The sequence below is a fragment of the Aotus nancymaae genome, unplaced genomic scaffold, assembly GCF_030222135.1.
Source record: "Aotus nancymaae isolate 86718 unplaced genomic scaffold, 86718_ANA_hifiasm-v0.15.2.pri h1tg000089l, whole genome shotgun sequence".
NCBI lineage: Eukaryota > Metazoa > Chordata > Mammalia > Primates > Aotidae > Aotus > Aotus nancymaae.
The window spans coordinates 10,596,581-10,740,759 of NW_026988504.1; the positions used below are offsets into that span (position 1 = coordinate 10,596,581).

General features: G+C 46.2%; 1 long non-coding RNA gene across 1 annotated transcript; it reads left to right on the top strand.

Annotated features, from left to right (window-relative positions):
• Window positions 1-1,114: 1,114 nt before the first annotated feature.
• LOC105718172 (uncharacterized) lies at window positions 1,115-60,538 on the top strand. Its single transcript, XR_010339771.1, has 4 exons — window positions 1,115-1,375; window positions 53,997-54,130; window positions 57,755-57,908; window positions 59,037-60,538. It is a non-coding gene; the product is annotated as an uncharacterized LOC105718172 (long non-coding RNA).
• The last annotated feature ends 83,641 nt before the right edge of the window (window positions 60,539-144,179 follow it).

Sequence of the window (144,179 nt, forward strand, 5' to 3'; positions counted from 1 at the left end):
TGATTAACAGCCAGCATTTATTGAGTGTCAAGCACTTTACATTCATTAGATCATTTAATCATCACAGTAACCTGGCGAGGCAGGCATTATTATCCTATTTTACAGATGAGGAAATTGAGCTTGATTGAGTTAAGTGACTGGCCCAAGATGACAGCACTAATAGGTCTGGGACAGAGATTTGAACTAGGTTTGCCTGACTTCAAAGCCCATATTCTTGAACCATTATATCATTCTGTTGTCTTCACATTCGACACCAGGGGTTGGTAAAATATAGCCCATAAGCCAAATCTGAACAGCTGTCTGTTTTTATAAATAAAGTTTCATGGGAACACAGCTAGCTATAACCATTGATTTATGATGGTTTGTGGCTGCTTTCGTGCTACAGGCAGAGTTGCATAGTGGCAACAGAGATGGTCCACAGCGCCTGAAATATTTACTCTCTGGCCCTCTACAGAAACAGCTTGATGGATTGTGGAGGCAGAGTGCACCGAGCAAGGGCTCAATGCCCGATAGAGCTCAGAGCAGAAGGAACGACCCGGGGGGATGAACTTGAACCTACGGCCACTGTAGCTCTGGTTTCTGCTTGGACATTTTATTTCAGTCTTATGGCCTGGGTTGCACTCCAAGGGTTACTTATTTCCTCTGCACATATTTTATTTTGATGCCAAAATTTCAGATCTGTTTTCTTAAGAGCAGAAGGTCTTGACCTCAAAGCCCGGGCCATCACACAGCTCTCTGTGGAGTGGGGTGAGGGAGGCCAGCTGCCGGTCACCTTCTGCTCCAGCACCGTGGGAGGCCTGAGTGGCAAAGCTCCAGCCCCGCTGCTCCTGGGCGGTGTCTGCAACAAGAGGCTTCAGTCCCATCCCATCAGCCATCCACGGAGAAGCTCTCTCCAGAGGTCAGGGGGGAAGCCGGGGAGGGCGGGGGAAGGAAATGCCAATCAACCCATCAAAGCCCCGCCCCCCCGAGGCCCCAAGGCTCCGGAAGCTGAGTCTGCGCATCCTTGACCCACCCGCAGGGAGCCGGGGGCTGGGCGAGCCGGGGAAGTGCATTTGGTAATGATTCTAGATTTCCTGTTTGGTTTCTGTCCAGGGGGCTTTGGGATATGCTAACTCGTATTATATGTGTAGACATGCACATTTCATTCCTCTGTTTTTCTTTTTAATTCCTTTGCTACTTTTCCTCCTCTATAGCTTATTTACGTTGTTGTTGTTGTTAATTGCTGTGGCACAGGGGTGGACCAAGTTTCCAGCCTCCTTTGGGAAAATGTGTAGAAAAGCGGAGGCAAGAGAAAGGGAGAGGCCTGGAGGCTCTGCCTGGACTCCTGGGATTTGGCCTGTTCGCCAGGGAGATTCTCCCCGAGACGTGCATCATGGTAAGGCTGTAAAGAATCTATTTAGGTAAGCAAACGTTTATTTAGTGCTTACTGTCTGCCTGGGTACAAAGGCACAAAAGAAAGCTCAGTCTTGCCCTCTAAGAGGTGAAAGAGTGAGAGAAGAAGAGAGGCAAGGAAAGAGAGGATGTCTAAGTAGTCTGGTAACTGCAATGGCAGAAACAGGCTCGGATGGAGATGGGGGTGCAGGGTGTGGTCACATATCCTTTGGTTCAGCTTTCTCTTCCAAGCAGGACCCAGCCTTAGTTATCCAAGATGTTGAGGGCACCTCTCACCAAAATAACAATCCAAGAAGTAATAAACCCAGGCATCACTGCCGGGCCCTTCCCCATCCCCACCCCCCAGCACACACACCACCCTGCTGCCTGTGTCTGTAGCCTTATGTAGTCTGGCAAGGTTGGACTACCTCCGGCAGCCACCATTTGCCCCCTAGGATGCCATCTTAGCCTCCATGGGGCTGGCCTGGTGGAATCTGGGACCGCTTGATCCTGTAAGCCTCAGGGAGGCTGGGATGCCAGGGAGGAGCCAGCACTCCTGCAGGCTCTGTGTCTGCTCTGACCACATTACATAAAGGCTTTGATCCCTCCACTGGGGAGAAAGGAGAGCTCTCCCTTTTCAGCACCTTTCAATATCCTTCCCTCTTGCTGTGCCTGGCCCCTCTGTCACCTCACTGAGGAGGAGACACCTCACGGAGGAGAAGACAGGATGTGTTTCCAGCTGGGCCCTTTTTCTTCCTGATTTAGACTGGGAGTGAATGAAGCTCTTTAAGCTGATTGTGGTTGCAGCCACGTGGCTCAGGTTTCACCTAAAGCATCAGGTGGTGGTGGGGAGGGAAGGACAGAGGAGAGGAGGACAAGAAGGGGGAGGACAGCCAGAAGGCCCTCATTGCACCTCGCCTTACCCGTTGCTTGGCTGGTGGCCTGCTTGGCTGGTGGCCTGCACCTACTGACCGCGGAGCCCAGGCTGGGGTGGGTTGTGGCGGAGCCGGGTCAGGGCCTCAGCTTGGTCTGCTCCACGTGGTCCCATTCCTTCTGAAGATCCTCCACCAGGCCAAGCTGCCTGCCTTATTCATCTGTCTTAAGTTTTGAAACTGGGGGAATGGGGAGGGTACTGCAGTCTCTCTGCTGTCTTCCTTTTCCTCCTATTCCTTCTCACCTGTTCTTCCAAGAACTAGGTGGTTTTTTTTTTTTTTTTTAAAAACAAAAACTCCAGCAAGATGATGTGATGTTGGTGTTTTTGGTTTGTGCGTGAACTCCTCACTTGAAACTTTTTTTTTATTTTTTGAGATGGAGTGTTGCTCTGTAGCCCAGGCTGGGAGTGCAGTGGCGCGATCTCTGCTCACTGCAACGTCCGCCTCCCAGGTTCAAGCAATTCTCCTGCCTCGGCCTCCTGAGCAGCTGGGATTACAGGCCCCCACCATCATGCCTGGTTAATATTTGTATTTTTTTAGTAGAGATGGGGTTTCACCATGTTGGCCAGTCTGGTCTTGAACTCCTGACCCCATGATCCACCCACCTCGGCCTCCCAAAGTGCTGGGATTATGGGCATGAGCCACCACACCCGGCCCCCACCTGAAGCTTTACAACCTGGGCAACCTGAACCCTCTGAACCAAGGGGAAGGTAGAAAAATAGAGTTCTCCTGTGACGAAAAGCAAAAAAAAGAGTACATCTGGAACCTTTTGACCCTCTCCTCTGACCCCCAGCCAGACAGCACTTCCCAGGCCAGTGGCTGGTGGTGTCTTCTGCCCATGCACAAAGGAGCCATGTTACAGGTGCACTGAGCTCTGTAGCTAGAGAGAGTCCAGCAAAGCTGGGCACCGAGAATCTTCTGAAAGTGCTGGGGTTTCCCCCAGAAATGAAAGGATCTCAGAAATGATTTCTCATTGCTTTCCAATTAATCAGCTTATTATCTCTCAATTTACCATCCGTGCGCAGTCTCATTCTCTGCCTCAATCTTGTACAGAAGGATGCTGCATTTTATCATTTGGCCAGGTGGAGGTTCTTTTTGAAATGTGAATAATTGCCTCCCAGTTTATCACTGGAAAGTTCACGTATATGGATGTGTGTATGTATGTATACTTTTTGCACTTATATACACAGAATCTGTCAAGAATTTTACAAAGGAGTAAGACCCCAACATAAAATAGCTGGCTCCCCAACCCAACAGCAGTTCGTGCACACTCAGTACTTGGTAGGGTGGCCGTCCTGTCCCGGTTCACCTGGGACTGTCTGACATTAAACCTGAAAGTCCTGGGAACCCCTCAGATCTAGACAAATTCGGGAGACTTGTTACCCTAAAGCCAGGCCTTTTAAGTCCATTGTCTCAAGTCCTCATGATGATACCGTAAATTAGATGATACTTTTACAGACAAAGAAACAGATGTTGAAAGAGTTGCCGAAGGCCGTGTGGAATCAGGGGCTGAGTCTTGTACTTAGGCCAAACTCGAAGACCATGTGTCTTCCATCAGGACACCTCAGACCTTGCAAACACAAATAGGAAAAGCTCTGTCGGAGGCCCCAAACAGCTGACAGTGGCTACCTGGGGTTGGAAATCGTCATTTTTCAAAAGGGTTGGGAAGCTGGGAAGAGATTGTTCCTAAATGTTATTTGCCGGCTGGGCTTAGGCAGCTCAGAAATCTCTGAGTTTCTAAGCCGGCTGGGCTTAGGCAGCTCAAAAATCTTTGGGTTCTGAGGGGGACTTGCCCCCTGTCCAGTTAACATTCCACGTGGAATGCTCACCTGGTATGCCTGAAACTCCTCTGGTATACTAGCTCTGATGTTTTTTTCTTTTCTTTTCTTTTCTTTTTTTTTTTTTTTGAGACAGAGTATTGCTCTATCACCCAGGCTGAAGTGTGATGGCATGATCTTGGCTCACTACAACCTCTGCCTTCCGGCCTCAGCCCCCCAAGTAGCTGGGATTACAGGCATGCGCCACCACACCCAGCTAATTTTATGTTTTTAGTAGAGATGGGGTTTCTCCATTTTGGTCAGGCTGGTCTCGAACTCCTGACCTCGAGTGATCCACCTGCCTCGGCCTACCAAAGTGCTAGGATTACAGGCGTGAGCCGCCGCGCCCGGCCTAGCTCTGGTGTTTCTAGGCCTCTCTCTGCTGTTAGCATCGCTAAGGTAGTACCAGAGGAAATGAGATTGGGGAAGTGGGAATTTGCCAAGAACTCCCCCTGGAAGCTTGCAGACTGGATTCCTCCTCCTCCTGTCCCTTCCCCCCTCAGCCCATCCTCTTCTCCCCCAGAGATTTCCAAACAGGTTCTCCTCGCCTGTCTGCCAGACCTGCTCGGGGCTGCTGAGACAAGCAGAAAGATGGAGAACTAATTACTGTTTTCTCTTTCGCAGGCCCTGTAGCTCTGCCAGACCAGGATTCCCATTCTGTAGAGACCCCAATCCCGTGCTGGTGCCTGGAGGTGTCCCAGGCCCAGATTCCATCTTGCTCATTATCATGGGCCTGCTTCCAAAAACGTTTTCACTCCCCCAGCTCTCCGGCCCCTCCCGCCACACACACCTCTTGTGTTTTCTGTTCCAGCTTGCTTTGAGGCCACCTAGAGAAAGGGATGGTTGGGTTTCACCTGTGGCCCCGAATGGCCAGAATTGAACTGATAGGAAACCAGGCCAGGCCATTTCCACCCATGAAGCGGGGACAACGAGGGCCCTCTTGGGAGTTTTCTGTTTTAAAAAGAAAGGGATCGCAGAGGTCTGGCGTTTGAACTCCCTGAAGGACACAGGGCCGTTTACTCAGTGTTTGATGGGATGAGTGACAGTTACAGAGAACAGGAGAGCCAGCAAGAACCAGTGTGGGGAGCGTTTTCTTGGGCTGCTGAGTCCCATTCTGAGGGCAAAGCACAGCTCTCACCCATGCAGCTGGGTACGTGGGTCTCCAGCACCCCCCGGCCCCACTCGGCCCCCATCCTGCTGTTCCCATTGAAATAATCACAGGGTAGGCCCAGCCTGGTTGCGTTGCCAAGACAACTGCTCTAATTTCTTTTAATCCCAGTGTTCCTTCCTAAAGGGACCTCCCCCAGCCCTCACTCCCCCCTGCAACGTGTTTTAATTGTAATAACTCCTGGGTTTTCGGGAGGTAATGACCATGTGTGGGGAGCTGGCGCTGGCCTGGCTCCATCCCTGAAGTTGCTCGCCCAGCGGCGCCAGGCAGCCCTCCGGCCCCCAGCAGGAGTCCTCCAGGAGCCCAGGGCAGGCGTGGGCAGGGTCTGCCAAGGGGGTCTGCGGCCTCAGTGCTAATGAACGCAAGCAGCGGGTGGGGGGCTGGGCCCTGCAACGTTTATGCCCTGAGGACGTTTTATGACATGCCACCCCTTGCCCCCATCTTTCTGCCCACCCCCTGCCTGCACACTCACCTTCAGAGAATCCACGCCCCACTCCAGGCCCCAGGCAGCTGCTGGTTCAGGGATGTGACCTTTCTTCCCCTGCTGGCTTCCAGCAGGTTCCTGTGTCCGTGGCATGGATGCTGGCTCTTACATTAACTGCAGGCAGAGAGTTGAATTCGAGGAAGTGTTTGTATTCCTGGTAGGACAAAGTTTTACAAAACCATGGTTTTAGTAAAATAACTTTCTTAGGTTTGCTTGCTCTCTCTCTTTCTCTCTCTCTTTCTTTTCTTTCCAAGGTCTTTCTCTGTTGCCCAGGCTGGAGTACGGTGGCACGATTGTAGTTCACTGCAGCCTCAACTTCTTGAGCTCAAGTGATGATCCTCCTGCCTCAGCCTCCTGAGTAGCTGGGACAACAGGCACACAGCACTACACCTGGCTAATTTTTAAAAACATTTTTTGGAGATAAAGGGGTTTTTGCTATGTTTCCCAGGCTGGTCTTGAACTCCTGGCCTTCAAGGGTCCTCCTGCCTTGGCCTCCCAAACTGCTGGGATTACAGGCATGAGCCATTCTGCCTGGCAGGTTTTATTTATTTATTTTTTATTTTATCTTATTTTATTTGAGACAGAGTCTTTCTCTGTTGCCCAGGCTGGAGAGTAATGGCTCAGCTCACTGCAACCTCTGCCTCCTAGGTTCAAGCGATTCTCCTGCCTCAGCTTCCCAAGTAGCTGGGATTACAGGAACCTGACACCATGCTCAGCCAATTTTTGTATTTTTAGTAGAGACGGGGTTTCACCATGCTGGCCAGGCTGGTCTCTCAAACTCCTGACCTCAGGCAATCCCAGCCTCCCAAAGTGCTGGGATTATAGGCATGAGCCACTGTGCCTGACTGGCTATTTTTTTTTTTTTTTTTTTTTTGAAAAAGTAAAAGTAACTACAGAAATCCAGAAGATACAAAAAAGCTTAAAGAGGAGAAATTGACCATAGTTCCCCAAACCAGAGGGTCATATGCAATCTGCAAGTTGGAAGGGTTCTTCTAGGCTATGGAGGGGAAAATTCTGAGACTTTCATCCCCATGAGCCAGCGGGACACTCACTATAACGTACATTTAGATCACTGGGAGTCATGTTACCATGCAGATTCTGAGTCAGCAAGCCTGGAAGAGGCCTGCGATCTTGCATTTCTAATCAGCTCCTGGGGGATGCTCAAGCTGCCTACCCACTGACCACACTTTCTTTTCTTTTCTTTCTTTCTTTCTTTTTTTTTTTTTGAGACAGAGTTTTGCTCTTGTTGCTCAGTCTGGAGTGCAATGGCGAGATCTCGGCTCACTGCAGCCTCTGCCTCCTGGGTTCAAGCAATTCTCCTACCTCAGCCTCCCGAGTAGCTGAGATTACAAGCATGTGCCACCATGCCCTGCTAATTTTGTATTTTTAGTAGAGACGGGGTTTCTCCATGTTGGTCAGGCTGGTCTCGAACTCCCGACCTTGGGTGATCCGCCCGTCTCAGCCTCCCAAAGTGCTGTGATTACAGGCATGAACCACTGCACCAGCCTCCACTGACCACACTTTCAATAGCAAGGGTCTAGGGCAGCTCTGTCCAATAGAACTTTCCTTGGAGATGGAAATGTCCCATATTTGTGCTATTGGATATGTTATGTCGCCACTAGCCTCATGAGGCTATTGAGCTGTTGAAATGTGGCTCATATAATCGAGGAAGATAATTTTAAATTGTATTTACTGTTTATATAAATTTAAACAGCCACATGTATGTTGGTGGCTACCATGTTGGACAGCACAGAAGATTCCATTGGTTCTTAAAAGACCAGGCACAAGTCCTATCTCCCTGCAAGGAAGAGGCAAACTCAGATGCAGGTGGCCACCTGGTCCTCAACTGTGTGCCCTGAATCTGCTGCCCTGACTCTCCCCTTGTATGAACTCTGCACTGGGGAGACCCATCTGCTTTGTATCCTACACACAGTGCTTCTCTCTGGTCGCTGTCCTGCTTAAAAGGGACTGCTGAGAAGTGAGCATAAGATCCGATGACCCAGCTTAAAAATAAGAACCTACAATCTGACCAAAGCCTGCAAAAGTCTGTACACGGCCATTCTCGGAAACTAGTTGCATTGACAGCGGTGCCGAACGTCCAGGGGCCACCACGGCCCATCAGACACTGTCTCCTGACTGCTCTTTCCCTCCTTGTAACATTAAGAGACAGTTTTGGGTCGGTGCAACAATGCTGCAGAAACCCTTGGTCCATGTGTGCTCCTACCAAAGCCCTCCCGGGCGGTGCCTTCCCATTCGCACGCTGAAATATTAGATGTTCAGTCGAGAGTCCAACAGCAAAATATTTCTGAAATTGTGTGTGCTTTTTTTTTTCTTCTAATTTAATGTGCCAGACAAGCCTCCCTGTAATTAAAACCAGAAACAAGGACCAGACTTAGACAGAGATTTGAAGGCTGTAAAATTCTAGGACAGGTTTATGTAAAGCAATTAAAAAGGGAGTTAAAAATTGTTAAAAAATTAAACACTAATTACTTTTTTTTCTCCTCTCATTTCTGCTGAGCTGTTCTAGCCGTGGAGCTCGGAGAAAGATATAAAAAGGAGAAAGTTTTGCCTCGTTGCTGTAAATCATGTTCAGCAAATGCTTCTCTGCATTTTGCAGCCGAACCCATCTGCTGTCAATTAGTCTAAATCATGCCTTTTCAATTAAAGTGGCTTAGGGAAGTCTGGTAGCGAAACGGGTGTGTGTGAGTGCGTGTGTGCATGTGCGCATGTGTGAGGGGAGGGGGCCGGCCTGGTGGTGGTAGGGAATGGGAGAAAGGTGAAGTCTGATTTCAGGCTGCGAGGTGGAAATATCTTTTAAAAGGTGTGATCTTATTTTAGTGTTTTCCATATAAAATGTGGTATTATTTGCATGCTGTGGGGAGTGGCAAAGGGTGGAAACAAAGCTGAAGAGGTGAGGCTTGAGAATTGGAAGTAAATTTGTTCTGGTGAGCCCCAGCTTGAGTGGAGCTTGCTGCCTGGATGGTGCCCGTGGGTGTTGGATGGGAGCTGCTGGAGAGGGAGTATCCTGAGACCACCATGTTATGAACATCTACGGTGGAGCAGGAATCATGGCTGCAACACTGGGTCTTTGGAGAACACAGACAGGGGCTTCCATGGAGGGAGAGTGCATTCAATATTAAAACTGAGACCTGCAGAAATTCTGCGTTCTGACTGAGGCCAGTGAAGGACGAGGAATGAGGAGGTGCTGTTGTCTTTCCAAGTACAGTGGACTTTCAACATCCCAAGATGGTCTGGGTGTGACCCAGGCAGGAGCTATAAGAAGGGTCTAGTCTCTAGGGACATTAAGAGGATCTGATGTCAAGTTCCTTTTTAGAGTCCCCCAGGCCATGTAGGCTCTGTCCTTGGGGGGAAGGTCAGATAGTGGCGTGGCTCACCTTCAGGCCAGGGTGTTTTAGCTAAGGAGCCATCGGACAGGTGTATGCATGTGTCTTTGCACGGAGAACCCCTCTGTGTGCGCTGTACCCACCTCTCACTTCCCAGCCTGTGATAATCTCAGTTTCCCAGCTCCTAACTCCTCCCCAGGAGCATCAGGTGGGGCTGTACCTGAGAGATGGGGTGAAATGCATGGTGGTAGTTGGGGCGTTTGTGTTTGACTTCACGTGGTCTCCTCTCCCCTGAAGAAGAGAAACATGCTTGCCTTGACTCAACTGAGATGGAGGAATTTGTGCTCTCTCCCTGTGCTGCCCTGCTCACAGTGGGAGGGGTGGGAAATGAAGTGGGTGGTCTGCCGAGGAGTGTTTATTTTCAGTCACTGAGCCCCTCCTCTCCTGCTGGCCTCACTCCCTCTGCAGAACTGCCCCGAGGGATCTGCAACCTGCTGGAAAACCTGCTCCTTGGTTGGGGTATAGAGGAGGGGATTTGGTAAGGGAAGGCCTGGTGCCACTAGCTGGGTCTTTGAGATTCAAGCTTGGCATCAATATTAATGATAATAATAGCTAAAATGTACAAAACACTTGCCATGTTCCTAAACATTATGCAGAATCCCTTATTTTAGACACTTGCCTAGTGTTGCACAGCTCAGAAGTGCAGAGGCAGGATTCAAAGCTCAGTTGCATGCATTTGACCCCTAGACTACACCACCTCGTATAGCAAGGGGCCTCTGCGGGCTTCCATGCCGTCTGCTGCTGTGCTCCTAAGCTGGGGTTTGGAGGAGGGTGCTGGTGAGGGAAGGCCATCTCAGCATTATTAATGGGTGGGCTTGGATGTGACTGATGGTGTACCGATCGACCTTTGAGTGGGGCACACCTGTATTTGCCTCCCAGCTATGTCACCTGCCCCTTATTTAAACCACCCCCAGACCACTTATTGTCTTGGCCCATCTGCAAAATGAGATTCAGCCCGACCTCCCTGGAAGAGGGCCACATTGCATTGACTGAATGTGCCCAGCATGGAGAAGACACTCCATAAACGTTGGGCTCCTTGCCTTCCTTCCTGGTGGCCTGATTCCATGAAGCTTGACCTGTTTTCTTTCTGGCTTCCAGCCTGTGATTTCCTGCAGGATACAGTTACAGGTCTCTTTCCAAGTGATTCACTCTAAACAAGACCCGGGTGGGATGCTGTCTGCCAAGCAGGCCAACACCCCAATAGGCTGGGCCAGAACACCTCATCCAGGGGCTCCAACCTCTGGAAAAGGTCACCTCCAGCTCCCAAGGGGCCCTGCCCTATGTGGCAGCTGGATGGAAATGTTGAGGCCAACTCAGCTTCTGTTTTCTGTCCACAGCTCCTTCAAGCTGCCTGGTGCCCCACCGGCCAGCCCAGAGGAAGGAAGGGCTGCCTGGCCTTGCTCCAGGGGAGCCCAGCAGGTCCAGCCGTGCAGGCTGTCCTCACTCTGAGCCCCTTTAATCCGATGGCTGAGTGCAGTGAGCCATAACCAGGGCTTCCAGGAGCCTCCCTGAGCCAGGCACCAGCGTTCCCAGCCACCTCCATGGGGGGTAGAGAGGCTGCTGCCTGGCTCCAGGAGCTGGGAGGATGTGGGAGATGGAACCTGGGGGCCAGAGGCTTCAGCTGGGTGCACAAAGGTGCCTCCCCACTGGGAGGTCCTCTCTGAATCTCGGAAAGGAGGTTCTGGTGAAGACAGCTGGCTGAGCTTGGGAGCTGTGTTAGTCTATTTTCACACTGCTGTAAAGAAATACCTGAGACTGGGCAATTTATAAAGGAAAGAGGTTTAATTGACTCACAGTTCCACGGCTGGGGAGGCCTCAGGAAACTTACAATCATGGCAAAAGGGGAAGCAGGGACCTTCTTCACATGGCGGCAGGAGAGAGAAGAGAGTGAAGGGGGGAGGAGAGCCCCTTACAAAACCATCAGCTCTTGAGGGAAGTCACTCACTATCACAAGAGCTGTATGGGGGAACCACTCCCATGATTGAATCACCTGGTACCAGGCCCCTCTCAACACCTGGGAATTACAATTTGAGATGAGGTTCGGGTGGGTTCACTGAGCCAGACCACATGGGGAGCCCACTCTGCAGGTACCACTTTCTTCCTCTTGTGGACCCTCCATCCTCCTCCCTGTACCCCAAGCATGGCGTTCCGTGGCTGAGCCGAACCGACTGCATTGATGAGCGTCGTTCCAGCCCTCATCTTCCCACTTCTGTCCCTGTCTTCTCTCAAGCTCTGCCCCTGGGATAATTGGAAAAGCTTTTCTAGCTAAGGGAGATGGAGTAAGGTGGAAGTGGTGCTTTTATTCAGGCCAGATTACGTCTTAGGAGAGCAGGGATGCTGAGGTCAGACGTACCAGCCTCTGAACTCAGTGCTGTCACTTGGGCTCGGTGGCCTTAGGCAGGTGACTGAGCCTCTCTGGGCCTCTATTTCTCCATCTGAAAACTGAGGACAAATCATACTTTCCAGTGTGATTCAGAGGATCTGAACTAATCAATAGGAAGTACCCAGTACAGCATCTGCTGCGTGTAACAAGCAAGGAATAAATTATTGCATGTCCTGCAAGTCCTCCCCCTCCCACTAATAAATTCTGTGCTTTGCATCCACGCACCTCACATGGTTATCACAGACCCTCTTCCATAAGACCCCATTCCATAGGACTCCTTCGGAGCCAAGTGACCAAGCTGTGTCTGGCCCTCCCCTGGGAGAAGTCTGACCCGGGCCTGCACTTGATGACAGGATCAGGTTGAAAGTCAAACCTGTTGTTCCTGGGTGGCTGGCTGGGGCTGGGAGATGGCCCTCTTCCCTGTGTGCAGACACATTCTCTGGGCACAGCTGAGCCTTAATGTGATGGTGGAGGGAAGCTCAGCCTGGCGTCTGGAATAACATCACCGGCCTTGAGGTTTGCACCGTGTGAAGGTCGGCAAGCCTAGTCAGCGTCTCGCTCTTTGCAGGCTTGGAGAGCTGCCCTTTGGTGGCTTACCTGCTGGTCCTCATGCCCCTGCTCGCTGAAGGCCTCTATGTCCCAATCAGCCTGCCTCTGCAGTTCACCCTTCCAGCCACCACACTGCCTTCAGTGAGGAAGGCTCTCATCAGAATTCTCCCTGCTCCCCCAGCTCCCTGGTTTTAGGGAAACCTACACCCCTACCCACCCCCCAGCCCCAGGAGAAAGCTACTGACTTAGGGATGGGGTCTCCGGGGGCCCTTGTAGCACTCCTAGGAGCCTGTACCTAATGAACTTGGACACGAGTTTCTGTCCCTTGTCCCTTGGGCTGGCCCAAACTGACCCAGCAGAGTCCCGGTTGGACGCAGGATGTGAGCCAGGTTTTAAGACTCTGTTCCCACATCACCTCCTTTCTAATGTGTGGATCGAAGGGGGCTTAGTTTGGCTAGAACTCAGGAGGGCAGGAGTGGCTGTGGGTGGGAGGAGTGGATGGACTATATGAGTTAAACACATATAAACCCAGGCTGGATTTTATGTGTTTTTAATATTCTCCCCACCCTGGGTTTACAGTTTTACCCTATGCTTTCCCCAGTCATATGAATCAGTTTGAATAGTAACTGTTTCCTTGACTGTCTAGCCCACCAGACCATGTGCTCCTTAAAGGCAGGACTCTGTCCCAGGTGCCAAATACAGCCCTTGGCTAATGGGGAGAGGATGATGGGGGTAGGGGGAGGGGATGGACAAATGACTGTTGAATAGATTTGTGGAGAGGTCAGGGTGAGTGGTCACCTCGGTGGACATGGGGTTTTAGAAATGAGGCAGGTCCTCTGAATATCCTCAAGTTGCTCCCCATCTAGCAGGCAGAGTCCTGTATTTGCTGCGTGGGTCTCAGGTGTCTGGGGGACTTCCCTGTGATGGGAAGCATCGGGTGGGTTGAGTGTGCCAGTCAGTCTGGCTGTAAGAGATGCCCCAAACTGGTGGACGCAGCACCAAGGCCCGGTTTCTATGTGAGGAGAGAATGGGGCTTAGCCTATCTACATGGCCCTTGGACCACCCTACCCAGAGCTCAGGAAAGCAGGACTGGTTGTAGGTGGGAGGAGCGGATGGGTGGGTAGCCACACCTTCCAGCCCAGCTAGCCATGAGTCAGGCTCTGGGACTACTTTAAAGGGCAAAAATGAGAAGCATAGTTCAAGTTACCAGGTCTTAGACACACAAACACTATTTTGGAGTCAAGAGCTTGGGTAATTTGGGGCCTCCTGCCAGCAGGCCTGGGTCCCTGGTTTTTTGTATCCTGAAGTGGAGGATGTGAGCTGGTAACTTTCTCGTGAGGCTCAGTCCACAGTGTGGGAGAGCCAGAGCCTTCAGTGGAGTCAAGAGAGGACCTAAGTTCAGAGGCCTGGGACTAGTGAAGGCTTTGCCCCTGCTTCTCTGTAGCTTTGGGGCAGTTCCTTAACTTTTCTGAACCTCACTTGTTTTTTATTTTTTTAATTTTACTTTAAGTTCTGGGATACATGTGCTGAACATGCAGGTTTGTTACATAGGTATACCTGTGCCGTGGTGGTTTGCTGCACTTATCAACCCGTCATCCAGGTTTTAAGCCCCGCATGTGTTAGGTATTTCTTCTAATGCTCTCCCTCCCCTTGCCCCTGACCCCCCAACACCCCGCGGTGTGTGATGTTCCCCTCCCTGTGTCCATGTGTTCTTATTGTTTAACTCCCACTTATGAGTGAGGACATGCAGTGTTTGGTTTTCTGTTTCTGTGTTAGTTTGCTGAGGATGCTGGTTTCCAGCTTCATCCATGTCCCTGCAAAGGACATGAACTCTCTCTTTTTTATAGCTGTGTAGTATTCCATGGTGTATATGTGCCACATTTTCTTTATCTAGTCTATCATTGATGGGCATTTGGGTTGGTTCCAAGTCTTTGCTATTATAAATAGTGCTGCAATAAACCTTACTTATTTATTGCAATTAAAATATTCTGCTTCATGTAGCTTCCAGAATCAGAATGACAATTAAGTCAAGTGAGATGTAGTTGAAAGCGTCTTCTGAGAAATACTCTAAAATGTCAGGTGCTGTTGGTGTTTGTTTCAGGGGGTGCTCAGCAGGGCTCACATGAGCTCAGCCCTGAGATGCCCCACTTTTTCCCTTTAGCTGGGAACTTCTCTAAATCAAGGTGTTGGAGCCGTGACTCATGCCTGTAATCCCAGCACTTTGGGAGTTCAAGGCAGGTGGCTCATGTGAGGTCAGGAGTTCCAGACCAACCTGGCCAACATGGTGAAACCCCATCTCTACTAAATATACAAAAACTTAGCTGGGCATGATGGTGGGCACCTGTAATCTCAGTTACTCTGGAGGCTGAAGCAGGAGGATCACTTGAACCCAGGAAGCGGAGGTTGCAGTGAGCTGAGATCATATCACTGCACTCCAGCCTGGGTGACAGTGAGACTCTGTCTCAGAAAAAAAGAAGTTGGTTTTTCTTGGTTTTTTTTTTTTTTTTTTTTAATCTTCTGATAAAGACAAAAGGCCTCATGAGAGATGTAGAGAGTCTCCTGATAGACAGATAAATGCCGAAAACTTCTGACCTAGACGCTGCCTTCAGGAAGCTGGGGCTCTGGTGATCAGCAACACTGCATGTGGTTTATCTGCAGAAAGTGGGGCCACGTGACATTTGGCAAACTGTACTACTGACCCTTCCAGCTCCTCCTGGAAAAAGCCTGCTCCATACTTCCAGGGGCAATCTGGCCCCTTTGAACTGGGCAAGTTCTAGTTGAACCTATGACAACGTCCGTTTCCTACCTTGTTCCGTCTTAACCCCAATCATCACGAAACACCACATAAGCCAATAGCATGTCTCTCCAGGGCTCTCTGACCTATCCCACATCCTTAATTTTAGAGCACTGTCAACTATTTATAAAAAAATCTTGTTTTATATATTTGAGTGTCCACTATAAGCAAAGATACAGAAAAGGTTGATGAGTAAGTTAATGGTAAAGTTATGAGAAATAACAGGCCCATGTTCCATTGCAGGGGTTAAGAAATATGAACTTGAACACAAAATGTAGTGGAGCAGAGGGCTCGGAAGGCAAGGCTCTGGGACCCATTTTGTCCAAAGGCATTTTCAGAAATGAGCAGCCCCCACTTTGGGAATCCAAGGGAGGCGGATCACCTGAGATCAGGAGTTTGAGACCAGCCTGGCCAACATGGGAAACCCCATCTCTACTAAAAATACAAAAATTAGCTGGGCACAGTGGTGCGTGACTGTAATCCCAGCTACTAGGTAGGCTGAGGCAGGAGAATCACTGAATCTGGGAGGCTGAGGTTGTAGTGAGCTGAGATTGCACCACTAAACTCCAGCCTGGTGACAGAGACTCTGTCTTGAAAAGAAAAAAAAAAAAAACAAAAGAAAAGAAAGGAAAGGAAAGGAAGGGAAAAGAGAGGAGTAGTCCCTAAGTCTTCTTATTTCTGGAGGGTCACTCTTCATTTTATCAAAAGTGTTAAAATGTACCCACATTTTAAAAAATTTAATTTTATGGGGATGCAGAAATGAGGGGATCTTTATAATTTTTGTAACTTTGAGATTTAAGAAAAAAGATCTATAGTTGGCCTTCGCTATCCATGGGTTCTATATCTTCAGATTCTATCAAACTCATTTCTAGATGTGGAACCCTTAGATAGGGAGGGCTAACTATATTCTTATTGAAATTTTATATTCTCTGATAACTACTTGAGGATGGAGTTAAATTACCATTGGCTGGTTAACAGTGTTATTTTATAAATATCTAACTAAATATTTGGTAAGAATAGGTTTTGTAGGTTTTTTTTTTTTTTCAGAGACAGTCTTGCTCTGTTGCCCAGTCTAGAGTGCAGAGGCGTGATCTCAGCTCACTGCAAACTCTGTCTCCTGGGTTCAAGTGATTCTCATGTCTCAGCCTCCTGAGTACAGTAGCTGGGATTACAGGCATGGCCCACCACCAAGCGCTGCTAATTTTTTGTATTTTTAGTAGAGACAGAGTTTTGCCACGTTGTCCATGCTGGTCTCGACCACCTGAGCTCATGCGATCTGCCACCTTGACCTCCCAGAGTGCTAGGATTACAGGCTAGTACAGCTCTTTATGTCCTGGAGTCAGTCCTTTTTTTTTTTTTTTTTTAAGGGATTCAAATGTTCTCCTGGGCTAAAAACCTATAGGCTTTAATTGCTGCCTATGTCACCATAAGCCTTGTTGGAGTCAGAGGCTTGAGTTTGATTGCTGTATGTTTCCAGACTAAGTGTTCACTGTGTGATCACTTTCAGTCTCACTTCCTCCATCTGTAAATGGGGCTAATTTGCTCCCACTGTTCATATAATTGTTGTGAAGATCATCTGAGATAATGAATGAATGGTATATAGCCCAGTGCGTCACTCCTACGTATAAAGCTGTCTGGATAAATGCGTTCACATTAAAAAACCAGATTAACAAAAGACACATGATTCTAGAATGTGAAAAAAGAATTATTTGAATTTGGATGATTTTCTTTTATACCCAAGTAAGAGCCTGCAAGCTCAGATTTTTTTTTTTTTTAAAGAGTGTAATTATCAAGGATTTCATTCATTAAGAATTCGGAATAATTTCACAATTTCACTCTGTCTTAGGTTCACCTTTATATTTTTTGTGATAAAAGGGTTTGTCCAGGGAGCTAATGACGTAAACAATATTTAATGGAGAGGGGGAGGTTTTTGGTCTACTCAAGCAAACAAGCTTTTTAAGCCCTTAGAAACATCTACTTGGAAACAATTAGCGTGTTAATTAGGGTGGATTCTTATCAGATCCCACAGAACCTCTTCTTGGCCACGCTCTCTCAGCCAAGGTACTGTGTACTTGGAAATCATACAGACATCCCTCTCTTCCATAGCTTTCTGATAGCTAAGGGTTTTACCAATTCACACCAGCCCTCCTCACTGAGCTTGACCTCCGGAGCCATGTGGAGGTGGGGTTTGATGGTTGTCATGGGAGTCCCCAGGAGGCCTTTCCCTAAGTACACGATGAACATCATGAACACGCACGTGACGTGAGTCATGCCTGAGTGGTTCCAGGTAGTTTCCCCAGCACAATATTTGGCAGTCGTATTTCTTGTCTTTCTAATTGGAGGGGCAAAGGGGTGGATTGATGAATGGCAAGTTGCAAGCTGGAAAATATGTGGGCATTTCAGAGGAGGTGCTAACAGCCACCTGGCGCCACTTTAGTGGGGTCAGTTTCTGCTTCAGGGCCATGTGCTGTGGTTGTCTCTTGGTACACTGTGCGCACGTTAGATTCTTGATGATGGGAAGGCATTGGAATTCAGGACATCTACATTCCAGCTTGGGCTCTGTTAATAAGCTGTGTGACTTCAGATACATTGCTATGACCGTGGATTAGTTAGGGTATATAGCACAGTGAATTTAATAACAATGATATATTGGGGGAAATTAGATGCTTTCGAAGAGTAAGCATTAAATGAATGAGGTTTTGCTTGACTTTATCGTCTGGTTCACAGAGTAAATGTGAGCTGGTAAATGGTCTTGTTCGGCCGATTCCCACATGGCTGAACAGCCATACCCAAGGTATCAATCAAAGGCTCATTTTGAATCGTTATTGTGCTATCAGCCTCCATCCTGGTCTAAATCTGTATCAGTGACTTGCCTGAAGATCGGAAAAGGCCACAGACGCCACTGGGCTAGGAGCGAAACCCATGTGATGGATGTAACATCGGGATCCCTGATAATTTCTGCAGACCCAAATGCCCGGCCAAACCCAGCAAGAGGGAAGAGTTTCAGTGACTGTTGTTCAGTTTCATGTGGTTTCAAATTCAGAAGCACAAGAACTAGATTAGAGAGCCCTCCGTTGGCAGCAGTTCACATGAAAGAGATCTGGAGGTTTTAGTTGACCACAAGCATAATACGATCCAACAGTGTGACTGTTGTGAAAAACACTGAAGTACGCGTAGGCTGTCTTCAGAGACATGTGGTGTCCAGATCCAGGGAGGTGATGTTGCAGCGTCTTCTGGCATGGGCAGGCCACGTCTAGGGTGTAGGTTTAGTCCTCCTGAGCATCATGTTTGGGGAGAAAAAGCATGACCCCTGGGGGCATGTCATGGAGGAGCAGTTGAAGTATTGACATGGATTAACTGGTCTGGTAGAGACCAGCCTGGTGCTCAGCATCGCATGTTCTCTTCCTGGGCGCACTGGAAATCAGCATTCCCCAGCCTCTGCTGCGGTTAGCTGGGACCATGTGACCAGCTTCTGGCTGATGGAATATGGGCAGAGCAGGTCCACTCTGTTTCCAGAGCTGCCCTAGAATATGTCCCCATGATGCTTCATGCTGCCCTTTTCCTCATCCTAAGAGTTTGACAGGACAGGATGGATGGAGCTGGGCACCCCAAATCATTTGGAATTCCACGTGGAAGGCTCCCTCCCAAACATCCACTTAGACTGAGACAAGAATGAAAAAAACCTTTATTGTGTGAAACCCCTGGGATTTCGTCATGGCAGCTGGCATGAATGACTCTCATAGGACGGTGGAACAGAAAACCCAAGGGTGATAGGATAGTTAAGTACTAATTATATATGTGGCAGATTAATCCACTGAGATGCTGCCTTGGTCTCACATCTACTGGGCACTGAAGAGAACAGAATGGTGATTTTATCCTCCTGGAAACATTCTTGGGAAAATGGTTACTATTGGGCCATTATAACCCCACCCTGAATGCCCCCTCCAATGACAGTTTTTGTTTCTGTTTTCAATGGTCTAATCAGACCTCCCTCACTTGCTAGTTATGTGACCTTGAGCAAGTTACTTGGCTGCTCTGTGCCTCAGTTTCCCTATCCATGAAAAGGGTGTAATACCAGCACCTGCTTCATGGAGTCTTTGTGATGATTAAATGAGTTTATCATACAACAGACCACAGTGCCAATATGTGTTAGTTTGCTTTTTTGGTTTTTTGTTTTTCTCTTTTTAAGAGGCTGTCCTCAAGAAACTCACCACTCAGGTCTTAGGTGAGCTGCTGCACTGTCCAGGGTCCCCACAACTGGGGCAGAGATAAGATTTTTGTTTTCTTCTGTAGATGATGACTTCCTAGTTTGGCCTGACCTTCAGTGCCTAGTTTAGGGTGGGGGGGCATATGTGACTGCAGGGATTCTTGCAGGGGTGTGTGGTGGCAGAAAGAGTCTAGATGCTCACATGCAGAGGTGGAGCCAGGAGAGGACCCAGTGGAGGAGGCAGTATCTGACCCTGGGGAGGGGCCAACCCTGAGCCCAGTGTTATGGAAACTAAAGATGGAGGCTTCTATCTTCACACAGCAACCAGACCCTCCCTTCTGTTCCAGGGGCCACATGAACCCCAGGGTTTGGAGAGAATGTCCGAAAAGGGCACTACAAAAAAAGGCTGGGGATTACCTGGGACGGGGCAGATCAGTCCACAGTTATAGGGCGACTGTGCTGTTGAGGAGCCCTGTGCTCCCTCTGTCTATGCCTCGTAATTGCTGTGTGCCCTTGGAAGGGCCACTTAACCTCTCTGAGTTTTGCTTTTCCCATCTGTAAAATGGGAATAACAATATCTGCTCTGTCATCTTCAAGAGGAGAGGAAGACAAGCAGGGCTGTGGAGGTGGAAGATTTTTGCATACTCAGTTCTTCAGTCGTGGAGAGCTACCCAAGTGTCGGCGTCTTTAGCTCCATTTTGGCTAAGAAGGAACTTTCTAACCTCTAAAATAGGACTGAGCTGTTTCATGAGGTGAGGGGCACCTGGGAATCAGACGTGAGGCCAAGGATGCAGGAGAATTGGTCTTGCACAAGTGAAGATGGAACTTGACACGTGCCAAAGGGAGTGTTTTCAGGGCACAAGCCCCCGAAGGAGGTCCTGGTTCTCAAGGGACAATGCCTGTGTAGCCCCTAGATTTTCCCAGCTTTCACCTGAAAGTGGAATTGAGACACCCTCCAGCAACCAGTGGGGTGGGCCGGGGGATGGGGGAGAGGAAAACCTGACGCCTGAGCATCTCACTCAATAATTCAGGGCTGGTTACAGCCCAGTGAGGTGTTTCACACTCTGCAAAGGCAGATAACGAAGCATTCTTCCAAAATGAGAGAATGCGCCTTTTCTTTGCTTCCCCCCTCTTTCCTAATAAAATCATTAAACCAGGATTTCCAGAGGCCTGCCACCCCACCCACCTTGGCTGTTTCTGTGGGAGGGAGGGGTGCTTGAGTTTTGGTGGAGGTGGGGAAGCTGGGCTACGGAGGGGGCTTGGCTGGTGACAGAAGGAGAGCAGTCCTACTGAGAAGGGCGTTGGGGTCTCAGAGGGCACGGGGAGGGGGCCTGCGGATTTCTCACCACCCCAGATGACATATGACTTAGCACGTCCCCGGGTCTCCAGGGCTGCAGCCGGCACTGTGCTTTCCACATGTGTTTGGTATTATCGGTGTTTTTACAATAATAACTGTGGTCTTGAAAGGGACTAAAATTAATTAAAATGCCTGGCTGGAGAGAACCTCCTTGGGGCAAGTGCATGGGGGGCGGGGCGGTCATCTTGTCCATCCCCCTGTCTCTGGTTGAGTCTATACCCCATTGGTCCAATCAACTGGTCTTAGAAGATGCCGGTGCAGGAGCATCTGCAGTTTTACAGGTGAAAATTCTTTTAAGGAAATGTTTCTTGGTATTGAAACTACAGTAAGAAAAGAAGAGCAAACACTTAGATGTTGTGTTTGCAATTTGCAGAACTGTACCAAGAAAGCCCCCACTGGTTGTATTTATCAAACTCTGCTGCGTGACCTCAACCAAAGACCCCTGTCTGAGAGCATCCCTTGATTCAGAGCAATTTGGCTCTTGGTTTAGGGCAGGGTTTCTCAAGCTCATTGCAGTGCTGTTGACATTTGAGGCTGAATCATTCTTTGTGGGCGGGGGCTGTTCTGTGCACTGTAGGATGTTTAGCAGTGCCCTTGACCTCTACCCACTAGATGCCAGTAGCATTCCCAGCCTCACAAGTGTAAAAGCCAAAAATGTCCTCAGACATTGCCAAATATCCCCCAGGGGAACCAAATCACTTCCAGTTGAGAACCACTGATTTAGGGCAAGGCTCTCTGGAATCCCAACCACCTCCCTCCGTTCCCACCCCCTACCCCCCTACTCCAGGGAAGCAGTGCTCATCCAGGTTGTCATGACATGCAAACGTGTCACCATCACACAGGGGAACAAGTGACTGGCTGTGAATAACACCCTGAGGTTGGGGAGTGATTCACTTTTTAAAACAAATCAGAGCAGGTACTAACATAGCAACATCCCTTTCGCTCCCTCACAGTCCAAGATGCTTTTCCAAGTGGCCAGAGTTGCCCATCGCTCCCAGCTTGTCTCATGGAGGTCACAGCCAGGATGGGGTTGGCCGCTTTTGCTAATCAGCTGTGAGTAGTGTGGCGATGACAAATCATTGCCGTGTTTTATTGGGTTTGTCTGTGGGATCATGCCGCACACAGGGCTCCTGTCCTTGACGTTCACTAGGAGGAGGAGGAGGAGGAGAGCCGGACAGCCAAGGCTCTGTTGGCCTGTTGGACTCATCCCCTTTCCCTCTCCCATCTCAACACTGTGCTCCATTCAGTTGCTTCTTCCTGAACCTCCAATGTGAGACTTCTTTCCTACACTGCCTGGAACCCTTTCCTGGCTGCTCTGAGCATGACTGGCTCCTGATACTCATGTCTCAGCTCACACATCCCCTTCTCAGAGGCTGGATGCACCTGACATCTAGCTAACCTGGTCCTCTTCTCGTAGTTAGCCAGCTTTTTTCCCCAGAAAAGGGGAGGGAGCCGGACTGAGCAAGGGGAAGCGTCAGAATGTGAAAGTGACCTGGGCCGTCTCCACCAGCTCCACCATGGGGAGATTTGGAGCAGGGACTGCCCGTTGGAGAAGTCCCTTGTGGATAGAAATGGTTGGCCCTTGTGTCACCACCTCGCACAGTCATTGGCCAGGGCTGCCTCAAAAAGAGCATGGCCTCAGCCTGAAAGCTGAAGAGGCCCTCGAAGACACCAGTGCAGTGGCTGTCAGCCAGTCAGCCTCCTCTCAGCCAAGCATCGAGTCCTGTTTTGAAGGATCTGAGCCATGCATCTCCCTGCCTACCGTTCCGGGCTGGAATGGACTCTCCCTGAGAGCAGGAACATTGTAGTTCTTGCATGTGCCTGATCCCATTCCCTAAAACAGAGCCTGGTGCATGGTAGGAGCTCAAACCTGAGCTGATTTTAGTTTTTAGGGAGTGATTTGGTTGCCCTAAACTCAAATTTCTGAGTTTACAAACTCAGAAGTGCAGGAAATAGAAATACTGTAGAAAGACAAAGATGTGTCTACAGGGGGAAATGGCAGAGAACCACTGCTACAAGGTATCTCAAACCATGGTTCACTCTGCAGTACTTCCAAGGTTTTAGAAGCTAATAAAAAAAGAAAGAAAGAAAGAAAGAAAAATCATGATGTTGGGACATCCTGTAGCTTGCCTCTTGCAGGGTTAGAAGATATTACCTAGGTAACATCTCTCCAACCGGGTAAGGAGGGGGGAACAGAAGCCTGGGGGATCCCAGAAGAAAAAGAAAACAGAACTATCAGGTGGGTCAAAGGCGCATACCAGGGGGCTGTGTGTGCCTGTCAAACCGGAATGGTTATCTGGTCTGGCAGAGCCTAGCATCTTGGGTGGCCAAACAAACCTCAGATACAGCGTTCCCAGAGATCGAGGGTTGGTGGATATTATCCTTTTCCTTTAGCCCGTCTCTTGCCTCAGTATCTTCCTCTGCCAGGGATCTAAGCTGGGATGGGCTTGTCACCTTGGCTGCTGTCCTTTGATGGGGCAGGTTGAAGCCCAAGACTCCAGGAGAACAGGCCAGGCTGCGTAGAAGCCCACACATGCACAGCGGGCAGGGAGGTGGAGGATTCTTCCGGGTGGTAGCGATGCCCAAGGGGAAGGTACCCAGTAGACTTGGGTGAGATGGGGAGGGAGCAAACTCTATGCACTGTGTGGAGAGGGAGCGGGTGGTGGAGATGTGTCTTGGGAGGTGCCTGGCTCAGAGAGCTGGTATGAACTTCAGTTTACAAATGTAGAAATGCAAGAAATAGAACTCATATATTCTGATAACTTAATTGCACCAGGGCATTTCAGATCCTTCCTACCCTTTTCATGGGTGTTGCCTCTAAATTCAGGGGACAGGGAAGGCTAGCACTGTGCTCCGGCAATTAGGGGGTGGGACAATGTGGTCCCTACATCACAGGTCTGCACTGGACTCATCTGAGACCTCCAACAGGTTACTATAGGTTCCTCAGCCATTTCTTCACCCTGGTCACTGCCGAGTAGTGTTTTTTTTAATGTTTTTTTGTTTGGTTTTTGAGATGGAGTCTCACTCTGTCACCCAGGCTGGAGTGCAGTGGCATGATTTTGGCTCACTGTAACCTCTGCCTCCCGGGTTCAAGTGATTCTCCTGCCTCAGCCTCCCAAGTAGCTGGGACTACAGGTGCGCACTACCACGCCTAGCTAATTTTTGTATTTCTAGTAGATAAGGAGTTTCACCCTGTTGGCCAGGATGCTTTTGATCTCTTGACCTCGTGATTCACCCACTTCGGCCTCCTAAAGTGCTGGGATTACAGGCATGAGCCACTGTGCCCGGGCCGAGTAGTCTTTTGATTGCAACCGGAGGACATGCCTCCGTCCACTTTTTCAGAGTACCCTGGTTGTACCCTGACTCACTACCTGGCATATCCTCTCACTCTCTGCTTTGAGTGTGACTCCCTTTGCCCCCTGAACACGGAATCTCTCAGCCTTTATCTAAGGGCCGCTTCACTCAATCTCAGCACACGTTCTCCCAAATCTGTCGTATTTACAACACAACAGATTTGGGAGAACGTGTGCTGAGATTGAGCGAAGCCTTTCAGAAGCCTTCTTTGAAACTCAAAAACCAGTGTATATTATGCTATTTCTTTGATTTGGGGTGTTATCCACACTCTAATGCAGCAAATTCAATAGGACCTTACTGACTAGATGAGGAAAGTCCAAGGAGTGCAAGGAAATATTGTGTGGGGCGAGACAGAGGTGAACATTGGTTAAAATCGGAGAAACATGCTCCTGGCACACTTACTTTGGGGAGCTTTCCTGCCCAGAGCCCAGCTCCTCTCCTGCCTCACTTAAAGGCTCTTCCCCCTTGTTATACAGGTTGTGCTGGCCCAGCCAGGAGAACTAAGCCATTGGTACTGTCTTCCATTTCCAACGGCAGCAAAAATGTATTAACAAGCAGGCACCAATGCGGGGTGAGGGAGGCTGGGTCTCTCCATTTCTTTCCGTTAGCAAGTCCTTCATCTGCAATGTAGCTGGACCACCTTGCAGGGAGTCAAGAGGGCAGGGAAGCAGACCCAGCTCTGGGAGGAGCGGCAGAGCCCGCAAAACAGAACCATACCAAAGGGCTGCCATTTTGGGGACCTCAAAAGTCATTAAACCCAGATGGAAGTCACTTTTTCCGAATCCTCACCTCGTTGGTGTGTTGACGTGGACTGGCCTCCAAGGCCACCAAAGTCAGAGTGACCTAGGTTTAAATATTAGCCCTGGAGGTTAGTGATCCTGAAAACCACACTCCGTTTCCTTCGCCTCAGTTTCCACATCTTTAAATGGGCATGATCTTTGCGATGATTCAATGCAATAATGTTTATAGAACCCTTAGGATCCTGCTTAGATCCTGGTCTATTCATGCTCAGTTACTGTTAATTCTATTCCTTTCTCTTAGGAGGTCCACAGATGCAGAATAGCTCTCATCTCTAGGGTCCTGAGTATTTATTTCATGCTGAGAATTCACAGGGAAACCAAATCAGTCCCTGAAAACTAAAATCAAGCAAACGCAGAGGAAGAATCACTGAGACCCTCCTAGCATGTCTTTCTTAACTCTCATACCTGGGAGGATGGCTAATTGGGCGTTTAATCTTGGCACGGACCCTAACATGGTGTGACTCAATCTCTTGCAATGCTCTGCATTGCTAGCGCACTGATTTCATTGTTGAGAGTCTCTCATTGGTAAGAAATATTTCCTTATTCAGTATCAGTTTCTTCAGCTGATTGGCTCTATTCCATATCTCATTGTTATGGATCCTCACCTAAGTACAGCTGCAAAGCTTTAGAGGGAAATGCCCAGGAAAATTCTTGCCTTTGAGTGGGCCCACCATATATTGAAACCAAAATTCTGCAGGAAAAATGGTAGAGAATGACTTTTAAGCCTTGGTGGAAGCATTTATGGGCACAACTGTAACTTCTTCCAGGCATAAAAGCTGTGTTCTGCATTCTTCAAAATTCTCAGACTTTGTGCACTGTTTGTTCAAGGTCACAACCAAAAGCCTTTATGCTCTGAAGGCAGAGACATGCTGTGATTTCAAGGGCATGACCAGATTTGAGAGAAAGGAGAGCTCAGAGCTTGCGAATTGGAAAGGCTGAGTCCAACGGCAAGGGGTCATTCTCCTGTTCAGGGTAAGGGCATGCAAATAGCATGTGAATTGCACGTTACATTTTTCAGGTGTGAGTATTTGGTTGAGGAACGGGGGTTGTTGGCAACACTTTTGGGAAATGAACTATCTTTATCCTGATTCACAGAGTTGGAGCTGAGCACGGTATAGAGGAGAAAACAGGGCACCGAAAAACATAAAACAACAACAACTCTGTTACTTGTTACATTTCCTCTCTTACCTGCCCCTTGTCTGGAGGGAATGAATCAGCAATACCACCTGTTGGTTCAACAGGGTGGATTTGACTTATTTTCCTTGGACTATTCCAGTGAGGAGCCCAGGCAGAGACAGTGTTAAGAAGTGGCCCACTTTTGCCCGTTTTTTGCTGTTTTGTCTTCTTTGTGCCAAGTAGAAAAGGCAGGATCTGCACAAAGACCCCTGCAGACTTATGACCTGTCACCAGTAGATTCCAACCATAGAAAGGCTCAAGGCTCAGGTAAAGGGCTAGACTCAGAGTTATGGCCGTTAGAACTGGAAAGTAGCTCAGAAATAATGAGATTCACCCAGTACCCTCATCTTACACATCAAGAAATTAGGGGCCCAGGACTGGAGTGGGAGGGTGCTCAAGGGCACAAAACCAGTTTGAGATGGAAGTGGAGTGCAGATAAAACACACGTGCAGAGCCAAATGGGAGCATAATGATTCAGCCAAAAATCTAACTGTGATTATGCATGGCTTTTCTCATTAGAACGGCCGCTGTGTGTGTGGATTTCCCTGTTTGCCCCTCTCCACTCTGCCCCATCCTGCTCTGTGCTCCAGTAGGCTAACCTGTATCAACTGCATCAACACTTTCCCTGCCTCCTAGGGCTTCTAGTTGATTTTGGAAAATGGTGAATTTTGGTGGGAGATGGGAGAGAGTGAGGAGAGTGAGGCTGAGGTGTTCATTGTATTAGGGTTCTCTAGAGGGACAGAGCTAATAGGATGTATATATGAAGGGGAGTTTATTAAGAAGTATTGACTCACATGACACAAGGTGAAGTCCCACAGTAGGCCGTCTGCAAGCTAAGGAGCAAGGAAGCCAATCTGAGTCCCAAAACCTCAAAGGTGGGGAAGCTGACAGTGCAGCCTCAGTCTGTGGTCGAAGCTCCAGGAGCCCAAAAGCTCAAGAAGTTGGGGTTTGATGTTTGAGGGCAGGAAGCATCCAGCACAGGAGAAAGATGTGGGCTGGAAGACTAAGCCAGTCTAGTTTTTTCCACGCTCCTCTGCCTGCTTTTATTCTGGCCAAACTGGCAGCTAATTAGATGGTGCCCACCCTGAGTGGGGGTGGGTCTGCTTTTCCCAGTCTACTGACTCAAATGTTAATCTCCTTTGGCAGTACCCTCACAGACACACCCAGGATCGGTACTTTGCATCTTCAGACTGACCAAGTTGACACTCGGTATTGACCATCACATCGTCCCCTCCCCATTCTATCCCCCTGTGTGGTCACTTGCAGCTGCCCCCTTGAGGGCAGTACTGGAGACCTGCGGATGGCACTGTCCTGCATGACACAACTTGCATGAACAACCCCTTTACCAACTCGCCTCAGAGTCACTAACTTGAGTGTGCCATTTATTTCCTGCCAAGAACCCAAATGATACTGTAACTGAAGTTTCGATGGAAAAATGTTAGCATTAGGATGGCATTTGCTAACGATCTTGCTTACACACTCCTTAATAGTAAGCTAAACTTTTGAGAGGCCCCCTCCAGGAGAATTTGGGGATTAGAAGAGATGGGACAATTCTGAAATAATGACAGGAACTAGCTTAAGTGTACTCACTTTCGTTGTTGTTGTTGTTACTGTGATCTAAAATCATATAGATGACATGTGACTCCTTTCTGGTTGGAAACAGGATAGGTGTATGAAGCTTTAGTTCCATCTCTCTTGCCCCACCACCCATCTCACTTTCCTCTTCTGGGTAACCACGAGAGCAGCCTAGTGCACTTTATTCTGGTCTTTCTGGATACACACACACACACCACACACACAGCTACAAATGTAGATAGAGCTTGTAGATTTGGCTGATAGTACGCTATAGTCTGATGTGTCCTCCTGTAATTCATATGTTGAAATTCTAACCCCCAAGGTGATGTATTAGGAGGTGGGGCCTTTGGGAGGTGACTAGGTCATGAGGATGACACCCTTGTACATGGGATTAGTGCCCTTATTAAAGAAGCCTCAGGAAGCTATTTTCCCTTCTGCCATGTGAGGGCATAGCAAGGGGTCAGTAGTCTGCAACCCAGAAAAGGACCCTCACCAGAACCCAACCAGGCTGGTACTCCGACCTTGAATCCTCAACGTCCAAAACTGTGAGAAGTAAATTTCTGTCATGTATAAGCCACTCAGTACAGTCCATGGTATTTTGTTATAGTAGTCTGAACAGGCTAAGACGTGGTATATGCATTGCTCTGCCGTTTCTCCATCAGTGTATTGCATACCTTATTCTTTTGTAACTGCAATATGATATTCCATAGCATGGATATGTGATAAGTGATTTAACCATTTGCTACAAGTGGATAGCCTCTGGTTCAACTTCTATAGACAGTTGACCCTTGAACCATGCAGGAGTTAGGCGTGCTGAGCCACCATGTAACTAAAAACCTGTGTACTCCCCTAAAACTTAACTAATAGAATTGTGTTGACTGGAAGCCTTACCAGTAACATGACATTATTTTAACACATATTTTGTATGTTATATGTACCATATACTGTATTACTACAATAAAGTAAGGTAGAGAAAAGACAATGGTATTAAGAAAATCATATGGAAAATTATCATTTGACCCAGCAATCCCATTACTGGTTATATACCCAAAGGATTATAAATCATTCTACTATAAAGACATATGCACATATATGTTTATTGAAGCACTATTTACAATAGCAAAGACTTGGAGCCAACCCAAATGCCCATCAATGATAGACTGGATAAAGAAAATGTGGCATATATATGCCATGGAATACTATACAGCCATAAAAAAGAATGAGTTCATGTCCTTTTCAGGGAAATGAATGAAGCTGGAAACCATCATCCTCAGCAAACTAACACAGGAACAGAAAACCAAATACTACATGTTCTCACTTATAAGTGGGAGTTGAACAATGAGAACACATGGACACAGGGAGGGGAACATCACGTACTGGGGCCTGTCAGGGAGTTGGGGGCCAGAGGAGGGAGAGCATTAGGACAAATACCTAATGCATGTGGGGCTTAAAACCTAGATGACAGGTCGATAGGTGCAGCAAACCACTATGGCACATGAATACCTATGTAACAAACCTGCACGTTCTACACATGTATCCCAGAACTTAAAGTAAAATTTTAAAAAATTGTAAAGAAGAGAAAACATATTTACTATTCATTAAGTGGAAGTGGATCATCATAAAGGCCTTCATCCTCATCATCTTCACAGTGAGTAGGCTGAAGAAGAGGAGGAAGGGGAGGGGTTGGTCTTGCTGTCTCAGGGGTGGCGTAGATAGGAAAGGTGGAGGAGGTAGAAGGGGAGGCAGGAGAGGCAGACACAGTCAGTGCAACTTTGATTGAAAATCCCATATAGGTAGACTTTGCCAGTTCAGACCATGTTGTTCAAGGATCAGCTTATACTATACAAACACTTACATGTGGGTGTGTGCTTACACACACACACACACACACACACACACACACACAACAGAGGCCCAAGGGAAGAAAAATGACCTGCCCAAGGGACCACCACCACCAACTGATGGTGGAGCTAGAACTTGAACCCACATCTCCTAAGCCTCTGGCCTGTTAATTTCTGAAATGTAGTTCAGTTCAACTTGGGAGGCATCACTGGGCCCTGCCTCACACTAGTGGCTCATGGTGGGTGGTGATTTAGAGCGAATATCAAAAGGCTGTCAATTGAGGGTAAAACCTACTTACTGGACTCTCATATGGGAGGATGGCAGAGCCCACAAAATGACCTTGGAGCCTGTCATCAGTGAGATTGTGATGATTTCTCTTTACACTTAGCAAGATTATTGTGCCTCAGTATCTGATCAAACACTAATCGAGAGGTTGCTGTGGAAAGGCATTTCGTAGATGTAGTTAACGTCAATAATCAGTTGACCTTGAGTAAAGGAGCTTTGGGAAGGTGGATGGGTTTCATCCAGTGAGTTGAAGGCCTTAAAAGCAAAATCTGAGGTTTTCTAGGGAAGAAGGCATTCTGCCTCAAGATTGCAGCATCAACTCCTGACTAGGTTTCCAGCCTGCCAGCTTGTCTTACAGATTTTGAAGTCAAGATTGCAACATCAACACTTCCCACCCTTTTGGCCTGCCCTACAGATTTCAGACCTCCCAATCCCTACAATTGCTTGGACTAATTTATTAAAATAGATCTATCTATTTATATAATAGTTCTGATTCTCTGGAGGACACTGACCGATAAAGAGATCTAGTACCTTGCCCATGTTTCAATTTTAAGAATTGGGACTGTAAGACTCAGAGGCTGCTGAGGCTGCGGAATAGAATCTCACAAAGCCATTCTGGCCCAGGTCCTGCCTGCTGCTTCCAGAGATAACTCACTGCTCCTGCTCCTATGCTCAGAAATATTTGGCTTTTGGGTTTCCTAGCTGACTGGTCCCTGTCCTTCTCTGTCAGCAAGAGAGTTCTTTTTCAATCCTGCCTGGTGTCTGTTGAAACCATCCTCAGGACAAGTCGGTGTCATTATGTTGTGATCCCTGTCATCTGCGGACAGGCATACTTCCACAGGCCTGGCACCTCTGACTCCCTCGTTCCCAAGCCATCAGCTGCAGGATCCTGCCCAGCTGTCTCGATTGAATCACCTGCTGGAATTCCCCATTCCTGACGACTTCTCCTTGCAGGGTGCTTGAGGAAGGCAAGACCTGCCCAGGTTGTATGTCAGGTGAAAAGAAAAGGGGAAAATCACTCATGAGCGATCCTCATTTCCCCATTGAACCATCAGAACACTGTTCTCTATCACAGCAGCAAAATAAGAAGAAAAAGAATAGTGCCTTGGAAAAGATTTCCCCTCTTGAAAAAAAAAGTAATAAAAATAAGAGCTTTTAGGCTATTCAGCTTTGGGGTGAGGAAGAGGTGGGAACCTTGCCAGAACAGGTCTTCAAAGTTTCCTGTTTTCAGGCAAGCGGGGAGCAGAGTGCAAACATCCTTCTTCATTTACGGTCTTTGTTCTTGCTCAGTCAGTGTGCTGTGCGACAGGGTGGCCTTCCAGGCGCATGCTCCTGTCTGCGTTATCTGCCTCAGATCAAAAGAGAAAATGCATGAGAATGTGCTCGGAAGGCCTGGATAACGCATACATGCCAGCTTATAATCGTAATCATGAGTGCGTGGGCTGGAACCTCTTGGGGAATCTAAGACTGTGTCTCTTTTGCTTCGATCTGTCTCCTCTGATCTAACACTCATTGCATGTTAATGGGCCAGCACGAGGCTGAGCACTGGGTGAGGGGCTCCTCCCCGGTGGGTCCTTTTATGAACCACATTGGAGGATGACAGTTTCCATTTCTCCCAGAGAACGCAATGACTAAAGAAGCCATTCATTCAGCACCTTTGAGCAGCCACTCTTGGGGTTCTATCTGTGGAACTGCCTCTGCCTTCTCCCCAAAGATCTAAGAAATCCTTGGTCATTTGCCCAAGACAGTCCTAGCTGGAGGGTAAACCCTAGGGTCCCACTGTTTTTTGCCCCTCTGGGCAGGCTGGAAACAGCCAAGGAAGCTCTCAAAGGCGCTAGGATGAGGCTTGGCACCGAGAAGCACCCTTGCAAAGAAATGTTATTATCAAATGAATTTGGCTCTTTGATTATCTTGGGAATTTGAAGCTGATGTACAAGGCAGGGATCTGGGAAGGGCTGTGTTTGGCTTCCCATACAACCCCCGCCGAGTGATTGAATGTTCAGGAAGAGCAGGCAAGCAGAAGTAGGTGGGGGTGGAGTTGGAGACGATGTCCTTATACCATGAAAAATTAGCCCCAGCTTTTAAACCCTAGCAGCGAGGTGCTGGGGATTCAAATTAAGGTCTTCACGGAAGAAACTGGGCTTCAGGGCAGTGGCTGAGTTAAGCGAATAAACAAGCGTGGAAAGAATCAGTCTCTGAGCCTGGTATTTTGGGCAAGATGTTTCCACACGCCTGGTGAGCTGGACCCCGAGTGGGCTGGACGTTCTAAACAAACGTGTCATTTGTTTAGAATTTGGCACATTGGAAAGCATATTCGCATATATTCTCGCTTAGGGCTCACAGCAATGGGAGGTAGGAAGGCTAGGTACTCTTATCCATGCTTTGTTATTTTTGAGGATGAGGAAACTTTTCCAAGGCTGCACAGCTAAAAGGTAGCAGAATTCAGAGTGCTGGTGAGGCCGATTCGAAGCCCAGGTGCTCTCTTTACCTCGTTATCATGGAGGCCGTTTCTGAGGACTGGCAAAGCACGTTGCATTCTGATGGGGGCTGGCACTCTGCAAAGTGAGTTTGCTCATGGAACCAAGGTTGGGGTTTTGCTGCAGCAGTATTGTACTGAGAGTTGGGAGATGGGGGCAAAGCAGCTGTCACAGAACTGATGTTCTAAGGGATGGTGCTGGCTGATTTTCATTTCCAATTTGCAGGACTCCTGCCCAGCACACAGCCCTGGACACAGGGAGCAGAGGCCAGCCGTACAGGCGGTGTGCAGTGTGGCGGTGAGAGCACGGCAGGGCTGGCTTCTCACTACGTGATTGGGAGCATGCGGAGGCAGGGCGGTTGAACTGTGGGTGACCCCGGGGAGCAAGGAGGCTAATTAAAGCTTCTCTTCCCCACACTTCAGTCACAAGCCCCTCCTGCCCTTCCTCCTGATGGTGCGGCTGATAAGGAGGGATTGAATTTATGAAAAGCGATGAAGATGTTTGGATAAGCCCCGGTACCAAGGCAAGCCGGCCGGACGAGTTAGGGCCTGACAGAGGCAGCAGGGTGGCTGAGAGCGTCCTGAGGGGCAGGCGAGGCCAGGAGCAGAGGGAAAGCGAGAACCAGATGCTAAATGTGACAGCCTGCAGGCCTGGCCTCGGACGGCACACCTTGGCAGTTCAGGTGGAAATGGGTTTGCTGAGAGCTGGCTCTGCTGAGATGGCTGGGCTTGCAGCCGACAGCTCCCAGCCCTGCCACACGCGTTTCTGGGAGTAGAGGACACAGGAGGATGTGAGGCTGATGAGTGGGAAAGTGGGGAGACTAGAACCTTCTGTCCAGAGGCACAGAGGTTAGACGGCCGAGGGGAAGAATAATGAAGATGACATAGCCATCTTTTATGAGCACTTACCATGTGCCAGGTACTGTGCAAAGGGCTTTCTATGCAATATCTCACTTAACCCTTTCGCATGAATGGTGTGCTTGTTCTCATGCCCATTGCATGGATGTAGAAAACGAAGCTCGGAGGGGTTAGGTAACGCGCCCAAGGCCGCACAGCTGTAAGGGATCTAGAAATTAAAGCCCAGCAGTGAGTTGAAGGGAAGAAAATCAAGCAGTGAGACTCTAGAGTCTTTTAACACAAAAATTAACCTGCTCGAAGCCAGTCCACAGTGCCACATGGCCAGGTAGGTGTCCTGGTGTGTCTACCAGGATTGCAGGGTGAGATTTGACTTTTATCCCAGGCAGCCTCGATGCAGCCATTGTCCAGGTGGCTCCTTAACCTGGCCCTCTCCATTGGCCCCCCTGGCCTTCCCCAAGGGGTTACAGGGAACAGGTGTTATCTGCAGACCCAGGATTCTCCCCCACGAACTCCAATGCTGGTTGTGGAAACACCAGCTTCCAAGATCTTTAGAAGGCAAAAGCTCCAACATCTGCCCAACCCCAAACACCCATGCCCTGCCATCACAGAGGAGCCCCGGGGTTCTTATGGCCACCTGGTCTCCCAGTCTGGCCCACCTGGCCCCGCTCTGAGCTCCTTGCAGCTTCACTCCTCCTAGGAGCTACCCACTCCCAATCCTGCCGGTGAGTCCTGGGTAGATGATGGAGGCAAGTGGCTGCCTCTAGTGTCCCTGAAGCTGGGGGTGGGACCATGAGGAAGGCAGGCTAGCTGGCACAAGTATAATGTCCTGGTGGGGTGGATGTGTCACTAACTTCTAAATTAAAAGGGAGGCCCCCAACCCCAGCATGCCTGGGAAGAAGGTAAGGGCAGAGGCAGGAGGGGCTGTCCTCAGCAGATGACTGTTCTCTAACTCAAGTGTCCAGGCTCTGCTCTCTCCTGCCTCCTAGAAACCAACCTTGGGGTAAGGCCGGTAAGCCACACCTGCAGAACGGGTCCTCCCAACATGGGGAGTTGTCTTCTTCCCCAGCTTTGCTCATTTATAAAATGAGGACTCAAGCCATTTGAATTAGCCAAATTTCATAGCATGCTCATTTCACCCTACTCCGAAGTCAAAGTCAAATGTACTCATTAATACATTATTTTGAATGCCAGATTTTCTATGCATTTTCACCAAATAGGTAGCACTATGATCCAGATAACTAAGGCCGGGACAATCGGGTTTGGTCTGGTCTGATCCAGTTGGGGCTGGGAGGTAGTCAGAAAGAATAAAGCCAGGATGGAGGGAATGTCTGTGCATTTTGATATAAAATACCCACCATTCTGGTTAAATGCAAGGCACGATGTATAAATCAGCCTGGGTCATTTAAGTGAACAGTTCACACTTGGCTTTAATACTGGTCATGGTGCTCATGACTCAATTCATTAGTGTCAGTTTAACAGTTGGTTACATGGGCCAGGGGTAATATTAATGATTACTTATTAGTTAAGTGGACATGGAGCTTTTACATAAAATGCCAGGGGCGCAGAGACCTTTCCAATGGCCGTGCAGGCTGTGATGGGCAGGGTTAGGGCTGTGGGCCTGGGAGAGTTGGAGCTGCCAGGAGGATGGCTTACAAAGGATCCCCTGAACCCTAGCAGGTCTGGTTGGGCCTCACCTGGAGCTCAGCCCAGGAGGCCCCTAGAAAGGTGAGCTGCCGCCCCTTTGGGGCTGAATCATTGTCTGAGCAAGAGCTTTCTCTGCAGAACCAGAGACCAGCCCAGGAGGCAGCTCCCTAGAGCCCAGAAGACATGGAGAGAATGGCCCCTGGGCCTCCCTCCCAGGGAAGAAGCTGCCTGTGCAGTCTGGATTGGATTTTTCTCATGCCAAGAGTGGAATGCCCACCGATGATTTATGCAGACGTTTATAGAAAGCATACAGCTTTGCTCATTCATAAAATGGAAGAACAGTGTGTTTTCTGCCCTAGCTGGGCTCTGGGGCAGCTCTCAGGGTAGTGTGGCTGATTGTAATCATTTCCGGACATGCCCTGATTTGCCTGCGGGGAGAAGGCCAGAGTTGCATGGGAACAGGCCACAGATGGAGCCCCAAGTGCAGGCTGCCTGTGCCGTGGAACAGGGCCAAGGAGAACTGTTAGCAAGGGTCCTCTCCAGGTCCTGCTGTCCCTCCAGCCCTGCCCCTTCCCGTGCCTCCTTCCAGGCACCCTTCCATCTTCCAGAGCTCCCTGACTGCTAGGGTCAGGAGCAGCCAGGGTCAAGTGACATGAGGACATGGGGTTGGTGGTGAGGGTGCCTTGTGAGAATGCAAGGGGAAGGGGATTCTTCCTGGCCTGTGTGGTCAGTTGAGCCAGGGGCTTCTATGCAGCCTGAACTGATGCTGGGTGGCAGCCCCATAGGAGCCAAGGTCAGGTCTTCCTCTGTGTAAGCAGCCAGGGTCCCAGCTGAGCTGACTGTTGACTCAGGATGCCAGCATCTTCTCCACATCTGGCCCAGCAGCCTTGCCTATGGGGCCTGGTGGGGGAATGGGCAGTAGAGAACTAGTTTGTCAGAAGCCAAGGACCAAGAGAGAGGGATTTTATTCAGTGCTGCTCTGACCCCCAGCTCTGATTGTCGAGGGCTAGGGCACAGTCTCTGGGGAGGGATGTGTGAGGTGCTAGTGGATCTGGGCTGTTTTACCTGAACGCTCGAGTTGGGCAAAATGTAGAGTGGTGTCTTTTCTGTCTTCCACCCTTCTCTTTCAAGCCAAAGGCTCAGGAACTTGGTCAAAGAGGTTGGAGGTGTGGGTCAGATGACTCGTCCCAATCTCAAGGTTCCAGCGATTCTTTTGCCTCAGCCTCCTGAGTACCTGGGGTTACAGATGCGCACCACCATGCCTAGCTAATTTTTGTATTTTTTGTAGAGATGGGTTTTCACCATGTTGACCAGGCTGGTCTCGAACCCCTGACCTCAAGTGATCTGCCTGCCTCGGCCTCCCAAAGTGCTGGGATTACAGGCATGAGCCACCACACCCGGCCACTGTGAGTTTCTTACGTTCTCATGAGGGTATGTGTCAAGACAGACTCAGCAGCAACTTGACAAAGCAGATTCACTTCCCTGGATGGTGGAAGGGGCCGGCAGGAGCTCCCTTGAAACTCTTCTGCCTTTATCTATGTCTCAGCAGCCTCTGGGGCTCACTGGACATTCCCATGAATAAAGTCATTTTTTGACCAATTATAAAAACAGTATCAATAAGCAGAGGACGGAGGCGTGTCCCAAGGATATGGAAACTGGCTTGAAGGGGCTCCCTCTGGCCAAGCCTGCCACAAATGTAAGCAGTAAAATAGTTTACTGCAGGAAAGAATGATACGCCATTAATGATAGGAATTCATGGGACCATGCTAATGGTATTCAGATCTAGATAGATGATTGATAATAGATAAATTGGTAGATCAATAGATGAGGGTGGAGATGGAGCGACTCTTGCTAATAGAACTCTGAGGGTCGGCAGGTGAATGTGGAAGGAGTGTTGCAGTTAGAAACTCACATTTTTGAAGCCGTCTTGGCAAAGTTTGGATCAGGTAACAATCATCAGTAGATAATAAATCCAAGAAGAAATTTGATGAGGAGCAGGATGTTTTTCGTTTGTTTGTTTGTTTTTCCCGAGACAGAGTCTCACTCTGTTTTTCCCGAGACAGAGTCTCAAGCTGGAGTGCAGTGGTGAGATCTTGGCTCACTGCAACCCCCACCTTCCAGGTTCAAGCAATTCTCCTGCCTCAGCCTCCTGAGTAGCTGGGATTATGGGGTGCGTCGCCACATCCAGCTAATTTTTGTATTTTTAGTAGAGATGAGGTTTTACCATCTTGGCTGGTCTCAAACTCCTGACCTTGTGATCCGACTTGCCTTGGCCTCCCAAAGTGTTGGGATTATAGGTGTGAGCCACTGTGCCCAGCCTAGGAACAAGATATTTGTATCGTCTTAAAGTGTATACTTTCCTACTGCTTATTAATTTGCAAGGGAAGAGAAAACTCCACAAAAGCAGCTATTATTTATGGGGAAACTGGGTGATATCATAAGCAAGGGTTCAAAAATACTGTCACTCAAGAGGGCAGATGGCATCTCTTGCTTCCACAAGGGACACCATGAGGACACAGCCTCACCTAGTAGCACACCTGCCAGGAATGTACACAGTCTATCTGTTCACCAGGAAACGTCAGACAAAAGCCCAGGAGGAACAGTCTATTAAAGGAAAAGAGGTGTAAGGCGGGACTGTGTTCTTTAAAAATGTGACTGTTTTAAAAGAGTGAGAAAGCTGGGCCAGGCGCGGTGGCTCACACCTGTAATCCCAGCTACTTGGGAGGCCGAGGCAGGAGAGTTGCTCAAACCAGGGAATCAGAGGTTGCAGTGAGCCGAGATCGCGCCACTGCCCTCCAGCCTGGCAACAGAGTGAGACTCTATCTCAAGAAAAAAAAAAAAAAAAAAGAAAGAAAGAAAAAAGAAAAAAAGAATGAGAAAGCTATGCAATGTTCCAGATTGGAGGTGACCAAAGAGTCAAGGCAGCTTAATGCCATGCCAGTCTCTAGATTGGATTGTAAGCTGGAGGGAAAGCATGGCAGAAAGGAAAGCATTGCGTTAATGGCAAAACTGGAACATAGACAGAAATTAATGTAGTTTATGAATGCAAATTTGGGAAGTTGGTAACTACACTGTGGTTATATAGGAGAATATTGTGAATCTCAGAACTCTGAGAGGCTGATGTGGGTGGATTGCTTGAGTCCAGGAGTTTGAGATCAGCCTGGACAACATGGCAAAACCCTATCTCTACAAAAAAAGAGTTGGGCATGGTGGCACATGCCTGTAGTTCTAGCCACTTGGGAGGCTGAGGTGGGAGTATCTCTTGAGTTGGGGAGTGGAGGTTTCAGTGATTCGAGATTGTACCACTGCACTCCAACCTGAGTGACAGAGCAAGACCCTGTCTCAATAAAATAAAATGTTAATAATAGAAAACTCTAGTTGAAGGATATTCGGGAATATCTTTTACTATTTCTGCAACTTTTTATAAATTTGAAAATTTCTCAAATAAAAGGTTTAAAACATGACCCAAAAGAGAAAGCATGGTTTGCAGGAGCGCCACCTGGCATTTTGGTGTGCTGAATCAATTTTTCTTGACACCGTGAAAGGATTGGCATCCAGATGGTGAAATAACCAAATCCTGCCACTGTAGTCCACCTCCTCGTCCCCACCAGCTGCCAGGTACCAGCTTCATTCCCAGTATCTGGCTTTGGCTTGTCTCTGCAGTCTGCAGTGCCCTTCCTTCTTCTTTCTGCCTTCCCGGCTCTTGTCTATTTTTCAGAGCCCGTTTTGAGCCCATCTCCTCCATGAAGCCTTCCTGGACTACTACAGCTCACAGCTCAAAGATACAAGATCAGTTTTACATGTCTGAGTGTGATAGTCATTAATGCTGCTGCCAAATATTCCTAGCTTTTTGCTTATGGTGAATTAGTTGGGACTGTACTTCCTGGCCCTTGTAGGGGTTGGGTGGGGTCATGTAACCAGTTATGGCCAATGATTTATGAGCGGCAGGGTGTGCCACATAAGGGCTGAGCCCTCCTTTTCATCTTTGATGGTGACCGGCAATATTCCAGCTATGGCTGCTCCATCGGCCTGGGTCAGAGAGTGGCCACAGCATGGAGAAGAGTCATTAGATGACTTACAATGGACATGTAGCAAAAATAAGAAATAGACCGTTGTTGTCTTAAGCCATGGGGATTTGGAAGTTGATATGGTTCCTCTTTGTGTACCCACCCAAATCTCATCTCGAATTGTAATCCCCAGGTGTTGAGGGAGAGACCTGTGGAAGGTGATTGGATCATGCGGGTGGTTCCGCCCATGCTGTTCTTGTGATAGTGAGTGAGTTCTCCTGAAATCTGACGGTTTTATAAGGGATTCTTCTCCCTTCACTTCCTATACATGCTCTCTTACCTGCTGCCATGTAAGACGTGACTGCTTTCCCTTCCCCCATGATTGTAAGTTTCCTGAGGCTTCCCCAGCCATGTGGAACTGTGAGTCAATGAAACCTGTTTTCTTCATAAATTACCCCGTCTTGGGAAGTTCTTTAGAGCTGTGCGAGAATGGACTAATACAGGGGTTATTCATTCTCTTAGCTTACCTATCCTGTCCTGAGCTTATATATCACGCTTTTACAAATGTTGCTGCCTCTACTTAGAACGTTGCCCCTCTCTTCATCTGGCAAGTGATCATTAACCTTCCAAAGCCTCTTTAGAGTAACTGACATCCTCTAGAGTTAGGAACACCCTTCCCGGCACTGCTTGTTTGTTACTCAACATATCGTGTGTTTGCTATATAGCAGGCACTATGCTAGGTGTGGGTTCACAGAGCCTCCAGACAACCAAGCCCCTGTCTTCCTGGGACTTCCATAGGGAAGACTGTAAGTTTACAGCCTCAGTCTCCCTCTCCTGATGTAAATGTCATGAGGGTAGAACTCAGACCCAACCCTGTTTTTATGTCAGCACTTGGCAGAGAGTAGGAGGCCAGTAAGTATCTGCCATAAGTCAGAGTTGCACCTCTTCTTTTGAGCAAACCCAGCCCTCGTTCATCCTACTTGTGTATACAATTTACACATGTTTTCATGACCTCTGTTTTGTCTCCCTTACCGGATCTCGGGCCCTTTGGAAGTGAGGCTGTGCCTCACCATTCTGTGTGAGTCAGGGCTGCTGGTCCTGGACACATGTGAGCTATGCAGCAGACATCTTGCTCACAGTTCGCAGACGTGGGGGATGGAGACCATCATAAGCTCATTCCAACAATGTCATTACTTAGGCAGAAAGTGGCAGACAGGTGACACTGAGATTGAAGGCTTTCCATCTTCAGCTGCTGTTACTGTGTCATGGGCTCGTCCTTGGGAATGAACAGTGGACGGAGACAGAGTCCTAGGCATAGCCCCAGAGTCACTGGAGACTCTGTTGGTCACTGGACTGGTCCTGTCCCTTCTCTGGCCCTTGATGCCCACTTCTGCAAAATGGAGACTGGATGGGGGATCTTTACTTCTCTGTTTCCTCAAAGGCAACCTAAGTGGGTTCATATGGGATAACCCCAGAAGGAGCATGTGGGGGAACCTGCTTTTTAACATTGTTTAAGGGGTGGGAGAGCAGCTCTGGCCTGGTCCAAGCCATTGCACACACTGTCCTTGTGGCTGGACTACCGGGAACATTTCTGGCATTTGAGGGGGAAGGCTTGAGTGTGCTGTTTTCCAAACAGCACTGCTTCCCCATCCCAAGAGAAAAAACTGGAAGAGGAGAGCCGTGCCCTCACACTCCTCCTCTCTGCATGGTGGTAACACTTCAGTGGGCTCTCTAATGAGCCTGCACCCCTCCCTAAAGCCAAGGCTTGTTTGCTTCTCCCGGGAGCCTGGCACTGAGCCCTAGATGCTGTCAGTGTCTTGGGGACAGGCCCCCCTCCCCCCAGCACCTTCCGTGGCTCACACCACTGGGTTGGGCAGCTTTGCCCCGAACCAGGCTCGTACTTTGGAGCTCCTTGAGCGGGTCCTCCATCCCTGTGGCTGCTGAGAGCAGCAGACATCGACTCAGCTGGTTGCTGTGTGAGCATGTGCACCTTTCTGTCTGGAAAGTTCTCAGGCTGGGCGAGGGGGGCCCATCTGCAGACACTTCATTCACAACTTCTTACTGGTCGGTATTTCTCTTCCAAGGGAGGCGGAGGTGTGGTTGCAAAATAAATCTTAGGTTTTTTTTCTTCTCCCCAAACAAATCATTGTGTTGTAATGCGGGGAGAGCCCTGAGCCGATGACATTTTTATGGGGCTGCCTCTGGTGAAGACTGTAGTGTCTGCTTGGGCCATCCAGAGGGTCCGTAGATCTCTTTCTCTCTCCCATCGCCATCCCCCGCCCCCTTTCTCTCACAGTAATACAACTTCAGTTCAATACTTGTCTAGAATTCTCAGTGGGGCTACCTAGGCTAAGAGGGGGTGGGGGCGGAGGAGATGACATCATATCCTCACCAGCGGATTGGCTGCTTTCAGGCTTCAGGAATGATATCATCTCTGCTTGTGCCTCCCCGCCCCCTTTACTTCCAGTCCTTTCCTGGCAGGGCAAGGCCCCCCTCCCCAGCACCCTACCCCAAGATACCCCGTTGCCTTGGAGACCACAGTTTTCCACCCCGTTGTCTGAAGGAATGGCAATTCATTATATGTATGACGTCGGGGTGAAGGGTGCAGGGAGGGAGACCCGGGCTGGACGGTTGGGAAGGAAGGGTTGTGGACAATAAAATAATGAACAAAAATATGTTTCACGCATGAGAAGCAATCTGAGATGGTAGTGAGGGAGAGGTCATGGCAAACAGTGTTTATGGCATGGAAAAGTGAAGATTCAAAAAAAAAAAACACAAGAAGTGGCCAAGATATTGTGGAAAATGTCCACCCCCTCCCAGAGGCAGCTCATTAGGAAGGTTTTGGTGGGAGACTTGCAGGAGGTGGGGTGGGGGGAGGCTGCTGTGTTATCTTAGGAGGAAAGGCTATCCCTTCTCTTCCCTTCGGAGACGTATGCAGTGAGACAACTCTCTCCCCAGCAAACTTTTCTCAGGGAGTGGGCAGTTTCTTGAAAAAATGAACCAGATGAGGATCCACCCACCTCCAAAAAAAGACTGTGGCTATCTCCAAGAATGAAGCACCAGTCTCTTAGCTGGTATCCCCAGGAGACTAAGGTGGGAGGGAAGAATTGCCCATCGAGGTTGTATGAGGTGTGTGTCTGTATCTGGGTATGTCTCCATGATCTGTGGGTGAACTGCATATACCGATCATGTTCACTAGGGAATATTTCAGTCCCGATTTTCCTGGGACAGGTTAAACACAGCAGCTCGCAAATTCCCCTGGGTCCTGTCCTACCTCCTCTCATGCCTTCCCCACTCTTGTCTCTTTCCAGAGGCTCTCAGGCTCTCTGCTTGCACTGTTAACACGTGTCTATTTATTATATTTCTCTAGGTGTGTTTAATGTTTATTTTCTTATCCGTGGTATTCTTTAGATTCCGGAATTCAAGGTTTGAAGTTTAGAATATTGGCGGGGCATCCTGGCAGGAATTCTGCTTTTTTGGATCCCTAATGATGTGTCAGCCCCCAACCCTGTCTCTTCGTGGCCTCTCCTAGGCTGCCTCTGAGGTTGTTGTTACAGGCGATTCTGAAACTATAGCTCTCTAGTTAGAAGGGAAAAAATAAGCACATGGCAAAAAGGGATGTTAAACAGGTACCAACACCTACCTGAGTGTTGAAGAATGTTGGGTAATAAGGGGAGAGTTGATAGATACATTTTAGGAACAGACTGTTTTAAAATGTGTGTGCAGAGGTCGGAGCATATTTTTCCCCTATGTCTACAACATACTAGCAACTCAATAGAAGTTGGCTATTTTTATCTTCTTGTTTATTCTTACAGATTTTGTCAGCTAAAAGTGCATTTTTAAATACCAGCTAAAATGGATGAAAGCTATAACACCATACACAGACATACATACACGTACGTGTGTGTATGTGTGTATGTGTATTCTCTCTATACATATATATCTGTGTGTGGGTCTCTGTATGTGTGTCTATGTGATTGCATTTCCTTCTTTCTGTTTTTGAGCTTTCTCAAATGTTTTGCAGTGAGTTGGTATTACAAATATAATCAGGGAAAAGAAGCTATTTTAAAAAATCGGTCATTGGGCAGGACGTTCCAAAGGGCAGATGAATGTAACTTCCAGGATGAAGTAACCGGATGTCTGTCAACTCAGAAAACAAGGTACGCGTTTGTCCCCTGTGGGGTGGTGATGTGAACCTCTCTGGAGTCCTGTGGCTCCTCTTCATTCTGCCTTGGCTAATGAAGAGGAAAAGCAACTTCTCTGAGTGCTAGGAATGGAGGTGATCTCAGGCAGCCTTCTAATCCATCCTCCTCCCATCTAAACTGAAAAGTGGATCTCAATCCAGGATTTCCACAATCTGTCACCTCAGAATCCACATGCCCAAAACCAAAGTCATCATTTCTGAAACCGTCTCCCACCATCCCCTAAAGTTCCTGTGTTTACCCCAAGAACCACTATTTTTATCCAAGCTCAAACATGTAAAGTCATTTTTGACTAATCTCTGTTTGTCAGTCTCCAAGAGTCGTCAAGAACAGTTCATGTTTCCTTCCAAGTGTGTCATTGTACTCAACCTTTCCACTGTCCCACTTTTCTAATTCAAGGCATTTCCTTCAACTTCCAGCTTAAATGCCTTCTCCTCCCTGAAGACTTCCTTGACCACTCCTATCTTTATGGACGAACGTCTAACTAGAATAGGGTCATGGCATATGGTGTTTATGGCATGGAAAAGTGAAGATTCAAAAAAAAAAAAAAAAAAAAACAACCAAAGAGTGGCCAAGATATTGTGGAAAATATCACTCCCTCCCAGACACAGCTCATTAGGAAGGTTTTGGAGGGAAACAGAATAAACAGACTAGTACTGCCATCCACCCTGGCCCACACATCCTGGCATTGTTTGGGGGATCAGACCTGGCTTCCCACCTAGACCACATGATTCTAGAGAGCAAGACTTAGTAAGGTCACGTAGTCACAGCTCAGTATAATTTACTGGTTAGAAAAGAGGAAGCCACTTCTTCGCTTGACAAGCCATGTTGGTATTTTACCTTCCTCCTTTTACAGGCATAGCCCTCAAACACCTGACCTGAATGCCTACTGTGTCATTTAAGCTAACTTTTCCACTTCCTATTTCGTCTGATTTCTCACAAGTTCTTGTCCTTTAAGATACCGATGAAGCTCTACCTAAGCTCCACCTTCAGAGTTTAATTATTCTCCCAGTAAGTAGTTCCATATTCTCTTAATTGATTTGAAAGGCACGACAGTCCAAGCTTTAAGGGTGTAGGTTCTAGAGCCAGACCACTAGATCCGGGGAGTCTAATATGGTAACCACTAGCCACATGCACCGAGTAAATTTAAATGCATTATAGTTAAATAAAATGTAAAATTCACTTCCTCAGTCACATTACTGACTTTTCAAGGACTTAATAGCCATGCGTGGCCAGTGGTGACCCCACTGGAAAGCACAGACATAAGACATGTCTATCACTGCAGAAAGTCCTCATAGACAGCACAGGCTAGGTCCACTGTGTGTGCAGCCTTAAGCAGAAATACTGTATTTGACTTTCTGGGCCAATTTCCTCATTATTCCTACCTCCTTGAGTTGTTCAAGCCTTAAATGAGTGAATACACATAAAACACTTGGGATATGTCTAATACATAACCACCACCACTCACTCATAGTTAGCTATTACATTCTGCAGCAAGCTTGTGTTCTAACTGTCAATTCATCTATGTGACCTCATCACGGGTCTGTCTTGCAGTTTTTGGGAACGGCATTCTCAGCGCCTTCTGCCGAGGGCCCTCTTTGATCTCCCTTAAAGGACAGCATTTTCTGACCAGAGGTATTCATGGGGCCCACCTTCCTACTTAGTGCCATACACAATTCTTTATAAAGGCATCAGCCTCCCTTAGAAGTAAGAAGTACTCTGCGTGGGAGCTGGGGAGGGGCTGTGAGGTTGGCAGCGAGCCCCTGTGGCTTTCAGGATGGGCTCCTCGTCTTGGTCACCACCAGGCCAGGGAAGCTCTGTTTTCTCCCCGGGACCTGGCGGGCAGCAAGTAGAGAAGCTGGAATGATGTTTAATCAGCCTGGGCATTCCTCACTGGTGACCTAATGAGCCAGCATGACTAAATGACCATTAGACAGAATGTTTGTGTGAACTCCAATAGAAAAGTTCCTCTCAACTTCCTGAAAAGGAAGATAATATATCTAAATAGCTTCCTGTCTCTTTGCTGCCAAGCAGCAGCCGCAGCAGCAAAATAGATTCTGCAGCAGGGAAATATTTAGCACATTGGGTGCGCTCAGCCCCTCTCTGTTTGGAAGGGTGAACCCAGCAGGGAAGTGAGTGGGCCAGGAGACATTCACAGATCCTGTGGTATTTGGAGAGATGACTGACAAATTGTTTCTGGGGTGGAGATTAGGAAGAAACGGGCCGGGTGTGGAGGCTATCGAGGAGCGTAGAACAGAGATGGGCTAACCTTTCAGGATCGTGTTGCTCACCTTGATGTGGTTGTGTCAGGGCCTGGAGCAATCTTTGCTTTGGTTCTTAGAAACCTCGGTTCATGTTTTAGCAGGAAAGGGAAGGACAGACTGCTTCCTGCCTGCCAGATTGCTTCCAAGCCCCGATGTATGTCTCTTTGGAAGACCTTTCCATTGCTATTAAAAATATGCTTAGGGGCTTTATTTTAAATGGAAAATGCTACTTTATGTAGTCAAACCACAAAACAGAATACAAAACATCCCATCTTCCATTCGCCATGGCTCGAGCTTAGGCACGGTCAAATTTTCTTTCTTTCTTTTTTTTTTTTGGAGACGGAATTTCGCTCTTGTTACCCAGGCTGGAGTGCAGTGGTGTGATCTCAGCTCACAGCAACCTCCGCCTCCTGAGTAGCTGAGACTGCAGGCATGCACCACTATGCCTGGCTAATTTTGTATTTTTTTTTTTTTTGAGACGAAGTTTCGCTCTTGTTACCCAGGCTGGAGTGCAATGGCATGATCTTGGCTCACCGCAACCTCCGCCTCCTGGGTTCAAGCAATTCTCCTGCCTCAGCCTCCTGAGTAGCCGGGATTACAGGCACGCGCCACCGTGCCCAGCTAATTTTCTGTATTTTGAGTAGAGACGGGGTTTCACCATGTTGACCAGGATGGTCTCGATCTCTTGACCTCGTGATCCACCTGCCTCGGCCTCCCAAAGTGCTGGGATTACAGGCGTGAGCCACCGCTCCCGGCCCAAATTTTCTTAGACGGTCACATTGCATGTCCTCTAAGCCCTAGTCCCCGAGGTGTTTGCAGTGGGGCTATGGAGGTGAGAGAGGGAGAAGGAAGCAGGAGGTGTGCCTGTCTCTGCTGCCCTGGCTGGCAGTGTCCCTGAGGACCAGCTCCTGCAGTCTTAGCCAGGTACCTGTGGGCTCAGCTTTGCTGGGACTGTCTCAGGTGTGGGCCTCTCTCTCCACACCCCTCCCCAGACCTCCTGTATCCCTTTCTCTAACCACAGGCTACACCAGGCCCTATTCACAGCTGTTCTTGGGATCCAGACCAGAGATTGGCAAACTTTTTCTTAAAGGGCCAGAAAGCAAAAAATCTTAGGCTTTGTAGGCCAAGAGGCAAAGTTAAGGCTATTAGGGAGGTACTTATATGATCATTTAAAAATTACAGAACCTTTTCAGTTTGAGGGCCATGCAAAAGTGGGCAGTGGGCTGGGTTTGGCCTGTGGACTGTAGTTTGCTGATCCCTGTTGTAGGTGATAGACTGATGAACAATTTCTGTTTCGTGGATGAGAAATATTCATTGAGAAGTTACTCTGTACTAGATGCTGTACTGAATGCTGAGACATAGATGAGAAACAAAACCGGGGTGGAACACGAGCTCTGTCTTTTCTAATAGTTCACTTTCTAATGGGATGGCAGATTTGTTAAGAGGTTGCTTAAATACAAGATTGTAGGTAAGTTCAGGGGCACATGTGTTCAGAGGGATGGGGTGGGAGAGGGGCGTGTAGCTCAGCTACAGCCTATGGGGTGTGTGCGAGCACAAGAGAGCAAGCAAGCGAGCAAGCAAGAGCTTGCCATGTGTGGCTATTTCAACTTCAATGAATTAAATCACACTAAAAATTCAGTTGCTCAGTTATACCAGTGACGTTTCAAATGCTTAGTTGCCATGTGCAGCTAGTGGCAGCCATATTGGAAAGAGAAGTGGGAAGAAAGAAAAAAGAGAGATGACAAGAGAGGGGAACATGGGATGACAGGAGAGAGAAAGGCAGGATTGTAAGAGAGGGAAAGATGTAATGATGAGAAAAGGGAAGATAGGATTATTAGGGAGGGGAAGAGGCTGGGTGCAGTGGCTCACACCTGTAATCTCAGCACTTTGGGAGGCCAAGGCAGGTGGATCTCCTGAGGTCAGGAGTTTGAGACCAGCCTGGCCAACGTGGTGAAACTCCATCTCTACTAAAGATATAAAAATTAGCCAGGTGTGATGGCAGTTGCCTGTAATCCCAGCTACTCGGGAGGCTGAGGCAGGAGAATCACTTGAACCCAGGAGGCGGAAGTTGCAGTGAGCCAAGATTGCGCCATTGCACTCCAGTCTGGGCGACAAGAGTGAAAACTCTGTCTCTAAATAAATAAATAAATAAGGGAGGGGAAGACGGAATGAGTGGAGAGGAGAAGACGGGATGACAGGGGATGGGGAAGATGGGATGACAGGAGAGGGGAAATAGTTTTCCCAGCTCAGAGCCCAGAGGATTCCTTATTCTTTAGGACCCTTGAAATTGATCAGGAATCTTTTTGGCCAAGGCAAGGCAACCAGAAGGGCAGGGATTGCAGGCAGAGGACATGACATAGGCACAGATACCAAGGTTGAAAGTGCATGGAATTCTGGGAACAAAAAATGCAAGCCAAGGAAGAGCAGGAGTTGAGACTGGAGAGTGGGCAGGATGGCGGAGCACCAGGGCTGCCTGTATTTGTTATTCTCCGGTGGAAGGGATCCCTAGGAGACTCGGAATCCATTGCCCCTGCCTCAAAACAATCGTGAGGAGCACTCTGGTGATCGTCTGTCACATTACAGAAGAGGGAACTGAGGATCAATTTCAGTGATGCCCGAGGCCACAGCAAAGAGAAGACAGGGCTGCAGTGAAATCAGGACCTTTGTGTTCCTCATACCATCCCATCCTCTGTCCCTCGTAAATGTCACCTAGCCACCCAGACTCTACCGCTGTGCCCTTGGTTACCTCCAGCCCACAGAGGTTTTGACAGGAGCTGTGGCTTTCTGAGCCACAAGCCCCCTGTGGCTATTTCAGTTTCGATTAATCAACATGAAATACCATTGAACATTCAGTTGCTCATTTGCACAAGCCATATTTCAGGTGCCCAATGGCTGCGTGTGGCTGGTGACCACCCTATTGGGTAGCACAGATGTAGGACGGTCCCATCATCACAGCGAGTTCTGCTGGACAGCGTTGGTCTAGATTCACCAAACTTGGGAGCAGCAATCTCTGTTCTTTGCTGGGCTTTGGGAAGCTGTTAGAGATGAAAAGAAGAAAAGAAAAGAAAGCTCAGCTCTTCTTCACAAACAGGCTGTCCCTCGCAATGTGGGAATGTGTCACCGCCCCTCAGTGAGAGGAGGCACAAAATGGGGCTGAGGTGGAGACTTCGTGTTTTCCCCAATATTACTAAGCAACCGCGTCCTAAAATCTCCAGAGCCAGCCACAGAACTTTGTTTACCAGGAAGAAAACACTTGAAAAGGAGAATATTTGGCGGAAATGCACTTGGGATTAACAGGTCCCCCCTCCCTTTCTTTTTCTTTTAATGCTGTTTTGTTTTTCTTCTGGGTTGTTCAAGGTACTGACCTAGCACTCAGCCCCCTTTTGCCAAGAAACTCTTTCCCTGCCTAATTAGCCTGTGGTATTGTTCCTGGGTTCTGGGAAGGGAGGGGAGGGGAGGGTTGAGGGGAGGAGGGCAGGGCCGGGCAGGGCCAATGAGGAGCCTCAAAGAAGCTGAAGGGAGGGGGCGCTGGGGCTGGTCATTAGATGCCGAGGTCTTGAAAATCCCTCTGTAATTAATTTTCTCCTGCATTAATTAGAGAAATGTTGGAACTGGTGGAAGAGGGAGGGATTTGTTGCCCCTGGGCTGCTTTTCAGGGCGACTTAAGAGAAGGCTGGCAATCTGTTGGAGAGTTGGACTGAGGACGCGGTGGCTAGGGTTTGCAGGAGGCTCTCCTGTCCGTGGTGGGAGAATACAGCTCAAAACGGGGGCTACAGGGAGGCCAGGGGTTCATTTCAACTTGAGCTGGGTAATGGTACACAACTTTTCAGAAACCTGGAGTGTCCGTGGGTGCCTGTGTGTGAGAATGTGTGTACTTATATGTGTGCGTGTGTACACACCCCCCCACACACCCCACACCCACATACACAAATGAATCACTGCTTCCCAAACATTCGCCCGTGGATTCTGAATATACACATTTAGGACTCTCTCTCGAGAGCTGCATCTTCCCTCTCCCTTGTCCCGGATCTTACAAACCCAGTTGCCTTAAATGTAGATTAGAGTGTTGCCTGCTTGCATTCCCTCAAACGATTCCATTTTAGTCTGAACAGATGTGATCATTTTCCCCGTGCCTTTTCTCAGTTATTAAGAATTCATTGTGATTACTCTCTTGCAATTGAGTTTCTAGCCCTGTGGAAAAGAGAGTCCTGAGAAGATTCCAATAGACGCTTCTGGAACCTGCCAGCCCGTTTTATGGAAATTTGAGTTGAGCCCCGTGTTTTCTAGATTCTGGTCCTGAATGGATTTTATCAATTTGACCAGTAGCTTAGTAGGTTTGTTTGAAGTGGTGGTCCACATCCAACAAAGAGTAATATTATACCAACCTTGTCTCCACGGCTAACACCTTCCATTTACTAAATCAATGAAGTTCTGTCCAAAGAGGGAGGCTCGGCCTATTTGATCCTGATACTGTTTTCAAAGTGGTCAAACCAGTGAATCAGACGTATGGGTTTGAGCTCTGGGCTAATGGTGTCCCCTTCACTGATTGTTAGCTAAAATTAATAGATCTCCAGTAGAAAGAGGTCACATGGGATGGACAGACTTGTTAATGGAATAGAAGATGGCTAATTCACCTGGAATGAGTGCTTTGACCCCAGCTGTCTTCTGCTATTGGCTGGGCCCAGGCAACTTGGGAGACGAAGTCAGAAACAGCAAATCTGGACCTCTAAACACAGTAGCACAGGTCCCAGACACTCCATCTGGAATCTCTGTTGCCTCGTGAATGCCCTGCTTCCCTAAGACTTTCAGGCTGAGGGTGTTCTTGGTGCAGGACAAAGGCTCTGAGGACCACTTCCCCAGCTCTACCCACTGGCCATCACCAAGTCCTTTAGCAGTGGGAAGAATCTAACCCATTCTACTTGGGCCACATGGCTCTTATTTCCTTTGATGGAAGGATTAGAGGAGAGAGTACACAAAATAAATGAGAAGAGTGTGGGGTGTGTGTTCCCAGTAGGAAATGGGGCTGGGAATGAGGGTGATAAGAACAAGATGGAATCTACTATCAGTGCCCCTGGAACGCTGTCTGTGCCCTCTCTCTTCTCTGGCTCATCCCTACTGCATTCTTCACAGCAGCTGTTTCAACTCTTCTCCTCCTTCCTCGGGCCTCCACATCCACCCCCATCATTCACAGAGGATGACTTCACCTCCAACTCACTGAGAGGACTGAGCCACTGGTCTACACTGACTCCAAGTGGCCTACAAGCTTGGCTATGCCATTAGAAAGACCTGGCTTTAAATCCATCTGGCATTTTTATAGTTGTTTATGGCCAACTTAAGTGGCTTCTCTAGGGCTCAGCTTCCTTGCATGTAAAACGGGGTTGTGGAATTAATTTAAACAATGCAGAGAATCTGCATGTAAGCAAAAAGTAAGAATAACCATTCACTGTTACTACTACTGATTATTATAATACTGCCACTAGTACAGCCACAACCACCAGCATTCCCTCCCTCCAAGCACAGCCTCGCTTCCTTCCAGAGTCCCATCTCTTGTCTAAGGCTGGCCTCTCCACTGGAGCAGAAACCATCTGTTCCTACTCTATACCAAATGGTTATCTCTGGTACCTTCACACCCCCTCTTTCTTCCAGTGTCTTCCTCTTGGTGTTCAAATATGTTCAGGTTCCACACTTAATTTCCCAAATGCTTCCCTGCCCCCTTTTAAAAGATTATTCCCTTGGCTGAGCGTGGTGGCTAATGCCTTTAATCCTGGCACTTTGGGAGGCTGAGGTAGGAAGATCACCTAAAGTCAGGAGTTCAAGACCAGCCTGGCCAACATGGTGAAACTCCATCTCTACTAAAAATACAAAAATTCGCCAGGCGTGGTGGTGTGTGCCTGTAATCCCAGCTACACAGGAGGCTGAGGCAGGAGAATCTCTGGAATCCAGGGGGAAGAGGCTGCAGTGAGCCGAGATTGCACCTCTGCACTCCAGCCAGGGTGACAGGGCAAGACTTCATATCAAAAATAAATATATATATTATTCCCTCAAGTCACAGTCTCATCTCTTTCCTTCCTTTCACTAACAGATTTATCCAAAGAATCATCTGTGCTTATTGACACCACTTCCTTACCTCCCACTCACTCTTCAACCCACTGAATTTGCCTCTGCCCCACTGCTCTGGTGCAGTGGAACTTTCAAAGTTCTTTCTAATCGTCCTCTTTCATCCTACTCATTCCTGCAGGAGCGTCTGGCTCTGTTGATCTGGCCAGTCACCCCCAAGCCTTCTTCTCCACAGCTGTCCATGATCCTGTTCCTCCCTGAACCTTCTTTCGTTTTGCACAAGTCTCAGTATCATCTCAGTGTGCCCCAGTGTCATCTTTTTGACCCTCTCCCTGGGTGGTCGCACACCCTCCCTCTTCAGCCATGATTGTTCCCGGGATTCTGCCATCTGCCAAATCCACATCTCCAGCTCTGGCCTCCGCTGTGCTGCAGATTCTCGTTGCAAGCTCCTTGTCCTCTTACACAAGAATGTCCTGATCAGTCCATCCAGTCCTCATATCTGATACTAAACTGTCCATCAGCTAGTGGGTCTGCTTATTTCTTTTTCCATCACTCATCTGGTAATCAATAGGTCTTATTGAACTACCTTCAGATTGGTCCTTTGATCTAGTACTTTCCATTCCCATGAGTTCTCTGCTTTTGGAAGTTCCTACCTCCTGCTTGGATAGTTGATATCACCTCTGAATGGGTCTCTCTGGTCCATCCGAGAGACCCATTGGTTTCTGTGCCCCATGGACAGCAGAGTGATCTAAACTGAGAGTGATTGTGTAATTTTTCATCTAAATGAAAGTGCTTTTATGAGTGAAAGAGGGCTCCATTGATAATTATGCCAGGGGATTTTCCTGAGCAGACAGATGTGCCTTCACTGTGTTAAAATGACGTTCTGATGATGTCACTTCCTGGTCTGAGAATCTCATGCTCCCTTCCCGCATGATAACATTTAATCTTGCTCACGTTTGTAATCCCAGTGACTTGGGAGCCTGAGGCAGGAGTATCGTTTGAGGCCAGGAGTGTGAGACCACCTTGGGCAATATAGTGAGACCTCTGTCTGTATAAAAATAAAACTTATCCTGGCATGTTGGTACATGCCTGTAGTCCTAGATACTCAGGAGGCTGAGGCGGGAGGCCGACTTGAGCCCAGGAGGTGGAGGCTGCGGTGAGCTACATACAGTTGCACCACTACTGCCTGGTTGACAAAATGAGACTCTGAGTCAAAACATAACAAAACAAAAAAGAAACCATGTAATCTCAGCACTGCGTCTGTGGCTCTGTCATGATCTGGCCTCCTTCAGTTCTTTACGCCTCACTCACTCTGGGCTCTCTCTGCACCTGACTGTCCTGCATGCTTCATCATTTCCTGAAATGCTTTGTCCCCTCCTATCTTCAGCCTGTGCTCTCACAGTTCCCTCCCAGAAGCCCTGGCTACATCTCCATCCTTGTCCTTCAAGGCTCAGCTCAAATGCCACCTCCTCCCTGAGGCCTTCACTAATACCGGCTATTGGGATGAATTTCTCTCTCCTCTCTGTTCTGGCAGCACCTTTCACAATATGCCCAATATTTTGAGTTACCTGTGTACACGAATGTTTTCCCTGCGACTCAGCACTTGGGGGACAGGGCTGGGTAACTTCCTTCTCTGCAACTCTGAGAGTTATGAGCATGATTTCTTGCTTTAAGAATGACGTGAGGATGGAATGTTCTAAGCACCTTCCCTGTGCCAGGTGATCACATGGCCTCCTGTTCCAGCTCACAGCCGTGCATGATGGAGGTCATATGCCTCCCACTCCTACCCTATTCCTTTCTTTCTTCAAATAGAAGAAAGATAAGCCTGGGGAGATGAAGTAATCCACATAGCTGGGGAGTGACAGAAATGCCTTTCAAACGGAGTCTTGTCTTCTGCAGAGAAAACGCCTACAATGTGGGCACATGAATGACTTCCAATCCTGTGGCCTTCCCATCCACGTTTCCCCCAATGATTGCTTATTAAATAAGATTTAATAAAAAGATGGTGTGGGACAATGAGATTCACAATGGGCCCTCAACGTACCCTTCCTCCAGCAAAACCATCACCAAACATTTCTGTGCAGGGGAAATTAGAGTCAAATATGTATTGAGGTCAATATTGAACAGAAAAGGAAGTCATAGAACAGCAGCCTAACAGAGATTGTAGGTGGAGGTGAGGGTTGGGGATAAATGTTTTCTGCCTTGGTTATGGTGTGAGGGAAATTTTTTTAAAGCAAAATGACCTATTGGAGCTTTTAATTTTTAACATGTAAAGTCTCCTTGTTCTCTTCTTTTTCCTCATCCCTGTTTAACTATCAGAATGGCTGAGTCTGTGAGGAAAGTTGACCTACGCTAGTGCTGGGTGAGATCGAACCAGCCAGGGGAATCAAACCCAAAAGCCAGATGAGGTCAGTGGGAGGACCCCTGGATGAGTGACTTTCCTTGCCACATGGATCATTTTCGCTTGGTGGTTCTCAGCTTTGCATGTGATGTGTTTGTAGGGAAAAGTGAGAGGGAATTAGAGGCCCTTGGAATGCCACTGTCATGCTATAACCCCCTTACTCATCACCTGATATGTGGCCTGCTCTGAGATGTCATTTCTGCCTCCTGGATAAGAGTCTAATGTCTAATATGGTTTAAACAAGGAGTCCCTACTGGAAACATACAAAAAGAATTGGAGCAGGGAAGGAAAGGTGGAGAGGGTAGAAAGGCTCCCTACCTACACCTGGTAATGACCTGTGCGTCTATCAAGGTGAGTGATGTAAGGCTCTCCTCCCAGCAAGGGAAATTTCGAAGCTTCGTATTATATACATATGCTTATACGTTTACATAAGTCTATGGTGCATCCTTGCTGAAGGTTCTGTTTGTCTTTCTAATATAAAACTTTCCCCGCCAAAAAACATCTTATGGACCCCTTCGAACAATGCCTGGGATGCAGCACACTTACAGTTCATCCTTTGCCTGTCTCCTTCTTTTCCTCTGGAACACAGTGGCCAGAAGGAAGACAGAACCACAAACCCAGGAATCTGGAAACCTCATAGCTGGTGTTGTGCAGAACCACTATCAACTCCAGTGGGGATGGCGGCAGGTTCAAGAGGCTAAAGACGAGACCCAGAGCCAGCAGGTGAGGCATGGGCTGGGGACTTACATATAGGGGAGAGAGTCCAGTGGTGGTGGACTGGGCAGGAGCTGCGTGCAAAGAGCATACAGTTTATGTAACATTGTCACTTAGCACCGTTCCCCTGACAGTCTCCACCTGGCAACCTTTACTGAACCCCAAAACAAAGGGCCTCGATCCCTGCATGGTCTGTGTTCTGCAGGACGGGCTGGGCGTTCAGATGTTCCTCATAGATAAAAAATGAATCTCTGGGTTGGCTCCTCCCAGATTCCTTAGCTTGGAACTCTGAAGACACATTCGGGTGCATTTGCCACATAGCCTTGTTCTCAGGGAATGCTTAAGTTATGCCATCAGGTGCCTTTACCCTACAGTTGGTAGAGAGGGGAGATCTCAAACTAGCCAGAAACTAGTATCTGCAGCCCCCGTCAGTCATCACTTGGTGTCTGGCTTTCTTCACCTCCTATTCCACCAGATGGGATAAGGGCTGCAGTGGGTGGTGGCAGAAGGAGGTATTTGAGGGGGCTCTGATGCACAAGAAGAAGGAAGACCCATGCCAAGAGGCCAATACCAATCAGCCTGGGAGTTTTGACCTGTTCGGTTTCCGACCAGGGCTGGTTCACCCATCCTGAGGCAACCTCCTGGCCTTGCACTCTCGAGAGGTCACCACATTGATCATGTTGATGGTGAATTTAGCGCGGACGCCTGATCGGCCCAGAACTTCTGGACCCAAAGATCCTGTTACCTTGGGCACACAGGAATGAAATAATGTCTTTTGCAGCAATGTGACAGCAGCAATGATAAGACATCCAAAATGTCTTTTGGATGGAGTTGGAGGCCATTATTCTATGTAAAGTAATTCAGGAATGGAAAGCCAAATATTGTATGTTCTCGTTTGTAAGTGGGACCTAAGCTGTGAGGATGCAAAGGCATGAGTGATATAATGGACTTTAGGGATTTTGGGTGGGGAGAAGATTGGGAGGGGGGTTAGGGATAAAAGACTGCATATTGGATACACGGCTTGGATCATGGGTGCACTAAAATCTCAGAAATCATCACTAAAGAACTTAACCATGTCACCAAAAGCCACCTATACCCCTCCCCCAGACTATTGAAATAATAAAAAACAAATAGGAGGAAAAAACCAAAGAGGTCAATAAACAAGGCCCGGGAAAAGTGTCCTGACTGACTGCTTCTCAATACATTTCAGACTGATGGACTCTCTAGGAATATGGGGACAAGAACCTTACTTCACCCCACCCTTCTAGAAGTCTCCACAACTATACTTGTTTGAGACTATACATAATTTGGGCCAAGAGAGATTCAAATCGTCTAGACCAGGTGTCAGCAAACTAAGGCCATGGGCTAAAACTGACTTGCTGCCTGTTTTTATGTATTGAAATATTCCGTTAGAACCCAGCCATGCCCACTGGTTGCCATATGAGCTATGGCTGGTTCTGCCACACAACAGTAGAGTTGAGAAGTTGCAACAAAGACTGTATGATCTACGTGAGCCTAAAATATCTGCTATCTGGCCCTTTCCGGGAAAACTGTAACCACTGAAAGTCCACTGTTTGGATTCTGGGCAAGATGCTATGGCGGAAGAGAGACCACGCGGAACTACTTAGAAAAATACATGAGGCCATGTGAGCTCTTAAACAATTTCTTTGCTTATAAAATTGTAAAGTAGAAAATAAAAACCCACCCCTAATTCTATCACCCTCTAGTAAGAACTGTTAATATTTTGCTGTATTTGTGTGTAGCCGTTTCTATGCACATATAAAAATACAAGTATATATAATTATGTAATTAAAATCCTACTGTGTTTAGTTTTGTATCTTTCATGTGTTTGTAGTTTTACATTTTTTGGCGACCATTTTGAATGTCCTTGAAAATTCCTTGTTAACATGACTTTTAATAAGTTTTTAATATATGTCACGACACCATTTGACTTTTAGGTAGTTTTTAGTTATTCCTAATTCAAAATATTGCTTTTTATAACAAACACCATGAACAGAAATTTTTGTCTGATTCTTTGATGATTTCCTTGAGATAGATTCCCAGAAGTGGAATTACTGGGTTAAAGGGTAAGGACAGTTTTCAGGGTCTTGATAACATATTGCCAAATTGCTTTCCAGAAAGATTGTACCAATTTATGTTCCCACCAGCAATGTATGAAATTGCCACCTTACCCTACTCTCACCAGCACTGTGCACTATCATTTTAAAAAGTTACCAAATTGATAGGCAAAAATTGCATTTTGTTGTTTTGATTTGAATTTCTTTGATTACTGGTGAGGTTAAACATTTTTTTTCATATGTTAAACACTTCTTCGTATGTTTATGGCCAAAGGGAATCTTAATAATGGTCTTCAAGTGTGCAAAGGGGTTATTTAGTAGATTGGGACCAGCTGTTTTCAAAAAGAAACTGGAAACATTTAAACTTCAGCAAGAAAGCAATAGGCCAAGGGTCCTTCAATGAAAGATGGTCCTAAGAGTGGTCAAACTCTGCTGAAACTTATGATGCAGCTCAGCACCTCTTTACCCAAGGTGCAAGGAGACCCGAGAAAAATAGCTGCAAATTGTTGGGGGCTTATAAGTGCTAAGATACCACTCACATTTACATATGTTTGCATTTAAATGCTCACAAAAGCCCTATGAGAAACATGGGGCTTAGACATAATTTATTATTAATTATCCAAAGTAGGATTGAAATCTTCACCTAAAATCCTGGATTCATAACCATTTTGCTATACTGCCTCTGAGAGAACAGAAAATGAGCTTTTCTGGCTTAAAGCTTTGCAAATTCTTCATAAAATGAAGGAAATGTGAATTCATCTCCCAGCCCCTCAGCACGACGTCTTCTCTCCAGCACACATCACAGCCTGGTTGATTGCTGCGTGAACCTTTTGTTGGCTGCCTTTTCCTTAGGATGAGAGCAAAACCTTCAACTTGACCTGTACCATCAGCCTGGGCTCTGCCGATTTCCGTTCTCACCTCTAGTTTGCTTCTCTTCAGCCCACCTACTGGATTAGGTCCCTGTCTATCTCAGGACATTTTGCAAAATTTGTTCCCTTTGCAGAAATTGTCTCCTTACCACCAGCCTCTAGCCACCACATGTGTGCATGCATGCATACACACACAACAACGTACGTGGTTCTCTTGATGTGTCTTGTATTTTTCCTTCATAGAAATAATGTGTGATTATTTGACGAATGCCTGTCTCTCCCACTGGGACCATTGGCTTAGCTTAGTAGAGTGGGATAGCTGAGGTATGAAACAAATATTTATTGACTGAATGAATGAGTGAGTGATTGAATGAATATAAGCTCTCTGCTGCTATACCTGGGCTGTGTATGTTCTCACTATTACGTCCAACCTGGTCCTGGTTTTCCCTTCTGCCTATCCTGTCCTTCTGTTTACTACCTACCAAACAACTTTCCTAAACCTCTTCAGCCCATCCGATTGTCAGCTTGTTTGGAAGTTCATGGAGGGTGGGAACTGCCTCTTATTTCTTCAGTGTTTGTCTCAGCATCTAGCAAGGGGCCATGAACTTAATCAGTGCTCAGTGTTATCACTGAGTGTATTAATTTGGAGAACTAGTGTCTATTGACCTGCTTTCTTCTTTTTGCAGACCCGCCTGGGAGACCTCATCGGGTGCACATATTTCCTGCTGCTGAATGGCTTAGGCTGGGATTGGCAAGGAATCACGAAGTCCAAGACCTTTGCCTTTCCTTTAGAGGGAGGTACCAGCTGGTTCTTCAGTGTTGAAGGTCTTCTCCAGAGATGTGAGTTTATTCTAGGACCCACCCCAGCATTTAAAACATAGCTCTGACTCTTTGATCGGGGCAAGATAATCAGATGGTCAGTGCAGAGGACTCCTCATGAAACAATTCTGGCAGTGGTTGGGTAGGGTTTGCTCTTGTGATCAGACACAAGGTGTACCCAGGCAGGGATTTGTGGTTGTTTTTATTTAAGGATATCCCAAACACTTTGAGCAGTGTCTGGCGCGTAGCAGGTACCCAAAATCGGATGGATGAATCTGTATATTCCTGGGCCACAGGAGCATGCAGGATTGAAAAAACAAGAAGGAAGACAAGGAAGACATTGTTTTGGCTACTGACATTTCCTGAAAGAGCTGAGGAGTCCCCTTCACTTTGGGCATGGGACCCAGATGGCAGAGTTGTGGGTGGACAGCCCTTTGTCTCCAGCTCTCCATGCCTCATTCCCAGCCTTCTATCCTCAGCTCCAGGGAAGGCCCTCATGTGATTTAACATCAGAGCTCTAATTAGATGACTTTCCTACTTTGGGCCCATGTCTGGACCTTCTGGGCCACTGGTGGAGGAATAGAGGAAGAAACCCTAGCCCCGCTGGTGTGTGGTTGTCTGGGCTCCTTCAACTTGGCCACTTCCGTATCCTAACCCCAAGCACGCCTGATCACCACATCCCTGGAACTCCCATGGAATGGCTGTGGTGGTACCTGGGTCAACACATACATTTGAGCATCTACATTGTTTTGCATTTATACCTTGTCTATTTTGTTATCCATCTAAGCACCTGTTAATCACTCACTCATTGCAAGGCCTCTGAGAACATACTACATTTTAATTATGTTTCTAGGGATGAAGGATGTTACAAAACTGAATGAGACATTGCTGTAGCATTTGGGGCTTCTCAGTATCCATCCCCATTCACTGTCCATGTCAGGGAAGCAAGGAGGGTGGTGTGGAACAGGGACTAGGGCCAGATAGCTCTGGATTGGAATCTGGGTCTGCCACTTGCTCTGGGACTCTGCAGCTTAGAGAGCTTAAAGGACATTGGAACATGGAGTTGATAATAGCACCTGCCTTATGAGGTTGTAGAGAAACAGAGTGAAAGCCCTTAATAAAGTTAATGGTTAGTATTTTTACTTACAGAACTTAAAGTGTGGGGAGATGACAACCTGCTCAAGGTCTCACAGCTAGAAGATGTCACAGTGAGAACTCAAACCACATCACGTGACTCTAAGCCCAAAGCGGACTCTAGAAGGTTGTTTGATCTTCCGAAGGAGGCACAGATCACCATTCTAACATGAAAGATGGAGAAACTGAAATCCAGAGAGATTTAAAGGATTTGTCAAAGGCAATGAAACGAGTGGTATGTGAACTTAGGTCTCCTGGCTCCCGGTCCAGTGTTCTTCGGATATGATTTTGGCAGTGGTCTACCCAGCGAGTACATACAGCATGCAGCCACTCTGCATGGGAAGTTCTGGGAAGGATTTCAACCAGCATAGTCACCCCTGCTGGTTCATTAGGACAATTGCTGAGCCACATTCTGAGCACCTGTAGGCAGAGAGGGATCCTACAGAAATCTAGGGCTTAAGGGAGATGGGGACATTATATCCTGGCTACTTTAACATACTCACTTTACAGATGAGGAAACTGAGGCCCAGAGAGGATAAATGGCTTGCTCAAGATTAGCCAGTTGGTTGGTGGCAAAGATTAAACCAGAACCCAGATCTCCTCTCTCCAGCCAGAGTCTTCAAGCAAAGCTCCTAGGAGATCAGGTCAACTCTCGCTGCTGCTGCCAGTCTAAGGACATATGTAGCCACTTTATCTAAAGTGTCTCAGAGAGCTACCTTTATGGCATTCTACGAAAGTCCTAGCTTTCCTTCAGGGGAACCCCATTCATTTGCAAGATGAAAGGCTATTTTTAGCATGGACTTTCATTTTCTCCTGACTTACTCTCTCAGGTACCATTTGGCCTTCACAGTGGCTGAAAAGACAGTTTCTGGGAAAACCTAGAACATTTAAGCTTATGTGTGTTGCAGTTCTCCTTAATGAGTGGAAGGGCAGAAGCTCATAGCGGGTGGTGTTTAGACTGGGAGGAGGGAGACGCTGGCACTAGCCTGGGAGTCAGGACTAGGTATGTTCCTGTCATGTGGGATTTGTTCAATTGCAAGTGAGAAAAAAGCTAAACTTAAACTAGACCTTGAAAAAATTAATCTATTGGCTCATTTAAGAACTACCACAACTCCTTCAGGCACAGCTTGATCCAGGGGTTTAAATCATGTGAAATAATTTAAACTACATTCTTTCCCTCCATCTGTGGTGGAGACCTTTGGGGTTCATTCTTGAGTAGTTCTTACCTTCTGGGCCACATTAGACAGCCATATCTTTGAGTTTAGGTGAGTCACATGACAACTTCTAGCCAATAAAATGAGTGTATGAGACATCGCTGAATGAGACATTACAGGATGGAGATCGCCTGTAATGTTGAGATGGCCCCATTACAGGAGGGAGACCACCTGACCCCCCCAAGTTATGAAATAGAAGAAGATAGTTGCCCTGGAAAATCATCTGAACCACATTGGACTTTATGAGAGAGGGAAATAAACCTTTATTGTGTTAAGCTACAGAATAATAAATAATAATAATAACAACAACAATAATTGTGTTTGTTCGTTACCTCAGCTTAGCACGGTCTTCCTACCTGACGCAACATCTCTGGGTTTCGCTCTTCTCGGCATTGGTTTAATTCTCAGGCAGTTTCTCCCTCCAGGCTCCTGGGCTCACAGCCCCATGTCCAGCAGAATGAGCCACCTCTCTAGCCATGTGCCTATTCATGAACCAATCCCTGCAGCCTGAGGAATGGGCTGACTGGCCAGGCATGGGTCAGGTGCCCTCCAGGGCAAGACTGATACTGGGTCTTCCAGAGAAAAATGCGGAGACTGGTATCAGAGGAAAGGTGAACATCAAAACCAAGATGTCCACACAGGTCTGGTGAGTCCCCGCCTCAGTGATAGTCCCCCTGCACCACCATGGATAAACGTTGGCCCGCCAGCTAATACCCAGGCTCTGGAAGCCCATGCTGTCACCCTGGCTCTCAATCACTTACTACAGGTATCATCTTGAGCAAGCAGTCGCTTTAAGACTCAGTTTTCTCACCTGCAAGTAGTTATAATAATGGTATCGACTTTATCAGGTTTTGCAATGACCTGGGCAAGGCTAGCTGGCTCTTGGGGGCAGCAGCTGAGCAGGAAGGGGAGCTCTACGTGGATTCCTGTGAACCCTAGGAATGGAAACCTAGGGCACACTAAGACACTTCTGATGATCACCACTACTACCCTTCTTGAACAAGGAAATATTCTAAAAACAGTTCTTCCTTTTGAAACTGTTGAGCCCAGGGGAGCACAGAAGTCTGCAGGTTTTCAGCTTGTGCTTCTCCAAGCCTGTCTCCTGCACTTGAGGTAACTGCAAATCAAGATAATGTACTAAAGTGAGCACTCTTTGCAGGGTATTATTTATGGGTAGCAAATGGGACAGGGACTATTTCCCCTTCCAGGGGGCTCAGGGTCTCTGGTATAAAAATGTAGGACTAGGGTGGGGAGAGTTCAAAGGGTGGGAATGCTGATTGGCTTCTGAATTTGCAGGCACAGCCAGCTGGTTCTGATGTCGCCATTACCCTTCCCAGGCTCACTGCCATCACTTGTGGGGAAATGCCAACTTGTGTGCATTTTGAGTGTCTCCTTGCAAACATCCTGCAATCACATAAATAACTGGGCTTCATCCGCACGTAATGCCTTCCCATTTTGTACCCACATTTCCCATAGCATTCCTCTTCTCCACATTGTCCCACTGTGGAATTATAGATGTTCCTTTCCAGAGCAGCAATTAAAGACATGACTTCGCTGGACCAGGACTAGGGACTGGTGCATTTTCCAAGAACACCTGGTGTTTATTATGTGCCAGGCGCAGGGCTTAGAATTTTGAATGTTTTATGTGATTTAATTCTCGGAAAATTTCAGTGAGGTGGATATCAGTATCATCATCTCCATCTTTTGCAGGCAAGGAGGCAAAGACAAAGAGAATTTATAGACGGGAGCTTGAAGCTAGCAAAGAGTGGGGTCGGGGCTTCGATTCGGGCAACTGGAGTCCAGAGCCCCTATTTGTAATCACAAAGCTCTGTCACCCACATCCATTCAGAGTGTCTCGGTTACTCTGTTTTGCAAAGGACAAGGCAGAATTTGGGAATCCTCTGGAACTCCCAAATTCCGGTGCTTCCGTAATAACCTCCCATGAACCCATCCTTCACATTTTGTGGTGAGGAGAATGTGAGTTTTGGCATCCCAGACCTGGATAAGAAATCCCCTAGGTTTTTTTTTTTTTTGAGTAACTGTGGGACCTGCACAGGTCCTCTGATCTTCCCCATCTCGACTTCTCCTTGGAAATCAGGTGATATGGTCTGGATCTGTGTCCCTGCGCAAATCACGTACCAAATTGTAATCCCCTGTGTTGGAGGTGGGCCCGGTAGGAGGTGATTGGATCATGGGGGAGGAGTTCTCAGGAATGGTTTAGCGCCATCCCCCTCGGCGCTGTTCTCGTGATACTGAGTGAGTTCTTGCGTGGTTGTTTAAAAGGCGTAGCCCCTCCCCCCTCGCTCGCTCTTCCTCCTGCTCTGGGCATGTCAAGTGTTTGCACCCCCTTTGCCTTCCACCATGACCATAAGTTTCCTGAGGCCACCCTCGAGGCCAAGCAGATGCCAGCATCGTACTTCCTGCACTGCCCATGGAACCGTGAGCCAATTAAACTTCTTTTCTTTATAAATTATCCAGTATCAGGTATTTCCTTGTAGCAATGTGAGAACAGACTAACACACCAGGCATGGCTATCTCTGATAGGGATCTGGTGAGGCTTATGTGACAGCGCGTGCAAGGGTTGCTCAGAGCCCAGTCCACAACTTTCCCCTCCTTCCTCTGCCTCTGGGCTGAGTGGCAGTGCCAGGGTTGAACGTACTCTAGACATCATTGAATCCAGTCTCTAGACCTGAACGCTCTGGGACATTGCCACCTGGATCTCATTTCTTTCCCTCTTCCTCCTTTCTTTCTTTACTCTTTGTCGTTATTATAATCATGGTTGAGTGCCCTCTTTGAACCCCCTTCCGGACGCTGCCAGTATTTGCTTGGAATTAGGAGGACCTAGATGAGTTGCAGCCCCCTCCCCCACCCCCACCCCCGCAGGTGTGCTGAGAGCACACACCTAATCTCTCCATCCTCTAATCACGGTGTTTCTCAGCTCCCCTAGAACAGCACTGCTTAAACTTTCATGTGCATAAAATCCCCTGGAAGCCTTGTAAAAATGCAGGTGCCAATCCTGGCTCTGGGGCGGGGCTTGAGGGACTCCATCTCTAGTGAGTTTCCAGGTGATGCCAATACTCCTGGTCCACAGAGCGCGTGTTGAGCAGCAATGCCCTGGAATATTCTTTGCCACACCTCTCAGGAAAGAGATTCTACAGCTGCTCCTCGGTCATCATTGTGTCTGGAGACTCTTTTGGTCCAGTAGACCATTTTAAAAGGGAAATACAGGCTGGGTGCAGTGGCTCCTGCATGTAATCCCAGCACTTTGGGAGGCCTAGGCTGGTGGATCGATTGAAGGTCAGGAGTTCAAGACCAGCCTGGCTGACATGATGAAACCCCGTCTCTACTAAAAATACAAAAAATTAGCCGGGTATGGTGGCAGGTGCCTGTAATCCCAGCTACTCGGGAGGCTGGGCAGGAGAATTGCTTAAACCTAGGAGGCAAAGGTTGCAGTGAGCCGGGATTGCGCCGTTGCACTCCAGCCTGATCAACAAGAGTAAACCTTCGTCTCAAAAGATAAATAAAAATAGGACAGGCCCAGTGACTCACACCTGTAATCCTAGCACTTTGGGAGGCTGAGGCGGGTAGATCACCTGAGGTCAGGAATTCAAGACCAGCCTGGCTAACATGGTGGAATACTGTTTCTCCTAAAAATACAAAAACAAAAACAAAATTAGCCGGGCATGGTGGCATGTGCCTGTGATCCCAGCTACTTGGGAGGCTGAGGCAGGCGATTTACTTGAACCCGGGAAGTGGAGGTTGCAGTGAGCCAAGATCACGCCATTGCACTCCAGCTTGGGCAATAAGAGCGAAACTCCATCTCAAAAAATAATAATAATAAATAAAAGGGTAATACAAACATACTCAGGGTGCAGACTTAGAGGCAGGGAGGCCTAAGTTCCATCTTACCAATTACAACTTATATGCTTTGGGGCCAGTGGGTCTAACAGTGTGGTCCCTGGTAGCCACCTGGGTATCACCTGGGAGCTTGCTGAAAATGCAAATTCTCTGACCCACCTTTAGACCCACTGAATCAGACACTCTTCAGACAGATCCAGAAATCTGTGTTTCGTGAGCCTTCCAGGTGTTTGAGAACCACTCCTTCGGTAATATTCTTCAACATAAGGGGTCTCAATTCTGGTGACATATAAGGGTCACCTGGGGTAAACTTTAAAAACATTGACCAGTTACATCAGAATCTCTGGAGTCTAGAGACTGGGCATTCAAACAATAAACAACTTTTTTTTGCAGCCCAGTTTGAGGGCTACTGGCTTCACCTCTCGGATACTATTTGGCCATATCGGAATGGAGATGCTAATTCCTAATGCCAGCACAGTAGAAGGGAAGACACGGGAGTTAGCAGACGAGAAGCACCTGCCAGGGAGGACATTCCAACAAGAAATAACTCCTGTGAACCTGGCCCCAGCTCCATTCAGATGGAGACTTGCTTTTTTCAAAGAGGGCACTTGACTGTGACATGGATAATGACAGAGAGAAAAGGAATGAGGGAAGGAGAGAAAGAGGAAGAAACAAGACTAGGTTTGCAGCAATGCCCCAGAGACCCACGGTCTCCATTGTTGGCCTGCACGTAGAGGTAGAGGAATTGTATCTCTTGATGTCTGCCATCTCTGCTTCACCTTCTATTGGGAGATGGCTGTTGGTTTTCAACTATAAAGTTCCCTTGAGTGTTGAGATTCCTAATCTAATGTTTACAAGGCATCACAAGAAAAAACAGAAAATTATTAGATCGCCTTTCTAGCCCTGGACCACCTACCAAGAACCCGTTCTCTGCTCTGATGTTTTTGCTTCTTTATTTTTGCTGGATGCGTGAGCATTCAGAGCTAGGCCTTCGGCTTCCTTCCTTCTTGCCTCCCCTTTGTCTCATGTCCACACTCTGCTCTGGAGGAGCCACAGATATCAGGTGTGTGCTTCATTCCAAGCTGTCGTTTTCAGCAGTGCACTGACCAGGTCCGGCTTTTCTTTCTTCCTTCTACATCCTCCCCTGGCAGTGGGGATGATGATCGAGGTAATGAAAACCCTCCACAGCCCTCTCTCTTTTCCCCAGCTCTCCTCTCCACCACTCAATAGGAGCTTTGTCTTTGCAAAGAACAAACCTGAAACCCATCCGGCCCCAGCAATTGTTGTCTGCCGGCTCCTGTGCTATTTGGATTCTGACTCTGTTAGAGATCTTGTAATTTAAACTTCAACCTGCTTATTAGAAATTCGAAAGAAATTATCTAATAATATTTAAAATCTCAGGAAAAACAGACAAAGCCCCTTCTCACCCATTCCCCTTCCTTTGTTTGTCTTGCACCCCTCCTTTTGGGTAATTCCGAGACCCAGGCTCCCTACATGGTGCTGGGAATTGATTCATCTTAAACAAATGTCATGAATCGCTCACCTGTTTCCAGGGTTCTAAGGGTGAGATGTAGCTGGCTGGAGTCCTTTTATTGTGGGGGAGGAACTGAAAGGACAGCTCTGGTGTTCCTGTCCCCTTGGGTTTTCAGCTGAGAATTTCAGCAGTGTCATCTTCTAGATGCTTGGAACTGTTTATTCTGTGTGGTCAAAATTGAATTATTACTCTGACTAGTGTTGCTGCAAAAACAATGAGCTTTCATCTTCCCCACTTGCTCATTTCCTACTCCCTGACTCTTTGGAGAGCTGGCCTTTGTGAACCCCTGGATGTGTGTGTGTGTGTGTGTGTGTGTGTGTGTGTGTGTGTGTGTTTAGCAGGGAGTGGATTGAGGGAGCAGCTATTCTTTGTTCATTTCCTCTTGCGATGACAATTGAAATATTGTCATTCCAGGAGTGGGCTTGATCCTGCCCTCCTCACCTCTGAACTCAAAAGGTACTTATGCTGCCTTGAACAGGAAAGGGTAGCTTTACTATTATGGGAAGAGTCAAAAGGTCTAGGTCACTGTAGCTCTGCCCAGGCTTGCTGTATGACCTTGAGAGAATGGCTTCCCCACTCTGGGTTTATGTCCTTTCTTTTTATGGTAAAGAGGGTTTGGGTACTACAGTGCATTTCATCTCCAAAAGCCTGCATTTCCACCCTAGTGAGCATTTCTAGAGTGGTGAACAACTCGCCTTTCCAGAGTCAGTGCCTAGACCCCCTGGCCCTTCTTCCCCAGTTCTCAGATCCACCTTCCCAGGTTCTTCCATTCAGCTTCGTCCCCTATACGAGGAGTAGAGGGAAGACCTAGAGATGGCAATAGGTTTGGATCCCTGAAGGAAAGTTAGTTCTCTAGGCAGGTGGGTCTACAAGATTGGGCCAGGACCAGCGAGATTTGCATCACTGGGGAATTCGTTGTAAATGCAAATTCTTGGGTGAATAAGACGTTTCAAGGATGGGTGCCATGAGTCCGGGTTTTAACAAGCCCTTTAAGTGACTCTAATGGATGTTCAAATCTCAAGCCCACTGTTCTGGGCTCAATCGGAAGAGGTCAGCAAGAGAATATAGACACAGCCTGCATCCCCTATGGTCCATTACATACTGGATCCTTTGTTCCCCCATGGACAGAGAAGGAGAGCCGTGCCCTTATGGAGAGGTCTGACATACTCTACATGAGCTCAGGCTCTCTAGATGTCTCTTTTTTTTTTTCTGGAAAAGTTGACTTCTTCTCCCTCTGAATGTGGCAGTCAGATTGTTTGGATTTGGGAAGATGGCTAAGAGTGGGAATACCAGAAAATAGATCAAATGATGAAAATGTTTTCACTTGGGCCACATGTTCAACATCAAGCAACCACTTAGTGGTAACAGTCATTATTATTCCTCTAACATATATTATCCCAGAAACCACAAGGCATAGCTGAACTGCAAGGCAAGTAGGTAGAAGAAGAAGACATGGCATTCGATCCACAGCTCAATGCTGGGGCAACCTGACTCCGTTTCTGGCAGTCAGGTAACAGATGCCCAGAAGTTCCCTTCCTTTACTCAAAGCTAAAAGCTTCTCTCCCAGGAACTGAGGTTCTAAGCAGCTGATTGTGAGGTCCTCAATAAATAAAAAAACTATTTATTAAATATTTACCTGCATATGTCTCAATATTGAACATTTCTAAAGACAGACGTTCAAAGTGAATCAGTCTTCTGTACAATAAAGAAACCATGCTCCCAGGTGTTTATCTCATTCATTTGAACACTGTAGTCCACAGAAAATTCTGCACACGAGTGCTTATAGCAGCTTTATTCATAATTATCTAAAACTAGAGGCTACAATGATGTGTTTAAGTAGCTAAATGGGTCAAGACACTTTGATGCCTACATGTAATGGAATACTATTCAGTGACACAAAGGCATGAGCTATCAAATCATGCAAAAACATGATGACTCTTTTAAATACATATTGCTAAGTGAAAGTAGCTGGTCTGAAAAGGTACATGCCGTGTGATTCTATTTATATGATATTCTGGAAAAGGCAAAAATGTAGACAGCAAAAGACCAGTGGTTGCCAGAGGTTCTGGAGGGAAGGAGTTGAATAGCTGTTGTGTAGGGGATTTTTTAAAGGGCAATGGAGCTATTCTGTTTGATTCTGTAATGGTGTATACAGGTCACTATGCATTTGTCAAAACTATAGAACATTACGGCACAAAGAGAAAATCTTGATGTATGCAAATTTAACAAATTGGGAGGTTGGGAGATCACAGAGTGAAATGAAGTATGTGACAAAATAACCTTGATATATTATAATTGTACGAAACAAGCTAACTGAAGGGGTTGGTGGGAAAAGGTGTTGATCTAAGTAACTTTGAAATGAGTGGGTAAGACTAAAGGGAAAGGAACTTCCCAAAAGCACTCTACTGTAGCTTATAAAGTTGTTTTCTATGGGGATAGGGGTCAACAATTCTGATACTGCTAAATGTGTATACTGCAATTGAACAATCCTGTAAATAGAAGGTGAATGGTGGGAAGCTTGTTTTCCACTCTGGGAGTGGGATTTTAAAGCTCAGCAATGGGAGGAGTCTAGAATGATCTATGTGATCATGGCTTAGAGTTAGAAAAATATCAATATAAGTTCATGTTTAGCTTAATAGAGATACAGATAATTACACATAGAAACATTTGTAAATACATGTGTGTGGAGAGACATGGACCAGTATATGCACATATATTTCCTTGCTTTGTCAGTTAGAAGGGCTTAGAATTAACCACACCCTAGTTGCAATGAGCAGAGAGCCCCAATCTTGTTTTCTAGTACTATTCTACAGTAAGGAGGACTAGAGCTCCTTGAAGAAATAGCTGATTCTAGGGATGGGCCAGGACATACCAAAAATGAGCCTGGAGCATCGGTAGAGCCAGAAAGTAAGGAAATGCTCAAAATACAAACAAAATTACAAAAACCAATACACACAATTATGGGGATGGGTCAAAGGAACACTGGTACAAATGGAAAGAACTCCCAATGGCCGAAGCTGGAACAATTTAAACAAGAAAATAATGTTAACTGGATCACAACCCAAAGTATAAAACAAATATCCATGAGTTTATACTGAGCTAAAGGATTGATTGAATCAATCAGTACATGGGAGCTAGCAGACAAATCTCCCATGCAGAAGAATTCCAAATAATTTAGGTAGATACTCTACCCACAAGAAAGTAGGATCTAGTAACATCCTTTCAGAGAGTACAGGATGGAAAGGCGGGAAAACAAGTAATGTTCAGTAGAGAAAGTGAGAAACACCACTTCAGCCAAGTGATCAAGGTCATTATCAGCAGCGATGTCATATGGTGTCTGTACCATTGATATGATGATAAGAGTGGCACTTTACCTCTGAGATCTTCTTTCCCAAAACTCATTACCCCCATCTAATGAGACAGCATCAGACACATCCAAATTGAGGGACATTCTACAAAAGACTTGACCAGTACTCTTCAAAACCATCAAGGTCATGAAAAACAAGTGTGAAAACTGTCACAGCCAATAAGATCCTAAGCAGACATGACAGGCAAATGCAACATGGTATCCTGGATGGGATCCTGGGAAAAAAAAAGGCTATTAAGAAAAAACTAAGGGACCCTGAATAATGTATGAACTTCATTTAATAATAATGTATCAATGTTGGTTTCATTAATTGTGACAAAGTTACCATATTCATGTAATATATTGACAGTAGGGGAACTAAGTGTGGGATATATGGGAATTCTCTGTACTAAATTCACAACTTTGTTTATAAATCTAAAATGATGCTAAACTTCAAAGTTCATTTTAGAGAAACAAAACAGACAGGGTTCTTGTCCTTAGAGATTAAAGTCAAGATCAAGGACATTGATAAGGATTCATAATAAAATAGTGAGAACAGATTCGATATTGAACTGTCTGTGAGTGAAATAAGTGATAAAGTGAATAGATTTTCTGTCCAGGCAAACTTGTCAGTTCCTGTAAGCTCCATGAAAACAAGAACTTGCTTAGGTGACATGTTCCTAGCAGGTGAGGGGGATGGAGGAAATTCGGGGTGTTGGAGGGGCTGCAGTTTTAAAAAGGGTGGTCAAAGAAGATTGGCTAAGAAGGTGATATTTAAACAAAAAACAGAGGGAGGGAGTAAGCCAGGATCTAGCTGGAGGTTGGGTAGGGAAGGTTGACTTTAGAACTCTGGACATAAAAACATCATTCACCTAAGGATACCAGGGTGTGAAAAGTCAATACATGTTCTGCTGTGTGTGAATGACCATAATTGCAATAGAATTTTAGCAAAGGGAGAAATCAGTGGGGTTTGGAGAGTTAAACAAGGCTTCGGGGGAGAGAGGCTGAGCTAGCACTGGGATTGGAGGAATGGGAGGACGTTAGAAAGATACTCTGCATGTCCGAAGGCGCTGAGCATGCAGTGAGAGAGGATGGAAGGGAGGAGGCATGTACATACCGTGGGAAGCAAAGAGTCAGGCTGTCCACATGGAGCGGGATGGGGCTCAGGCACTTGAAAGGCAGGAGAGTTCTTGACCTTGGTATATTGAAGATGAGAGTGGTATCCAGGAAGTGTAGCCTCAACAGGAGGAGGTGGAAGGATTGAAGGAGGAAGATGGAAAACTAGGGTCCAGAGCTTTCTCTAGAAATTGCTGGGGTCTCTGGGTGAAAGATGAAGGGTGCTTTGCCTTGGAATTGGCAGTAGGGATGGAGAGAAAAGAGCATATAGAGGAATGAACCATTGGATTGGTGGCAGGTGGGTCAGAGAGTTGATGGAGAGGGGAGGTCAAGGATAAGGCCAGGGCTTCTGCCAAGGACTCCTGAAATTGGCAAGAGGAGGACAATGGCCATGAATATGTTCGGTCCTTGAAATCCACGACAGAGCCCGTGGGCTGCCCCACCTAATGCGAGTATGCACAGAGTCAGTGGTGTATTCTCACTTACCTGAATTGGACTGGTGGTTGTTAATGAGTAGAAAAAGAAGGAAGTTGGATGTTTTCATAATGAGTGCTGGAATTCCTACTACATGCCTCCCACTGTTCTGAGTATTATTCTATTATCAGCAGCTCTCAATTGGGGGCATACGGCCATGTCTGGAGACAGTTTTGCTTGTCATGACTTGAGAGAGGGGTGCTCCTGGCATCTCCTGGGAAGAGGCTAGGGGTGCTGCTAAACGTCATACAATGCATAGGACAGACCCCTATGACAAAGAACCATCCAGGCCAAAATGTCAAGGGCACTGAGGTTGGAAAACGCTGCCTTCTATACACCTAAAATCTCAAGTCCCTCATAACCTGGGAGGAAGGATAATGTCTTTCTCATTTTAGGAGTGAAGTTAATGAGACTCAGAGTGATTCAGGGGTTCCCACCTGGATAGGGCATCACCCTCTAAGAGGTGTTTGGAATATGTGGGGTAATTGCGGAGGTCCCCAATGCCTGGGGGGAAGCACAGGGCCTGCTGGCAGTGAGTGGGTGGAGCTAGGGGGGTGAAATGCCCTGTCATGTGTGGACGCCCCTGCCAATGGTCCTCCCACAGAGAAACCCTGGAATGGAGATACCCAAGGCCTGATGGCTGCGGGAGGCAGGACCAGGCTTAGAACTCTGGCCTGTCTGTCTCTTTCTCCTCCGGGACGTGTTTCCTTGTCTCAGGAGAACTTACAGCTCCCTGGCCCTCTCCCGTCTGTTAGCAGAGCCCTCCTCATGGGAACTCTCTGGCACACCCTCTTTGCACCAGATTTTTCAGCCATTTTCCATGAATACTGTACAACAACTAATGACTTTGTATCCTCACCTACAAATGGAGGAAACAGTCACACTCATTTTGGTCGTGGGGGTGAAATGAGATAGTCCAAGTCTTTGTTTATTGCTTAACACAAAGCAAGCACAGAAAATCCGGGAGGAGGCCAAGTTCACAGAGATGCTGTAGAATAGGTGCTGGGAGCCCAGCACCTTGCAAAGCCATGTGAAATTGTCCACATCTTCAACTCAGCAAACATCCCCTGCAGGGCACTGGGGTTCACTAATATTCACTGAAGATAGGCCTTCAGTATAAGCTGTTATTGGTGAGTGCGTTCACGTACTGGGAGGGCTTAAACAGCAGTTCCATAAACTGGGGGGCGTAAGCAGAAATTTATCATCTCCCAGTTCTGGAGGTTTGAAGTGGCAAGTCAAGTATCAGCTGGGTTGGTTCCTTCTGAGGGCTTTGTGGGTGAATCTGCCCCAGGCTGCCTGGCTAGCTGCTAGGAGACCCAGGAATCTCTTGGCTTGTGAATGGCTTCTTCCCTTTGTCTTTACATCATCTTCCCTCTGTGCATGTCTGTCAACTGTCCAAATTTCCCTTTTTTATAAGGACACCAGCCCTGACGGATTAGGGCCTGTCCATATGACCTAATTTTAACTTGGTCCAAAAAAGTCGCATTCTGAGTCAATAGGGGATTTCCATAGATCTTTTGGGGGGAGGGTGCACAATTCAACCCACACAATGAGAAAATGAGAAGGCGCAGCTGAATCACCTCCCCTTGCTGTCAGAGGGAACCCCAGGCCTTGTGATTGGTAACCCCTAGCCTCTAGCTCCTGTTTTCTCAGACTCTAACATTCCCTATAATTTTTTAAGTTTGGAAGGAAAAAGAACCCAGCAACACTCATCTGAGGTAGAAGGGTGAATGGGAACCTTGGTTTTTTTTTTTTTTGAGACAGGAGTTTCACTCTTGTTGCCCAGGCTGGAGTGCAATGGCATGATCTCAGCTCATTGCAACCGCTGCCTCTCGGGTTCAAGCGATTCTCCTGTCTCAGCCTCCCAAGTAGCGGGGATTATAGGCATGCGCCACCACACCCGGCTAGTTTTGTATTTTTGGTAGAAATGGGGTTTCGCCATGTTCACCAGGCTGGCTTCAAACTCTGACCTGCCCGCCTTGGCTTCCCAAAGTGCTGGGATTACAGGTGTGAACCACTGCGCCCAGTCAGGAACCTACTATCAGAAATCACCACCCTTTTCAGCCAACCCGATTCCTCTTCCTGACATTCAGAGACACACTGTGATGCTCTGATAGTCCAGCCTGGAGGAGAGCATGTCACAGTCTAGAGTCTGGCTGCTCCACGGTCAAGGAGAAGGCCCGGAGCAAAGCAACACACCTGCTGCTATCCTGGAAAGGAAAGTCCTTCCAGGAGAGTCACCTCACCTGGAGAAACCAGAACTGTGCTGGGCTGTTTTGCAGAGCACATGTGCAGTGAGAGCATGCAAATAGTTTTGCATTGGGCGTTCCTCGGCAGGAACGTGGAAAAGCGTATTTGGTTAGGTAGTGTCAGCACCCTAATTATTTTCCACCACCTTTTTGCTTCAATACCTTACCTCTAACCCTGTTTCCTGCTCTGGGATGCCCTTGCTATGACATCCTGTGGTTTCTGTTCTGTTGCAATGAATTCCTTACTGCTATCTCATGCAAATTCACCACGGATGCGGAGGAGCATAACCCGGTGCGAGATGGTGGCACCTTTGCGGCTTCCCTGTTCTCTTTCCTCTGCAGTTACTATGTCGATTAAAAATGAATAGATGGAAGTGTCAGAGGCCAAGGAAGAGCCACTGCGTGGTCAGGGTGAGTGGTTTCCACTGGATTCACAGAGGTCAGGAGCTACTGCAAGTGGTTCTGGGCATGGAGCAGTAATGCCACCTTCGAGATCTGCTGAGTGACCCTTTGTAGATGATGTTACTAGGTGAAGGCCGTGATCCTGCTACTTCCCAACTCATGTGTAGGAGCACTGTCCCAAGTCTTGTCGTGGCCGTGGAAGTTTTGCCCCTCATTACCTCGTCCTTCCTCATGGTCACCTGCCTGCCTCCGTGGGCAACCTTTTGCATTTTTTTGTTCTCCCTGCCTGGAACGCTCTTCTTCTAGACGGTCTCATGGTTGGCCCTTCATGTGGGAGTCTGCTCAAATGTTCCCTCCCGGCCAGGTGCAGGGGTTCATGACTATAATTCCAACACTTTGGGAGTCCGAGGCGGGTGGATCACCTGAGGTTAGGAGTTCCTGACCAGTCTGGCCAACTTGGTGAAACCCTGTCTCTACCAAAAATACAAAAATTATCTTGGAGGGGTGGCATGCGTCTGTAGTCCCAGCCACTTGGGAGGCTGAGGCAGGAGAATCACTTGAACCCGAGAGGTGGAGGTTGCAATGAGCCGGGATGGCGCCACTGCACTCCAGCCTGGGTGACAGAGCTAGACTGTCTCAAAACAAACAAACACGTTCCCTCCTCTAAGGGAACTTCTCCAACCCCTCTATCTAAGGCCGGCCCACCAGCCCTTGCCCTGTTCTCTTTTTTCCCATATTTCTTTGTACCACCCAACTTACTTCTCTCGGCATTGTCTGCATTTCCTGCTAGGATGTGCACCAGTGCTCCTAGCCTCTGTCTGTCCAGTCACTACTGAGCAAAGTCTGGCCCCGAGGTGGCCAGCAATGAGTGTCTGCATAAACAGATGACTACAACCTGCTTTATAATGTATGGGGAGCGTTTGTCCCCCACAGTGGTCCTGGGAGGGGTGTTTGCTACGATCACAATTGCCGCTGTTATTTTTATGACTGCTCCCTTGACGGATGTCTAGGGCTGTCGAGGCAGAGTGAGGGTGAGCTGTGAAATCCTCTGTCTCCTCATCTTACATCTGTTCCACCAGCCCATGGAGGGTTCCCGGTGGCAGTGTGTGGAGTAGCATGATGCTACAGCAAGCAGGAAGCAACTCGTAGGTGACCCAGACATGTATGCAGGAAGTCATGGTCCCTGCCTGCACACAGCTAACCTGGCTTTATGGCATCTCTTTCCCACCAGATTCAGTCAATACATTGCTGTTCTGTTTCTTTTTTTTTTCTAGACTTGTTCAATATAAGCTCTCCTCCTTTGCTTATTTCCTGCTATATTTTGGATCACCACACTTGCATGATCTCCTTCTCTCCCCTGATCAGAGTTGTCTGATCAGATCATTTTCATTACAAATATTTTAAAGCCAGCAACTGTGCCTAAGTGTCCTGACCTTGGCTCTAATCAATCCACGAGAGATGCTCGTGCCTCTGCAGTGGGCTGCTGGGGATGACTGGCAGGGTGCTTTGTGCCAGAGGCTGGTGATGACACTTCCTCTAGGCTTTGACGCTCTAATGTCAACAGACAAAGATACTTTCACTTACATCCATTTGCATTTCCTGGCTTTTCTTGGTAAGGTTTGCTCTTTGCACTTTAAACCATGTCTGTAGGTGGCTGGGCATCTTGGTGACTATCTTCGTGTCACTCATCTGTCTTAGTGTCTGCTTTTGAGGAGGGAAGGGGGCCTGGTGGAGGAGGCTCTGATTCCTGCCCTTCCACTACATCCTCTTGACACTGTTTTGCTGTATTATGAGGCCATTCACATCAAGTGTCTGAGATTCTGCAGCTAATATTTTAGAAAATCGCCATTGTGCCTTTCTAGGATTTGGAGCACTGTTCTGCGAGTTCACTGTGCATTGGTGTCAACGATTTTTTCCAGAAAACACGTCTCCAAGTCTTACAATAAGTGGCCTCTGAGAAATAAGCTTTGGTCCTTGGAACTGTGCTTAAAGGAAACCTTGCAGGGAAGGAGGATGCTTTAAGTGGGATACTCATGCGACAGCCTGGGCGTGGTTTGGATAGATTCTGCTGCATTCTGTTTTTATTATAGCGTTTATTTATTCATTTATTCAACATATGTTTAACGTTTACCCATTATATGCTGGGCATTAAGCATATAGCAGGAAGCAAAAGAAACCAAGCTGGTGCTCTAATGAGGTTTACTTCTAGTGAGAGAGGCAGATAATACGTTTGTACCATCATGTTAGACAGTGACATAGATACCAAATAATACACAAACAAGCCATTTTCCTATGGAAGAGAAACCAAACGGGGTGAATGGATAAAGAAAACCCAGGGTTGTCTCAGGTAGAGTGGTTGGGGGAGCCTCTCTGGAGGGAGCAGAGCCCGCAGGAGGTAAGAGAGCAAGCCACTGGCAGGTCTGCAGGAAGAACATTCCAGACAGAGGGAACAGAAAATGCCACGTCCCTGAAGTGGGAATATTCTTAGCGCATCTGAGAAACAGCAAGAAGGCCAGTGTGGCTGGAACACAGCAAATGAGGCAAAAGATTACAGCGTATGTTCGAAAAAGGAGGTAGGGAATCAGATCACATAAGGTCTTAATGGTCGGGAAAAGGAGATTGGATGCTAGCGTCATTTAAAAATACGTCTATGGCAGGGCATGGTTGCTCACGCCTGTAATCCTAGCACTTTGGGAGGTTTAGGCGGGCTGATCACTTGAGGTTAGGAATTCAAGACCAGCCTGGCCCTGGTGAAACCCCATCTCTACTAAGAATACAAAAATTAGCTGGACATAGTGGCAGATATCTGTAATCCCAGCTACTCAGGAGACTGAGGCATGAGAATGGCTTAAACCTGGGAGGCGGAGGTTGCAGTGAGCTGAGATCGTGCCACTGCACTCCAGGCTGGGTGACAGAGCGAGTCTCTGTCTCAAAACAAAACAAACAAAAAACGTCTATTCGTCTGTCACCTTTATGGAATCTGCATTCCTAGAAAGAAGAAAGTATGGCTTGTTTGTGTAGTGTTTGGTATCTAGTCTCCTCGGGGGACAGAGTGGGTGTTTAGTAAACATATGTCGAGTGGCCTCTTCTGCTTCAGTGTTAAGATCCAAATGGATTCCTGGTGGGTCTTCCTTGCTGTCCCAGAGGATGAAGGAGTGTGATGGTCATTGATGAAAGAATGCAGACTGTTTTCAGGACGCAGTTTGTGTGGGAGAGATCCCTGCTGCCCGTTTCTTCCTGTCTTTTCCTCACAATGAGGTCAGTAAATGCAGATGGCCCACTGAGTCCTCCCCAACATCTCCATTGCCCTGGGATGGGATGGATGTATTTTTGGGGCTTTGGGGGAAAACGTCCTGTTGATTTGATGGGAAATAATAATAGTGAGTCCCACTTTGTTTATTTCCAAGCAGTTTTTAAAGAACTCTTATTGACATTGTCTAATTAGATCCTGGCTGTGTGTGTGTGCACGTGTGTGTGTGTGTGCTGGTAAGGGGATGAGTGGAATTGGAATAAAGGCATAAAACGTGCCTAAGGGCTGAGTCTGCATGAAACAGCCCAAATGATAGCTGAGAAAGCACAGTCAGCATAAAGCATTTGACTTCTTAAAGCCTCGCTGGGTCTTTGACAGCCGGGTGAAGGGAGCTAGGGAACAGTCATTTCCCTGGTGGCGCTGGGTGGAGATGAGACGGGCCAGGGGAGAGATGGTGGATTTCTCTCCTGAGTGAATCCAAGAGCCAGTGAGTCTCAGCCTCTGACCAGAAACGGAGATTTATTTCTCACTGGCTGGAAGAGCGAGGTATTTCAAAATCTTCCTCCATTACAAAACTCCCCCTGGGAACGCGGTTGGCTAAAACTGCCATTCTTGGTTTCTCTGTCTTTTCTGCATCTAGAGTTACATCCTGAAAATGAAGGTTTGGGTTCTGGAAGGGGCATTCCTCCTGGGCAGGCTTGGGGTCCCAGCCATCCCTGTAGCTGGCAGCTGCCCCTCTGGAAATGGGGTCCGCTTTCAGGTGCCTCTGGGGGCCCCCTTCTTGTTGTGTGTGTGGATAAATATTCCCTCTCAGCCAAGAAGCCACCGGGAACAAACCTCTGGTAAACGTGTGGCGGGGGTGGGGGGGTTTGTTTGTTTTTCTGAAAATGTTTTTATTTTAGGTTTTGTTTTTGTTTTGCCTTGCCTAACTCTCATGATAGAATGCTCAGCTTCTAACCACAAATAACTATACTTGAGGCCAAGGAAGTTAGGGAGTCCTGGGGTGAAGGAGCTAAACCCCCCACAGGGGAGGCGTCACCACTGGCTGCATCAGCTTTCGAATGGTGACCAGCATCGTGTTTCTGCTCACGTGGTGTCTGTGGCCCTATTTGTTATTCTTTATGGCCCTGATTACCATCCAAAGGTACCATATGCTTCTCTGGCTGTTTATTTTCGTCCTCCTCCCCATCCCCGTTAGCACGTACATTCCATGAAGATGGGGATTTTTTGGAGTTTTGTTCAATGTTTTATTTCTAAAAACCCAGAACAGAACCCATTCAGAGAAAGTTGTCACTAAATGTTTGGTGCAAGGACAAACAAGTGAGCAATTGCTAGTAGCCAGGCACTGAGCTGGACACTTAAAAACGTTCTCTTAGTTTTCCCTTTTTGGCTCCATCCAAAATTCCATCACATGGGTACCACCATTATTCCGAGGTGGATAAGGAACCCGAGGCTTGGGAAGGTGGCTGCACCTGCCTAAGCCACAGGGCAGGTGAGTAGCAGAGGGACTTGAGGGCTGTGGAAGGTCCGGGACCTGCCCGCGGTGCGTAGCCCTGGTGTGGGCACCTTATGGTTCTTGCAGCCTTTGGCATTTAGTGGCCTCCCCCAACCCCTGCCCAGCCTGGCTGTGCTCCTGAAAACCTGAGATCTTCAGCTCCAGGTCTGTCTCTTGTGGAGTGATTTTACATACACACACATACACACACTCTCAAACATACACGCCCATACCCACACACTCACACTGAAAGACACACTCGAACATATATGCACACACCTGCACATTCATATTCAAACACATGCACACACTGACACACACATGGACACACTTAAATACACATGCACATACTCATACTCAAATATGTACATACATGCTCACATATACATGCACATACAACACCCATGCTAACAAGTTCACACACACATACACATACTCATACCCATGCACACACACATCCTCATACCCATGCACACACACCCACATGCACACACATCTGCACATTTACCTACATACACACGCTCACACTCAAATACACATGCACACATTCACACAGTTACACACATTAACACACTCAGTTAAACTTGCATTTACACAAATATACACACTCATATACACGTGCACACTTGCCCACATACACACTCTCACAGTGTCTCTCTCTCTCTCACACACACACACACACACACACACACACACACCCTAACTTTAACAAGGATCATGGTATTCTGGTCTGATTTACTGGGAGCCAAGAGATGGACATAGAGTCAGCTACTGTCCAAGTTTACATCAAAAGTGAGAAAAATGACTCCTCTGGGCCTGGCTGGCTTCTGGAAAAAGACTTCCACCTGATTGAAACAAAGTTTTCTCCAATCAGGCCCCAGAGAGCCTCCTAGCAGTGGCTTCCAAGCCTGGATGCCTGAACGACCACCTGCAACCTCCTTAACAAAACCTACCCACGGGCTCCACTCTGGGAGAACTGGATTCATCGTTCTGAAATGGGACGTGGAGTCTGGATTTCCACGATGCTCCTCCAAGTGATTCTGATGCAACCAGTTAGTGGTGAGCCAGAGCTCGGAAACTGCTGGAACCAGCTGAAGGATGTCTCCCTAAGGACAGAGCTGGACATTAGAATCCAAGGGGAAAAAACTTCTGAGTTGCATTTCTTGCAGCTGAAGGCAGGTGTGTCTGAACCTCTGTTTAGATCTAGCATCATGTTCATAGAAGATCAACCACAAATACCTGCTGAAGTTGTTTACCATCAGAGGAAGAGGCAGGAGGAAATTCTGAATTGTTACCAGCTCCGTCAAAACCCAGTATCTCCCCAAACTTTTCCCACATATTGGGAGCATCAAAACCCATCCACACCTATACTTACCTTCTTACTGAAGTGAGCCCACATCAGTAATGGTAAAAACTCCCCAGGTGATTCTAATATACCGCTAAGGTTGACAACTGCTCTCAGCCGGGGGTTGGCAAGCATTTTTCTGTAAAAGGCCAGGTTTTGAGGGTCACATCGTCTTTTTCGCAGTTGGTCAACTCCACCACTGTATTGCAAACACAGCCATTGACAATATATAAGCAAATGGCATGACTGTGTTCCAATAAAACTTTATTTATAAAATCAAGCTGCAGGCCGGATTTGGCCCATGGACTGTGGTTTGCCAATCCCTGTTCTAGACAGTCCTCATCTTAAAAAGTCGTGGTCTAAATCACCTGAAGAACATCTTAAATTGCTAATTTCCTGGCCCCTTAGAGGATCTTTTCCTCAGTCTGGGTGGAGGCCTAGAACTCTATGTTGCTGAGAAGCATCCCAGAATCTGGAGCTGCTCTGATGTGGCAGAGGGGCCAGTGGGCCACACTTTTAGAAATATCAGACAACCATCTGGCTGCTTAGCAACCCCAATGCCTCTCCAGGCATCTAACCTGCCTGAGCTCCAACTCGACAGATCTCTCAGACCATCTGGGCTGCTCACCTTTTCTTTCTCTTCTTTTTCTGTTCTCTGTCTTTTTGGCTAAGTCCTTCTCAGATGTGGGTTACCAGCTCAACGAATTTGAGGGCACAATGTGAGTCCTTTTTGGCTAGAGAGAGTGGGAGTGAAATGGAAAGGTGAGGGGGCTCCAGCTGCTTGCCTATGAGAATGGCCGGGATGTGGCTCCAGTTGAGTCTGCCCTGAGGGTGTTCTCATCGCCCCTCCCCTCATCGTCCACAGGCTCTGTTGAGCACCCTGGTGGTCACTGCTGCCTTGTTTTCACAGGTGAAGGTGATGGCTCTTCCAGCTTTCTGGTTTGTGATGAGATGCTTATCTCCTCGGCCCTCTCCAAGCTCTGGGGTGATGGCCCTGCGGAGACCTTGGCTTCTGCTCAGTTGTTCTTAATTAAATTTGAAATCAACTTGAACAAGAGGGCTTTGGCAGCTTGGTGGGCTGAGGGCCAAGGGCCTGAGCAACTGCCACAGACTAGCACCACCTCCCACAGTCCTGATCCCTGGGACATGTGTACAGATTACAGAGAAATCCCTCTGCAATGAGGTTATGTTAACTCTTTAGCCTAGGTGCTGGGTTTCAAAAACAACCAGAGATCGGGGGCAGAGGACCTGGCTTTTCTTGGTGAAAGTTTACAGCTAGGGATTATTTGGGGCAGTAGAAAGCCAAGTCCCCCAGAACTCTCAGGTGACAACTAGGGGTCCCTAAGTTCTGATGCACAATCCGTGCCCCAACCCTGAGTCTAGTTGTGCCTCTCAACCTTTATTAGAGGATTTTCCCTTAAAGCAGCCCAAGGAACTGGCATATCCTGAATAGAATGTTTGGGGATTAGAGGAAGAGTATGGAGTCCAGAGACTGGGGGGATGCCTGCGTTCTGTGAAGAGGAGCAAGAAGTTTGGAGCTGATTTGGGGTCAGCCCAACTAACATACAACCCATTGGGTGACAATTTTTGAGTGTCTACGTGTATATTATACACCAGTAGGTGGTAGGGAACATTTGTTATCTGTTGAGCACATAGGGAACAGTAGGAGTTATCCATTGTAAAGTGGTTTATGATACCCACCATTTGTTAAATGTACACATGTTTTATAAGTGCTCTTATTTAATCATTGCAATAACTGCAAGTTACCATTATCTCCACTTACAGATGAGGAATCTGAGGCAAAGAGAGGCAAAGTCACAATTTGCTTTAGGCCATATAGGTGGTAGGTGATAGAACAGATACTAGATCTCAGGTCACCCTGACACCAGAAGAACTTGAAATATACCAAAGGTGACAGGATGCCGTCATCACAACTAGAAAATATTTTCAAGGCAACTCAAGAGCAAAGGCAGCATTCATGGCATGGTAGGTTCTGGAGGGAGTTAAATCTGGCAAAGGGTTATGAGGGGGACTGAGTGCTCTGGGAAATGGAATTAGTAAATAGACCTCCCAACTCTGCAAAGTCACCTTCTGCAGGTGCAGAGGACCAGCTTGCCAATCTCACCTGAGATACGAAGTTCAGGTACAGAGGGAAATGGTGGTGTCACCAATACAATAGCCACATGAAGACAGGTCAAGGGCCAGGCTCTGTACGCCACGCTGGGCACTGTTCTAAGTGTGTATCCCTCTTCGTCTCCCTGGGGGCTGCTGAGTTTTTCTGTCAGTGTCCTTTTCTGACATTTAGGATCTGTTTGCCCTCAAGCCTTTCTCTGTCTAAATTCTGTCTCCACGAAGAAGACTGGGTAAGTGTTATGGGTTGACTCGTGTTCCCCTCCAATTCTTGTGCTGGAGTCCTCGCCCCCAGGCTAGTAACTTTGACTGTGATGTCTTTCAGAGAGAAGGTCTTTTATGGTGGGAATTGAGTTAAATGAGGTCATTAGGGTGGGCTCTAATCCATTATGAAGTGTATCTTTATAAAATGGGAAAATTTGTTTAACTTTTTTTTTGTTTTTGAGACAGAGTCTTGTTCTGTTGCCCAGGCTGGAGTGCAGTGGTGCAATCTCAGCTCATTGCAACCTCTGTCTCCCAAGTTCAAGCAATTGTCCTGCCTCAGCCTCCTGAGTAGCTGGGATTACAGGCGTGCCACCATGCCTGGCTAATTTTTGTATTTTTAGTAGAGATGGGGTTTTGCCATGTTGGCCAGGCTGGTCTTGAACTCCAGATCTTGTGATCCTCCTGCCTTGGCCTCCCAAAGTAAGAGATTACAGGCGTGAGCCACTGCACCCGGCCAAAAATGGGAAAATTTGGACATGGAGACATGCGTAGAAGGAAGACGATGTGAAGGGACGTGGGGAGAAGATGCCATCCATGCCATCCACAGGGCCAGGAGAGAGGCCTGGGACAGATCCTTCCCTCACAGCCTTCAGAAGGAACCAACTCTGTGGACACTGATTTGGACTTCCGGCCTCTGGAACTGTGAGGTGATAAACGTCTGTTGTTTAAGCCACCTCGTCTGTGATACTTAGTTATAGCAGTCTTGGCAAACAAATGCAGTAATTTCTATCCTAGCATGAATCAGGTTAAAACAATTCCAGGAGCGTTTCAACTTAAAATAATATGAAAAAAAGAAAAAAACAAAGAAATGTGTTTTAAAGGATGGCATTTAGGGCACACTGAAACTTGGGGCTAACGTTGGGGGCCACAGATCTCTTCAGGCCCCCAGGCCTCGGTTATTTCACTCACTCTGTCCTCAAGGGCATGGGAGGCCAGTCCTCAACAGACGCATGCGTTTGCCTCTGAGTTCCTCCTTCTCTGAGACCCTGGTGTCTGTTTAGCTGCTTAGATTTGGTATCCTGGAGACAGCAATGCTAGCGCCACTGCCCCAGTGAAGCAGGGCTTTCTAGGGCTGTGACTTTTGGAAACAGACTGTTCCTGGTTTCCATAAGGTGAAAAAAACCCAAAAAAACAAAAACATTCTCTGGGGTTCCTTTCTCCTTGGCAGCCGTCGGGTAGTGTCCGAGCCTCATTTGAGTTTTGCCCTGCAGTTTCCCAGCCTGGAGTGTTGGGCGTGTGGCCCACGGGGAAATCTGCCCCGCATTGAAATGTAGGGGAGGAATAAAGAATTTGGGCAAGATACGGGAAATCTTTGCTTGGGTCTTTCCTTGTGTCTTCCCTGGGACAAGCCTAATTCACCTGTTCAGCACGAATGTATTAAATATGTACTCTGTACCAGGAAACGGTACTGGGCAAGGTGCTGGGGAGACGATCACGAATAAGTCTGACACTTGTCACCAGGGAGCTCACAGTCTAGGAGGGAAAAGCGACAACCGACATGTGTTTTCAGAGCTGATGATTGTTCTGAAAGGGGAAGTGTTGACTCCACACTCCCCTGCCCTTGACCTGTTGTCTGTATCGTTGTTTGTGTCTGGTTCTATCCAGTTTAAATGATAAACTTTGAGGGCACAGCGATCTTGCTAGCATAATTTTTTTTCCCCCCAGAGGTTTTTCCTGCTACAGGCACAGAAGAGGCATTTTAAAAATCAAACTGCCATGTGCATAATAACGGCACGGGGGAACTTGTTAAAATGCAGATTCCCAGACCCTGAGCTTAGAGGTTCTAAATTCGTGGACCAGGGGTAGGGTCCAAGAATGTGCATCTTTAAACCAGAACCCCAGGGACTGTAGTTCTGGAACTCTGTGTGCACACTTACAGAACACTCTTCTAGGATTGGGGCTGCTTGCTGGCTTTCTTTTACTCCCACAAAATTAAACAGAAAGCAGAAAATGTGAACCAGGTGAAACTGACAAATGTCAGGGAGAAGACGTTTCTTTTTGTGAAAATAACAAATTGGGTAAACACTGATTGGATTGAGCTGAATTCCTGCTACAATGGATATTGCTTTTTTGTTTGTTTTTTTAAGTCACTTAGGTAGAAGATACAGTACTTAAATCAGCCATGGGTCCCTTTCACTGAAAAGGAGCTGAAAGAGTCACAAGCCTCATAATATGTGACTTAAAAACTTTCCATCACAGATGTGTGTTTGAACGATAGCTTGGATTTCTTTGATATTTTAGGAATGAGGGCTTGTTCATCACAGAGCCTAGCCCTTAAATGGAATAAGACGATAAGGTAGGTATACTGAGATTGTCACGATGGTCCCCTCTGTGTCCATCATGGCCCACAGGTGACAACTTGTGGCATCCCCACTTGAGAGTTGATCTCTGATGGCTTTGTGCACCAGATTGTCTGCACCGTCCTTGCATATTGTTCTGGGAGCTAAATAAAGCGAAATCTTGCCAGCCAACCAGGGAGCTGTATCTGTGTGCCTTAGACAAACCCTTTGCTCTCTCTGAGTCCTGATTTGCTTATCTGCAAACCAGCAGCTCCTGAGCGCTCCTGTAACTCTGATAGCATATGGTGTGACCACATCAAAACCAGATAATCACCCTTGCCTCGTCATCCCCACACCACCTACCCTGGCCCATTGTCAGCCTGGCTTCCAGAATAGGACCTGGCACAGAGGAAGCTCAAACCACGTCAGCAGAGGGCTCTTTGATTCTTAGAGTGGCCCTGGACTTGACCACTCTGTATCTGGCATATTTTGGAAATATCTCAGTAGGAAGAAGGAAGCTGGAGATGGTCATATTTTTTTCCCTTAGAGCTCCCCCTTCTCTTCCTTCAGCCCCATCCAGTTGCTGGCATTCTGGGCCCCGAACCTGATGCCAACTTTCCTCCCACTTCTTCTGACTCATATCTTTCATCATGTCTCAGGAGAGCAGCATCTGTCACTCCCCTCTCCTGGCAAACAGGAGGGGCTTGGGAAGAATGTCAGCCACAGCTCAGTGCAGCCAGGACTGGGCATGATCCTGGAGAAGTCGGTAAAGCTGGGAGGTTGGCTCCCTATTGGAGTCCTGCACACTTAGGTGGAGACCCTTTCTTTCTCAGCCATGTTCCTCCCTTCCCCCTTGAAGACTTAGAAAAGAGAAAAGCATGCTTGCTTCTTTTCCCTGGAAAGTCTCAGAGTTGTAATTTTCAAGGACACTAAGTATCATTTGCTCTTTCGGGAGTGAAGGCTTCTGCATTTTTTACTGGCAGCATCAAACAGCAATGGGCATACTAGGAGATGATTCTGAAGTTAAGACCACTGGGGTCTTATCTCCCTCCATAAGTCTAACCTTTTTTCCATGAGATTTCCAGAGAGAATCGTTGCTGAAAAATCCAACCAGAACCCTTGCCAGTGTGTCTGGGAGAGGAAAGCTTATTCTTGCCTGGGCTTTCCAGTGCCTTCCTATAATTACAGCTTGATTCTAAATGGTTATTATTGTGAAGCCAATGTAATCACTGCCAAGAAGATAGGAAAGATACCACATAAGCCACACCAACACAAGGTTTAGGGAAATCAGGGTTTTTACTGGATTTCAGACTAAGGCATGGTGCTGAGAACCAAAGATAGGGATCTTTAGTTATGTACACAAACTCTCAGATTCTTAGGGAGAGAGAGGAGGAAGACTGAAATGAGATGGAAGAGAGAGAAAATCTTAGGACTGGTGGCAAAAACAGTAGTGACTTAGAATGCAGAGATCCAAGGTCAGAGCACCATTTGCAAGGATTCTGGAACATACAGACTGCTATGATGTTGAAATATGTATTTCCCCAAACTATTACTCATTTCTAAGTGTTTATATAGCTCACTACATGCCAGGCATTGTCCCAAGCACTCTCTCTATATTAACTCATTTAATTAAATTTCCATTGAGTTTCACGGTTTCTAGATTTATGGAATTTTCACCCACCTAGAGACGTTTAGCAAAATCTATGATCACTCCTTACCCAAAGAAGCTCTTGGAACTGTGCCAGATAATTCTCGATTCCAGCCTACACTTTCCCTGTTAGCACCTGCATCTCTGTGGCCTGCCTTCTCCTGTCCTGGAATTGTTTAACCCTTTGTCTGCTTGAGGGGACAAGAACTAGTGAAGATGACTAGGAGAGGGAGAACAGCCTAGAGAATGAGTTAGGGAAAGAAGAAGGTGGGATGAGGGAAAGGCCCAGGATTAACAGGCAAGCTCATTGAAAGCTGCAGCCACATCAGTGGAGGCTATTTTTCTTAAGATACACCATCTAGGGGCTGGGTGAAGTGACTCACGCCTGTTAGCTCAGCACTTTGGGAGGCCGAGGCAGACGGATCACGAGTTCAGGAGATCGAGACCATCCTGGCTAATAACGGTGAAACCCCACCTCTACTAAAAATAGAAAAAAATTAGCTGGGTGTGGTGGTGTTCACCTGTAATCCCAGCTACTTGGGAGGCTGAGACAGGAGAACCACTTGAACCTGGGAGGTGGAGGTTGCAGTGAGCCGAGATTGCTCTGCTATACTACAGCCTGGTGACAGAGCGAGACTCTGTCTCAAAAAAAAAAAAAAAAAAAGATATACCATCTACGCAGCAGCAAGAGGGAGATGTGTTCAAATTGGCATGAACTTCTGTTTCAGCCACTCCTTCCCCTTAGCTCATCCTGTGCAAGCTCATCTGGTGGCAGGGTGCAAGGAGGTTCTGATGAGCTAATACTCGCAGAAACTCTGGGTAGGAGGGGACCATCTTTCTTGCCAGGGTATTGCCCCATTCTTTGAAGGATTAGAAGAAGGACCAAAATCAGGATTGATGCAAGATAAACAGGCCACAGCGTGGCTTTGCTTGGACCCTATGGCATGCATGTCTCTGTCCTTCCATCTTTGTTTGGCATCATACACGTGTTGGTGGTGCTGACTGTACTGAGGTGATTGTGACGTTCCTGATATGTTGGTTGAAATTCCTCCCAGGAATCCTTTGTTGTCATGGCCAAATCAATCCATCCACCTGGGTAAGAAGTTGGTTTTGAGGACTCTGGAGCTGGGTGGAAGAGCCTTGGAGCAAAGGCAAGTCAGAGGTTCTTAAGAGTCATGGATCAAGTTTTGGAGAGGTCATATCCAGGGATCCAGAGATAGGATAGGAACTGGAAGGCATTGTGGATGAGTTTGCAGCTGGGTAATGATTGGGAGGGGACCTGGTTCAGATGAAGTGAAGAGCACTCAAGGCCGCTGCTGGGAAAAGCTTTGGGAGGTCCATGCTCTCCTCCTTTGGGGTGAACTTGGGGATAGTCAAAGGCAGGGTGGTCCAAGTTTCATTTTCTCTCTTAGATTCCTTATAAACGAATACAAATACCCACTGTGACCTTAAATGATACAACTCATGTAAAGTGCCTAATATGGTGTCTGGTATATTACCAATATTCACTAAATTAGCTTTTAGGATTATGTTTTGCCGAACAGTCTTCAGAGGTCGTAATAAAGTTTGCTGCTGTTTGCCTACTTACCGACAACACGTGGAGATATTGGCTTAAGAGCATGGGAAAAAGTAGGAAACATTTTCTCAGTCCTGGCCTGACATTTTCAGTAGATCTGTGTTAGTTTGTGTAGCTCATAAACATGCACTGTTGAATTTGGGGAAAGAGACAAATCTAATTTCAAGTTTGATCATTTGAAAGAATTCTCCAAGAAGGTAGCACTGTCTGGCTATCCTCATGCAGTAGTTTGATGCACATCTCGAGAAGGGAATGGAAGAAGCCCGATCGTATATTTTTGAACTCTAGGATGCCTTAGTGGGTATAGGAAGGTGGGGAGTGATAGGAGAAGGAAGGTGAAGAGGGGTAGACTGTGGGAAGATACTGTCCATGAAGTCATCCATTATAGTACTCCTTCACTGCAAACCACCCCAAACTCTATTACGTGGCTTAAACATTTTGGGAACTCTTACTTAATAATAAGCAGCAGCATGATAAAATTTTTTCTTGAAGCCGTTTCTCTCTCACCATCCTCTTCAACCTGGCTTTGTTCCCATGAACCTTGCTTCTCTGGAGGCTCAAAGAAAGCAACGTATCTCAGATGCTGGAAAACTAGAGTGGAGTCAGGGAGAAGCCCTCCCTGGCTGGCTGCCTGTGTGTGCTCTTGTCTCCCTAGCCCAGGCTTAGCTTGTTGCTAAGTCACATACCCAAGAAGCTGTGGGCAGGAGAGGCTGAACGGGCCACCCTGGCCCCCACCTCCCATCTACAGTGGACTGAGGTATTTGCTGATTCCTGCCAAGGCCAACATAGGGCATCAGTGGTAGGAAATGTGAAGTCATTGTGAAAAGGGTCCGTGGAGCAGAAACTGAAGGCACAAGTGGCTCGTCTGCTCTCTGGGGTATAGACTCATCTGCTCCAGGAACCGGAGTCCCGTGGTCAGACTCTCAAAGGGGAGGGTTTTATTCCTTGGGTGGTGGGAGAATGGAGTTGGAGGTCTAGGAGACTTAGCACATAGTGAATGCTTCTAGCACGTGAGTGTGGAGGATGATTTGATATCAGCAATCCTTACTCTAATAGGAACTCATGTATAGTCAAGGGTCTTCTATTAAATTGGTGCAAAAGTAATTGTGGTTTTTGCCATTTTTGAGAACAACCTGGGCAACATGGCAAGACCCCATCTCTACCAAAAATAAAAATATTTTCTGGGCATGGTGGCACACACCTGTAGTCCCAGCTAGGGAGATTGGGGTCCCAGGTACTCAGCTCACTGCATTGAGGATGCAGTGAGCTGTGATCACACACCACTGCACTCCAGCCTGGGCAACAGAGGGAAACCTTGTCTCAAAAAATAAGATTTAAAAAAAAACTAGGAGTGGTGTTTCTTCTTTTATTTCATTTACTCATGTATTCATTCAACACAATTTTATGAGTACTCACTATACCTGAGTCTAGGCCCTTGGAAGACAAAGTGAAAGAAAGTAGGTTCCTCCCTTAAAGAAAAGAGAAGAGAAGATGAACACACTTGAATGGTGGTTTGTTTGATGCCTAGTGATAGATGAAGACAGATGAGGAACTCCAAAATTTTCTGGTGTGGTCATGGGAGACTTCTCAGGAGGTAAGATGCTTGAGCTGAGACTCCCAAGACAGGCAAGGGAACATGGGGAGGAAGTGGGAATTAGAGATAAGCTATGTCAGATAGGTGAAAAGCCACACATTAAGGCACTGAGATTGTCAGAACACAGGCTATGCCAGGATGGTGAGTAATTATAAATGTGAAGTGTCAGGGGAAATGGAAAACATGATGAGAAATGAGACTACATAGGAATGAAGGTACCAGATCATGAAATGTCTTAGACGCCATGCAAAGAAGGGTGCTTTTTATCCCATCAGCCGCAAGGAGCCAAAAAATAATCTTAAGTACATGGAAATGGGAAGACCATATTTGCATGTCAGAAAGATGGTTTTGGTATCATGCAGGGGACGCATTGTAGGGGACTTGGGCTGGAGCCAGCACTTACAAAATTCTGGGCTAGGAAACTGACAGCAGTGTTACGAATGGTGATGGAGAGGAGGAAATTGACTTGGAAGATTTTGGGAGGTGAGATCAACTAGACAATATTTAATTATATGTGAGTGTAAGGAAGGGGAACATTTGGGGTGGCTCTTGGTTTTCTGACTTGGGCAAAAGGTTATCGGTGGTTCTAGTCTCAGAGACGGTGAGATCAAGAAAGCAAGCAGCTGGGAAGAATAAACTGGTTAGAAGTTTTGACACGCTAAGTCTGTGACGCCCATATGAGGTCCAAGTGAAAATGTTTAGCAGGTAGCTGGGTCTATGAGTATGGAAGCCAGGGGAGTAGTCTGGGATGGGCCTGTCACTGTGAAGTCATTAGCATGAGGATGGAGGTTAAAGCTTCTGCATAGTTGAGTTGCCCATGAGAAATGATGTCGAGTGGTTAGAAAATAGAGCTTTGGGAAACACCAAGATCTGAGAAATGGATGGAGGAAGAGAAGTTCATGAAAGGATGAGCAATCAGAGGATAAGCCATAGGGTTAGAAACAATGGAGAGTGTCTGAAATGGAAGTAGGAGAACATTTAAAGAAGGATGTTGTAGGGAATAGGGCAAACATAGAAAGAACAAATAAAATGATTGGAAAACACCATTGTGTTTGGGAACCTAGTAGGTCACGTGTGACTTGGTGAGAGCTGTGTTAGTACAAAGAAGGAGAGGAACAAATCCAGTGAGCCGAAGGATCATTTAGAGATGAGAAAGAAGATACCTTGCTGGGCATGGTGGCTCACACCTGTAATCCCAACACTTTGGGAACCCTAGGTGGGTGCTTGAGCTAAGGAGTTCAAGACCACACTGGCGAACATGGGGAAACCCCATCTCTACAAAAAATAACAAAATTAGCCAGATGTGCTGGCGCGCACCTGTAGTCCCAGCTACTCAGGAGGCTGAGGTGGGAGGATCACTTGAGCCCAGACTGTGGTAAGATTGTGCCACTGCACTCCAGCCTGTGCAACAGAGTGGGACCCTGTCTTAAAAGCAAAAAAATGAAACCTGAATTGTAGGCTACACTTAAGAGAACCAAGGTAGTGTGACTAAAGAGAGAAAGAATATTATTTAGAGGACATGGAAAGTTAATCGGCTTTTAAGGTAGAAGACACTTAAGGGTGTTAATAGAATGAGAGGAAGAAGCCAATGGAGAAAGAGAAAAATATGCAAGGCATATTGGGGTCGATTGTGTGTGGGATGTTTTGGAAGAAATAGGCAAGAGTGCGTGGATTAATCTTGGGTACAAGGGAAGGTACAATGAGACCTGGAGAAGGAGGCAAGACTGCAGGTAGGGTTGGGCATTAAGTGAGGGCGTTTATATCTGATTGCCTCTATTTTTGTTTTCAGTGAAATAGAAAGCAAGGTCATCTCGATCAAGAATGATGGCAGAAGATTTTGGCATTGCTTCTGAGAAGAGTGAAGGATGAAGCTGATTAGAAAATTGAAGGATTTCTGAGCACTGTGAAAGGTTGGTCAGAAACTGGCTCTTGACACTCTGCACCCTGCCCACGTTTGGGGGTCTGTGAGAAGACCAGCGGTACATAGGCACTCTCCTATGGGAGGGAAGCAGACCTGTTGTTGGCCTGGTCCATAAGTGGGGTTGGAAGTGGGGTGACAGGAAGCGTTGTTGGAGTGATCGGCATAAGAATGACCATGGTCAAATGGGCTTGGTTGGGAAGAAAATGGCACTAGGAGTGAGGTGGCAAACTGAAACAAAAGCAAGGGGTCCAGGGTGTGGAGATGATTGTGAGGTGAGAGGACAGACAAGGAGAACAAGCCGGAAAGATAGAACATTGTGTAAGAGAACTCAGGTTTTAGAATGTCAGAGGTAGGACTGTTTGGGGTGATGGCAAATCCAAGATATGCCCTGAGAGTGAGCTGGGAAGAACATTGACAGTGAAAAGCATTCAAATAATGGTCAAGGAACCAGAAAGCCTTAGTGTCCATTGGACATTGACCCCTTCTGGGATGGTTGCAGAGGTTGGCATCGAAAGAGCTCACGAGGCAGCAAGTGTGAGATGGAATAACCCAAGAGCTCAAGAGATAATTTTAGGGATGAAGACTAATCCAGCTCTCAAGGTAGAATTCTTGATAAACATGGTCTCCTAGGCAAAGCAGATGAAGGTCAGGGAGGGTCTGTTCCTCTTCGTTTTATTACCAAGTTCTGCTAGGCCTGAACTGGTGGAACTCTGCTATGTTAACGGTGAAGGGGCAAAGCAAGTTATTTTCAGTATACAGAGAAGTGGAAACTTCGACAAGAAGAGTGTCAGTGACTTGCCCAAAATGACACCACCAAAGTGCTGACCTCAGTGTGTCACTTCATCTCCCTCTTCCTTCCCCTTGGCTGCTTTTCTCGCGTGTAACCTATCACAGCAGAGCCCAGTCAGCAGGGGCCTCCCTGTTGCATGCCCTCTGGAGATTTGACATTTAGATTTGATACAGGGAGGCGGAGGGGAATTTTCCCACTTGGCAGAGTGTGTGAAAATCAGGAGGGAATGTTATTCCTGCACAGCAACGAGCGGTATCAAATCAGTACTTCTTTCTTTCATCCGACTCTGTTGCTATTTATGTAGATTTAACAGTTCCATAACAATACGTTTTGCTTGGAAAGGTCCTTCTCTTACCAAAAATGCAAAAAAAAAACCCCTCTGTATTTTTCAATTCAGAGGTAGACATCATCAATTCTTTTTCCACTTTTATTATTTTTTCTTTAAGTAATGAACTACTTGTGCATTTACCTCCCAGCAACCTGACTCCTACCTAGATGTGAGGGCCTTAAAAATTGAGATTCTTCTGTGTCTTGATGGTAGAATCCTCTAAACTCTTGCAGTTCTTAGCACATGGCACATGTGTTTGTTGAATGAATAAATGAAACTCCTTTTCCCATCACTCTAAAGTGGGTGCTTTGAGGCTTGCATAACTGTAGCAGGGACGCTTCACACCAAGTCCTCGTCTCTTACCCATGGCTCCCTGTGATAAACACAACAGAGATGGTAGAAATAAAAAAGATCAGGGCCCACAACACCCAGGCTTGATCTTGGCTTTACCACTAGCTATGTAGTATCAAGTAAATCTTTGAATCTCTCTGAATGTTCATGTGCAAATCGAAAGAAATAATACGTCCTTTGTTTGGTTGGGAGAAAGATGAAATGTGATTACACGTGGCCTGATAACTGACATATAGGAACTGATCAACTTAAGGAGAGACTCCTTCTGACCCCCAATCCATATATTTATCCATCTACCCATGTCCCAGGACATGTAGCTCTGAGATGTTGAACTAATTAAAAAGTGTCTTTCTGCTTGGTACAAAAGATTATTATTATTATTATTTCTACCATCTCCGTTGGTACAAAATTAACCTGCCATTGATCCTGTAAGCGGGACCTAGTACAAGCCACGTAGCTCAGATGCCATGTGGGCATCTCCTGGAGGAGAGCGGGGCGTCCGTAAATCATAGTCCATCCTGTCACTAGGTAGCAGGTTGGTTAAGAACATGGTGACAGGAGCCTCTTTCCTGAAAGGGATAGTGGTGGTGTTGACCAGGAACCTTGGCTATCAAGAATGAGGACAAGAAAGACATTTTTTTGAACACTCACCATGTTGCAGGTACTGCTGTAGTTGTTTTCTTCTTGTGACATATTTTGAGTATTCAATAAAACCCATTCAGGCTGGGAACAGTGGCTCACGCCTGTAATCCCAACACTTTGGGATGTTGAGGTGAGTGGATCATTTGAAGTCAGGAGTTTGAGACCAGCCTGGCAGACATGCTGAAACCCCATCTCTGCTAAAAATATAAAAATTAGGTGGGTGTGGTGGCGCATGCCTGTAATCCCAGATACTCAGGAGGCTGAGGCATGAGAATCGCTTGAACCTGGGAGTCAGAGGTTGCAGTGAGCTGAGATTGTGCCACTGCACTCCAGCCTGGGCAACAGAGTGAGACTCCATCTCAAACTCAAATAAAAACAAAAATCCTTTAAGGACTTGAGAAAGCCAGAATTTCAGAGAAAAGAAATTCTGGGTGTGCCAGCTTTAAAACTACTCCTGAGTCAAAAAATATATGAGTATAGATTGATTTGTTAAAAACTGCTTCATGCAAAGGGAAGTGAAAGGAACTAGAGCCACTGTAGATGGAAGGGTTCCAGGACGGCCTCCGGACTAACACTGGACTGTAAGCTGCATGGAAGCGAGGGTCCCATCTGTTTGACTCATCCTTGCACAGCCCTTAACAAACGATACGTGCTGGGTATAGGATTTGATGTTTGGAGCCACAGTGGCCATGAGGAAAAGTGAAGAGAATTTCAGGAACCATGACCCAGAGCCCTGACACATTAGAGCTGCTATTTAATAAATTAATCCACCCTGGAACCACCTACCTTTAGACTTCTTGCCCTTGCTTTTAAAAGTCATTTATTTTCCCCATTTTTAAAAACTTGCACAGAAGCATTCTAACTGAGGCTGTCACTCAGTGTGAGCCTGGGCTTCACTTCTGTCCCTTGGTTGGATTATCTGAATCATACCCCTCGATAGGGCAACACCTTATGAGGCTGGTGGCAGCACCTATTTCTGAGGGCTAAACTATAAAATATGCTGGGACCCTTGGGTTTCTCTCTGCTGCTGCTAAACAAACTCGAGCATTTCACATGAACGTTGGATTCCCAGCAGTGTGCATGTGGCAGAGAATGGACCTGGCAGTTTGGTGTTTGATTTGTCAGGGTGCCACATGGAGCTGGGTGCCAGGTCTGTGTCACACGATCCGAGCATCTTGCTGACCCGCCTGTTGCTGTGCCTCATGGCAGGCCAGAGTTTAAGAAGCATAGTTTACATTCTTACCTCTACTGGAGAGTTTTATGAAGAAAGACACCTGAACTGGTCCACTGGGCATCTTCCCCTTCTTTTTTCTATGGGATCTGCTGTCTCTCCAACCTAAACTAGGGGGTTGGGTTGGGGGATGGCCTCAGTGTATTCTGAAACTTTATTAACCATTCATTAGGGAAGAATGTGATTTGGATGCATATATGCTTAGGTAAGAAACTCAGGAGTGTTTGTGACTCTGGTGTGTGTACATCTGTATTTCATGGAGATGCAGAAACCCAACTTCCATTCCTTAAACACTGACATGGGGCTGGCTGCCTGGGAAGAGCCATTCCATCCAGTAGCTGCTGGATCTCCCCTTTATTTTATCTGTGGTGACTCAAAATATTTGACATAAAGTGATTAGACAGCAAGACCTGAGAGGCATCTAAGCCTCTCAGGAATTTCAAACTTCCAGAAACATTGCAAATACGGTACAAGGAAATTTCATGAAACTTTTGAGAGTAAGTGGCCTTTGTGATACCCCATCCCTGCAAAAACTTTCCTGTGTAATTCTACAAATGGCATAGCTTCCTATATGGCAACATAGCTCCATCCTACGTGGCTACAACACAGCCATCGCAACCTGGAAATTAACACTGATAACTTATTGCCACTTAATATTCAGAGCTCAATCACCTTCCACCCATTGTTCCAATAATGTCTTTTGTAGCAAAAAGATCCAGTTGCCATTTATTCATCCTGTTTGATTAGGTTCCTTTGAACCATAACTGTTTCTCAGTCTTTCCTTGACTTTCATGGCATTGACAGTTTTAAAGACTGTAGGCTAACTAGTCTCAGGATATCTCTCAATTTCAGTTTGTCTGATGATCCCTAATTATTAGATTTAGGGGATGCCTCTTTGGCAGTGATGTAACATGACGTGGTGTCCTCGTTAGATTCTGGCACATGGTACACAAGGTGGGCCTGTCTGAGTCCTCCATCATAAAGTTATCCCTTTCCCCTGTGTAATTAATAAACATTTTTCTTTTGGTGGGCAGGTATTTCAAGACTATGCAAATGTTCTGTTTCTTATATGATTTCCAATTAATTTATATCAACACGTGGACTTGAGGATCCCTCTTTTCTTCATTGTCCGTATGCCATTACTTCATTATTTATTTTGTTGCTCTGATGCTACCAGATTTGGCAAGTGGAACTCCCTGTGAGCTGACTTTTGTACCTTTTTTGACATGTCCTTATCATTTGTGAGCACCTTCTTGATTTATGGAACAATGGTCCAGGCTCATCTGGTACTTTCCCTGCCCTAGCCTTGAAATCAGCCATTTCTCCAAGGAGCCTTGGCTCCTTTTAGTGGAGAATGATACATGGGAAACGGATCTTGGAAATAAGTGTGCTCATTGCTGTTGGTATGTTGCTGCTGCCAGGCCCTCTCAGCAGAATCGTGTGCATAGACATGTGGAAGTGTATAACACACACACACAATGTGCACACACATATACGGATAGGTACATCTTTATTTCTGTATTTATCCATGTGTATTGAAAAGCTCACATTTACGTTAGTATCTTCATTCTAGTTTCCTCCCTCCCTACAGGTGGCACTCCTTTCCCCACAGTGAAGGATTTGGCTTTTGTTATCTTTAGTCTATTAACTTAGTTAATCCCCTGCAGATAACCCAGTCCCTCATCACTGCGGTCACCCTCTACTCCACCCGAATTCCTCTTCATCCTGCACAGGCTCCAGTACCCATGCTGGGCCCTTCCCCAGGTGTGGACATCTTCCTCAACCCTTGGGCCTGACACCCAGCCTTGGGTCACTGTGGCTCATCCCTGCCTTCTAGTGTGGACAGCTGTCCTAATGGCTTTTGACCTGATGTGTTCCAGAAAGGACGAGGAAGAAGAAAAGAAAAGGATGGAGAAAACGATACGTGATCTTCACAGTGAGAGTTTAGTGCCCAGAGTATAGGAAACCATGTAGGCAGTTTGGTCTATTAAATCGATTTGAATGAGGCGTATTTTTGTTGGACTGAGCTGTACTGCATTAAGATCACTTGCAGTTTCTCTCCGTCTTCTCTTTGCTTCCCTCCCCAAATGACACTGTGGTTGCCTGAGGCTCTTCTACCTAAAAGCCAGGCCTTGCTCCTTACTTCCATTCCCTGTGCACTCAGATTAGGGTCTGGAGAGTCTCCTTTGGTGACTGGAAGGGGAAGACAAATCCCTAGGGGCACTGCCCCCTCCTTGTTGTCAGAGTCTCCCCGTGACTTCCACTCCTCTATGGCCACTGTCACAGGCTGAGTTTCCAGCTCTTCGCCCACCCTTTCCCCTTTGGAAATCCCATTGTTTTGGGACAAAATGCCTGGGAGTCATGAGATGCAGGATGAGGAAAGCTAAGGCCACCCTGATCCTAGCCTGGCTTGTCTAATGCCATGGGGCCACATTCTTTCAACTCCCTGGGCCCAACCCCATCCTCCTGAGGTTGGGAAAAAGAGTAGCACCCACCGCCCGGTCACTGACGACAGGCCCTCTGCCCCCGCCTCTGGAGGATTCGAGATTAGCTTGCAAAACCAAAGGGACATCTGAGTCTGCCACCAGAGCTGTTTATACCCTGTGACACCACTTGCCACAGCCTCCCCGTCACTCTGAGGCATGGCCACCATCTCTTTTCCCTGACCCTGTGTCGAGGTCTATTGCCTATTCTGCTGTTTGGTCCACGGGGGAAAGGAGACAGAAGGTGTCACCATGGAGCGATGAGTAGGCAGGAAGGCCCAGAAAGAGGGAGCTGTGGTGCTAAAGAAAACCAGCGATTTCACCCCAAAGGATGTGGGGACAAAGCCCTGCCCTGCTTGTCGGGTTTGGGTTTTATGTGTCTCGATAGGTCCTGTTTGGCTGGAACTTCACATGGAAGATGGGGGCAGCTAGTTTTCTTCTCTGAGTCATGGGAGAGAAAGAACACGGCTCCTTGGGGACTTCTAAATGCCGGAGCCAGAGAACTCAAAGATGTCTCTCAGAGACATGCAGGGTATTGGCATATTGGCGTTTCCACCTCAACTCCATTACATCCCTTCCCTGCTCTAAGATTCTTGAATGATGTGAATCCTTCCCCAGAGAATGCAGTGGCCTGGTCATAACTTGTTAAATGCCGTAATTAAAATAGTTCTCTTATTAACTTGGTGATAACGCGTTTTTTCCCTCCTCCTCTGAAATTACATGTTAGCATTTTGTTAATTAAATTTCCAGTTCCAACAGAACTGCCATGTGGTTTTCAGGGGGCCCTCTTCCTGGGGGGGGGCAGTGGGAAGATGGGTGAGCAGGTCAGACTGGTTCTCATCTTTTCTGGGGCCAAACGCCTCTTCTGCAGGAAGAAGGTAGGAGAAGAAAACAGAAGCACTCTACACCTATACAAGGTAGCCAGATTTAGCAAATAAAAGACACTCAGTGAAATTTGAATTTCAGATAAACAACCAATAATGGTTTTTAGTGTTAAGCATGTCCCACAGATTGCACGGGCCATACTTATGCCAAAAACATACCAATTATTTCGCTGATAGTCAAACTTAGAGGGGTATCCTGTATTTTCTCTGGCAATGCCACATCTACATCTAAACCTTGACTCACAGCTCCAGAAAAGAAAGGTTTTCTACTCTTCTTCAGTGTATGATGACTCTTTAATTATTAAATTAGCATTGGGAGTGGTTTTTATTCCTTTAGGCAGCTCCTTATTCTCATACTCTCAAAATATTATACAGTTAATGTGTTTTATTAACACTGGTCTGATGATCAGTGTGGGTCTATTGCTCTCTTAATCATTTAAATCATATCTGTGATGTACCAGGTACTGTACAAGAGGCTGGAGTTAAAAAAGTTAATAAGATAGACTTTTATTTACAAAGTCAGATGACTTTGTAAATAAATAAATAAATGTAAATAAATAAATTCACAATTTATTTATTGTAAATAAAACAATTCACAATTTATTTATTGTCAATAAAACTTTGTTAGAACACAGCCACACCCATGTATTTACTGTTTATGGCTGCTTTCACCTCCAGTGCTGAGTTGAATGGTTGTGACACAGACTATGTGTCCCGAAAGCCTAAACTATTTACTTGCTGGCCCTTAACAGAAAGTTTGCTAACTTGACCTAAAAGAAGAGGTAGTCAACAATGTGGATGATATGCTAAAAGAGATGTAAGCAAAGTGTGTGGGAAGCACAAGGAAGAGGGTACCCAACTCTGCTTCTGTGCCAGTGTGAATGTATCAGAGCTGACATTGCAGCTGAGTTTTAAAGGAGTCATCAGCGTATGGGAAGGGGAGAGGGGCTCAAATCCTAAGTGGAAGAAACAGCATCTGCACAGGCACAAAGGGTACTTTGGGGCTACGTTCTAGGGGTGTAGAAGGGTGTGCAGGGCGAAGGGTGGGATAATATCTCCTTAAGTTCTTAGTATATCAAGTGTTTACCCATATTCAGTTCTACAGTGCATACAGCAGATCTTGAAGTTGAAATTTGAATCCATATTTTCTACAGGAGTCACTGAAGGCTCAAAGAGTTGAATTTAATTGTCTGAAGTCCCAAAGAAGGATGCAGAAGGATCATGCCATTAACTCAGAGTGGACCCATGTAGAGCCGTCATTCCCAGCATCCTCTGTGCCAGCAGTCCCTGAACCTTTTTGGTACCAGGAACTGGTTTTGTGAAAGATAGTTTTTCCACGGACCCAGTGTAGGCATGGTGTGAGGTGTGGGCTGGTTTCAGGATGAAACTCTTCTACCTCAGATCATCAGAGGTTAGATTTTCATATGGAGCGCACAGCCTAGATCCCTCACATGTGCTGTTCACAATAGGGTTTGTGCTACCACTGACCTGACAGGAGGCTGAGCTCAGGCAGCAATGCTCGCTCACCCTCTGCTCACCTCCTGCTGTGGAACCTGGTTTATAACAGGCCATGGACTGGTACGGGCTGGGGACTGGGCACCCCTGCTCTGTGCTGCATTGCACAATGCACATGCCCACTGTGACCAACCAACCGAGGGTTCCTGGAGGACAGGGATCATCTCTCTACAGCAGTGCTTCTCAACTGGGGATGAGTTTGCCCTCTGAGGGACATTGGGCAATGTCTGGAGTATTTGGGTTGTCACAACTTTGAGGGGAGGTGCTACTGACATCTCATGGGTAGAGGCCAGGGATGCTATTAAACATCTTAGAATACATAGAATGGCCTGATAAGAGAGTGATCCACCCAAAATGTCAATCACACCATGATTGAGAACCTTGCTTTACATCCCTATGCCCAACACAGGCAAATAAAGGGGCACTTGGTAAACATTTGTTGAACTGGAGGGAAAAAAAGTCTTTAGGGAGTGGAGAAAAGTTTAGAGTCATTGGTGAGTAGGGTGTAGTGGCAGAAGATGGTACAAGAATAGAAATTAGAATTGAATTGCAGGCATGGAAGATTTGACATACAGGAGTTTTAATTTATTCTAAAGGAGGCGCGTTTTACTTCAGGAGAGGGACGTCGTTAGGTGTGCATTGGAGGGTAAGGCTGGCTGTATAATAAAGAGGTCTGAGCAGGGAGATCTATCAGGTGGCCTAGCAGAAACCATTTTGCAAGAAGTTAGAAGGTAGACTTAGCAGAATGTGGATGTGTGAAGCAAGAGGGAGAGTCACGAAGATACTTGTTTGAACAATTACAACACCGACTGAGGTAAGGGATATAGGAGGAAGGTAGACCAGGTGTGCATGCATAGGTGGAGGTGGGAGGGATGATGATATTGGATTTGCTAATTTGGAAATGGCTACAGAATTCTGTTTCCATGTGGCAATTTTCAGTAGGCTACTAGAAATTTGAATATGAAAACTAGAAAATAAGATTGATAGGAAAGTATTGATTAATGCACGCATATATTTTCCATTGATGTATATTCTTCCTTAAATTGTTTTGTCTGTTCTTCTTGCCAGACCGTAAGTCCCCAGTGTCAGAGATGGTGTACAGGTTATGAGCTCAGACAGGATTGCATTTGAATTCTGGCTCCACTGTGTTCTAGCCATATAACACCAAGATGTTATTTTGTTTCTCTGAGCCACAAAATTTCCTTATTTCTAAAATGGGTATAATATTAGCTACCTTAGGGGCTGTTATGAAGATTAGATGCAGTTTTGATTACAAAGCATGCAGGATGTTTTCTGTAAAGGTAGCAATTTATTTTATCTTTTTTATTTTTACTTTTGGTGGGTGTGTGGTAGGTGTATATATTTATGGGGTGCTTGAGATGTTTGGATATAGGCATGTGAATAAGCGCATCATGGAGAATGGAGTATCCATCCCCTCAAGCATTTATCCATTGAGTTGCAAACAATTCAATTACACGCTTTAAGTTATTTTAAAACGTACAGTTATTAACCATAGTTACTCAATTGTTTCTTTCATATTTTACTCTCTAATTCCAGTGCGCGCGTACACACACACACACACACACACACACACATACACATACACACACACACACATACACATACACACAACCTAGTACAGGATTCTTTGAAGCTTGATGTTGTCTCTAGAGGCCAACTGTCTTTTCCCATTAAACTAAAATGAAAAAAACTCATTGTGAAAACTCATCAAGCTTTAAACATATGTTTTGCACATTGTTTTTCTGTGTGAATGTTGTTTTGATATGAAGCTGAAAGTTGAAGAAACTGAGGCACGAGCAAGACAGGAAGGAAATTATAATTACACTGTTCCCATGTCCTGATATAATAGGACATTATCAAAACTCTCCTTCAAAGAGTGGCCCAGTTTTAGCTGCTTCTCAACGCTCTTTAGGAAAGCTTGCCTTGGCTTAGTGTTTCAGTCTCTATTGGAACAACACGGCTGTAAACCAAGTCATGGCCTGTTAGGATCTCTCTTAGATAACGGAATTTCCTTGATGTATCAAGATAGTACTGTTAGTTAGTTTTTTAGTGGGTGATGGGCTGGTCATTGAGAGGTGAGATGGTCAATTCAGTTTTGGATACTGGCTGGACGGACAGACTCACTGTCATTTAAAATGACCTTGTGACTGACTGGGAGAAATATACATGCAACATATGTGATGAAAGACTTGTAGCCAGAATACATGAAGCATTCTTACAATTCAGTAAGAAGGCAAACAAGTCAATGAAGAATAGCAAAATATTCAGCAAATAAGGTATACCAGTGACAAATAAGCACATGGGAAAAAAAAACTCTCCAAACTGTTAGCCATTGATCATGAAGGAAACACAGCTTACATCCCTGAGATCTTACACCTACTAGGAGTAATATTTTAAAAAAGAAAAATCCTAGGCTGGGCATGGTGGCTCATGCCTGTAATCTCAGCACTCTGGGAGGCTGAGGCAGGCAGATCATGAGGTCAGGAGTTTGAGACCAGCTTGGCCAGCATGGTGAAACACCATCTCTACCAAAAAGACAAAAATCAGCCAGGCATGGTGGCATGGACCTGTAATCCCAGCTACTCAGGAGGCAGAGGTAGGAGAATCACTTGATCCTGGGAGGCAGAGGTTGCAATGAGCTGAGATTGCACCACCACACTCTAGCCTGGACGGCAGAGCAAGACTCCATCTAAAAAAAAAAAGAAAAAAGAAAAAAAGAAAAATCCTGATAACATCAAGTATTGGTGAAGATGGAAAGCAACTGGAACTCTCGTTTGTTGCTGGTAGGAATGCAGCAAAAAACCAGGTTGGCTGTTTCTTACAACATTAAACATACACTTCCCATATGACCCAGCAATCCCAGTTCAAGATATTTACTCAAGAGAGTAAAAACATGTTCACATAAAGACTTGCACTCAAATATTCATAGCAGCTTTATTCCCCAAATTGGAAACAACCCAAATGTCCATTTGCTGGTGGTATAACTGGCCATGAAAGGAAAAACTACTCAGCCATGGAAAGGAATAGATTTCTGGTACACATAATGACATAGATGACTCTCCAAAGCTTTTTGTGCTAAATAAACATGCCAGACACAAAGGACTACATACTGCATGCTTCCATTTAGACAAAATTCTAGAAAAGGCAAAGCTATACAGTCAGAAAGCAGCTCAGTGGTTGCCAGGGACAGGATGAGGGATGTGGATTGACTGTAAAGGGCACAAGAGAACTTTCTGGAATATTGAAAGAGTTCCCTATCATGAGTTTGGTGTTGGTTTTGCAACACAGCTGTCAAACTCATCTAGTTGTAAATTTAAAACAGGAGGCTTTGACTGTATGTAAATTATACCTCAATGAAGCTAGTTTTAAATAAAGAACCTGTGACAACCTCCCGCCTCGGGACACATCATTCTTGTTACCTGGAATACCTTCCCCTTCTTGCTCCTTTTAAGCCTGGCTGGATCTTAGATTTGCAATCACTCTTTTTCTACCTCCTTGGAATTTTAAAATTTCATTACTATAAAATTTTTGGTCCATGTTAACATGTTGCTTTTTATAATTTTGCTGCTTTCATCAATGCATATCTGACGTTAAACTAAACCATTGATGATTATACCACTATCCTTAATTATTATATTATTGATGGAAATAAATATCTTCAGTGCACATACTGTAAGACATGGCTCACGGCTGGGCACGTTGGCTCACACCTGTAATCCCAGCACTTTGAGAGGCTGAGCCAAGAAGTTGGCTTGAGCTCAGAAGTTTAAGACCAGCCTGGGCTATAACATGGCAAAAACCCCATCTCTACAAACCAAAAATTTAAAAATTTGTCAGGCATGATGGCATGCACCTGTAGTGCCAGCTACTAGGGAGGCCAAGAGATGGGAGGATTACTCGAGCCCGGGAGGTCAAGGCTGCAGTGAGCCAGATCACGCCACTGCACTCTAGCCTGGGCAACAGAGCAAGACCCTTTCTCAAATAAAGACGTGGCCCAGAGTGGCAGGGGCCGCTATGAGGTATGGGGACTGTAGCATGGACTATCTTTAATTACCTTCCCAGTGGCTGTCCTGGCCCATTTTATACTCTAACCCAGAAAGGTTTATAGCACACTGAGGCATGGGGATGGTAGCTTAGAGCATGAACAGCCCAGTTACCTGGCTGGCTTAACTGAGGGTTAACTGCTTCCCCATCTGTAAAATGGGCATGATATTAGTACCTAGGGATGTCAGGATTTAAATAAATTTCTGTATTCCAGCTGCTTTAAAAATGCTTGGAACAGATTGAGCTCTATGTAAATGTTTTATTCAGATAATTTTAAAAAGCATCTTATTTCTAACATTGGAATGCAAATTCATATTTAGATACTCACTTTTCTTACTCTGATATGAACTTATTTAAGAGTAAGAAGGACTCCGTGTGAACCTGGTATGCTCTTCCAGCTCAGCAGCTTTTGCATGGTTCTGAAATTCTCAGCTGAGGTATTGCCCTTCCTTGTAGATTCCTCCAGGGCAAGGTCTTTGTCCTAGTTATGTGTGTCCCCAGCACCCAGCACAGTTCTTGAATTACAAGTAGTGCCTCGGTAGGGAGAGTTCCAACTGAGGTGTGGTGACATGCCTGAGGTTACACAGCTTTTAAGGGGGTGAACTGAGGCCTCTTGAATACCAGTCCAGAAGTCTTGGGAGAGTGGACTTTCTCTGATTATTTTAATCAGCAGAGAATTCAGAAAAACAAGTCAGTTATCAGTTTTGAAACATATGTACTCAACTTTGAAGGTAAATTCATGGTTACATATGTTTCCTTGAGCTGACGTGAAGTCGTATTTGCACTCCTAAAGTCTGTTCCAACTGGGCTGTGATGGGAAGTGGCAGGTCTGAGATATCAAACTCCTGCAAGGGTGATCAAGAGTTAATCAGGTCTCACCTTGGCCTGGGCTTGACTGTCTTCAAGGCTGGCCTTTGGGACTCCGGAACCCACTTGGAACTCAATCTAAGCTTTGTTCCTGACTGAATCATCTTGGAAGTCACATGTCCCACCCAGCAGGTCCACTTCCTTTGGTTGGTACCACGTCTCTGCTGTAGCACAGGAATGGGCCTGCTTTGCGTGGTTTGCTTCATCTCATGCAAACTTAGATGAGTTTGACAACTGTATTGTAAATCCAACATCACACTCACGATAGGGAACTCTTTCATCACTCCAGAGAGTTCTTGTGTGCCTTTTGCCATCAATCCACATCCCCTAGACTGCTCCTGGCAACTACTGAGCTGCTTTCTAATTCCATAGCTTTGCCTTTTCTGGAATTTTGTCTGAATCTTCTCAGCCCAAGACACCTACCCACCCACTCTGGACCCCTAGTTATTAACCATGGATGTGGCCTCCTGAACAGATGCTTCCCATATCAACCTGCCTAAAGCAGTCGAAAAAGGAAGCCTGCTGAAACAACTTACGGATTTCAGAGTCAAACTGGAGTTACTTTTTAATTCACCCTTTAACACGCTATATTCTCTTTGATATGACAGTATAATCCATAAAAGGGCAGAAATAGGTTATCTTGTCGTGATGGTGTATTGGTTCGTTTTCCCGCTGCTGATAAAGACATACCCAAGACCGGGCAATCTGCAAAAGAAAGAGGTTAAATGAGTTTACAATTCCACATGTCTGGGGAAGCCTCACAATCGTGGTGGAAGGGCAAGAAGGAGCAAGTTACGTCTCACGTGGTTGGCAGCAGGCAAAGAGAGAGCTTGTGCAGAAAAATTCCCATTTTTAAAACCATCAGATCTCATGAGGCCTATTCACTATCACAAGAACAGCACGGGAAAGACCCGCCCCCATGAGTCATCTCCCATCAGGTCTCTCCCACAACACCTGGCAATGATGGGAGCTAGAAGATGAGATTTGGGTGGGGTCACAGAGCCTGACCATGTCAGATGGTTAACATTAGGTGTCAACTTGCTTGGACTGGAGGATGCCTAGTTGGCTGGTGAAATATTGTTTCTGGGTGTGTCTGTAAGGGTGTTGCCAGAGGAGATTGAGTTGGTGGACTGAGAGAGGAAGGCTGAACCCTCATGATAGGTGGGCACCATCGAATCGGCTGCCAGTGCAGCTAGGATGAAGCAGGTGGAAGAAGGTAGGACAACCTTGCTTGCTGAGTCTTCTGGCTTTCATCTTTTTCCTGTGCTGGATGCTTCCTTCCACTCCTCCTGCCTTTGGACTTCAGACTCCAGGTTCTTCAGTTTTTGGAGTCTAGGACTTGCACCAGTGGCTTGCTGGGGGCTCTTGACCCTTCCATCACAGACTGAAAACTGTGCTGTCGACTTCCCTGGTTTTGAAGGTTTTGAACTCAGACTGAGCCACTACTGGCTTCTCTGTCCCCAAGCTTGCAGATGGCCCATTGTGAGACTTGACCTTGTGATCACGTGGGCTAATTCTCCCTAATAAACTCTCTTTCATATAGACATAGATCCTATTAGTTCTGTCCCTCTGGAGAACCCTGATTTAAACGGTTGGTTTAAATCAGCAAATGTTTATGGAGCACCTATCATGGGCCAAGTGCTGTACATTTTTTTCCCCTCAAGGTTCTCAAGAAGTGACAGCAGCATCTGTCTTATCCCTGGTACTTAAATAAGACATCTCCTGTTGTCCTGGGAAGATCGAGCCAATGAGCATTTTTGTGTCTCTGTTCTAGAGAGTTCTTAAGGCCAATCTTGAATTCTCCCCTCTCCTAGACTTCCAGAAAAATCAGTTTCAGAGGCAGGGCACTGCAGAGCTGTAGGACTCCTACCTGGACACCCTGTGTTGTCTCTTCAAGCAAGGAGGCTCCCCTCTAAGCCTGCAGGCTCCTTGCTGTCTGACCCCAGCCATCTACCCTTGCTTCAAATTACAAGTAGGACTGGAAGCCAAGAGCCAGCCCAATGCATCATGGTTCTCACTAAGGAGAAAAACCAAGCTGCCAGCCAGCAGGGCTTGGCTACAAAAGCCCAGGAAGCAGCAAGCTTATCCAGAGAAGGTGATTTTGTTTCTAAATGCAGTGTCAGTCTCTGCAGAACCTACACATTTCTTCCAACTGCTTTTCTGTTTAGAGACGAACAGTCTTGTTGGGGGTGCCATTGGGGTGTGTGTGTGTGTGTGTATGTGTGTGTGAGAGAGAGAGAGAGAGAGCACGCGTGCAACTGTGTAATTTAACTGACTTCACTTAAGATAAGGGTGTTCCATTGGTTCAGTCCCCATTAGGTTCTAATTAGCCTGGCTCTATTTTGGAGCCACAGAAGACACTGCTGTTCCAAGATGACGTTCTTACAAATGAACCTGCATGATCCAAAAGCTTTATGGTCCACAGGGAGGAAGGATGTATAAGAGCTACATTTCCATCGTTTATTCACAAAGTATGTGAACAGCTTCCCTCTTCACCCTGCCCCCACCATCCTCCCACACAAAGACACACATTCGGCTTATAATTTGGTTTGTCAGTTATGTGATTAAAATTATACTAATGGGCAGAGGAGTGACTCCTTGGAGAGGGTCCTGTAAGTTCTTAATCTCAGCAGAGGTGGATAGACAGGGGACCTGGGAGAAGCTAGGCACTTGGAGATGCAGTCTTTGCTATTGGTTATTTTGTTGATGTGGGTATACTTGGGGATCCAGAAACTCTGAAAAGAAAGAGTTGTTGATTGTCTGATATCACATTCATTCATTCACCATACATCCACTGAGCCCCTCTTGGTGGGGACAGGGACAGCGCTTCCTGTGGGAAGTATGTTAGTTTCACAGGCAACTGGGAGGCTCTATGGTCATTTCTGTAGAAAAGCCTTGGGCTGGGAGTCAAGAGACTGAATCTGTCCTGAGTCTTTTGCTCATTTGTTGGGTGACCTTGTGCAAGTCACTTCCCATCCCCAGGATTTTAGGTTCTCCCCTGAGCTTCCCTGCAGCTCTGATGCTCTGCATGTCAGCTTCATAAAGCAGGGAGGACCCAGATGCACATGCCTGGACAAGCCTCCCTCTTTCCTCCGCTCCTGGCTAAGTCTGAGGGCCAGGCTGGGTGTGTCTGGCTCTTACTTCCCCTCAGGCTTCTCCTTAAGGTTTTACCCCTTCTTTATCCTCTCTTCCCACAAAAGTGAGGGCGAGATGAACAGAGGAATAGGGATACAGAGAGAACAATAACAAAAAACAAAAAAAATCCTCAAGATTTCCTGTAGCCAGCAAAGAATATCAGGTTTCAACCTGAACAAAAACGTGCTGTTGCACTGCCTGGCTATTGCCTGCCTTTGGAACCCAAATGGGTGTTCTCTGTCAAGTCAGAGATTGTGGTTCAGAGTGAAGACTGACTTATATACACATTACCATGGCAACGTTTAGGTAAACTGGCTCCAAGGCCCGAGGATGGATATTATGGGATCGCGTCCTTTCTTCTTTTTTCTCTTTCCTCTCAACACTAGCCTAAGGTAAAAAAACAGCTGAGCTGGGTTAGGTGATTCCTTTTTGGAGATTTCTTAACCTTTGTATATATTTGGTTCCGAATTAGTCAGCGGAATCTCAGCTGAGGTGTCAGCTGAAGGCATGCTGGAGTCCTTGAGTTTTATTGATAACTAGATGATGTGATTGACAATTCATGTTGAATGTGACTGATTATGTTGCTAAGGGTAGGAGCGGCTACATGTGCACGTGTGTGTGTGTGTGTGGGGTATATATGTGTAAACTGGATGGGGGATGCTGGTTGTGACTTTAACTTAGATGTCTGCCTTCTCCATTCAGATTCCATCTGTCTGTCCCAGCTTCACTTGGTAATGGTTGTATCCCTTGCCACCCAAGTTTTCTTTGGTTTGCTTGCCAGAATTTGAATCATTGTCCACCTAGTACTCATAGTCACACACCCAGTAGGACTTGAAAAACTAAAATGAGCTTTCTCCAGGGAGACCCAGAGCAGATACAGAAGACATCCTTGCCTCTTATCTACTCTGGAGGTTGATGCTGGAGACCCTCAAAAGCCTATATGGAGAGCAATGGGTGTCTTGGATTCTCCTGGCTATTTTGTTTTTTTGCTTTTCTGACTTGGACTTCTAGGCTGCACGCTTGAGGCATCAAGCTTACTACATGCAGAAAGACTGGCCCAGTGAATACCCATGCAGAGATTTCTGGAGTTCACCTTCTAAAGAAGGATGGGCAGCCTTTCAGCAGGATCAGAATCTCATTTGTCAGAGTTCTATGAGCCACACCAAGATGGGAATTAGGAAGGGAATCCACATGGTGCCCCGGTGGAATCTCACGGAGTCATTTCTCCTCTCTGTACTTCCTCGCAATCTCCCTGCACTAGTAATATATTTGTGAAATATAAGCATTTTTTTTTTTTTGAGACAGGGTCTCACTCTGTCATCTAGGCTGGAGTGCAGTGGCATGATCTTGGCTCATTGCAACTCCCAGCCTCAAGGGATCTTCCTACCTCAGCCTCCTGAGTTACTGGGACTACAGGCACATGCCACCATGCTCCACTAATTTTTTGTATTTTTAGTAGAGGCAGGGTTTTGCCGTGTTGCCCAGGTTGGTCTAGAACTGAGCTCAAGAGATCTGCCTGCCTTGGCTTTCCAAAGTGTTGGGATTACAGGCATGAGCCACTGCACCCAGCCTGAAATATAAATTTAATTCTCTTATTGAATATAATCAAGACAGGATTTTCTTTTCCAAAGATAAAACACCAGAAAATTACAACTTTTATAGATGTGTGTCTTGCATTTACAATAGACAGGTGCCAGAAATCCATGCGTATAGGAAAAAATTTGAAGTTGATAAATTTTTCATATATTTGGTGAAATTGTCAGAGGAAATTCTTGGTGAAATCTTTGTGAAATACACTATTTCTTCAAATTTTTCTGTTATCCAGATTTTTCTGCCTTTGGCTGGCTTGGATTGGAGTGTCCCCACAGCTTAGAACAAACAAAAAGTGAACTGGGCCTGGGGAAAATTTGGAGTAAGCAAAAAAGGTCTTTGGCCTCACTCTCTTCTTTTGAGATTCACTTAGCATATTTGGGATGTGTGGATACCCTTTCTCGTGGTCTTTAAAGTTGCTTAGGTCATATTTTTTCTTTAGAAATCATATGCTTTTGTCAGAAATTCTTCTACTTTTCTTTTCTTTTTTTTTTAAATCACAACATCTCACTCTTGACCCAGGCTGGAGTGCAGTGCTACCATCAGAGCTCACTGTAGCCTTGAACTCTCAGGCTCGAGCAATCCTTCCCACCCCAGTCTCCCAAGTACCTGAGACTACAGGAGTGCGCCACCATGCCTGGCTATTTATTTAATTATTTTTGTAGAGATGAGGGTCACACTATTTTGCCCAGGCTGGTCTCGAACTCCTGGGATGAAGTAATCTTCCCATCTCGGCCTCCCAAAGTGCTGGGATTATAGGTGTGAGCCACTGCACCTGGCCTATTTTTTTACATTTTAGAAGCATCTATGGCGCAGATACAACTAAGAAACAGAGTTTCTATGATTACCTTTAAAGCATTTTGACCCCTATTTCTTTGAGACACTTGGTTTCTTTGCCAGCTCTGATAATAAACCCCATTTTTGACATTCAGGGCATTCAGTCAGCACCCTCAACAAGAAGAGGCAGCAGTAACTAACCAGAAGAAGCCTGCGGGGATACTGGACAGAGATGGAATAAATCCATCATGGGTGGCCCAGGACCTTCTGACTCCAGATTTGAGTCAGCTTGGAACTCCCAGGATGTTCCTAATTTAAAGGACTAGTGGCACTTGTTCTTCTGTGGGGAGAGGGGACAAAGAAGAGGGAAGGCCTTCTCCTCTGGTCCTTCCTAGGCTCTAACCGATTTTATTATAACCCCATTCCTGGCACTCTATGGTTCTGGAAGCCAAAAGTGAGCTCTTTTTTACTTTGATCCTTAGGGAAAATGGAGCAAATCAAGTTGCTTATTTAAAAAAAAAAAAAAGGCAAGGGTGAGATTCCTTGGGGTGTGGTGTGAGGATTGTACTGGAAAAGGAGGAACACAGTCCAAGCAAACACTGCTGAGAAAGTCTTCCAGCTGGTTGGGTTCCTAATAAGTTTCTCTGGGCAAAGGGGAGATCCACTGTCAGATAAAAAGCAACTCATCACCCTCTGAGCAGCAACTAGGCAAACGGCCAGGCTGGGGAGAACAATGATTTCCTCGCTCTTAAATTTGATGATTAGTTCATATTTATTGGAAGCCTGCGATGCATTTAGCCTTTTAGCCAATGTGCAGAAGGAGGCAGCCCGATGGGATTCATTTTTTCCTATTCACTTTTCCCAGTTTTCATCAACTGAGTCAGCATCTCCCTAGTTAAGAGATATTGAGCTGAATCTCATCTGATCATCCTGTAGCTACTAAAATGGCTCTCGATGCCTTCCCTCTCATTGCAGCCCCCAGATCAAACTGGCCTATGCATATCCAGCCTCCCCAAGAGCCCCACGTTTTCCTGCATCGCCATCGATGAGATGAAATGGCCTATTTCACTTAAAATACCTCCATGATTGCAGGTTTCTCATTACTGCCTGTAAACAGACCACACTGGTGTTTAACACGTTACTTTCATTCGCTTTAGGGATGGAAGGAAAAAGAGAGGGTGTCAGGGTGGCGGGGGGCAGTTTTTCCCTGTTTGTTTTTATTATTTATTGAGTGTTACTGTCTGTTGGATTCCATGTTTTATGAATTATCTCGCTCACTCCTCATAGCCTCTTTATGGGGTATGTTATTGGCTCTGTTTTATAAATGTGGAAGCTGAGACCGAGAAAGCCTCAGTGGTTCCTGGGAGGAACCTCTCTGGTACTACTGCCTCTGTGGCTTCAGGTCCTAGCCACAGCTTGGTGTCCCGAGAGGTCAAAAGCCAGGGGAGAAGTACTAAGCGGCACTTTCGTTGTTCCTTTAGGAAAAGAACGGGGGGAGCTGAACGTACAGCTCAGGTTTGTAGACATGTTTATAAGGCCAGGTCTGACATGCAAGGCATCCTGAAGCTTGAAGCATCTGTTGAAAGCATGCATGCTTATGTTTGAATTTGCTCCTGAGACCAAACCATAGCTCTCTTATGTTCAAATTGCACTTTTCAGCAGTGCATTAAGACACCAGTTACCACAAGACAAACTCAGCCTAGATGTACCCAGGAGAAGAGCTGCTTGCTCACTTGCTGAACAAGCTGGTAGGCTGTCCGGAGGTTGGGCAGTCTTACCTAGTCAGATGTGTCGGTGACTCTCCCTGGGGATTACTGGTTCTGGTGGTCCCAAAGTTTGATCCTAATGGTGAACTGTTCCATCTCCTCTATTTTGCCTATTAGATGAGCCCCGGATGAAATGATATGAATATGAATCAGTGCTACAGGGGGTTTGCAAATGAGGCCAAGATTTTTGCAATCATTGCTGTTTTTCCTTCTGGGGATAAAGTGGGTGGTGGTTTATAGCCAGGTGCAGTGTAGTTTATAGACTGCCAGCAGTGGTGGAGGCCAAGGGCTGATGATAACAAACAGCATCCTCTGGGGAACTTCATGGATGGTTCATGGATGTCCCTGAGAAAGTCAGAGTAAAACGTAATTAAATCAAGTTTCCAAATAAAACACTCTGGGTCCAGAAGAGATTTGTCATCTCAGAAGATTAATTAAACACGTTGCTAGGTCTTGGGTTAGTCCTGGGCATTCGGGGGGATCTGAAGGGAAAGTTGGATCATAGCAGAGTGATTTCTCTTTTTCAGAAAGAGGATTAGTATCCTGGGTTAGGGCAACTGCTGAATGATCTGGAGGGAGTTAGGAGTGCCCACAGGGTCATTTTGAGGTGAGCCCTTCCAAAAGAACACTTCAGTGCAAGAGGTAAAGCATCGTTAGGTTGAAATCAAGAATGTAAGCCAACCAGACCCCAGATGCTCTGAGATTCTAGCGGGCTAGCCAAACAAGTGCATTCTCCCCTGCTCTGTGTCCCAGGACACAGGCTGGGCTGTAGGGACATTATCAAGAGGCTGTGTTGTCTGGGGCTTCCAGTTGGGTTCAGCCAATGACAGCGAGGGGAGGAAAGTGAGGTAAGATATTACTTTCCCCGAACCGCACGTTGCAGGATTACCTTGTGCTGGCTGCACCTCGCCAGAGTTCACAGCTACTGTGGTGCTGCCTCATTCTTCCTCTAAGGTCTTGCCCCTTCGGGCCTGGATGATGATGGTCCCCGCTGTTTCTGGTTCCAGGGTACTACACCATTCCCTTCTACTTCTTGACATCCCGCCTGCTCATTTGTAAGTAGTTCCTTTATTAAACTGTCCTGAAGTTACCCAATATAAGGGTTCCATCTGTTCCTGCCTGAACCCTGAATGATATGAAAGTAGTTACTATTAGGGTCTCCATTTCACAGGCAAGGAAACTGCACTGTAGAGAGATTGAACAACTGCCAGGAGGCCATACCTTGTAAAAGGCCAGATTGGGATTTATATCCGTTTTGTCTGATCTCAGAGCCTACCAATTGATGACTACGCTTTGGCACTTCTGCAGGGCTCCTTAAGGTATTGGCAGTCTCTGACAGAGGCCACTAAGAATTCACCAAAGCCCATTGCTCTTGAGGTCTTTCCTGTCACCCTCTCTGCCTTCTACTAGGTGAAATTGTGCAGATCCACCTGCTTTCTCCTTCTGTCACTGTTGGGACAAAGGGCATGAGCCTGCGTGGTGGAGGACCTGAACTTGGACGCAGAACACACAGCAGTGCCAGGAGGCCACTTGAGGAGGAACTGAGCATGGCTTCACTGGCCTGGTGACCCTCATCTGACACCATATGCAGTGCAGGGACTCAGCAGACAGGAAATGCTTTGAGGAACACAGTGTGCAGAGCTGCTCACTTCATACTGCGGTCATTCCTGAGTCCATAGATTCACTTCCAGGAGGCCCAGAGAGTTGGCTCAAACCTCATCCCGCACTTCTCCAGAGCCACGTCATGGAAAATGCAGGTGCATGTGGTCAAGAGGATGCTAGATTTTCACCTGGTTTTGTGCATTTTCATAATGCTCTCTCTTCCATTGGTGCTTAGATACTAACAGGTGTAACTTACATGGTTCATATGCCTGACATGCAGTAAGCTCAGAATGTTGTTGAAAAAAATGAATGAATGGGCTAAGTGATCGTACTTTGGGAGCTCTAAGAAACGGGGGGACAGTGCTTATAAAATCATTTAATCACTTCCCAGCTCTGTTTCAGAGCACCAATTAAGGCCAAGGCTAAGAGAAGAAATTTACTGGGAGAGGAATAATGCTGAGAGTACTTGGTAGGAAAATCATAAGTGAGATAACTGTCATTTTTAAGCATGTGACATATAGCAGGCATCATGCTTAGGTTTAAAAGGTGCTGTCTCATTTACCTTTCCAACTCTGTGACATTTGTGACATTGATGGAATTATCCTCATCTCACAGATGAGCATCAAGCCTCAAAGAGAACATTCATGTTGTCCCCAAATTTACATTTCTACTAAGTGGCAGCACTGGGATTAAAAGCCAAATCCATCCTCAGACCTCAGAACTTTGGTGAATGATTCAGAGCTCTGGGTTGGATGCCTGGCATTTACGGCTGCAAATCCAATCTTGTGGTTCCGAGCTGGATATCATTGTCACAGACCACCATACCTATAACCTCACCACTCAAAGAATTTCTCTCCCCAGATGATTCCTTCTCACCTTGTCCCCCCTCTTTGGAGATTTCTTTCTTGCCGATTTCCTCTTCTCATTGTGAAATGGTTTTCTCTCTGTTGCTGCCTGTCCCAGCCCTTAGGCGGGAGGTACTGAAAGGATTCACTAGTGTTTGCCCTGACCTGTCTGTCGCATCTCACACCGCACAGGGGATGCCGTGCCTCTCAGCTTTGTTAATCATTTCAATTTGACATTGTGTGTGTTTTATGGTCTTCTTCCGCCCCACTTTGGCCCCATTCAATGATGTTTACCTTTTAAAGCAACACTGGAAGGGAAAAGCTATTTCTCCTGCCAGATGTTGAAGAAAAGAAGAAAAGAAAAACAACCCCCCGCCACCCCACCACACACATTTCTGCCTCCAGTTTTTTTTTTTTTCCTCTGTAACACACACACAGATAAACAGGAGAGGTGAGCAAACTCCAGCTCCTTGTTTGAAATAACGAACAGCAGGGATCTTGTCCCTGGGTATAGAGACCCTGAAAGCAATGTGTCTCACATTTTAACTCACATATGAACCACCTGGGGGTCACCTGAAGGTATAGATTCTGATTCAGTAGGTGTGGGGTGGAACCTGAGATCTTGCATTTCATGCCAGGGAGTTGCAACGTGATACTCTAAGCGAGACTCCCAAGGTTCCCTTGTCCCCTTCGTTTAAGTTCTCTGTTTCTCTGTCCCTGATGTTACTCTGTCACTCAAGGAAACGTGCCTCTGATTCTGGAGCTCTTGTGGGCTTTCCAGACTGCGCCACATCACGAATGCTGCAGCTTGCTCAGTGGCATCGCCTTTTATGGCTTAGGTTGGAGTCTGTCTGCTAAGCCCTTCCAAGGATAACAGTTAGTTGTCACTGGCTTGGAGACAAAAGAAATGCATTTTGCTGGAGCCAGTTTTCTCCGAAACACTAATGGTACCTTTATCTCGGGTAATTAAAGCTCTGACTGATGAATGCGTAATTACGCATAAGCCCGTCTGAAATGATCGCCTTGGTCTTTCATCTTGAGCTCACCTCATTTAGAGAGGTAACAGTCTTTGGGTGTGCTTTACAGAGTAGCAGTTCTGAGGTGTCTGACTTGGGTGGAGTCACTTGGGGGGCCGGCCACCTCCACAATTACTGTGGTTGTGTGAAGCCTGGGTGCTCTCTTTGTCTCCATGAAGTAGTGGCTTTAAGTGGCTGAAGGGGGCACTAGGAAAGTCAAGAAATTTGTTGGGTTTTGCCAGGCTGGAGGTTCAAGCTGTGGCCCACGGGTCTGGCCCCAATTCTGTATCTGAGTGCTTTGGGATAACCAGGGTGACAGGCCCGTGCTCTGTCTTCTGCCCTTGGGTCACCGGTCACCTCTTCACCCTCCCTGTTTGGAAACAGGCTCATTATTTTCACTCCGGATGCCGTTGACCCTAGCCGTGCTAGTATCACTGTTATCCTGTGACCCTCCTTCCCTAGTCTGAGTCAGGGCTGGCTTTAGGTTTCTTTGCCTCCTGGGTGAGTGCTCCTGGAAGTAGCCCAGAGTGCTGGGTAAACTTCTTGGTCTCAAAAACACTAAGCAGAAAGAGGCCTAGAGAGTGGTGGCAGATCCCATGAGTTCCAGACGTGGATGAGCTGAAAACCCTCCTCTCCCTCACATAAGAACTGCAGCAAATGACAACTGTTAAGCCCTCCTGAGCCTCAAATTTCTCATGTGTGAAATTCTACTAACCTCATAAGATGGATTAAATGAAATAAAGCTGGTATTGGCTTAGCACATGGTCCGGCTATTGTATTGGCTTAGCACGTGGTGTGGTTATTGTATTGGCTTAGCATATAATCTAGCTGTTGCTTTTGGTATTTCTGTTTCATGGGAGGGCCATCATGTGTTCTTTGGGTGCTGTAGACCAATAGAAACTATTCAAATCACCACTTCTGAGTGTTCTTCTCCTCCCTGATAGGTCTAAAATGCTGCTGTACAATCTGAGACCCTCTGGGATTCCAAGGGACTTAAAAAAATTGGTTGGGATGGGCTTACCTTGAGTTCTCATCTAATATCCACAAACACAGGGACACTCACTTGAGGGGCAATTAGCTTGGTTTGCAAAAAAAAAAACAAAAAAAAAAACCCAGCATATGTCAGGAGAAATAATCTGAAGGCAACAAAAAATAGTAGATGCTTGATGGGTCATTACTACCTGCCATGCTCTGTGCTGTGTATCTTCATACCATGTTAATGTATGTTTGCAGTCACCCCACATGGTAGATATTATCTTCATTGACACATGAAGATACAAGGCTTAGAGGGGTGGCTTCCTCCAGTTTATATCTCTACTAACTAACCCATATAGAGCTGTCCTATTCAAAGACTGTGACACTCTTGTCTTCTTATGCTGATCTTCTAGCTACTTTTGAATGTTTTCAGTTCACAACTCAAGTTTCTCAAATGTACCTCCCTTCCCCTGTAAGACACTCATTCTTCAGTCTTCTGAAAAGAGGCTTCCACTCCCAGCCTTGTAGTGATATTGTCACCCAGTGGTCAACAATGACCTACTTCTTCATTGCCAAACTCAAACGTTTTCTCATTCATTTTTCTCCTTTTCTGGCACATACCACAGTTGACGAAAGCTCTTTCCTCGGATGCTTGGATGATATATCATACCGATTTACCTTCTTCCTCCTAATCACCACTTCTCTGTCTCTGCTGCCTCTTTTCCTTCTTGTACTTATGAATGGGTCCTATTCTTATGTCATAGTCTCTGAGAAACTCATCTAATGTCACAATTCCAACCCTCTCCTGCATGCTTACCACTGTCTAAACTTACCACTCAGTTAACTAATTTTTTAAGCTTTGCATTTAACAAGCTACAGGCATGTGTATCCTGGCTGTATCTCTCTAGATGTAGTGGCACGATCTCTAGCTCCACAAGTCTAAAATAGAAGTCTGTGTCCCTCCGTGATATTCCCTTCACCTTCTGCTTTCTTAGCTTTTGCCAGTGTCTCATGGCTCTTCAGGGAGAAATCTCAATTACCTTTGACTACCTTGTATTCCAACCCCCACAATTGACTTAATATCCAAATGCGACAGCTTCAAATCTTGACCACCCAGTCCTGCTTCCTTTGTAAGGCTCTGTACACCTCGCACCTGGCTTATTGGAGTAATTTTTCAAATGCTTTCACTTCCTTCATTAACTCTCCAGACTGTGATACTCTATACCACACAGCCTGCGTGTTCTGGAAATGCCACTTGCATTAAATTGGTCTGCTCAGAAAGCCTACAAAAGAGGTGACACAGGTCTTAACTTGACTTGAGAAGTTCTCCATGATTTCCATGTCTTCCCAACCTGTTTTTCCCACTGATCACCTACAAAAACTCTTGTCTTAAGTCAACATAAACTATGTGTTAATTAGGATTAGGTTCAATTGCCAGTAACAGTATAATCCAAAATAATAGCAACTTAAATTGCACAGAAGCTTATTTCACTCTTGCTTTGAAAACCAGGTTTAGGCAGCCCAGGACAGAAATAGCAGTTCTGCTCCACCAAGGGCTCAGAGACCCAGGCTCCTGCTCTCTTGTTGCTCTACTGTGAGTGGCCTCCATTCCCAAGATCACCCTCATGATTGGCCATTTCAGATCCAGCTATCAAATCCACAGTACAGCCAGCAAGAAGGGAGCAGGAGTGAAGAAGGACACAGTCCTTCCCTTTAAGAACATTTTCTGGAAATTGTAGATATGGCTTCCATTTGGATCTCACTGGCCAAAATGTAGTCACATGACCACATCCATGTGCAAAGGAGGCTGGGAATTTTTTTTTTTAAACTGTGGGTGGCCATGTTTGTACCTGGCTGAGTTTCAGGGTTTTATTACTAAAGCAAGAAGAAGACAAAGGATACTGTGAACAGCCAGTAACCACTGCTGCAGTCAACTCTATTTTTCCTCATGGGCCATGGATATTTTTGTCACCATGGTGTGGTGCATACTTGCCTCCCTTGCCTGATATCTCATCTAAATCTCTAAGAAACTTGTCAGAGAGATGTTATCACAGAGTTGAATGAACACTGAGCTTGGAGTCACACAGAACCATATTCAAATACCAGCTTTACCACCCACAACTTGCTGTGAGACCTTGAACTCACAAAACATTGTTGGGCCTCAGTTTTCTTCTCTGTAAAATGGAGTAACAAAACTCATGTTGCAGAGTTATTACAAGGATTGTATGGGGCAGTGTAGATTAAGTACATAGCCCAGTGTTTGAAATAGTGTATACACTTGAGAAAGAAAAGTCACTTATCTTACCAATAATTGTAATAATCAATATAGTATCTCAAAAGACCCAAGTTCTTTTCTTTTACAGAGAACTTTCTATCTGTTCCAGTTTAAGAGAACCATTCCTTGCTTTGAACTCTTATACACATTCTATTTGAGACATTGATGATAAAATTAATTCATGCCATTTGTGATTTTTTTAAGAAAATTTTTGAACCTCCAGAAAAGTTGAAAGAAGAATACTTTGACTTTTCTAGAATTCTACTTTAAGTGATTATGTACATATGCCAAGTTTTCTCTACTAAATGAAACATCTCTTGAAGGCAGTGACCATGTGTTAAACAGGAAGCTTCCTTTGTTTTTGATCCTTTGCTTTTTTTATCCTCTAAGTACCTCCAATGCTGCTTAAGAAAAAGGTGCGTTTCACATCCCTCTGTCTTCTCCTGTCTTTGATGATTTTTCACGGATGTTGAAATGGCTGAAGGTGACAATGATTGTGTAGGATAAGATTTGTAAGACTTGTCAAAGTTGTTCATTATTGCTTTAAGAGGGGTGATATGGTTTGGCTGTGTCTCCACCCAACTCTCACCTTGAATTACAGCTCCCATAATCCCCACATGTTGTTGGAGAGACCTAGTGGGAGGTAACTGAATCATGGGGATGGGTTTTCCTGTGCTGTTCTCATGACAGTGAATAAGTCTCATGAGATCTGATGGTTTTATAAGTGGCAGTTGCCCTTCACATGCTCTCTTGCCTGCCGCCATGTAAGATGTGCCTTTGCAGAAGGTGAAGGCACCTTCTGCCATGATTGTGAGGCCTCTCCAGTCATGTGGAACTATGACTCCATTAAACCTTTTTTTCTTTATAAATTACCCCATCTTGGGTATGTCCTTATTAGCAGTGTGAGAACAGACTAATACAGGTGGGCTCAAAGCAGATATTCCCTCCTCTCACTTCTCTGTATGCATCATAACCTCCAGTGGTATTCTTCAAACAAACAAATAAACAAAAACAAAAAACTGTTGCTAAGTAAGTGAGTGAATAAATGCTTAGATAAATGAATGGCTGTAGAGAATCATCTTATGGTGACCGGGAAGTGACTCAGATGGTCAGTGAGAGAGCACAGACTTGGTGGTACCTAAATCTAGGCCTCTACACTACATCCTGCAAACAACAATTATCAGAGGCAATGAATGATCCTGAAGATGCTTCCTATTTTCTCCCCACTTTCCTTAGAGAGGTATAAATTGACTAATTTTGATGTCACCTGGCAAATCCCCCTTTAAAAGAATTACATTACCAAGATGTAATATACACTCTGGGGCTCTGTAATAGTTTGATTGATAAGATTTCATTTTATTTCTTTCATGGGTACTACAGGGGGTTAAGATGGCTTCCCAAAAGCAATCAGAGAGAGTTAATCTCCTTCAGCAACTTATCCCGTTGGCATGGTTCCATCTCATCTATTTTGCAGTAGGTAGGAAGGATTATCTTGGAGGCTTGGGCAGAATCACTCCCCGACTGTATACTTGTAAATGATAAACCAATGGTCCTACCATGTGTGGTGTGTTGGGTGCATACATTATCTCTGCTTTTCCCAAAATTTCCACAATAGATATTGCTCTTCCATTTTATAAATGAATTAAGTGAGAATCAGACAGGTTCACATGACTAAAGGGGCAGAGACAAGAGTTGAACCAAAGTTTGTCTAACCCAAACCTTTTTCTTATTCTACTGTGGAAGACTCTCTGTGAATATTTCATTAACAAAGAACATGTTTCAGAAAACATAAAAGTAAGAAAATTTGCTCTAGCAGGTCTGGAAGCAGGAAGTAAACGTGCAGTAATGTTACATTTCGATAATAAGGTGGGCATTGTCTTGCCCCATTTCTCTGCTACCCATTGAACTTCCAGAAAAAAAACTATACTTGATGTCCAGTGGAGTCTTATTGCTTCTCTTTGTCCAGGCTCTTGGAGACAGGAATTAATATAGGCATTTATTATTATCTTAAAAATCATTTCAACTTTATTAAATGGCCTTTTCTCAAATACCACTGCTTGGCTTAACATGATCGTCACAGTTTGGGTGCAGGAGGCCAGCTTGCCTACGACAAAGCAAATGCTCACTGAGTCAGATCATTTACACTCTCTCTTCTCTCTCTTGTTACATATTATATATATTTTACAGTCAGTAATATACACGTAGACCTATGACACACACACATAATAAACCGCACAGATAAAGTGCATTATTATGCCTTGTCTAGGTCACCAAATAATGTGCCGGCTGAACAAAGGCTTTTAGCAGTAAGATTGCAGAGTATGCTCTCTTTTGTCTTGCTTTCCTCTCCTCTTTTCCTCCTTGCTACCCACCGCCTTCCACCTGCCCCTCCTCCCCTGGCTCAAAAGCACTCCATGCCAGGGCTACAAAGCATCACATTCCTCAACAGGTTTAATCTTTGTTACATTCTGGCATGCAAGTTATTAAGAGGAGATTGTGAGGAGCTGTGAGGACGATTTGATGAAGTCTTTTCCTGGATAAAAGGTTCTTGCCTGGGATTATCTTTACTTTATCTGCAGTAATCCCACTCGTCCCCTCAGCTGGGTTTGTGGTTCTTGGGCTGGTGGGCTTGGGGCAGGTGCACCTAGAGTTATTTGCAGGGCTCAGCAGGGCAGACGGGAAGGTGAACAGCCTTGTCGGAGTAAACTGGGGAGGGGTCCAAGAACTCTACTCTGTGGAGAGAGTTCAGAGTTTGATAGAGCCCTGCTGAAACAGCCTGGTTTAGGGGAGTCTCTAGTACTTTTCTTTGAAATGCAAAATTAGGCCAAACCACTTGCTTGACTTTGAGTTTTACATTCACATACCCAAGACTGGGTAATGGTGGTCCTAACACACTAATGGGGAGTGCCCATGTCCTAAACAGGCAGGTCCCACCTCCCTGCCACCACCCTTTTTAAAAGGCTTTTTTGTGTTTTTCTCTACTTGCTACCTTCAATTCTGTCTAAGAGAGACATGCATTTCACTTCTCACTCTGTTTTCCCAAGTACGTGATTATTTCCATTAATGTTCAGATACATATAGGCAATGATATATATGCAAACAGTTTTAAGGCACTTTGAATGTCATTTGTACCTCATATTAATGGGAAAGGTGGAAATCACTTTTTGATAAGAATTTTAGATGTCAGTGGAAGATTTCTTTTCCGTGAAAAGAGTATAGTGATAGATACTTAATAGTTGTATTGGCGGGTACAGTCGCTCACAACTGTAAACCCAGCACTTTGGGAGGCTGAGGTAGGAGAATTGCTTGAGCCCAGGAGTTCAAGACTAGCCTGGGCAACATAGTGAGAACCTGTCTTTACAAAAATACAAAAATTAGCCTGATGTGGTCCCAGCTACTCAGGAGGCGGAGGCAGGAGAATGGCTTGAGCCTAGGAGGTTGAGGCTGCAGTGAGGCATGTTTGCACCACCACATTTCAGCCTGGGCGAGAGGGTGAGACCCTGTCTCAAAAGAAAAAAAAAAAAAATTAGTGTTGTAGCAGGCACTGAGCAGATAGCTTACACGTCATAGGCAGGAAACAGATGGGGCTACTGTGGCTGATGAGGAGATTGTGGATGAACCCAGGACACGCTAAGATTGCAGAGACTTACTTGCTTTGAGTAGCCACTAAGAGCAAATGGGTAGCAGTTTCTGACCATGTCAGAGCACCAGGATTACCTGAAGAATTTATTGAAATACAGTGTCCAGAGCATCTGTTTTTGATTGGTTGGTTTTGTTTTCAACAAAACTGAAGTGGCACATTTGTATAGAAATCATGGATGGATTGGAAGAGGGAGACTCAACCAGAGGGGGTAAAGTCTATCTCATCTATATTGGTAGCAAACAGAAAGGTAAAGAAAAGAATAGATAAACATTTCAAAGAAAAAGGGCATGTCTTAGTTACTGATTGCTATGAGAAGGGAAAAGGAGAGGAGGGAAAAGTTCCACACTTTCAAAACTGAGTGCCTGAGAGGATGGGAATGAGGGGGTTGAAAAAAAACATAAAATGACTTCATAGAGTGAAATGGGGCTATTGAGAGGAGAAGCTGGTTTGAGAGAAGACAACCTGTATATATTAAGGTTCAGAGAAATGTGTAGGGACTAATGAAAGCCATCCAACAGGCAGCTGGGGTATGAGGGACGGAGCTTGAACAAAAGTTCAGAACTTAACTTATAAATATGGAAACCACCAGTACATAGGACATAATTTAAAGCTCTGAGAATGAGGAAGCTCTCCTAGGGCTGGAGAGAAGAAAAATCACATTACTAAACTAATACTCTCTGCCCAAGGTATAAGCAACTCATCACAAAAAGCAACGAAGTAAACAAATACATAAAGCCGTGAAGAGCTCCGGCTGTGAATCTGTGAAGCTACTGAGCATCCACCGTGAGAAATCAAGGCAGTGTAGTGTCTCCTGTGAACTCTGGGGCATCCCCATGGCCATACTGAGTCATAGAAGGTACCAACTAGACTTGAATGCTGCAACCAAAGGCCTGTTTCCTTTTCACCCAGAGACCAGGTTTGATTATCTAACTTCCTCCTAAATGCAGGACAGCTGGCTCATCAAATTTCCCCTTTGATGTCTTTCCCAGAAATATGCAGTCCTAATTTCTGCCCCTTCTTTAAAAATCATGGGATTTGAGACCTCCCCCTCACCTCCCCCCACTACTGCCACTTTGGAAATATTTGCAGATACCTTCGGCTCATGGCACTTGTATATAGAACCATTCTTTCTTCTCTAGGCTAAATGCTTATTGGAGTCCATGCTTACATTCTAGTTAAGGGACTTCAAACTGGAAGAGTTATATAGGTGTTCTATGTTCAGAGACCAACCATTTAATTTACCTCAATCCCTGTTTTCTTATTTAAATAGCAGAGGTGGTCAAACGAGGTCTTTGAAAGGCCCATCCATCACATTCTTTGTGGAAATACCGTTATGTTTCTTCACATCTGATTTATCTTTGCATCTTCCATTGCCCATTATTCATATTGAACACTTAATAAATGTTTGTTGATTGAATAATTGGGGTACAAAGGCCAGAGTGAAGTAGAATAGGGTTTACTCCTGAACGCTGTACCTCCTTCCTTCTCTTTTAGTGCAGTGTTTCTCAAAACACATTCCTTAAGATTCTAGCTCTGTAGGATCAGATATGACTGTTAAATTAGAAAGCGGTAGAATGTGTTTGTGTGTATGCAATTTCCCACAGAAAAATTCTGTCCTTTATTTACTTTGGGAAGTTTTGTGTTCAAATTAGTGATGAGGTTGGCCCTCTTCTGCAGGACTTCTCAGAGCCTTTATCACACTAATGTATATTGTGAATTGCTAAAAGCAGTTCTGCAGAAGCCCCTCCCCATCCTTTTAAAAATAACATTTTGAAGAACCAATTTTCTGTAGATTGTACTTAGGGAATCCCTCTCTGGTTGCTGCAAAATAAAATTTTCAGAATACATGTATTAAATAGATACATGCATGCTAGAACCAAAATTCATTGAGATCTTTCAGTATCCCAAATATACAAAGGGGACATTTAGAGAAGAAATAGAGAGAAAGACCTTTAATATGTGGACCATAAAAATAGGAAATGTCAATATCTATATGGATTTTTGAAGCATGTTTCATCCCATTCAAAACCATGTTTGTACTTCAAGTTTGAAGCTCCTGTAAAGAGAAGGTAAATCAAACTCCGGCACACCCTGAGTGCCATAAAATTACTCATGAGAAACCTGCTATCAATTACCAGAGAAAAACAATAGGGTGTTTTTTTTTCTCTCTTTATTTAAAATACCACTTCTCAGCAAGCAGTCATGAGAGTGCTCAAGGGCCGGATGTACTGTTTCCCAGCAGGATTAGACAGGTTGCTAGGGCTCACCCAATGGGTGAATTTATGGCTTAGCTGGCATTCTGGGTGACACCAGACAGTCTTTTGAGGAGCTCAAGAAGAGAGACTGAGTTCATGCGACTGGTCTCCTACTCTTCTTAAGATGGTGCCAACCCCTCAGGCTCACAGTGGTTGTCTGCACCCCTGCAGATTTCTGTTCTGACCCTGGTAGCCTAGGGAGTGTGGATTTTTGTGCTGCCTATTACTGCTTGCTTGCTCTTACAGTGGAATAGAGGGTTCCCAAAGGCCACTGGGAAGCAGCCATATTGATTTCTGGGGCAAGCCACCATATTAATTTCTGGGGCTAGCACTGTTCTTCTGCACTCTCAGGATAAGCAGGAAGAAAATGTGTTGGCAATGGAGGTGGGGTTTGTTCACCACTCAATCCAAAGGGCAAATGGGAGTGTCTCAACAAATCACCACACTATAACGTTTATGATGCTATAGCTGAAACCGAATTCTCAACTAGGAAGAAACATTCGCCATGAGACCCAAGTTCCAGTCTTGGCTATTTAAGTAACCATTTGAGCGTCATTTCACCTCCTGGGTCTCAGTATTCTCAACTGAATAATTGAATATTCTCAACTGAATAATGCTGACATTTACAAAATACCTTCTGGCCCGGAGTACTTTTGCTCTCACTCTACAGGTATCATGCTCACATTGAGCATCAGCATCTGTGTCATATGTGATGGAGAAATTGGGCTCAGAAAGCTTAAATGGTTTGCTCAAGGGTTACACAGCAAGTGAAAGGCAGATTCAGGAACGAAACCCAGGGTATCATTCCAAATTTGGTGCCTATATTAGTCCATTCTTGCATTGCTATAAAGAACTACCTGAGACTGGGTAATTTATAAAGAAAAGAGGTTTAGGCCAGGTGCGGTGGCTCAAGCCTGTAATCCCAGAACTTTGGGAGGCCGAGGCGGGTGGATCACGAGGTCAGGAGATCAAGACCATCCTGGCCAACATGGTGAAACCCCGTCTCTACTAATAATACAAAAAAATTAGCTGGGCGTGGTGGCGTGAGCCTGTAGTCCCAGCTACCCGGGAGGCTGAGGCAGGAGAATTGCTTGAACCTGGGAGGTGGAGGTTGTGGTGAGCCGAGATCGCACCATTGCACCCCAGCCTGGGTAACAAGAGCGAAACCCCGTCTCAAAAAAAAAAGAGGTTTAATTGGGTCACGGTATTGCAGGCTGCACAGGCTTTTGCTTCTGGGGAGGCCTCAGGAGACCTACAATCATGGTGGAAGTTGAAAGGGAAGCTAACACATCTTGTATGGCAGGAGCAGGAGGAAGAGAGCAAAGGGGTAGGTGCTACACACTTTTAAACAACCAGAGCTCATGAGAACTATGACGAGAACAACAAGGAGAAAACCTACCCCAAAGATTCAATCACCTGTCACCAGGCCCCTCCTCCAACATTGGAGATTACAACTGGACACGAGATTTGGGTGGGGACAGAAATCCAAACCGTATCAGTGCCCTTCTTCCTCATCCTACTGAAGAAATTGAACTTGACCATCAGCAGGTCCTTTCAGCTTTTAGCATCACCTTACCATAGGATCAATGACTGCTTGAAGGCCACGTCCTACTCATGGCAATTGTGGAATCTAATGTTTAAGAGGACTCTCAGGAGTTGATCTCAGCCTTTCATCTGGAAAATAAACAAATTTAGAGTTCTCTCTTCTAATGCACTCTTGGATCATTTGATCTCATTTTTAATCAGCTTCGCTTTTGGTGAAGCACCTTTTTCGGTACATTTCCTCTGCTCTCTCCCTGCTATAGCTTAAGCTTAACTCATTGGAGTGTAATTACACAGGTCATTAGCTCAATAAACCCTATCTATTTCTCAACAAGAAATGGGATGCCTAAGCTTCAACAGCTAGTACTGACTCTCCCACCTTTGATAAGACTTTCTTTCCTTTTACTCTCCTCCTGTGTGGTTTCTATCTAAATCCCTCCTCCCCGTCCTCCTTCAGACTCCCCCAGGTCAAACACTGACATGGCTATAAGGTTGTACAATTTGATTAACTGCATCAGATCGCCTGGGGTCTCTGCCTTCATGCTTTCTGACTTTCCCTCTAACTCTCTGAGTTGTCTATCAGCTTTTAATCTTCCGTTTTGCCTCTATCACTTTCCCTCTTCCTGTCTTGGTGTCAGTTCTCAAGCCTACGTGCAGAGAAGAAAAGTGAAAAAGTTAACAGTCTGAAATCTGATTCTCCACTAACCTGTCTAATCCTGTTGCCTGGTACAGCAGGGGCTGAAATACCTGCACCACAGAATAATAACCACAGGACATGAAAAGAGAAGAGGGGGAGATGGGCACCCTTTCCTTTTCATTTATCCTGGCAAATGCTTGTCAACATCTTTAGGGGTGCCTTAAGGTCAGGAGGCCAAGGCACTTCCAGACTATTATTTCCCTTAGTATAGCTTGGGAAAAATACTTCTTCTACTTGGAGAAGGAGTGGCCAAAATGGCATGAGCTAAATAGAACCTTATGTTCTGGGAAGAGAAAACAAACCCAGGTTTCAGTGATGTGGATTACAGTTGCGGACATACCATCAATTAGGTTATGTGACCATGAATCACTAACCCTTGCTATTCACTTTATCACTCGCAACATGTAAATAATAACACCCTCACCATGAGTCTCACAGATTGTAAACTTCAAAAAAAGTAAGAGATGTGGGATGGGTGCAGTGGCTCATGCCTGTAACCCCAGCACTTTGGAAGGCCGAGGTGGGTGGATCACCTGAGGTCAGGAGTTCAAGACCAGCCTGGCCAACATGGCGAAACCCTGTCTCTACAAAAAATGCAAAAATTAGCTGGACATGGTGGCAGATGTCTGTAGTCCCAGCTCCTTGGGAGACTGAGGCAGGAAGAATTGCTTGAACCCGGGAAGCGGAGGTTGCAGAGAGCTGAGATTGCGCCACTGCACTCCAGCCCGAGCGACAGAGAGAGACTCCATCTCAGACACACAAAAAGTAAGAGATGTGAAGAGGCTTTCAAATAATAAATATATCATATGAATGATAGGATAGTTCTTTGCCTTGCAAGCATGGCTTTGTTGGTGAAGTTCATCAAAGGGTGTATTAAACTCCCATGGGGTTTCCCCTTTGGCAATATTATTTTGTGGTTGACTGAAAAGGGCCAACCAATTTTGATGTATCTGTTTCTATTTTGTGTAATCTATTCATACCTGTTCAGAGATGTGAGAATGATTTGCTACCCACTAATCACAGGGTTTATTTAAATAATCTGGCTAAATGAATTTCCCCACTCCCTGCTTTTTTTGGTTAAATGCACATCTCTTCCACATCTGTGAGCTCAGTTGAGAAGAGCATTCATCCTCTACAGAAAAGACCAATTTTTGCATCGAGCGATGTGAGTAGCCAGCCTTTTCTGTTAAAACCCTTACCTCTTGCTTGTTGTCACTTTGCAGCAATATAACATATCACACAATAGGGGAACCTCCAGGGCTCTTTTAGTTCTTACTTTTACTTATATCTCATGTCATCATGAGAAGTTCAAGGAAAGCTTTGTTCACAGAAATAAAGACTCTGTAAAGCCGTCTCTCAATTATCAGTTTGCAGTGGGATAAACTAGGGAGAGATTAGGTCATCAGCATTATCTAATTGTAACTGTCACTACCCACCCCGGTGGGTAAGTTACATCTATTCATACTATACTGTTATTATATAAGGAAGTCTCTGAAAGGAATCAAATACATTTTAGAACAAAAATTCCAGGTTTTTGTTTTGTTTTGTTTTGTTTTTTTGATAGGCTCACTCTCCCATCCAGGCTAGAGTGCAATGATGCAATCAGAGCTCACTGCAGCCTCCATCTCCAGGGCTCAAGTGATCCTCCTGCCTCAGTCTCCCAAGTAGCTGGGATCACAGGTACACACCAAGACACCCAGCTAATTTTTTTTTTTTTTAACTGTTAGCAGAGATGAGATCTCACTGAGTTGCCCAGGCTGGTCTTGAACTCCTGGGCTCAAGCAATCCTTCTACCTCAGCCTCCCAAAGTGCTGGGATTATAGGCACACACCATCACACTCAGCCCAGGGTTATTGTTATTGAAAAGGGACAAAGTCTAAACCATGTGAATAGGAGGCATGTGCATATAAGACTAGATGGACCCTCTGTAAGAAAATAACAGGGATGCTTGCTTTGGTGAAGAAGGCTTGCTTCTTAGGAACCTTGTAAGCAAATCAGCTTCAGATTCCTGCTAATGAGGGTTTAACATAAACTTCGGCTCCGGCCAACTTCCCTACTCTTGGGATTTACTTTCTTTGGAGTGTTCAGACACATGCGTATAAGATGCTTCATTAGCATCCAGCAGGATGCTAAGATTGCAAGGCACAAAATAAATAGGGAATGAGGGGAAGGGTGGCTTCCCTGAGAAAAAAGTGTGGGATACATATTGGAGGCAACTATTGACAAGGAAGATGAAGAGTGGGAGACAGGTGAGGAGATGGGGAGCATTCACAGGGGACCCCCGCTTCTCTGCATTGTGGTGGTAGAAGGGAATATATACGGTCAAGTTCTTCTCTACCACACTGCTCCTTGATATCCTGACCACGCAGTGAAAAGATGTTGGATGTTCAGTGACGTGGCTTGGGAAAGGCAGAGGGTCCTGGAGCAAGGAGACCTGCCTGTTTCCCATCACCTGTGGCCTCTTCCAACACACACAGGAGGACAGCACAGACCCTCATGCTGTGGATACTCAGCTAAGTCATCTCAGAATAGCACACATTGTGGAGGACCTTGAAGACCAGCAGTGGCTGAGAGATTTCCTGGATGCAGGAGACATAAAAATGAATTCCACGATTGTTTTCCCTCATTGGTGAGCTAGGACTCTGAGACAGAACCAAGGACCATGTCCCATACAGATCATGTATGCATGATATTTCCATGCTGTGTCCTTCATATACAGGCCGTGTTCGCCTCTCATCACTTCTCTTTTCCATGTCACAGGTAGTATGAGATGGAGGAATACACAACCATGTAAATGTGAGCCAAAGTGCCTTAGGTAGGTAGGGAAAGCAATGGCAAAATGAAGCATATTGTATTCATCTCTAAATGAAATATGTCTTTATGCATTCTGTTTTAGTGTAATTCTGTTCAGATGAATGACAATGAGTAGTTATTCCATCTCTAGGTTTGAAAATGAGGTGTCTTTCTTGGTCCTTTGTTTCTGCATGGTTCAGCCAAGATTTACAAAGATGTCAAAAGCAGCTGTGACCAATGTCCTTTCCCTTTGCCATGGGTCTCTGGGCCCTGCTACAGTCATCAGCTGAGCTTCAGTCGCTTTTCCAGGAGTTTTTTTCCCTTCGACTTAAAGGATGGGACTGGTTGAGCTGGTTATTGCCAGCTTCTTGAAAACATTTCCAGATAGGAATGAATGTTCCTGCCAGGTGGTTGGAACAGGAAGAATTTCTAGGGAGGAGTTCCTGTTGGGTCTAGTTCTCAACTCACTAATTAAAATCTCCAGGTTACTAATTTGTTGGTTCATTCTATCATATGATCATCTTTTGAGGACTTGGGAGATGAGAAGGTTGTGCTATTGTCGCCTTTGTCTGGCTGGGAGATAGGGGTCGAGTAACAATCTTCAGAGTCGTCTCCTCTCTTGTACTCTTTTGTTCTCTAATCAAAATTCTGATTAACAGAGTTGAGAATGACCCTTCATCTGGGATCCCTAGCCATCATAAATCCAAGCCAATCTGAACCAAGCTTCTCTAAATTTAAATAGAAGAGAATCACTGCTCACTGAGAACACTTCCTTCCCAAGAGGGAAAGTCACAACTCATTGCCATCAACCTGCTTGCCAGTCAGCTTTGCAGGATGTGGGACCAGGTGGGAGAAAAATGCTGACTCTTATTTTTTATACATTAGGATGGAAAATCTGAGCACTGGGCTTGGCATCAGGAGATGTAAGTTTGAGTCTGGGTACTGCCATATGAATCTAGGAAGGTCATTTTAATTCTCTAAACCTCGATTTCTTTACCTGCAAAATTGGAGTAACAATACCCCCTTTGCTTCCTTCCCAGAGTTATTGATGGGGGAGAAAAAATAAAATGAAATTTATTTTTGCCAAAAGATCATAGGAAGTGAAAAGTGTAAAACATAGTGGGATGTTTCAGTTACTCAAGGAATGAAAAGCCAGAGTGTTATAAATGTAATTCAGGTAAAAGATGCACCACCCTGCAGCTCACTCCCTGATATATCCTCTCATCTGAAGCAAGCCTCTGGGAATCTTTGCTAGAGATGTTGACTACTGATCCAGGAGGATTACAGATTTGCTCTTCGTTTAACACTTTTGCACCCACCTGCTATACAAAGAGAGCCTTATTCACTTGATGGACAGTCTCACATTGGCTTTTTGCGTGTGTTCATTTGGACTCGGATGTGTCTACAGCATGTAAGGCTCACTCTCTAATTCTTCGTTTTAGGGACTTCAAATGCCAGTATCACAGCATGAGTAACTCAGAATATGGCATTTTCCAGAAGCTCATGGCCCCAGCCAGCAGTGACTATGGTAGAAAGGGAGGCAGATCTCGACAGGCTGATGAGCGGGCAGGTCCTGCACCAGCCACAAGAAGAACCCCAGGCTAGCTGCCAAGTTTCAACTAGAAGGGAACATCTATCCTGGAGTTTATAACCCTGCAAAGGAGGGAGTCAATAAGAAAAACTGCTCCACGCCCTTAATACCACAACATTACTCATGAACACCTTGCTGTTAATTAGCAGCGGTAAATACCACACTTATTTCATTTTGCTTACCATTTTCTCAAATAGCAACTCTCAGACACCCGGCAGTGGGATGGAGGGGGCAGTTTATCTCCATAAAGTTTTGGAGGCCTTGCCAAGACTGGAGCTCCAGCGGATTTGATGGGTCTCTCATCAAGGGGCAAACTGAATCCTGGTTTCACTGCCCACATTTTTGTACCGAATATAGGGTATATGGCCATGACTTCTTTAGAAAGTTCAAGTTGGGACCTGCTGATCTTTGAATACTCCACCAAGTGCTTATTTGATAAAAACAAGTCTCCAATTGCCTGTGAACCTCCCTGCTTCCTGAGAGGGCCTCCTGAATGATGGGGTAGCTCTTAGCCAGTGTTGACATATGGTCTTCCCCCTTTCGCATTGCTTGGAAGGTCTGACTCAGGGAGCAGTTTCCAACTCTGTACAGCAACTTGGTTTTCCCCATACAGACATGCTCTATCCCCATTGGATGTTCAAATCTGACATATTATGTAACGGCCCTTTCACATATTTTTTAATCCTAAAGTCATGTATTGAAGACTTCATGACTGGTACTGAAGAGACAAGGATGAAGAGGGCAGGACCCTGGTCTTCAGGAACTCAGAGTCAAGCAGGGTAGGGGGATGGGTAACAAGTTCAACCATGATGCTGACTCATATATTCAATGACGGTAGAGGTAAAGGGTGCTATGGTAACCCATGGGGAAGAGTAGTCATTACGGAGGTAAGAAATGAAATCAAAATTAAGTTTTGAAAGTAGAAAAGGAGTTTTCCAGGAAAAGAAGTTTCGGCATTTCAGGGAAAGAGAAAAGCACATGCAGAGATCTCAAGGTATAAAAGAAGAAAGCATATTCCGCACAGTGAGAACAAATACACCTTTCTTATAAACATGTCTGGTTTTCTTTTCTTTTTATGAAATGGAGTCCCACTCCGTCACCCAGGCTGGAGTGCAGTGGCACAGTCTCTACTCACTGCAACCTCTGCCTCTCTGGTTCAAGTGATTCTCCTGCCTCAGACTCCTGAGTAGCTGGGATTACAGATGTGCACCACTATGCCTGCGTAATTTTTGTATTTTTAGTAGAGACAGGTTTTCGCCATGTTGGCCAGGCTGGTCTCAAACTCCAGATCTCGAGTGATCCTCCCACCTTGGCCTGGGATTCCAGGCTTGAGCCATTGTACCTGGCCAAACATCTTATTTTCTGTTTCTTGCTCTCCTGCAGAATGTATATTAGGTTTGCTTATATTTTTATAAGCATATAATGAATTGTATGAAAGCTAACATGTTTGTGCTGACGTGCTATGCATGCTTAAAACATTCTTGTATCATACCACAACAACACTGAACACAGACACTGAGTATTCTATTTATTTTATGTTTCATGCCTTTCTGCTCCTTACCTCAAATATGAGGTGCAATCTTGATTCAGCATTCATAATCTCTATTTTTCCCAGGTCCATTGTCTTGGAAGGGAACAATTTCAAATCCTTCTCTTTCAAAATTGATTCCTATTCTACCCATCTAACTAATGTCTGGGAGTGTGGTTGGAGGAGGGAGGGATGCAGAGTTCAGTGTTTTTTGTCTAGCCCACAACTCATTTTCTTCCGTCCTCCCTCATGGGACAGCTATCTAGGTCTTCCAGCAGCCAGTTCTCCTGTTCCATGGTCTCCATTTAGGTTCTCAGCTCCTACAACCTCCGCCTCATGTCTGACCCTCCATGCTCCAGTGGGCAGTGCATTGAGTGTCCTTGGTGAGGTTGACAGGAGGAGCTTGCGGGTGATAGGATTTCTTGGCCAGAGTTCCATGGGACTTCAAGTTCCATAAAGTTTTTCTGATCCATTCCTTCATTAGCCCATTGGACTCCAAGGTCCTGTGCTATGTGCTGGGGTTGCTATGATACACAAGAAAAATGGCACCTGCCTCTTGCCTCCACATACCTTACCGTCGCAGGGTCCTGATCTGGGGCATTCCTGTTGTGGCCAACAGTCATGCTCAGATCTGGGGATCTGGGTTCCCTAGTATCTAAGCCACCTTTCAAAAAGCTCACTCTATACAATGGAAAACACACCTTTCAAAAAGCGCACTCTACACATTTCCTTTTTGGAGGGGTTAAGAAGCCACCTTTGACCTGGAGAACTCCAATATTCCATCAAGGGTCAAGGCAGCCGCTGAACTGGCACATAGGTTCTGACGAGCAGGGCTACTGGGGAGAGAAGATGCTCTGGAGAGTTTTGGATGCTTTGGCTCCAAACAGCTTCAGAGAGAAAATCTTATTTAGGCAAGAGACATGGAAATCCAACCAGCATCTGAGTCGTCCTTGGAGACCATGCATTTAATGTTTCTAAACTTTGACCTCATCACCCACAGGGCTTCACATTTCAGATGTCTAATTCCCAGTAGTGGTTTTTGAGAAGGGACATATGAAATGAACAAACAGCCTTTGAACAGACTGGCTGACCCAATCACCAGACTGGGGCTCCACTTGTGTAGATATCTACCACTAGCCCTTGTCTGTAAGCTGGTTAGAACCTGTAACCTCTCCGCGCTGTTGGGGCAGGGTGTCTGTTTTGTTCATTGCCATATCTCCAGTGCTTAGGGGAGTGCCTGCAACAGAGTGAGTGTTCACGAGATGTTTATGGGTTGAGTGGTTGAATGTTCATTTTGACCCAGACACAACCATCCAGCTGCCAGCACCTTGTGAGAAGGAAGGCCAGGTGCTTGTTCTTCTTTGGCTTAATAACAGTCTGCAGGTACTGTTGTCTTTTATATGCCTGCTTAGCTCATTGTGAAGGCCCCATAAATATTAATTGATGGACAGCGAGCTCTGGAATTTGGCTCCAGCCAGATCCAAGTACTATTTTTTGAGGAAGTTTATAAGAACAGAAGAAGGCAGGATATTATGTTGTGAGTTCTGAGACTCTCAGGACCCCCTCCTACTTTTCTCAGACCTAAAGCCTTAGGAGAAGTGGGTGGAGAGAGAAGGGAAGTACCTAATTATATTCATGAGTTATATAATTATGCTTTCAGGTTCTCACTGGTGGTGGCTTTTAAAGGAGCTTTGAATAATTTCCATTTTGAAATGCTTTGTTTCCTCAGGCTTTGTTTTATTCATTCTTTATTTATCATCCTTGGTCCTTCCGTAGTACCTTCCAGGAGGAATTATCTGACGATCAGCCCATGGACTTGGTAACTATCCACAACAAAACTGAGATGTGCAGAGACTTGCCAATGGTTTAACAGCAGGATCCAAATACCCTGAATCAAGCCCAAGCTTCTCAGCCTGTTGAAGTACCTTTCATGGTAGCACCTCACTATGCACTAAAATAGTGGTTCTCACTGTCTTCTCCCCAGGCCAGCAGCCTCAGTATCACCTGGGAACTTGCTGGAAAGGCATTTGCTTGGGTTCCACACAGAACTCTCAGAAACTCTAGTGTGGGACCCAGCAATCTGTGTTTTTAACAAGCCCTCCAGGGTTTCTGATGCATGTTCAAGTTTGGAAATCACTGCTTTAGGTTCTAGAGCCTACAGTAACCCCAGCTAAGGTGACTGTGCATAACAGCTATCTAGCTAGATCCCACATCAGACCTGCTAAATTAGAATCCCCAGGAGTGTGGACCAAGCATTATTGTTTATTTCTTTTGGGCTCCATACAGGTTCTAATGACGCATGGTCATGGCTAAGTGTGACTATTCTATAGCAATTATGTATTAGGGGCTGTTTCCATGAGCAAGACCTCACATGGAAGGTAGCTGAGGGGACTAAGACTCACAGATACTGCTCGACCAGCTCTTGCATGTTGTCTACATCACCTTGCAGGGCCTGATTGCAGCCAGAGATGCTGCCTGTGAACATGTAGAGGCTGTGATTTCCCATGCTTTCAAAAGCAAATGTAATGGTTCTTGTGACATCTCAATTTGTCAGTTTGGGCAGAGAAGCCTATTTGAATCTGCAGCTCCTTGAGGGGAAAGACTGACATAATGAGAGATAAAAAGACATCCAGACAGAGACACAGCTCAGTTTTCACTCACACTCAGCCTTGGGTGGTGTTTCTCCCGATCTTCCTCATCAGTCAGGACAGAGGTTCTTCAAATCTGGTGTGTAGCAGACTCATCCGAGGAAGCTAATGAAGACTCAGAGGCCCAGGCTCATGGGTGTAGGGGAGGGGCTGGGCTTTTGTATTTTTACAAAGTTTGCTGGTGATCCTGATACCCGTTAACATTTAAGAACTACTGCTGTAGGCCAGGCTGACATACGTTTTCTGTAAGGAGCCAGAGAGTTAATGTTTTAGGCTTTGCAGATCATGTGGTTGTTGCAACTACTTAACTCTGCCATTGCAGCAAGAAAGTTGCCATAGACAACACGTAAGTGAATGAGTGCAGCTCTGCTTCACTGAAGCTTTATAATATTGGATGGTGGACCATTTAGCCCATGGGTCATAGTTTGTCAACCCTTGCTCTAGAAAATAGATTTCAACTTTGACTACACATTTAATCATAGGGAAAGTTGTTTTTTGTTTGTTTGTTTGTTTTTGTTCTGGGTTTTTTTTTTTTCTTTGGTTCTGATTTTGTTTTGTTTTGTTTTATTTTTGCTTTTGTTTTTGTTTTAAATCAATGCCTGGGCCCTATTTCCAAAGACTAGATTCAATTGTTCTGAAGTGGATCCCAAGAATTATTATTTCTTTTTCTTAGTTAAGTCCCCTTTGATTCCAATGTGCAGCCAGGATCAAGAGCCATAAACTTAGGTATTTATTCAATAGGTAGCCATTGAATAATTCAGCTGCATGTTAGAATGTTAAAATATAAGTCAGATCATATTTCTCTTTCATGCAATGCTCCCATATGACTCATAATAAAACGGATGTCCTTGTCATGCCTTGCAGTCTCCTTCAAGACCTTGCCACTAGTGACCTCTTTGACCTCACCTCCTACTGCTCTGCTGATTATATTCTCTGGTCAATCACCCAAGCCTCCTTATTCTCTCTGGAACATTTCAAACATTATCCTGAGTTAAGGTCTTTGCCTTTACAGTCTTCTATCAGAAAGGCTTCCATTGTAGTTATCTATTGCTGTATTACAAATCATCTCATCACTTAGTACCTTAAAATAGCAACAAGGATTTGTTTTGTTCATGAATTGCAAAATTTTGCAGAACTTGGCAGAGATGGCTTGTCTCTGCTCTACAAGATATCAGTTGGGGTGGCTCAACTAGGCTTCACAGCAAGTTGGTACTGGCTGTCAGCTGGGAGCTCAGCTGGGTCATTGACCTGCATCTTCAGCTTCTCTTCACATAGGCCTCTTCCAAGGGCTGCTTGAGCTTCCTTACAACATGGCATCTAGGTACCAAGAGTGAGCATCCAATAGAAAAGATGTGGAAGATGCTACTCTCTTAAGTCCTGGGTCCAGAAACTGACAAAACATTAATTCCACCATACTCCATTAATCAAAACAGTTACATAGCTCTCCCAGATTTAAGGGGAGGGGACATAGACACCACTTCTCAATGGGAGGAGTATTCAAAGTGTTTGCGGCCATCTTTCTTTTAACACAACAACTTTACATATGTGTTCAAGACTCACCTACTCTGACACTTCCTGCAGATCTCTGCTCCAATGCCACCATATCAGAGAAGCCACCACATGTAGATGGCAGCCCCAATCCCTCACCTCGCCCCATCACTACTTATCCCCTGACCTGCTTTATAGCTGTCAACAGTGCTGAACATTATTGGCCATATTGTTTATTTGTTTATAATGGACACTTACTGAATTACTTGTGCTTGATGCTTAGATGGCTAGAAGAGAAATGTAAGCCACTGTTTTTGACCTTTGGAAGCTTTTGTTCTAGCCAAGGAGAAGAAAAAGAAAAAAAACCTCAAATGAAACAGATAAAAGAAATATGCTGGCAAAAAATGTAAAAATGTTTTTAGGTCTTTGATTGCACACAGACATTAAATGCTCAGGGTAGAGGTGCACATAATGCCTCCTCAAGCTAACCCTTGGTGTCCCTACTGGCACAGAATTTAGATGTCACTTGGTGTTTTGCACATACATTGTTTTCAAGGCCAAAACATCACTCTCAAAATCCTCAGTTTTTGTTGTTCTTGATGTAGAGCTAAAGTAACGTGGCAGGAAAATTTTGAGAATTCAGTTGAACGAGCATTTATGAAACATAATTTTGTTCCAGCCACATGGTGGGCTCTGAGACATACATATGGTGCCTGATATTGACTAGCTTACAGTCTAGTGACATTTAAACAGATGATTTTGATAAAACATAGTGAATACAATAATAAAGGTAATCCTGGAGGGCTTTTTGGAAGCAGTGATATCTTTGTTGGGACTTAAAGAATGATTAGGAGTAATCTAAACGAGAAAAAGAAGAGGAAGAAGTGAAAGATGGAGTGGGTATGGAAAACAATAATATTTCAGCAAGGAAACAACTTGTATAAAATAACCATACAGGGTGTTGAGAGAACAACAAGCAATTTATCTTGGAATATCTAGGGAGAGGTTAGAAGAGGCAGACTATGAAGGATAGCAATAGTAGGAAAGATTTGACTGTGAAGGAATCCTGCATCTCTTATTAAGAAGCTTGAGGTTTATTGGGTAGTTTTGCACTGAGGATTGAAATGGTCAGAGGTGTACTTTAAATACAGTGTTCTGGGTGCAGTATGGAAGATGACTTTGAAAGAGGCGTAAGGGGTGGAGAAGCTGGGTCCATTAGGAGTCTATTGGGGCAATGCATGGTGGCTGATGCCTGTGATCCCAACAGTTTGGGAGGCTGAGGTGGGAGGATCACTTGAGGCTATGAGTTTGAGACCAGCCTGGGCATAGGGAGACCCTGTCTCTAACAAAAGAAAGAAAAAATAGCTGGGTGTGATGGCACACACCAATGGTCCCAGCTACTTGGGAGGATGAGGCAGGAGAATTACTCGAGCCTGGGAGGTTGAGGCTGCAGTGAACTATGATTGCACCACTGCACTCCAGCCTGGACAACAGAGCAAGACCTTATCTCAACAAAAATAAAATAAAAAATGGCTGTTGCAAAGTCCAGGCATGAAATGACAAGGGCCTGAAATAACAGCAGCAGGGATGGGGAGAAAAGGACCAATTTAAGGCACATTCAGGAAGCAATATCAATAGGGCTTATTGATTGATTAACTATGGAAGAGGGAGGAAAATCAGCTGACTTCCAGGTTTCTGACATGGTGTCCCAAGTATCACTGACTCTGCATGTAAAAGAGAAGGGTCCATATGTGGGCCCTAGAAACTGTGGTCCATTTTGGCTGCTGAGTTTGAGGGGCTTTCATGGTTCCCAGAAGACCTGATAACAGCCAGTTAGATGGATATCCAAGTCTGAGGAAGAGGGGACCTGAGTCCTGGAGACGTAGGGCTAGGCTTCATCATCACAAGATGGGGCTTTGTTAAGTCAGTAGAAGAGACAGACATTCAGAGGACGTCATGCAGGCAGAGCAGGCTGTGAGTGAGGCCAAGGAGGAGGTTCAGAGAAGCAGGAGCAGAGCCAGCAGAGACAGGTGTCATGGCGAACAAAGAGGCAGGGGATGTCAAGTCTGAGGGCGCTTCGGGTGAAACAGACACAAAGCAGTCAAATGCAGTGGTGCCCTTGGGTTTAGTAACCATGAAGTCACTTCCAGTTTGGCAACTTGGGGAGACGCATGCGCCGCATGGATTGAGGGCAGCCCAAGCTTTCTTCAGCACAGACTTTCTTCCTCTAACTCCTACTTTTTACCCTTCAGATTTTAGTTGAAATGTCACCTTTTTAGATAGACCACACCAATTCCAGGTAGATGACTTTGCAAACAATAGATACTTAAAAATAAATAAATAAATAAAAGCATTAAAAGAAAATAATTTTTGCCTGGGCGCTGTGGCTCATGCCTGTAATCCCAGCACTTTGTAAGGCTGAGGCCGGTGGATCACCTGAGGTCAGGAGTTCAAGACCAGCCTGGCCAACATGATGAAAACCTATCTCTAGTAAAAATATAAAAATTAACCAGGCGTGGTAGTAGGCACCTGTAGTCCTATCTACTCAGGAGGCTGAAGCAGGAGAATTGCTTGAATCCAGGAGGTGGAGGTTGCAATGAGCCAAGATTGTGCCACTATACTCCAGCCTGAGCAACAGAGTGAGATTTCCTCTCAAAAGAAGGAAAAAGAAAATAATTTTTATGAAGTGGACTTTGCCTCTGTGAGCATTGCCTCTGTGTGACTTTGCCTCTGTGAGTTGTTATGCACTTAGACTGGAAGGAGATTTCAGTTGCCGCAGAACTCTGAGGACTGGAAAAATTAACAGAGGGGCAGTTGGGGAATAAATGAGAAAACCAAGCTTCAGCAAGTTGCTCTGCCTACCTGAGCCTCCGTGTCCTCACACCAATGTGACCAGGCCAAACACATTCATCTTCAAGGATGCAGCCAGCTCTACAAAACAGCGGAAGATCCTAAGTGCTTCCCTCCCCATCGTCGTACACATTTATTGAGTTGTGTTTCAGGCATTCTTCCTGCTTCATAGCAAGTGCCAGGAGGAGGTACTAAAGCCCTCAGAGATGAGATGAGAACACGAGACTGACGGGGCTACATCACTTGCCCCAAGATCATGCGATTTACAGGTTTCACAAGAATTTTAGTTCTTCCCCTGACACTGGCTTCTGGTGATTCCCCACCCACTTTGGTAAACTTCACCTTCTGAGTGTGGGCTGGAGCCAGCAACTCACTTCTAACAAATAGAATGTGGCAAAGTGGTGGGGTGGCACTTCCAAGGTCAGGTGACATGAAGGCTGTGCCTCTCTCACTCTCTTTCTGTCAGTCACGGTTCATGGAGAAACAGGACTAATACGGGGTGTGTATGATAGAGAGAAAGAAACAGAAAGAGACACAGAGACAGAGAGACAGAGAGACACAAAGTAACAAAGAAAGAGAAAGAGGTACAGAGACAGAGACAGAGGGACACAGAGAGAGACACAGAGAAAAAAACAGGGAGACAGAGGGATGGAAACAGAGAGGCAGAGAGGTAGAAAGAAACACAGAGAGACAGACAGACACAGACAGATACAGAAAGACATGGAGAGACAGAGACAGGGAGACAGGCACAGAGACAGAGCGAGACAGAGACATGCACACACACAGACAGAAACAGAGACAGAAGCAGAGAGACGCATAGCGACATACAGAAAGAGAAGACAGACAGAGACAAAGGGACATCTCTCTATCTCTCTGTCTCCAGACAGAGACAGAGAGATAGAGAGACTGATTTATTTTAAGGAATTGGCTCATGTGATTGTATTCATCTGGCGAGTCCAAAATCTGATGGCGTGGCCAGTAAGCTGGACCCCCCTGCAGGACTTGTGGTCACAGCCTGAACATAGTTTGCTGGCAGGGCTCCCTCTTTCTCAGGGGAGGGCAGTCTTTGCTCCATGCAGGCCTTCCACTGATTGGATGAGGCCCACCCACACTGTGGCATGTCATCTGCTCTACTCAAAGTCGCCACGGTTAAATGTTAATCTCATTCAAAAAACACCTCCATAGAAACATCCAGCATAATGCTTTGACCAAATGTCTGGGCACCAGGGCCCAGCCAAGTTGACACATCAAATTAACCATCACCCTCCCTTGTTTGAAGGGAAGCAGATTATAGGGTTGTGAGTTGCAGTGGAGGGGCCCACGTGATAGGGAACAGATGGAGCATGGGGCTAACAGCCAATGAGGAACCGAGGCCCTCCAACCAACAGCCATGTGAATGAGCCTGGAAGCTCACTTGCCCTGACCCCACCCCAGCCGTGCCTTGAGATGACTGCAGCCTGTGAGGTTCACAGAGGCAGAGGACCCCGCTACGCTGCACCCAGATTCCTGACCCACAGAAATGATGAGATGCTAAATGTTTGTTGTTTTAAGCTGTTAAGGCTTGGGGTCATTTGGAGATCAGCAATAGACACCCGGCATGTATGCCTTGCGGTTTAAGCTGGCCCTGGGATTTTTCCCGAATGGTTTATCTTAAATATAGGGATGTGTGCTGGGTGCCTAGTGTAGAGAACTGGTCTGTGACCCATCCAACATTCTAATGGAATGATGCACCAGTGATTGTGTTGTCCGTTTCACACTGCTGATAAAGACATTCCTGAGACTGGGCAATTTACAAAAGAAAGAGGTTTGTTGGACTTACGGTTCTTTGTGGATGGGAGGTCTCACAATCACGGTGAAGGTGAACAACACGTCTCACATGGTGGCAGACAAGAGAAGAGAATCAATGCCAAGCGAATGGGGTTTCCCCTTACAAAACCATCAGACCTCCTGAGACTGGTATAGTACCACGAGACCAGCACAGGGGAAATCAGCCCCGTGATTCAGTTATCTCCCACGGGGTCCCTCCCACAACCTGTGGGAATTCAAGATGAGATCTGGGTGGGGAAACAGACAATCCACGTCCGTGATCATTTTACCACTCTTCCTCCCTTTTCTTATTTCTACCTTGAACAGTTTTCATCCAGTTTCCAGATTGGGAAACTGAGTTTTGAAATGACCATTCCAGAATTGTGGAACAACACGCCTCTCGGTGCTGGAGTTTGCACTTGGAGCTCCTCTGTCCTGTGATCAACAGTCCTCACGTCAAAAGCACGACCTTCCTTCAGCAAGGAGGACATGATCACATTCCACGTTGAAGCGGAGACTTATTGCATCTGGGGACGGAATTCGCTCCGCTGAGCCCAGCAGCGGGGCCCTCTCAGTAGGCAGTCCATCCATGTTAATAAATGTCTCACCTACCAGACAGCTTCAATAAGGTGAACCACGCAGGAGGGGTCATGCTTGTCAGTTTAGTTTTACTGAGACATGGAGGGCCTGTCTGATGAGGCTCTGGGATTCAGCTGTTGTCCTGGAGGGAAGACAGACTGACAGTTTCTTCCACAAGACCTGGCCCCCTCCCTTCCCAGACGCACTCTTGTTCCATTTCCATTTGTGAACTCTAGGAACTGCTGGGTCACAGCGCCCTGCGTGTGTATGCGTTGTACGTGCATGCATCACACTCGTGTGTACAATTATGTGTAATATATGTGAGCTTTGTTCTACGTGAAAAAATGCTTCCATAGCAGCTATCTCAGTTGTCCCAGTAGGTAAGCTGTGCAGGCATTGATTTCCCCGCTTTGCAGGGGGGTGTAACTGAGGCTCGGAAGGTACCTGGTTCCCTTGAGGTTGCCCTGTAAAGGAGGAGAGCTTCTCCTCAGCCGTTAGAATGCCCGGTGGCTACTCCTCCGAGATGCTATGTCCTCCTATCGGACGTCTTATCTCTTTGCATCGTCTGCAAAGAAAATCACAGGACTCAGGAGTTCCCTAGGGATTCTCAGAGTATCAGACTTTCACCAAAGGAGGTAAATGGCAAAACACCCCAAGCTTGGGCATCCCCCTGTTCCATGGGAAGGAAACGGAAGGCAAAGCAGAACAGGCCAAGGTCAAATCTGACAACATAAGGAAATCCAGGAAGCATCTAGGTCAGGCCCTTCACTTAACAAATGAACAATGTGAGTCTATATGCGGGAGAGAGTGCCCAGAGTCAGAAGCCAGGGCGAGATGGAGATGTGGGTCTGACCCCTGTGTTCCTGCTCCTGAACCGAAGAGGTTCGGGTGGTCTGAAGGAGCCGCAGCTGTGTGCCTGTGCTGGCGCAGAATCCCCTTCTGCTTCCTATTCCCCCCTCCCCAGGAGCAGCTTCCCCCTTCAACTCAGCTGAGCCAGCAGGGTGAGCTCCTCCGGAGAGCTGGCTGTGTCAGTCTCCCCTTCTCACACCTGTGCCCCCTGTCAATCTCCGCCCCAGATTCTCAGAGGCTGCACCTGCCCCATTGGGTCTCTCTTCTTCTCCAGGGCCCCTCCTTCTCTCTTTCGACTCTGTCAAGACGTGAGTAATGGGCCCTCTCCTTCAAAGAGGAAACAAGATTGATGACAGAAAAAAAGGCCAGTGAAGATCTCCTGCTCCTCCCTGCTCCAGCAGAAAACATGCTTGTTCTGTGTGGATTTATGAAGTGGTCACATCTCCCCCCTCAGATAAAGCTTGGCAGAGACGCACCCACCCAGTGTCACGTTTCCTCTGCAGCCAAGCCCAGAGGGAAAGATTCTCCAAGGTGGGTGTGCAAATAGGACTACCAGTGGGGAGCAGAGGCCACTTTTCTAGACCAAGAGGAATCTAGACAATCACTCACACATTCCCTGGTCGTCTGGGGCTGCCAGAATTCTGAGTGCTTCATTGGGCTTGAGATGAGGGATGCATTTTTTTTTTTTCATTGCTGATCAAATCTTGCTCCAAGAAGACGGGATATTTCTCTTTTTTTCTTCTCTCTCTCTCTTTATCTCCCTCTCTCTCCACCACCCCTTTCCCTCCCTTCCTTCCTCCCTCCCTTCCTCTTTTCCTTCCTTCATCTCTTCCTTCCTCCATGCCTTCCTTCCCCAGGCTGGAGTTCAGTGACGTGCTTGGGTAACTTTAAAAAAAAATGTTTTTATGTGTGGAGATGGGGTCTCCCAATGTGGCCTCAATTGGTCTCAAACTCCGAGGCTCAAGTGATCCTCCCACCTTGGCCTCCCAAAGTGCTGAGATTACAGGCGCGAGCCATCGCATCTGGCCAAAATGGGATATTTCTGCCCAGTGATGACCTGTGTTATCTCTCGACTTTTTCCCTGTGTGATTACCTCTACCTGAAGATAGTGTTGATAGATAAGATATAGGACAGTCAGGTACATTCAGATTTCAAACAAACGACCAATTTTTTTTTTTTTTTGTAAAATAAAAGTATATTCTAAATACTATGTAGGACGTGCTCATACAAAAAATATATATATATTCCTTTTTGCTAAATTGTGCAGCCTGACCTGAAGAATCATTTTGCTTGTATGTGTTAGTTCTTTGTTGGAATGATGAGCTTAAAAGCACTTTGGAGGAATAAATTCCTGAAGGTCTGGAAGAAGAGGGCCTCCCTTTTGTATTTCCTTCCTTGCCATGTGCCTCGGGCCCTGCTTGCCCTTGGCCTATGCCTGACTCTTGGCCACTGAATTGGGGAGCAAAGGCAGGAGATTCGTAGAACATTGGTTCTCAGCTGGGGACAGTTTTGCCCTCGGGGGACATGTGGCAATGTCTAGAGACATTTTTGGTTGTCATTACTGGGGGTGAGGGATGCTACTGGCATCTAGCAAGGATGAAGCTAGAGATGCTGCTGAATATCCTACAGTACACACACACACACACACACACACACACACACACACACACACACACACCCCAGCTTCAAATACAAATTAAATAATGCTGCAGGTAGGAATCCCTGGAGTAAAGGGAGAAAATGCGTGTTTAAAATAAAGGGCCTGAGGCTCAACTACAAACCCACTGCCTGAAAGTTCTCCCAAGTCACCAGGAATTGGGCAGGCAGCCTGGGAGCTGCAGTCTGCACCCCACCACTCCCCGGCTCCACTCAGAGCCCTGAGGCTGTGTAAGATCTTCCCTCCGATTTCGCCTTGAAGGCTGCCCCTGAGGTTAATTTTAACCATCTTTCATGCAGACAACAATGTTGGGGGATGGGCGATCTCTGACCTGTGGTGCTCAGGCCCCCTTTTCCATCTTCCTGCCCTTCCCTGCCACCAGCCTTCCCTGACAAGGCTC